This window comes from Alligator mississippiensis, chromosome 5 (assembly GCF_030867095.1).
Source record: "Alligator mississippiensis isolate rAllMis1 chromosome 5, rAllMis1, whole genome shotgun sequence".
NCBI classification, from domain to species: domain Eukaryota; kingdom Metazoa; phylum Chordata; order Crocodylia; family Alligatoridae; genus Alligator; species Alligator mississippiensis.
In genome coordinates this window covers 200042355-200186533 of record NC_081828.1, presented here as the reverse complement: position 1 = coordinate 200186533, position 144179 = coordinate 200042355, and the positions used below count along the sequence as shown (strand labels likewise).

General features: G+C 43.3%; 1 protein-coding gene across 2 annotated transcripts; it reads right to left on the bottom strand.

Moving 5' to 3' along the window:
* Positions 1-52909: 52909 nt before the first annotated feature.
* LARP4B (La ribonucleoprotein 4B) lies at positions 52910-136394 on the bottom strand. Of its 2 annotated transcripts, XM_019498663.2 has the most exons (18): positions 136094-136394; positions 114706-114837; positions 91371-91518; positions 90687-90848; positions 86788-86869; positions 85736-85872; positions 84087-84190; positions 79810-79920; positions 79231-79284; positions 78941-79150; positions 74826-74932; positions 73886-74140; positions 72423-72468; positions 62963-63127; positions 59605-59769; positions 59297-59421; positions 58489-58597; positions 52910-56872 (listed from the first exon to the last, which is right to left on the bottom strand). In XM_019498663.2, exons 2-18 carry the CDS (start codon positions 114784-114786, stop codon positions 56591-56593), a joined length of 2343 nt encoding a protein of 780 aa, XP_019354208.2. In that variant the 5' UTR covers positions 114787-114837; positions 136094-136394; the 3' UTR covers positions 52910-56590. The 2 variants fall into 2 exon arrangements, with proteins under 2 accessions (XP_019354208.2, XP_006259300.1); XM_006259238.4 differs by lacking the exon at positions 59605-59769 and having other exon boundaries at positions 136094-136392.
* Between the last annotated feature and the right edge of the window lie 7785 nt (positions 136395-144179).

The following is a 144179-nucleotide window of genomic DNA, read 5'->3' as shown; positions in this document are numbered from 1 at the left end:
AAGCTATTTTACACTTTGAAATGATGCATCCCATACCAAATACATTCCTTGCTGTAACAACCCTGAATTTATCTGGACCCCTGCAAAAACATAAATTCACCAAATCATAGAAAAGGCATGCTCAGCTGGTGGAAAAATCATTTAGGAGGGGACATGAAAGCAGTCTTCAAATATTTTCTGAAGGGCTGCCATAAAGAAGAGGGCAGACTAATGCCCTCTTTCCTGTATTTTGTGCAGAGAGTAGGATGCAGACTAATGGCTTGAAGTTGCAGCAACTTAGGTTTAAACTGGAAAAAATGTCTTCACTGTTGAAACAGTGAAGCAGTGGAACAGATGCTTAGGGAAGTTGTGGAATCTCTGTCTTTGGAAATGGTCAAGAAGAGGTTAGGCTAGCATTAGTCAGGGATGATCTAGGAGTAACTATGCCTATGCTCTCCTATGGATATTCCCCATGCTTCCCAGCTCTGCTGGTTGTCCCATGGGCTGAGAAGGAAATCTTTTCCCCCTCCTGCTGCTACATGTGTTGAGGATTTTTTCCCACCCTCCTTGGAAGCATTGGATGTTGGCTGCAGCCAAGGATGGGGATTGTCACTGGGGTGTGACAGCCCTCTTGCTGGGACTTAAACCCAGAGGTCCTTGGCTAGAGGATCTTGCCCCTCAGTTTAGGGTCAGACCAATTGCCATATTTGGGGGTCAGGAAAGTAATTTTGCTCCATGATCAGATTGGTATGGACTGTGGCGATTTTTGCCTTCCTCAGTAGGGCCATCTTTCCTTAAATCTCTAGATGTTAGAGTATATTTTATATATACTCTGTATATATAGAGTACAACCCTTGCAGCAGTAGGACACTGACCATTTTTGTTGCCCAGCTTTACCTGTGGCAGGTTAGGGTACAACGCTTTGTGGTTGTGTCCGGGTTGACTGTAATTTTACTAATAGTCTAGTTCAGTGGTTCTCAACCTTTTTTGTACAAGGATTCATTTGTAAACATTGATGGACAGTCCCAACCCAGTCCCCCTCAATTCTGACCCACTGCCTCCAGGCCCCAGTGTGTGGGTGTGTGGGGTGAGGGGGTATGAGTGGGGCAGGGAGACCCCCCAAGCAGCCCCTGGCAGGCTGGAACTCTGCCAGCCTGCAAGGGAAATCCCACTGTTCCCACGTTTTTCTCCTTCAAAGGATAAAAATTTTTTAAAGTTTGTTAGCTTTCATATATTTTAGTGACCCACTTTTGGGTTGAGAAATGGTGGTCTACACAATGGATTTGTATAGAACGGCTTGGATACGGATGATCTTAGCTCAGGAAGGAGGTTGTATTAGATGACCTCTGAAGATCCCTTCCAGCCGTATTTTTTCTATGATTATATGAAAAGTAGGGCTGGAAGGGATCTCAAGAAGTCAGTTAGGCCAGCCCCAAGCTCGAAGGAGCATACCCTTATCTAAACCATCCTAGGCAAGTGTTTGTCTCCAGGGCTGTCTAACGAGTAACCTCCAGATTAAATGGTCAAATCACAGCAGCTGTGGTGGCAATATTAACTCCTTTGCTGCCAGGGCTGACACTGGGGCTCTCACTGTGGCTGCCAGAGGTACTGTGCCAGCAGCAAAGGAGATTTCATCACTTGTGGCCCGTTGACTCTCAAGTTGGACACCCCTGCTCTTAAAAACTCTGGGAATGACCCTCATGATGAGGCATCATGCCCAGAACACCCAAAACACCCTTTAACTTGCCACAGGTAAGGCAGGGGGACAAGGGAGCTGTCAGTGCTCTGCCACTGCAAGGACAGGAAGATGTTTGTTCCAATGTGCTCAAGAGATCCAAATGCTTAGGTTCCCCCAGTTCGTCAGTAGTCATTTGATAGCACTGTTAGTTTCCTGAGGTGGCAAGAGACAAGAGTTAGCCAGAAGGTTAATGATATGACAGGTTCTAGAAAGTATTAATATCCAGGAAGTGAAGCACTTGTTAATGAAGGACCAAAACTGCTACCCACATTCAGCTATCCAACTGCGCTTTGTGTAGCAATTTGCTTTTGTGCACAGTGGAAGCAGCACCGTACCTAGACTCCTGGTGGCCCCAGGCAAACTTTTCATATTGGGCCCCCCTTTGTCAGAGATAATGATAATAATAATCACTAGTTTCACCATTTTCGGGCCCTCTTTCTGTCTGGGCCCCAGGCAGCCGCCCAGTTCACCCATGCCTGTGTCCAGCTCTAAGTGGAAAGGTCTCTGTTCTGCAAAGGCAGAAGCAAGAACCCCATAAGGATTGCTGAGGTCTACCTCCTCTGAAAGAGGATCCCACCACAGTGGCCCTTTGCTGGACCCATTACCAGAATATAGCAGACAAGGTGGGGCAGGGACACACTGTGCCCTCAGGGTGATAGCAGAGTGTAAATTAGAGTGGCCTCTCCTTTATGCCAGCTCAGGGAGCATAAATGCAGCTCAGCTCCCTTCTTCCTATTCCTATGCTCAGGGCTTGGATGGACTGAGAATTGAGCAAAGCAAATGTAAATCACTACCACAGCTCCAAAATGACATTTTAATATCAATTACGCACAAGTCCAAGGCTTCATTGGGTGGGGCAAACACTTGACAAAGGACAGCACTTGCACTATCTAGCATCCTGATATAATTCAGTGGGTGAGAAAACAGGTGAGGCAGATAGATAAGAAACTGGTAAAACGAATGCATTTTACATGATAAGCATCTGCCCCAGGTCACCTGCCTTCCTGGTGTCAATGTCAGCAGTAGCTCATTACTAAGTACATGGTAGCACTGCATGGCACAAAGTGTGATGCAACGCTGCCGAGCGGTAGTAGCGAGCTAGTGAGCAGTCAGCATCACTGAAAAACCATTTGGAGACACTACTGCTCAGTAATGCTCGTTACTTGCATACACAAGTACTAAATGACTATGAGTAACAACTGCGCAGTCAGTGTCTCATGTAGATGCAGCAACTGAGTCTTATGGAGAGATTTGACTGAGAGCAGTGTAGTGGTTTTATGGCTTCTGACATGGAGATTTCCCACATAGAAGAGGCTGCATGTTGGAAAGTGCAGAGGGGAAAAGGAACAAGGAGTCAGACCTGAATAAATTACTGTTCCAATATTCTACTGGGCTTAGAGAATACCTATTTGCTGTTTGCTTTATACCAGTGTGAGTCAGAAATGAGCCTCTATGCCGTCAGGCTTGATTGATAATGGTATAATATAAAGGGGAGGATTAGGATCATCAGATGTACTGTGGAGTCCATAGCTACCTCTTTCAGGGAAGGCCCTTGCATTAGTGCATCAGTGTCTGCACTAATTTTCAGGGAAGCTGCTAGCTGTGCTTTAAAAAAAAGATAGGCAGAGGAGAGTTAGTTAAAAATCCAATCATGAGAAGCAGTGAGCCAAATTCACCCAGGTGCAGCTCCATTTAAATCAGTAAGGTTCTTTTAAATGTCATCCTAACCACAGAAATGACTGAGTGGGAGGATGAAGGCTGCAAAATAGGGATGCTGCAGGACTCCACAATCCTGTGTGTGGCAGAGCTAAGCTTTGCACCAGCTCTGCATAAACCAGCAGGGAGTGGAGGAGTGGAAGTGGGTATTGAGACCAATACTTCTACGCACACCCAGGGGCCTTGAACCCCCACATAAGGACATGCCAAGAGCTGGAGTCATAAAATGTCTGATCCCCAGTCCCTGAATGAAATGCCTTTAACTTCTTATAGGAACTGGGGGAAATCCTAAAATTAGTTGGCAAGAATACTGACCATTGATTCTATATGCCACAAAGGGGAAAAAAAGTCAGTCATTAGATAAATATCCTGCTCCTTGGAATTGGTTGACCAGGGTTCAAGCAAAAGGACACAGTAAGCTCATATATAGGATTATTTTCAAATTAGCTGCAGTAAAACCAATCTAACCCTTCAGCAGCTCTTTTTAAGTGATATTATTAGCCACTGTTCAGAGCATGGCAGGCAGGCAGCCAGTAAAGCACTTAGAGTTTACCATCCATCCATCTGCTTCTCTATAGGGTTGAACACTGTAGAAATTTTCCTTTTTAGGACTTACTTGGAATATGATTAGTGGGCTACTTGCCACTTTATTATACAAGTGTGTCTGCATGCATAGGCAAAGGTATGTGGCAGGTATTTTATCAATGGGAAACTCTTCATTGCATGGTATTTCCATTCATTCATCTGCTTGCTTATTTATATAGTAAAACTGTGCCTGGTGCTCTCAAAAATATATAATAAGTAACAGACATTTGACTTTGTTCACACACACATCATTTAAATTGCAGCAAGAGAAATATCATTTGAATATTAGAAAGAACTTTCTGACTATGAGGGTAGATAAACATTACTACCCAGAGAGGTTATGGGCTCTCAATCCTTGGTAGTTTTTAAGAGAAAATTAGACACTTGACAAGGATGGTTTAGTCAGGTATGATCCTGCCTTGAGCAGGAGGCTGGACTAGATGACCTTCTAAGGTCTTGCCTAGCCCTACTTTTCCATGATTCTATGTGCGCGCACACTTTTTCAGTGGTCAAAAATGAAAATTAAAATTATTTTTTTAAATTTTGAATATCGTGACCCTCTTTCTTTCACTGCTGTTATTTGCTGGTTGTATTGCACAAACACATAAACAACTTAGTCATAAACCAATACCCCATTGTGCTGAGCCCTGTGTAAATGCGGAAGAAAAGATGGTTCCAGAGAACTCACCGTCTAAGGGGTACATTTATGCTGAAGATCAAATAATTTTTTAAAAAAATACCTTGATAAAAGACCAACCCTGGAAAACTCATTGCAGGATTAGGGCCTCATGTAACCAAATGAATAAGGAAGTTAAAACACTTACGTGAAGATAATGCAATTCAGGTTTTTTAAATACTAAAACTTTAGAAAGACGATCAACTGGAAATATTCATTTATGGGAAAGGTTTATGTGAAAAGGTTTATTGAAAATCCTGACCCTCCTTGATTCCTTTCAAGATGCCAAATTCATATTTCTTAAAAATAGCCAACATCAAAGCATGATAACAATACAGCTACAAAAAGAGGTGCTTTTTGATTCAAAAGATACAGTCATAGGGGTCAGCTACTTAGCACTTCGGAAACTTCGACCATTTCATTTAGGTGCCTACGTAGGACCTGAACTCTGGCCCACTGGCTAGTTCTGGCCTACTGCAGGGTTGCAGTACTACATTATCACATACGGAGAGATGGGTGTAACCTGGGTGGTAAGTGGATGCTACCCTCTCTCCAACTGAAGGGATGTCAGGAGGTGTGTGTGTGCCGTGGGAGTGTGGCTGCTTTGCCTAAGCCAATTCACTGTCCTCCCCTGCAGAGCAGAGACTGTGGTCACCCAGTAGAATTTAACTATTTACAGAACTTCATTTACAGGACCAATACAAACTTATTAACCATATACATATACATATCCAAGAACTATTTACAAATGGATATTACTAAGGCAATAAATCTTACTACTCATATACACAGGCAGAAATAAATGGATATGACAGGCAGAGGCACTTTATTGATGTAAACCTGGACTCCTAGTGGTCTTCTTATTGGGGTATAACCCCTACACTCCCTTGCAGGCCACAGGCAAGGGAACAAACAACAGTGGCACCAGGTTAAGCAGTGGTTCACTGCATAGGACCCAACGATCAATTAACAAGGTTACAGCAATACAAACCCACACATAGGCATAGCAATCACTTGAATCCAAAGTGATAATCACTAGACCCTCCACAGTGTTTTTGCAGCTGACCACTTAGCAAGCAGACCAGGGCAATACATAAACTTCTTATAATACAATATTGAATTAAATAAATTTACAGTGAAAGATACAACTTACGGCCCACCCTGCATATATATGGACCCAGGGCAACCTTAAACAATTAAAGAAACCTTAACAGTTACATCTGGCACAGTAATCACTCCGTATGTAGGAGTAATACTAAAGGAAAACAAGTAACCCATAAGGGACAATGCTAACTGCAACTAGTCCCCTTGACTAGCTGGGGTCTGGGGGGCACAAAACCTTCCCTGAATGTTGGGGTCCCTCCTCCCCTGTGGAGATCTTTGCCTCTCCCCTGTGGGGACCCCGATCCCCCCTACCCGGGCACTGACAGCTCTCCGGTGGGTCTTGGCTCCTCTCTCTCTGTGGGTGGAACTGGTCAAGGCTCCCGCCTGGCTGGGGACAGCAGCTTCGTCCAGGTGCTACTCACGGTGGAAAGGCCTCATGCACCACCCGGGCCTCTGCCACCTGCAGGGATGTGGGCCTGTGCTGCCTTGTGCAGCTGCAGGGATTTCTTCAGATCTCACCAAGCCCCATGCACCAGTCTGTGCACCGTGGGACCCCTGCCGCTTGCAGGGTCGGGGTCTGTGCTGCCTCATGCAGCCCTAGTCCCTTCAGCTCTTCCAGCTCTGTGCACCAGTCCACGCACTGAGGGCTCCTGCCTCGTGCAGGGTTGGGGACTTCCACTGCCTCAAGCAGCCACCGAGATCCCTTCAGCTCTCCAGTCCTGTGCACCGACCTGTGCACCAAGGGCTTCTGCCTCATGCAGGGCTGGGGGCCTGCGCTGCCTTGTGCAGTCACCGGGGGGTCCCTTCAGCTCTCTGGATCCTCTGTGCACTGACCCAAGCACCAATGCTGCGGCTTCCTCTGCAGTGGGGCAGGGACGCAGCCACTTACTGCTTCCCACTTGGTGGAGGTGTCTTCAGGACACTTCTGGGGCAACTGCTCTGCCCCGCTGGTCAGCTCTACCAGCTCTTCTGCAGCCCTGTCTTCATCGTCCCTCATTGAAGCTGCCTGCGTACTGGGCATGCAGGCTTTTGTCCCTTCTGGAGGCTCTGCCACCAGATTGAAAATGGACTCATAGGAAAGCCAGAGGGGTTAGTTCCCCCTCAGGTCCTCTTCTTTGCCTCACCCCTAGCTCTGGGTGGGGCAAGACTTCCTCCTGCCTTCTGAATGGTTGGAAGGGAAATACCCCCACCAATTGGCCTGAGCCATCCAGCTCAAGCCATCAAGCTGGCTGCCGGTGAGCCCACAGGCTCGGCTGCCACATAAGAAATGAGTAGCTGTGCTTAGAAAGAAGTAACAGCAGAGAACAGAACTGCCACTGGCGCCTGTTTCACCAGAGCCCTGGTGAAGAAGAATAACTTCTTTCCAGTACTCTGTAACCCCCCTACCAAGATAGGCTTGGACTGTGCTGCTTTGCTGCTCTCAGCGAATTATTACTGTATCAACAAGACAAGTGGAGGTGCTATTTTTATTTGCGCTCTGAGTTAGAGATGTAGATGAAACACAATGCCTTCCTTTCAAATATTCTTAAAAGTTTCACTGAAATATCTCAGTGCCAGCAAGCCAGAACTACCATGTGTTTGTGTTTTCTCCAAGAAACCATCTGAATAACGGTGAGGTGGTATTTCCCCTAATCCCAGTCCATTCCATTTTCTCTGCCCCTTGTCACTAGGCTGACCGAGCCTCTGACACCTCCTAATCTTTATCATAGCAGCAGCCCCCATTGAACTAATGCAATAGAAGTTTATATCAGACATTTCACTAACCCAGTATAACTACCCATACATGCAGTCTTGGCTATTAGGGCACACACAGTGTTCATAAAATTAATGCATAAAGTTATCCACCTCTCACGTCCTTCCTAGTGGGGTTGGCAAATATTGCAGAAAATTTGGAACTTATTATTTTATATAGATCATTTCTGAAGTGTGTTTGTCTTGCATGCTGGAAGGACTGTTTGCGAGGAGTTAACACGTGAAAGAGTATAACCCACGGGGTTATCTACCACAGAACACCAGTCCACAGATTAGGTTAACTAACACTTGGCTCTTTGAAACACACTGCATGTAACAATCCCTGCCTTCCATTTAGCTCACTGGGCACATCCAGATGAGTGTGCACGTGTGGTTTGCTGCACTGCAAATTTGCAGCACAGTGGGGTTTTTTGATGCCGGGAAATCCTGGTGTCAAAAAACCCTGAACCAGGAAAAAGCAGCATGGCACATGTGCCTGCAGTGTGCACCACCCAAAACTGGAGCCTAGCCCATCAGAGCCATATTCCGGCTACCGGCCAGGTTCCACATGCCCGGATCACCACCACTGCAGCCCTGGGAGGCCCCCAGGACCCAGGTAAGGCTGCTGAGGCCACGTGTGCACCCATTGGTGCAATTTTCCAGCTTCATTCTTACTGCTTCTCTCTGTGCTTGTGACCTTTCCCAAACTCAGTTCAAATGAGCTCCTGGATAGTTAACACACCGCCCAACTTCTGAAGGCAACCAGTTTGTGCATATTGTTCAAAGTTGATTGCATAATATTTCCATGCAACTTTCTTGACATTTGAGTTTGCACAGGACCCAAGTGTAACCAAATAGAGCATTAGTGCTACATTGTGAAGAAAGTCTTAACTGGTTTGCACTGTTGCTTCTGTAAATGCATAAACTGCTGTGTACAATACACAGGAAAAAAAAAGAATGACTTTGATTCAAAGAAGAACTTAAGCCTGTGCTAAATTCCTAACTTCAATGTAGGACAGGCAAGGATTTTTTGTGATAAATCTCTAAATGGACCAACCGTATACCTGGGAGAGCTGTTGGACAAGCTTTCAGGCATCAAAGGCTCTTTCTCAGGTTGCAAAACAGTGACATTCAAAGATACCACAACAAATCCTTGCCTCATGTACACTTACTGGACCATCATGGCTATAACAAAATTCCAATCCTACTATCAATTTCAATGGGATTTAACAACTGTATTGTCTGATGTACCACATGCCCCCAAATATGCCACACATCTTGTTTTGGGAAAACAGAATGAAGAAAAAAAGATTTTTTTCCTTTTAATCAACTGTTCAGAATCAGTTTCTTCATTTAAGATGTGCAGCCCGATTTGCAATCACTAACTTTATAGGGAAAGGCATCTAATAAACAAGGTATATACTTAACTCTGTCCTGAAGAGGGGCCATTACCAGAGTAAGTATACTCAAATCAAACATAGGCAGGGGAACATCCCTTTCAACCTTGTAGCCCATTACAACTATTACATTTAAAATAACTGAAAGCATTTGCTTATTTAAATTAGCAGTTCCCAAGAGCCTCCAAACAACTACAGCTTCTCCTGTCTCCTTCTACCTGCCCAGATAGAGTGTCCTCTCCTGGAGTTTGCCTGTATTTTGTATTTGAAATAAAGCCATAGTAGGGCAGAACTTAATCATAAGGGGGCTCTTTCTCAGCAGAACTTCTTGCCCATCACTTTCTTTCTTTTCCCCTGACAGCCTCCCAGCCACATATATCCTTAAGTGAGAAATGAAGAGACCCTCTCAATCTGGCTTCCAGTTTGAATTTCCTCCAAATTCCTTGTCTGGCATGCATTTATTGAATCCTGAGGTCCATATACCCCCATCATAGGTTATTATGAATTCATATAGAGAATAGAAATAGCCATCATTTCCATAATTTGTTGTATAGCATATCTGTTACATATGTTGTCAGAGAGAGAACTACTAGCATAAGTTGCCCAAAATGAGATACTCAAAACTGAGTGGATTTTTTGGAACTATTGAGAACCCACACTGATAAAAATCAGAGCCCTTTAAAGTTGGGAATTCAGAATCACCAGTCGCTTTTGAGAATTTGAGCCACAGATCTCAGCTAACTGGGTCCTTCCCTGCATAAATATACAAAAACATTATGAAAAAGGATAAAAAAATGGAAGTTATTTTGCATTGAAAAATGCCAATTAGTAAACATGCTTCATGAGAAACCTGCCAGATTTAGAACAAGAGATAATAATTTGTAATGAGGATTTCATTTACAAAGTACAGCAACCTTCACCCCACTGCCGAGGCACTCTAAGTTGCTGCACAAGCAAATTAAAAATGCAGTATAGCTCACAAAGAAAATAACAAAGAAAATTAGTCTGGGGTTTGTTTTTTTAAACAGATGCAATTGTTTCTTAAAGCCAAAGAATACGGCATCATTAAAGAACAATAACAGATAGTCAGGAGGAACTGAGTGTGACTCAAACCTAAGTCAGCTTGGCAAAAACACTTTTTTCCAGAGGCATAACAAGCAAGGCTGGCACCCTGGGCAGACCCTGCAGGAGATCAGAGGAGGTGTACAACACTGGAGGGATGGCTCCGAGAGCAGGGGGGAATCAAAAACAGCCCCCCACTGTCAGGTAATCTGCCCACCCCAGCTGTTGTCTGGGCACTCAGCTGCAGCTACAAGAGCAACACTAGGGCTGCTCTTGCTGCCAGTGTGCTGAAGGCAATGTTGCCACCTCTCCTAAATTGGCACCCCGGGCTGGTGCCCTGGTCGCCCACTCCTAGTTGCACTTCTGCTGTTTTCAAGGGTAGGCTGGTTGATGCCAAGTTGCATGGCAGAACATATAAAGGGTTTTTCCCCACAAGGACATGTCTATACCACCCAGCCTACTTGCACCTACTCACATGTGCCAAACACAGAAATGTGGCAGTGAAACATCTCCACAGGTGGCACTGGGACTACTCTTAAAATGTAGGAGACAGGGGTCAAAGGAGTGACCCCAGAGAAATGGCATTTCTAGGTTTGGTACCTGTGAGCAGGGGTGGTACTCAAAGTGTGTGCCCTGGCAGGATTTGGGAAACACTACCACCCCAATACCCCTGTTTACTGGTGGTGCTTCACCTATCTGGGCTGCAGGCTGAAGGAGTGGTGCCGGGCCAGTTGATAGGCCAAATCCCATGTGTGGTGTCAGCTTCTGGGTCCAGTCTGGAATGTAGAGGAATGGCCCGCAAGCCAAATACCGCACACAGGGTTGATCCATAGATGTGATCTTGCATGATGGATCTGACTGCAGTCACCCATGCACCAACACAATCTGCTACACAGGCCACGTCATCCAGCCCATGGGTCTCTCTATGGGTCTGAAAATTTGGCTGCAGGGGAGTGATGGTAACTGCTGTGGCTCTGAGCCATCGTTTGAGCACCACTGGTGTAGACCCAATCTATTTAGTGCTCATAGAAGGAGTTAGATGGGGAGCCTTAGGAACTGAAGTCCTTTTTTATCTATAGTAGTGCCACAAAATAAGAAGTGGCTCTCAGATGTTCCACAGATGTCTGAACACTGACCTGACTGTACCACCCTAGAAGGTGACAAGTTTGCTTAGTCATTTTGGTGACGCAGCTGTTGGTGTCTCTGTTGCAACTTTTCAGAAGAGTGGCAAGCAGTGCTAATTGTGTGGGGCACACCCAGAAGCCTTCTGGGAACTTGGCTGAAACCTTTAGGTCTCTCATATATACCACCCACCAGCCACTGACTGGGAGTGACCATGGAATTGAGTCAGCCTAAAACCAGTCACCTGGAGGCAAAAGAAACTACAGTGATGACACAGAAAATGCTGCATTGTCAGGAACTGACCTGTATGATCTAATAGATGCTTTTATCTCCAGGTTCTAACGAGCCCATAAATTATGAGCCATTCAGTCCCTTGAAACACCCTGATTTATAAAGCCCAGTCAGTGCACATGATATTTTTTCAGACAAATAAATGGTTAAGTTCCTGCCGTTATAAAGTAGACATAAAATAGAAAGGGATACATAAATAAAGAGAGGGGGAAAAGAAAGATGACCAAGGTTACAGCAATCTAAGATATATGGAGGGCAGAAACACATGCATTAAATGGGACCAGGGCAGGAAGCAAACATTTAATCAGAGTGACTTTTCTTAGCAAAATGGCAGCAAATATCTGACCTGCGCTGGTAACTCCTTTATCACAACCACCTGGCAACAAGCAGAAGGCAAAATGGAGAGCAAGAAGAGCTGTGAGCTTCAGCCAGTTTATTTTGAATAAATGAGTACCCAAAAGAAACAAGTGGAAAAGGTAGGTTTTGTCTTAGCATCTCTTGCTGCCTGCTTCTCCTATATCTACATCTCTTCTCCTGCATATAGTGAATTAATTGCTGATGAAAGGCACTGGTCAAGATGAGAGGTAGGCCTAAATCCACATAGGACAAAAGTGAATTTGGAAAACAAAGCCTGAAAGCTGGGAAATGGGCTTATACCCACATCATGGACAAATACCTCATATGCTCAGTAGAATATGAGGCATTTCTCACACATCCCAGAAAGCAACTGGTGACTAAATTGAATTGAAAGCCTGGAATAAAAAACAGAAAATAAGGGTACTAGGTAGACAGTGCCCTCTGCTCCTCAGAGTCAGTGGGCGCTGCCCAGAGGAGCTCTGCCTAGATGAATGATACAATGAAGGAGTGAAATTGGGAAGCCACCACTGCAGAGAACCTCCTTATTGAGCTTTCACCTTCTAGACATGTGGACAGCCCTCTTGGCGGAAGGTCCCATAGCTTTGTAAGCCCACAGAAAGTGAATATAAAAAAGAATGGGTGTGAGGAGAAATGCAGCAAGAGGCCCCTCAGGAGCTGAAAGAGGATGGTGATCCCCTGTTGTGTGTCCACAGGGGACAGGGCAGGCAGTAATGGGCTTAAACTTCAACAAAAAAGGAGATTTAGAGTAGATATGACTGGATATTAGGAAAATTGCTTGAGGATGGTTAAGTACTGGAATGGATTATTTAGAGGAGCTGAAGAATCTCTGTCACTGGAAGATTTTAAGTGCACATTGGGCCAACATTTGGCTGGGTTGGTTTAGACAGGGATGATCCTGCCTTGAATTGGGGGTTGATGACCTCCTGAAAGCCCTAAGCTCCCTTCCAGACCTATTTTTCTATGATTTGATCAAATACCAATATCTCCAACAAGTTAAGTCCTAAGAAATACAGTTGGCCTAGGTAAATCATCTTACACTTCCCACCTGAGCAAGATCTGGATTCATTATTTCAGACCTGAAAGGTCCTTATGTTTCAGATGGTAGTGGAGTATATCTAGACTTTTGGTAATTGGCTCAGATATAGTTAAAGAAGATTGCAATGTTAAGACAAGATAGCTAACATCAGTGCTATACATTAAAGGTTTCCCTGGATTCTCTCCCGCAGTTGGTAGTCACCTTTGATACAGAGAATGAAGACAAGGATCAGGAACGCTACTGTCATTTCTAAATGATTTCTTCCCTCCCCCACACCGATTGTGGTAAATGAAAAGACCCAAAATGGAGAAAGGGAATGTGTTATTAGTGGAGCAGAGAAAAAGTGGCCAAGAGATGGAATGGGGATGCAGAGAGGGGTAGGGTGGTAAAAGGAATAAAAGCAAGGAAGGAAGAAGGTAGTGATGGACAAGAGAGAGATCAGGGCTGTTCAACTGGTGGTCCACAGGCCACACATGGCCCACAAGTAGTTAACATGTGACCTTCAGGACCTTCATGCTGCTTTTTCCATTGCCACGTGGTGAGAAAAAGGTGGGAGTCTGCACACCCCCTGCCCAGCCGAGCAGTGGAAGGTGCGTGGGCTGCACGGCTCTGGCAGGGGGCAGGGGGCCTGGGGCTGTGCTGCTTGTGCACCCACCCCGTAGGGTAGGAGGCTCCCTTGGGCCTGCCCCCTCAGCACGCTGCCCATGCCGCGCCCGACCTAAAGGTTGCATGCTGGTGCTGTGTTCATCCCCTGCCCACATCAAAGTTACACAGCCCTGAGCCTGAGGATGTAATAGTGGGGAGACCCTGGGAACAGGCAACACAGAGAGGATGGGAGGAGATAAAGAGAAGATCAGGGCTGGTATCATGAATGTTGAAGTGGTGCTGGGGCTATGAGGGTCAGTCTGTGGGTTGTGTAGTATGCAAGCAAACAGTACACCCCCTAAAAATAGTTGGAGTCCCCTCTGTTAGCACTCATTATGTTCTGTCAGGACAGAAGTCTGTAACCAGGACCTCAGACTTGAGTACAGTTGGAGCTGCACATGCTCATGTGTCCCTTCACACTGATTTGTGTGAAGAGCAGAAGGCACCGAGCTGGCTCCCAGTTCACTCCACCTGCTGGAGAGGGGTGCAGGAACTAGCAGCTTCTCCTACTCTGCCCATAAGGGATGCTATACCCACAAGAGGCTACAAGTGGCAAAGCTCACAAAGGACCTTGCTCCCTCTTTCTCTTAGGCCACGCAGATGTCATTGCGGGACCCCTGGCACGTCTTTACAAGCACTCGTGGTGCTCTGGTGTGGTGCCAGAGGACTGGAAAAGGGCCAGTGTAGTTCCCATTTTCAAAAAAGGGAGGAAGGAGGACCCAGGAAACTATAGGCCAGTTAGTCTAACCTCAATCCTGGGTAAGCTTTTTGAGAGAGTTATCCTGGCACATGTCCACGAGGGGCCAGCAGGGGAGATTATGCTTAGGGGCAACCAACACGGGTTCATTAGAGGCAGGTCTTGTCAAACCAACCTGGTGGCCTTCTATGACCAGGTCACAAAATCCTTAGACGCAGCGGTAGTAGTGGACGTAGTCTTTCTGGACTTCAGGAAGGCCTGCGACACTGTCTCTCACCCCATTCTCATTAAAAAACTAGGGGACTGTGGTGTCGACTCCTACACACTCAAATGAGACGCTAACTGGCTGGAGGGCCGCACCCAGAGAGTGGTTGTGGACAGGTCATTTTCGACCTGAAGGGATGTGGGCAGTGGGGTCTCCCAGGGCTTGGTCCTTGGACCCGCACTGTTCAACATCTTCATCAGTGACTTGGACGAGGGGGTAAAAAGCACCCTGTTCAAATTTGCTGACAACCATAGAATCATAGAATCATAGAAGTAGGGTCAGAAAGGACCTTGTAGATCTTCAGGTCCGACCCCCTGCCTGGGCAGGAGGAAAACTGGGCTCAAATGACCCCAGCCAGGTAGGCATCGAGTCGCTTCTTAAAGACCCCCAGGGTAGGAGCCAGCACCACTTGCCTTGGAAGCTGGTTCCAGATCCTAGCCGCCCTAACTGTGAAGTAGTTCTTACAGATGTCTAATCTAAACCTACTCTCCAACAACTTGTGGCCGTTATTCCTTGTTATCCCGGGGGGCGCTAGGGGAAATAAGGTCTCCCTCAAACCCTTCTGGTCCCCCCTAGTGAGTTTATAGACTGTCACAAGGTCCCCCCTCAGCCTTCTCTTGTGAAGGCTGAACAGGTTCAGGTCCCGTAGCCTCTCATTGTAGGGTCTGCCCTGCTGTCCTCAGATCATGCGGGTGGCCCTCCTCTGGACCCTCTCCATGTTGTCCACATCCCTCTTGAAGTGGGGCGCCCAGAACTGGACACAGTACTCCAGCTGTGGCCTGACCAGTGTCGCGTAGAGGGGGAGGATCCCCTCCTTGGCCCTACTTGAGATGCACCTGTGGATGCACGATAGGGTCTGGTTAGCCCTGCCTACCGTGACCTCGCATTGTCAGCCCATGTTCATCTTGGATCAATGATGACTCCAAGATCCCCTTCTGCCTCCGTGCTCTCAAGAAGGGAATTTTCCATCTTATAAGTGTGTTGCCGGTTACTACTGCCCAAGTGCAGCACCCTGCACTTGTCTGTATTGAAAAGCATCCTGTTTTTGTTAGCCCACCCCTGCAACCTATCCAGGTCTTTCTGCAGTCTTTCCCTCCCTACTAGCGTGCCCACCTCACCCCAAATTTTGGTATCATCAGCAAATTTGAACAGGTTGCTTTTCACCCTGTCGTCCAAATCGCTGATAAAGAAATCGAACACTGCGGGCCCAAGGACCGAGCCCTGGGGGACTCCGCTGCCCAATATGACCATATGCTCGAATATGACCCGTCCACCACCACCCTCTGAGTACAACCCTTCAGCCAATTAGCAATCCATCTGGCTGTGTAGGCATTGATGCCACAGTCGCCTAGTTTTTTAATGAGGGTGGGATGGTCGACAGTGTCAAAGGCCTTGCTGAAGTCCAGAAAGACTACATCCACGGTGAAACCTGCATCCAATGCTTTTGTGACCTGATCATAAAAGGCAATCAGGTTGGTCTGACATGACCTGCCCCTAATGAAACTGTGCTGGTTGCCCCTGAGCATCATCCCTGATGTTGGCCCATCACAGATGTGCTCCTTGATGATCTTCTCAAAGAGTTTCCCCAGGATTGAGGTAAGACTGATGGGCCTATAGTTGCCCGGGTCCTCCCTCCTCCTTTTTTTAAAGATGGGAACCACATTGGCCATCTTCCAATCATCTGGAACCTGGCGTGAGCACCACGAGTGCTCGTAAAGCCATGCCAAGGGCCCAGATATAACCCCTGCTAGCTCCCTCAACACCCTGGGGTGGAGAGCATCTGGACCTGCTGACTTGAACAAGTCCAGCCCCTCCAATAGCACTCTAACCCGGTCCTCCTCAACCTTAGGTCTAGAGGCGTTCCCCTCGAGTCCATCTTGAATAACGGTGGGGGAGTCCCGGTCCCTGCACAAGAAAACAGAGGTGAAGAATTTGTTAAAGATGTCTGCCTTCTCCTCTGGCGCAACCACCAGATTGCCCAGAGCATCTTGCAGGGGCCCCACATTTCCTGGTGCCTTCTTCATCCTCCCTATATATTTGAAAAAGGACTTTTTATTATCTTTAATCTTGGATGCTAGTCCTAGCTCTATGTCCACCTTAGCTTTCCTAACAGCCCCCCTACAGGCCCGAACAGTGGAGGTATACTCCTCTTTGGAGATAGCTCCCCCCCTTCCACCGGGTGTACACTGCCTTTTTGGCAACCAGGCATTCCCGGACTTCCCCGGTGAGCCAGGGAGGCTTCTGGGCACTCTTGCCCCCCTTGCTTCTTGTTGGGATCGTCACCCCTTGGGTCCTGAGTATCGTCTCCTTAAGGAACGACCACTCATCTTGGGCACTGAGTTCCCCTGCCCTCGAGAACCGCAGTGCCTCTCCCACCAATCTCCTCAACTCTTTGAAGTTGGCCCTCTTGAAGTCTAGGGCTACCGCCTTGCTGCAGGCCCTTGTCACCCTGCGCTGGATGATGAATTCCAGCAAGCGATGATCACTATCACCCAGGTGGTCAAGGACCTGGAGCCCCCTTACCAGATCATCACCTGTGGCCAGGACCAGGTCCAACAGGGCATTTCCTCTAGTGGGACTGTGCACTTCCTGGGTTAAGTGGAGGTCCTGTATCTCGGCCAGGAACCTCCTGGAACGGTCCGACCTGGCTGACTGCTCCTCCCAGCAGATGTCCGGGTAATTTAGATCACCCATGACAACTACATCCCTCGCCTTAAGTGCCTCTGCAAGCTGGCCCCAAAATTCCCAGCCCAGCTCCTCCCCTTGGTTGGGAGGTCTGTAGTAGACCCCCACCGTTAAATCCCTCTCCCCATGACCCCCTTGTATCTTGACCCAGAGCACTTCAGCTTGCCCCTCCTCCGACCCCATTTTGCTGGCAGAAGATGTGTATTGCTCTTTGACATAGAGCGCCACACCCCCTCCCTTCCTTCCTGCTCTATCCCGCCTGTAGAGCCTATAGCCCCTAATGCTAACTGCCCTAAGTTAGCACTAACAACACTAAGACGTGGAGGGATGTGGGCACACTAGAAGGGAGGAATAGGCTGCAAATAGACCTAGACAGGTTACCGGGGTGGGCAGATGAGAACAGGATGGGTTTCAACACTGAGAAGTGCAAGGTGCTGCACCTGGGGAGGAAGAACCAGCAGCATACCTACAGGCTGGGGAACTCCCTTCTCATCAGTGCAGAGGCAGAAAAGGATCTTGGAGTCGTTATTGATGCCAAAATGAACATGGGCCGACAGTGTGGGGACGCGGTCAGGAAGGCCAACCACACCTTGTCATGCATCCACAGATGCATCTCGAGCAGATCCAAGGAGGTGATCCTCCCCCTCTATGCAGCACTGGTCAGGCCGCAGTTGAAGTACTGCGCCCAGTTCTGGGCACCGCACTTCAGGAGGGATGTGGCCAGCATGGAGAGGGTCCAGAGGAGGGCCACCAGCATGATCGGGGGCAGCAGAGCAGGCCCTACGAGGAGAGGCTACGGGACCTGAACCTGTTCAGCCTTCACAAGAGAAGGCTGAGCGGGGATCCAGTGACCTGTTACAAACTAGTCAAAGGGGACCAGCAGGCATTGGGGGAGTTCCTGTTCCCCCGAGCACTACCAGGAGTGACTAGAAATAACGGTCACAAGCTGGCAGAGGGTAGATTCAAACTAGACATCAGGAGGAACTACTTCACAGTCAGGGCGGCAAGGACCTGGAACCAACTTCCAAGCAAAGTGGTGCTGGCTCCTACCCTGGGTGTCTTTAAGAGGAAGCTAGACGAACACCTTGCTGCGGTCGTTTGACCCCAGAGCTCTTTCCTGCCATGGCAGGGGGTCGGACTAGATGATCTGTCAAGGTCCCTTCCGACCCTACAAACTATGAAACTACGTGTATAACTTGCACTGAAAAACAGGCCTGAAAGGCCCAGTCTGCATGGGAAGGAGGTGGGGAGAGAACAGGGAACACTGGGACTCAGCACCTACCTAGACTCCTGGCGAACGCGGGCAAACTTTTAGTATTGGGCCCCCTTTCTGTCTGGGCCCCGGGCAGACACCCAGTTTGCCCGTGCCTGCATCCGGCCCTGTTGGGACTGGCCCTTCAGAGATACTTTTTGCCATTGCTTCAGGTTCCCTCATCTTCCAACTCTCCAAAGTTTGCTTGGAGCTGAAGGTTCCAGTTTAGTCTCATTTCTATCTTGCAACAAGAGGTGGCCTGTATCTTCCTCTGGAGCAGTGTTAAGTGGTGCAACATGCTATATTGTCACCTAGTAGCATAACTAGGTGGGGAGGAAGACAACTGGGGCAGCATCCTGGATGCTGACTTGTGGAGGGGGGAGCAAAACTGATAGTTGTTGCAGCTGCCTGCTGGCCACTGCCCCACACGCTGCTGCCTCTCACAGGGCACAGACCTGCCCTATTATACCTCCGTTGTTACCCTTTGTTCCCGCTGCAGGTATGTAGGTTGTGAAGAGACCTGAGAAACATTTCTGTAGTGAATAGTAAATTCATCAAGAGAGACAACTCAACACAGTGCTCCAGCTGTGGCCTGATGAGTGCCGCATAGAGGGGGAGGATCACCTCCCTGGACCTGCTTGAGATGCATCTGTGGATGCATGACAAGGTGTGGTTGGCCTTCCTGACTGCGTCCCCACATTGGCAGCCCATGTTCATTTTGGCTTCAATAACAACTCCAAGATCCTTTTCTGCCTCTGTACTGACAAGAAGGGAGTTCCCCAGCCTGTAGGTGTGTTGCTGGTTCTTCCTCCCCAGGTGCAGTACCTTGCACTTGTCCGCAGAAAAAGTTATTCGCTGATTTGTATCAAATGTCACAAATGGTTTAGCCTGAAAAAACTGGGGCAAAATTTTGATATTTTCCACACCAGACATTTCAACATTGTGTTTGAGATGTGCTTTTGCTTGAAACTTGACTTGAATTTTAAAAAGGGAATACAAAATGTTAAATATTCCAATGACAAAACATTTAACTCAGGTTAACCTGAAGCAATTTCTCTCCCTAACTTTTTGGGTAAGTCAGCCTCCAAACTGAAAATCCATTATGTCCACAGCTCAAATTGTAAATCACCTGGAACGTTTTGGCTTGACAGGTGCTGTGTATATATAAGACAGAACAAAGAGTGACAGCATAACTCACACTGCCAGAAACCGACAATGTGCAGGCAGGAAGAGGGTTGGGAGACATGAATCTAAAGTGAGTTTTATTCAAAATTTCCATGCAAAATTATGGGTTTTTTCCCCTAATAGCCCACCAAAAAACAAAACAAAAAATCAATTTGTTTCCAGCCAGCTCAGCCTCTGGCCAAAAAACACAAAGCAACAAATTACAATCCCTTCCCTACTAACCAAGACTTTAAAACCTTTTATGATTTCCTTCAAGACACTTAAAATGATAGGACACAGGCATAGGGCAGTTCTTACCAGCAGGGCAGAGAGAGTGAACAGTGATGGGCAGCATCACTGAGAAGAATATACACAACCCTGAAGCAAAGCTCCAGCTCCCTGACTGAACAATCCAGGTAACCTTGATTTGCAACATGCTAGCAAATGCCCACCCACTGTTTTCACTGTAAATGGGAAATGTCACTGAGGAAGCCTTCGCAAAAGCTACTAACATCTTCCTCTTTCCTCTGTTTGCAGACATGTTTTCAAATCCTGTCTAAGCCCTTCTGCATTGCAGATTGCTACCTGAGACTGCTGCGTCCGGTGTTCCAGTGCTATCACCAGAGTACTATCTGGAGCTGTGTTCTCGCTCAGGATCCACTATCAATTCCCCTGCAATGCAATTAATAGGATTCACTCTATCCCCTCCCTGAGCCAAATTCTGCTCTCCTGTACATTGCTGCAAGCCCCTTCAGTCCAATGGAGCTGTTCTGCATTTACAGGGATGTAATTGAAGGTGGATTGTGGCCCCATGTTATCTGTGCAGTCAGATATTAACTTAATGTATGCTATTTTCTGAGGTTGGTTCCTCTTTGCACTATATATCAATTTACTGAAAGTGAGAGTATCCCTCAAAGCTTCCTGGATCACAGATACATCATTTGGAATATGGCTGGGCAGAGTTTTCATTTTGTCAATTAGGGCAGCGGTGCCAGGTGGGCAAAATTGACTTGCACTTATGTCCATTACTACTGGGGCAAGTTTTGCTTAGTGTCAATTATGTTCCCTGATGGATTTCTTTGGGAGCATTTGGAAATCAGTCCTTGGTAGCTTAAAGTGCCTTGCCCTTATTAAACTGCTTTTCTTCCTAGTGGAATCCACTTGCATGTTGATGTGGAGTAGAATGAAACCTTGGTTTAATGCACAGGTGCATGGCAGAGATCTTTGGCTAAATGTTACTAATGTTATCTTCATTTCCAGACTATTATTTCCTTTAGTATTTATTCAGATGATTAGTTTTAACGAGCACCTGGGAGAATCATTCTACAAGCACAAGGGAATGTGTAAATAGGAAAAGGAGAGCTGGCACTGGAAAATGATTGCCTTCAGGTGGGTATCCTCAGGAAGTGCACCTGAAAGTACGTGTCAGGAAGAAGACCAAGTGGAAAGCTGTAATGTATAAGACTTTACCTGCATTTCACACATAGGCTGAGAAAACACATTCTGAAAGAATTCCCAAGAAATCTTGGAAGATGTAAGATGGGAGATTAATACTGTGTCACAATGGGCTGAATTAAGGTATAGACTGCAAGCATCTGGCCTCAAAGTACACCAAAGACTTTATTCCTTGGTATGAAGAATCCCATGGCACTTTGTGTGGTGTCCTTCTCCTCTTGCCTGGTTCCAGCTTGCACATGTCAGTCCCACCTCCTAGGTTTCTGCTGTGGTTTCAACTAGACCCAGTGTTTTCCTTCTTCCTGACCTGTCATATAGCACATGCAGCTTGGTTAAACAGATGGCACTATGCCCCTGAGTTGGCTGAATCACTCTGAGAAATGATTGCTGAATACCCTGCATCCAGCTTATACAGCAGAGGGAGAATCAGGAGGGGTTAGAGATACTGTAGAACAGCACGATGCTATTATCTACCTAATTTAAGTGTTCCTCTTTGATTTGATCTCTGTTCCTTTTAGATAATTCAGCATCGTACTTCAGCATAAGTGTCTCCTCCACTTTCTGTGCCTGGAACATATGAAAAGCATTTAAGGTTATATATTAAACAGGGTGCAAAACTTTCCATCACTTGTAGAGCCCATTCTACCCCTGGATCTTCAAGCTGGTAACCCTAGAAGAAAAGCATCATTATCCCAGTGTGCTGATGGGGAAACTGAGGGACAGAGTGGCTATGTCAAAAGCAAAGGCAGGGCCAAGAAAATAGAAGCAAAATTTTCTTCCTCTTAGGGTATGTGTACATAGTCTAGTCTATAACAAGAGGACAAGACTTTAACTAAGATGATATGGCTTTACTATGCATCATGGGAGATAGAGCCAAGCCGTGATAGTTCAGCTTTAAGTGAAAGATGGCCAGGTTACTACTGATTAGAAGCCACTTATCAGTGCGTAAGAGCACACATGGGTAGTTACTGTCCATGAGCCGGCCTCTGCCCCACTTTCATCTCATAGTAATTAGTTCCAGTGCCCACAAAGGGCATCTTACCCCTGGACACACTGGCCTTGCAGTACAGCTGACACGAGAAGGGAGACTGAGGCAGTTAAACACTATTCAAAATGCTCTACAAGATTTAGGGTGGTCTGCACAGAAGAGTTACGCTGGGGGCAGCTGAGGATCAGTGCCAGGACCAGTGTGAGCCCGGCTGAGGAGCATGCAGTTGTACTGGGGTCATGTACCTTAAACTGATGAAAACTTTTATGCTCCCCAAGTTAAAATAACCTGTACTGGAGTAACTACCTTCCTACTAGTGTAGCTGTTCTGTAACTGGGCCATAACTGGTATAACTGCCAGTTAGTGGAGGGGCTTTGTACTGTACATCAGGAGAATTAAAGCAGCTCCATTTTTTATTGCAAGCAAGTGCTTAGACAACTGCATGAAGCTGCCCTGGGCTGTCGAGTCAGTGCCATCAGCGCTTCCCATTCCCAATGCTGGAATCAAACCATGGGCAGTGAGTTCCTACCCCACATCCTCCCTTCCCTGTGCTTAAATCCCTGCTCTCCTTTCTGCAGAGCGGATGGCGTTGCTGCAGCACGGAGCGTCTGGCAGGATTCACTTGTGCAGCTGTCGCCTGTCACACTCCTCCATGCACAGCCCAAGCCTAGCACCTTTGTGACGCGCTGCACCTGCGCTCCAATCAGCCTGCGCTGTCGGAGATGGGAGGCTGCTCCGGAGTGAGCCAGGGGCTCCCACTGCACCGGGCTGCTGCCAAGCAACAGGACTCAGGCAGACATCCTCCTGCTCCCCCTTGATTACAGGTGCTGAAATAAACAAGATCATTCCCACCTGCCCTGCCTTTGTTTCACGCTGATCTCAGGATTAGTGACAGGGACTTTCAGGACCAGGTCACACAGGTAAAGAACGGGCTGGTGCAATAAAAGGAATGAGTGTTGCCTTGACATTACTGAATTACTGTTTCCTCTTCACATTTGAAAGCAAAAAAAAAAAAAGGTGGGGGGAGGCTGAAATCTCACTCCTTGCAGTTCTGGCACTTCCTGAAACCAGAAATGCTTAGAGGAAAGATTTGTGCTGTCTGTACTCTGACCACATGATGCCCAACCCAGAGGGAGTCTATCTTTAGCATCTAAAAAAAGAAACCGTGATGGTTGCTCTGAGAAACAGGTTCTTCTTTCCCCTGCTCCCACTCCCAGTTTTGTACAACGTATCATGTTCCCCAATAGAACAATGACATGCTGCATTTTACAGTGAAGCCCTCCAGGCCCACATCCCAGCAACCAGCAGGCAGAGGAGAGAATCTGTTTGAAAAGAACAAAGGTGATAACAGGCAGGATACGACTGACTCTCAGACTCCATCCCAAATGACAGGGAAAATGCCCCTCTCCCTACCAAAACTGGAAATGCACTGGGACAACCTGCATTCAGTTCTTGTGCCTCGCACAGAGTCAGTTGCATGAATTACTGTGTCATTCTACCTTTCCTAGGCAAGCCTTTGGCATCTACTACCCAGGTTGCATTTTGAGAGCTCTTTCATGCGCAGATGCACAATATCTAGTGACGATGGGTCTTGCATTCCATGGATGGTGCAGCACCATCTGGGGCTTAGATTAGGCCATGGTCAAAGGGAAACAGCTGCATTCACCCCTAGTGTAATTCCAGCAAAATACTTGAGCTAAAGAAGGAAAGAATTTGAGGCTTTGTCGTTTCCCTAGGAAATGCAAATCATCGCAGCCCAAGCCACGGTCTCTAATTTTTCCATCTTATCAGCTGTCAGTTAGCAGCTACCAGGTCCTGCTGACTTCAGCTGAAGAGGCTGGAATAAAGCTTCCACTTCATTGTCATGTAAAAGAAATAATCATATTCATTGAGGCCAGAAATGAATATGCTTGCCAGCCCAACACTGATTCTCTGTTGGCTGAGCAGGAGGACCCCAGGCCAGGTCTCCATGTCATTGATCGCTTATTAAGTGCAAATGATCTGAAGCCCACATCGAGCACTGAGAAAATGGCCTCAGTCCTAAGGAGTTTGCTACCGAAGTGAATACAGGCAATTAAAGGCAGCATAAATCTGCACAATTTTCATGAATGGGACATCCCCTTTGTAGTTAAGAGCAGTTTGTGACTAGAGGGATGGTCATATTAGTCAAGGAGAAGTGTGGGAATTTCCTTTTTTATATTATTTATTTATTATATAAATGAAATATATTATGTTGTTTTATATTATATATATTTACATAGTATATAAACAATATAAAATATAAACTTGGAGATTGGGGGTGTGTGTCTGTGTTTTAGAAACTAACAGCAATTTTGAACTAAAACCATTTTGTGTGCAATGAACATTTTCTACATTGTCAAAACCTATGGGTGTGTTCGACAATGCTGCCAGCAGTGTTCCTTGCTGCTATGTAGTTTCCCACTTTGTCACAGACATACAGCATGAGCAACCATTTTGCTGTTAGGCTCTGAAATGCCCTCGTATGTCTAAATTTTAGTGCAAAAGTTTGCTTGCTCCAAAATCTGGTACCAACAGACTCAGTCCTTATTTGCAGTCGGTCTGTTTTTACTCTACCCAGACTCTTCCGCCAACGTTATTCAGTCAGGTAAAGCAACCCAACTCCAAACAATGGGGAAAAAACCCCTCAAGTAGATATTTGACTCTAAAAAGATGGGACAACCAGAGACTTTGAGCTCAGCAGCTGCTTCACTATTGTTATAATTTATGCACAATTACATCCATCAGACACTGGAGCAGAATCAAGCCTTCTGATATAGGTATACTTGGGCCGCATTGTTTCTATCATTTGAGTGGAAGCCCCTACCATGTTTTCCATGTTCAGAGAGGGCAGGGGAGACCTTTAATCTTCTACTTTTATAGCCTTTGTTCAGTCATAGGCACACACCTGTTTTACTGATATGCAAATACCTTTCAAAGTGAAACACCCAAGTGACTTATGCCACCATGCATATGCTTTCTGTTCAGTGATCCAAATAACAAAGAGACACCACTCCCCCAAGGAGACTATGTATCGCACACTGTCCCCAGGGCTGCTGGATTACTCATTATGCCCAATTTATGACAAAATTTCTTGCTCTTCCCGTTTTTTTGTTTGCCTTTATTTGGGAGATGATTCTAATTTCTGTGAGGTATTCATCTGCTTTTATCTGGTAAACAGGCTGGGATTACTTAGCAGAACATTTTAGCCAATTGTTGTATATTTTTGTGAAACATCATAGGTAAGATTGTGTCTTGTTCATTGTTCTCCTGCCTAAAGAGGAAAGCAGGGCACGGAGGCCCCTTAGAGACTAGCTGACTGAGAACGGCATAACCTTTCATTGGTGACAATCTACTTTGTCAGATGCTACAACTGCTATCCACTCAGCAGTAACAATGGCATGTCTTACGTGACCAAGACACATCCTCAAGGCTTAATATAGAGCTAGACCAGCAGATTTTCTAATGAAGTCAAGTCTAGTAGCCCCTTCTCACTGCAGAACAAGAGTTAGCTGGCCATTTACTTACAAGAGTTTAGAAATACTATATAACCCTTTCTGGGGTATTATTAACCTTTTGGGTTCCCCCTATTTCCCAAGAGCCAGTGGAAAGAGTTGACTTTATCTAGTGTCCTGAAAGCCAACAACTTGGGCTGTTTCAACCCAAACAAGACTTCTCACAGAAAAGGTCTGAATGTGTCTAAGGAGGAACTTAAATGTAGGTTTACCACCATCCGGGGAAAACACCCGAACTGCCTGGCTCTTGATTTCTCTGGATTAGATTTCTCTCCTGCAGGACGCCTTGGTTCCACCTTGTGTACAGATTAGCAAGGATTTTTTACTCTCAGGAAGTTTTACAGAACAGGAAAACCATTTCTACTCTGCTCCCCCACACTCCAGTTTGGTCACCACTCAGGTCATACTTTTTATTGCCATTAAGAGATTATTTTCAAATAGGCCCGTAATGGCAAGAAGAAAATTTTTTCAGTATGAACAGAAGGCAGTTACTGCTGGTGTCACCACACAGTTTAAGCTTCAAAATGATCCCACACAGTATTTTCAGTCTGATCTGACAGGCAACTCATTACTAGTTTGGCACATGCTGGTTGCACGGGCTACAAAACACTGTGAGAAGCAGAAAAACGCTTAATGATTGGTTAAAAAGGAAACTGACTGGGTAAACTGAGGCACGAATATTGTGATTTGTCCTCTTAGTGAGACTACACCCGCATTAGGAGGCTTCCATGGCTGACCAGAGAAATCCAGGGCAGCCTAAGGGCCAAAAGGGGAGCACATAAAAAGTGGAAACAGGGTGAGATCACTAAAGATGAATATACCTCCTCTGCTCGTGCTTGTAGGGAGGCAGTTAGGCGGGCCAAAGCTACCATGGAGCTGAGGATGGCAACCCAAGTAAAGGACAACAAGAAATTGTTTTTTAGATATATTGGGAGTAAAAGGAAGGCCCAGGGAGGAATAGGACCCCTGCTAAATGGGCAGAAACAATTGGTGACAGATAGGGGGGACAAGGCTGAACTCCTCAACGAGTTCTTTGCCTCAGTGTTCCTAAGCGAGGGGCACGACAAGTCTCTCACTGGGGTTGTAGAGAGGCAGCAGCAAGGCGCCAGACTTCCATGCGTAGATCCTGAGGTGGTGCAGAGTCACTTGGAAGAACTGGATGCCTTTAAGTCGGCAGGCCCGGATGGGCTCCATCCGAGGGTGCTGAAGGCACTGGCCGACATCATTGCAGAGCCACTGGCGGGAATATTCGAATACTCGTGGCGCACGGGCCAAGTCCCGGAGGACTGGAAAAGGGCTAACGTGGTCCCCATTTTCAAAAAGGGGAGGAAGGAGGACCCGGGCAACTATAGGCCGGTCAGTCTCACCTCCATCCTTGGTAAAGTATTTGAAAAAATTATCAAGGCTCACATTTGTGAGAGCCTGGCAGGACAAATTATGCTGAGGGGAAACCAGCACGGGTTTGTGGCGGGCAGATCGTGCCTGACCAACCTAGTCTCTTTCTATGACCAGGTTACGAAATGCCTGGACACAGGAGGAGGGGTGGATGTCGTATACCTGGACTTCAGGAAGGCCTTCGATACGGTATCCCACCCCATACTGGTGAACAAGTTAAGAGGCTGTGATGTGGATGACTGCACAGTCCGGTGGGTGGCGAATTGGCTAGAGGGTCGCACCCAAAGAGTCGTGGTAGATGGGTCAGTCTCGACCTGGAAGGGTGTGGGCAGTGGGGTCCCGCAGGGCTCGGTCCTTGGACCGATACTCTTTAATGTCTTCATCAGCGACTTGGACGTGGGAGTGAAATGTACTCTGTCCAAGTTTGCAGATGACACAAAGCTATGGGGAGAAGTGGACACGCCAGAGGGCAGGGAACAGCTGCAGGCAGACCTGGACAGGTTGGACAAGTGGGCAGAAAACAACAGGATGCAGTTCAACAAGGAGAAATGCAAAGTGCTGCACCTAGGGAGGAAAAATGTCCAGCACACCTACAGCCTAGGGAATGACCTGCTGGGTGGCACGGAGGTGGAAAGGGATCTTGGAGTCCTAGTGGACTCCAAGTTGAACATGAGTCAGCAGTGTGACGAAGCCATCAGAAAAGCCAATGGCACTTTATCGTGCATCAGCAGATGCATGACAAATAGGTCCAGGGAGGTGATACTTCCCCTCTATAGGGCGTTGGTCAGACCGCAGTTGGAGTACTGCGTGCAATTCTGGGCGCCACACTTCAAGAAGGATGCGGATAACCTGGAGAGGGTACAGCGAAGGGCAACTCGTATGGTCAAGGGCCTGCAGACCAAGCCCTATGAGGAGAGACTAGAGAAACTGGACCTTTTCAGCCTCCGCCAGAGAAGGTTGAGAGGCGACCTTGTGGCTGCCTATAAGTTCATCACGGGGGCACAGAAGGGAATTGGTGAGGATTTATTCACCAAGGCGCCCCCAGGGGTTACAAGAAATAATGGCCACAAGCTAGCAGAGAGCAGATTTAGACTGGACATTAGGAAGAACTTCTTCACAGTTGGAGTGGCCAAGGTCTGGAACGGGCTCCCAAGGGAGGTGGTGCTCTCCCCTACCCTGGGGGTCTTCAAGAGGAGGTTAGATGAGTATCTAGCTGGGGTCATTTAGACCCAGCACTCTTTCCTGCTTATGCAGGGGGTCGGACTTGATGATCTATTGAGGTCCCTTCCGACCCTAACATCTATGAATCTATGAATCTATGAATTAGGACCGAGAATCCCGGTTCCTTGTATTCTGCTTTAAGCACCAGATGTTGCCGTAAAATCCTTGTCTTAGCCAGTAAATACCTGCTGAGCTGGATAAATCACCGCGAGTCATTTAGAAAAACAAACTGGCCCAGTTCCTGCCGCCCGTCACACTCGGGCAGGAGCCCAACAGAAAATGACCGCAGGTCCTTTGGCCGCCTTGCCCATGGCTCCTTTCCCATTGGGAAATACAGAGCATCCAGCTGCACGTGACACCCCCCGCCCACCGCACAGAGGTTACTGAGAGATTGAAAGTCTTTGCCAACATAATCCTCAATATCCTGTTTTGTGCCTGTTCCTAGACAAGATTTTCATAGGCCGAGGGGAAAAAATGGGCTCCTGAGGACTGCAGCAAGGGAACACCCAAGTCTTCATTGCCTGTAAGGAAACAAACCCTCAAGAAAGGACTGGAGTCTGAAAGGAAAAGAGAAACACAAGAGTCCAAAGGTAGACTGAGCAATCGGGGCAAATTCAAGAGCAGGAGCAAGGGGTAAGTTCATGCATTAGCAGCACAGGAGGATACAGAGGAGCGGTTGCCTCAGAGGCAATCTGACTGGAGTCCCAGGCAACGGCCTTTGCTTCGCCCGAGTACAACATACCCGCTCCAAAGCTCTGTCCTCTAAAAGGCAAATTCCTCCACTCTGGCAAGGCTCACTGTCACCAGACACCGGTTCTCGTGAAGATGAAACTGGGAGTCAACATTTGATAGTTAAAGCAAAGATTTAGGTGTCAGGATCTCACCGTTCAGACTCTGGCTGAGCACTGACTTGGGGCTAGTCACAGGCTTCGTGCCTCCATTTTCCCAGGCTGCTTTCCAAAGCTCACCTGTTTCACAGGACATGGAGCTCTGGTCCCTGTTCCCTTATGCAACAACTGGTTTTTTTAAGGATAAGGGATTAAGAAATGCAGAAAGAGGAAGGTTTTAACCAAGACTAGCACTGGATAAAGGGGGAAAACCCACAGATTTGGGATTGCTTATATTAGCTCCATAAACCTCTATGCCACAAAACTACAAATACACACATTGCTTTCACAGAGAGCTCAGGTGCAGTACCTGAGCTTTGTATTGTACTGTAGCTGGAAATTGCAGCTGCTTTGTATTGTACTGTAGCGGGAAATAATATTTTTCAGTATTAAAATTTAATAATGCTACAAAGACCAAGCTAGGGAGGGCTTGCTGTGCATCTGCAATGGACAGAAGCAGCTCCTTTCAAACCAAATTTACTTCTATGAGCTCTCAGATAACTGTTTAAATAGCACAGGTCCTAGATTACAATGCACCAAGTTCCTTTCTTCTGCCCTCTAGTGCCAGATAGAAATATTTAAAAAGGAATAGACCGCCCTTCCTTTTACAGTGCACTCAGCACGCTGACTAACAAACTGACATTGGTTACTCCTTGATTTTTTCACAGAGAGGTGATTTAAACTGTTGCATGAACTAACGCTATATCAGATGTGGCCACGGGGAATTCAGACACGATTCAAGGCTGCTGATCCAGACTCTAGGTCAGAGCAGGTCTAGTAGACCCAACAGGTATGTCAATTGGCCTTTCCTTTCCATCCCTGGTTCAGGGGGCACTGCCAACACAATAACCCCTACTCCCTTGCTCCTTCTGGGTGTACCAAAGACTGGCAATTATGTTGAGTGGCCCAGAGTTTGCACCTCTGAGGTGACACTCAGGCTCTTTGTCTTGGCAAAGCATAAGCACAGGGCCAGGACGGGGAAAGCAGCTCCTAAGTGATCTACTCCCAGGGTTGGGAGGGAAGCCGTAGAGTGTTTATTCCTAGGGTGCTTAGAAGATGAGGCCACTGCTCTTCAGTGCTAGCTACAATGCTCAGCTTGAGCACAGGAAGTAACAAAGGCAAGACAGACCTGTGAATACCAGGGATGCCTTGACAGGGGTTCTTTGGTTAGCTGGGGAATGGCACTGAAAGTCTCTAGGTCCCTTTGGTTGAACTGGACCCAGTCGTGGTGGCCAGAGTGGAACAACTCTTCACTGAAAACACACAGGTCTTCTGCCTGAACACACACACCTGCTTTCCCATGATCACCAAGGGTCTCTTGTGAGACGGGGTGAAGAGATCAGGTGGGTAATCTGTTGCAGATGCCATCCCAGCCTTACTGCTCTGTTTAGAAAGGAACAACTGACAAAGTTTTGTGCCAAAATATTTACAGTAGGGAAGTGTTCACTGTTTAACACTCTGCACCTCATTTAATTCACACTTGTTCTTAATCTCCGTCTCTGAACAATACCTCATTCCTCTGAGTCAGACCTGCTAGCCTGATGAGAACTCGCTTGAAAAATGCAACAGGAAAGTTCAGCTGCTCGGTGGGAGATGTGTGCTAATTATTGCACTTCAAAGCTCTGCTTCATTGCTTCAAACCTCCTTGAAGATTCAAATCATGCAAAAAATATTCTGGCACATTTGGATGCAACAACAAAGGCAGTTTTGGATCCCTAAAAATGGCTGTTATATATAGACCCCAACTTGTAGCATATCTTAAAGACAAGGAAATTACATCCATTTAGCAAAGAACTTCAGTCACATTTCAAGATCTCAATCTGATCTTCATTTCCTCTATCTGTGTGCTACATACTGCCCATGAAGTTTCCAAGGTTACATTGATGCTTGTCAAGAGCATCTAGATCACTGAACTGAAGATGCTAATCATCATTAATCAAATGATTCTGTGTGTTTTGGTCTTTAGGTGAGTGTGAATTTTGAAATCACTTGTTCAGGCAGCTGTTGGAGTAATTGGGGCATCCCAACTGTGCGCTCAGCTGTGGGAAGGTTTCAGTCACCTAGAACAATGCATGCTGGTAGGAAAGGGAAAAAAGGCAATACTGAGTTAATCAAACAAAGTCCTCGTGATATACCCCCAGGGCAATGCAGATCCCATATCTGCTAAAGAGGAGCGTGGGACCAGAAATCAGTGGGTAAATTGGTGTGCTGGCATTTAAACTTAGTCAGGGAACAAAATAATAAATAAGGATAGAGCTATTTTACTTCATGTTTGGTATCTTTAAGGGGAACTCTGGGGGGAATGGATGGCAGAGAGATTCCCAGAGGTGGGGAGGACATGGGCAGCAGGCCTCAGAGCAAAGGCATATCATTGTGACCTCTTCAAGAGAAAAATAGAGGACATAAAATTGTTGGGTTTCATATCAATAGAGGACAGAGTAGCAGCAAACTGCAACGTCCTCTATGATGGCCACCCTACCCTGATGGGACCCCAAAACAGTATCTGACCCAGCTCCACTGAACTCTGTTTGCAATGAAATAGTCAAGCAAGCATTAAACAAGCTAGCTTAGGTATTGGTAGCAGTGGAAACCAATTCCGGCCGATTGCTTGAGTATTTACCCAGCTTCTCTGAGAAGACTGGCACTGTTGGTGAGTTCCACGCTGCAACAGCCCAGCAGTGGCTGGCATCTGAGCAAGCTCAAGAGGGTAACACTACATGGCACAGCAGGGATGACATTCCCCAAGTTGAAAGAAGGCCCAGCATGAATGGGACTTCCAGCAGCTCCGGGTAGTAGTGAGCACCGAGTCCAGCCCATCATAGAACAGGCATGTTCTTGACAAGCTTCTCGATAGAAACTGTGGCCAACTGTGTTCTGGCATGTTTTTGGCTTGGTTTAATTTTCCCCTTGCACTGAGATGCTGTCTAGTGAATCCTCTTCTCTGAGCTTACCGGGGGACCAGAGACTTCGAATATGACCCTTGTGCACTGCAAATTATGGCTCTTGATGACCTCTCAGCATGGCTCTGGCTGGCTGGTAGCATGCTGGGAGGATTATTTCCCAGATGGTGCTCCTGTTTCAGGCCTGTGGAAGTACAGTAGAAATGCTGCCAGTACTGCATGCTGTGTGTCATGTAAGGTGGGGGCTGTTATCACTCCTGGTATATATGAGCAGGTAGGTGGCTTCCAGTGCAAAAGAAGAGTGAAGGGCAAGAATATACCATGTAGAGGCATGTATATTTTTGGAGAGGCATTTAGAAGATAATCAACCCTGCAGTGGGTTAGCTAGCATTCCTGCTTCAAAGCAGAGAGATTGTAAGTGTAAGCACTGCTTGGCCTCTGGCCTTTTGCTTGAGAAGAGCAGCTAGTCCAAGTTGAAAATACCACCAAAACATGAGTTGGGGGATTGTGTGCAAGTAGGACTTGGATTAGGAACTACATATCAGCAAGAGCCTAGAGGTATCTGTAGAGAAAACTTCCCCAAAGAGTTGCTGCCCTCTCATTGCTGCATGACCTGCCTGAAGTGGATTTTAACAGACTTAGTTATCTTCTTCGTGAATGAACGCTGACATAACAGAACCGCTGCAGTGAGCACAAACCAACGCCCTTGTTCAGCATCAGCAGGTGCCAAGGGCTGAAGGACAGTTCCTGAGAGAGCCCCAACCACTGCTAATCAAGAAGGCCTTTGCTGAGACTGCAGAGCCTTGGCATCCTTCAAGATCAGACTCATTTCACTGCTTTCTGGGCCAGGCTTGACTCAGGAATTGCTGAAAAATATTTTCTAAGGAATCCCATTTGTGAAGAGAGACAAAGGTATTACACCATGAGCCTGTTGCTGTATAACTCTGAAGAAATAAGCACAGTTCAGCATTTATGTACAAGTATCTCGGCCTGCTTAGTCCCATGGTCAAACACCAGAAAATTCAGGTAAAGAATTAGACACTTCTTAATTAGGGGAGAAAAATGGGAAAAATAGCTTAAAATCCCATTCCACCTATTCTGAAAGTGAAATTCTACTGTCTAGCCTCTACTGGCACACTCCAGCCACCCACAGCACAGACCTTAGCTTTTGTGTATGGCCTCCCCGCTGACAGATGGGGCAATCCCTAGGTAGAAAGTAAATGAACACTGCTCTGATGTCAGCTGCAGAAAGACTCACAGGCCTGTGGCAGAACACTTTAACCTCCCTGAACACTGTCTTGCTGACCTCGGGGTAGCTGTTCTTAGGCAGCAAGCCTTTAAAAACCAAATTTGACCAGGAGACTGCAGACCAAGAAATCATCTACAAACTGGATTGTGTTATGGGACAATGGATTCTTATTCTGCTCCCTGAATTAGCTTTTATGACTCCTTTGGGTTCATTGCTAGTTGTCTCTCCCAACATTGCCTCTTCCCCTTCCCATTCCTTTCCCACCTTTTGTATTCAAATCACTTTCTTCGTTCCATACACTGCTTTCTGTACATCCCTTCACAGAATCTGATGAACTGAGTTCCAGCTCATGAAAGCTTATACTGTATATCTCCAACTTAGGTAAATTTGTAAGATGCAAATCTACCTTGCTTTCTTATGCCTCTGCAAGAACGTGTTGGGTATAACCCACTGCCCTTCCTCTAAGGCAAGGGTGTCAAAGATACAGCCCATGGAGCCCTATCATCCAGCCCACAATGTTGCCTATGGGTCTTGGGCTAGGCCTCTGCACTGCATGCAGTGCAACATGTGCTACATGCAATGCCTTTGCTGGATCTACCTCAGATACTGGAGCCAGCCCATGGACCAGCTAAGCATTACCGATTCATCCTGCAGGGCCTGATGAGTTTGATGCCCCTGCTCTAAGTGCAGAGTAAAAAGCCACAAAACTCCTTTAGGTTTCAGGCAGCAGAAACAGCTTTCCCCTTCCATGGAAAACATGGACATGGAAAACAAAGGCATGCACAAGTTACAAAAAAGGTAGAGAGAACCTCTGAGGGAAGGGTGAGAATGCAGTGTGTTTAGCTCGGAGAAAGGGACGTTAAGAAAGGACGTGATGGCAGTTTTCAAATATTGAAAAGGCTGCCATGAAGGAGGCAGGGTGATGGGAGCTTTAAGTAAAGCAATGGCTTTAGTTTGTAGCAAAATAGACTTAGAACAATGAAGGGGCAGCCTAGGGAATCTCCTTGATGGGAGGTTTTCAAAATGAGGCTGGAGAAGCATTGGTCAGGGATGACTTGTAGCAATGACATTTCTGCAGGGCTTTGGACCAGATGACCCCAGAGGTCTGTCAGGATTTTGGCTAACCACTTCAATCAAAAAGGGGATAGATAGATAGATAGATAGATAGATAGATAGATAGATAATGTTTTTTCTCACACTGACACTAGCATGAAAGTATTTTCAGGAGCAGCCAGTGTGAGAAACTGCTGCTGTGGTTGGATGTCAGGGAAGCTGCAAGGACCTCTGGGGCTGGTGACTGTGTGCTGCTACATCCTAGTGCTGTACCCTGCTTATGTCAGTCCAGATTTGAATCCACTCCTGCTTAATGCTGCAGGGAAACTTCTTGTGCAATTCATCAATGATTTTGTAAACTGCCTAAGACATTTTTAGGCAGAGTTCGGCAGAGGGCAGGGAATGAGGGATACAACCCTGAAACTTAGCCCATAACGCAAGTCTAGGGGTCAGGTTACTATGGGAAATATAACATACTGAAGGGAGGAGGCAGCCCCAGCAGTGATAATGAGGGACACCTGGGCAGAGTAATTAGTAGCCCATCCCTGGCAGATAAAAGCAGATACAGGAACCAGGAAGGGGAAGAGGAAGAAGAAATAAAGGGTTGAGAAGAACAGAAGGAATTGCTATCAGAGAGTACTGAGGGAGCAGCTAGGATTGTAGCAGGATGAGATTTAAGCTGGTAGTGAAAAGTGGGGAAGTATAACAGCCTTAAAGAGATGGACACTAAAGTGCAGGCATGGGGTTTAAAGAGACCAGGCATCATAGTTTCCTCGGGGAAGGGGAATGTAATTTTTGTTGTGAGAGCCGAGGTGGCCTGACTTTTGGTTATCCTGTGGGGGGGGGGGACTAGGAAAGGGGTGAAGAGGTGGTCCCTGCAAGAGCCAGGGTGGGCTCAGATACAAAAAAAGAAGGCTACAGAGCATAGAGGAGTATAGAGAAAAGGGGTTTGTGAAGGCTTAGTGAGAGGCAAAGCCAGAATGAGCCCAGAGAGGTGCAGGGTGCACTAAGTCCTGCTGAGAGAAGCAAGAGGGTGGGAGACAGTGGGGCACAGAGGCTTAGGAACTGTTGTTGGGACTGGGGACATGAGACCCAAAATTGAGAGACAATGGAGCACCATGCTAACATCCCTGTGAACCATAAGCAGCCCCCCTTCTCAGTTAACATCTACTGAGAATTTTATCACATGGTGGGCACTTAAAAAGAGATGAACTTTGTGTGTGACAAGCTCCAGGGCAGGAAGAAAGAGCAGTGTTACCTGCCCTGTACACGGAGCAAGCTTCTTGCGCTTCTCTGATCCCTCCAGCCAATCACTTGCCCATCGCTCATGAGATGATGGAAGGAGGTCCATGGCCTATATGGATGGCTTTCTAGTTAGAGTTGGAGCAGGTCGCTTCTCATCCTTCTTGGGATCTCCAGTGAACTGACATGTTCCAATGCTGAAATGCAAGAGGCTGAAATAATGGTAAGACATCCCTGGTAGAATGTGTCCAGCCTTCCCCTCCCTGCCTTTATAAAACACTGCTTTTATTCATGCCTAGAGCAGGTTACTTGCTAAGGTCTTGGTGGGAGGCACCCTGGGTTGCAGGTGCTTCAGAATATGCCTAGGAGACACCAGTTGTAATCATTGCCAAGGTACAATACACGATGTTACAGAGGAGAATCATTCCCCACCAGCAAAGAGAAAACATGTCCAGCAGAGGCACGGGTGAGGTCCTGGGTGACACTGCCCCCCTCCATGCTACCTGTATCCACTGGATGATTTTGGTGCAGGACTGAGCCCATCAAGAGCAGTACATATGGGCAGATGTACCAGGACCCTCCACCCTTTTGCATTCATAAAGAAAGATGACAAGGTACAATTTAATTATATGGGACATGACACTCCTTAGACCTTTGTTCATTTGTTTTCTTTGCCCTTTGTGTCTGCACTCCTGTATGTCCATGGTAGCTGAACTGCCTCTATGAACTCCTATTATTTTGCTATTCAGTTTCTTGGTGTCTGAGCTCTTGGAAAACAGAGATACAGCAACCTCAAAGGGAGGGGAAAAAAAAAATTAAATGCAATTCCTTCCCAGGCACACCAGTTTCCCCCTGTAGGCCAAATATGTTGACTTAGAAGGTATCCCTTATTTCCTTCTCTCTTCTGGATCCAGGTCCAGTTATCAGGAGTATTTTTCTATACCCAGGCTGGCTTTACCCAGCCTAGGCACTATCCCTCTCCTAGCAAATGGTCTCCCCATTACTCTGACATATGTTATGCTGCAGACACGCAGCAGGCTTCACCCACATTAATTGGATTGTACATCCTGGCCTTAAACTGGTGTTGTAGGTAGCACTGTCTTGCCTTTGGATGGCCAAATGCACGCTTCTTCATTGTTTGTTCACTGTGTAATTAAAACTACTTTCTACCAGGCACACTCACCTCTGGGTAGGGCTTTACCTAGATTTCAGGTAAGCTTGTGGGTTGGCTACCGATACGAGGCAGAAACAGATCTACAGCCTCACCTTTTTATTTGCTTGCGCTCTAAAACATGCAAACATTTATCCCAAAGTCTATCTGACTACTTGTGACAACATAGATTCTCACCTATAATGTCTGGGGAGACTTGAGAGGTGGGAAGAGGGTGGCACAAAGATTGGAAGCAAATCTTCTTGGATTTGCCAAGTTCTGTTCTCCAAATTTTGCTCCACCCTACACCCCATAGATTCATAGATGTTAGGGTCGGAAGGGACCTCAACAGGTCATCGAGTCCGACCCCCTGCATAGGCAGAAAAGAGTGCTGGGTCTAGATGACCCCAGCTAGATGCCTATCTAACCTCCTCTTGAAGACCCCTAGGGTAGGGGAGAGCACCACCTCCCTTGGGAGCCCGTTCCAGACCTTGGCCACTCGAACTGTGAAGAAGTTCTTCCTAATGTCTAGTCTAAATTTGCTCTCTGCTAGCTTGTGGCCATTATTTTTTGTAACCCCCGGGGGCGCCTTGGTGAATAAAACCTCACCAATTCCCTTCTGTGCCCCCGTGATGAACTTATAGGCAGCCACAAGGTTGCCTCTCAGCCTTCTCTTGCGGAGGCTGAAAAGGTCCAGTTTCTCTAGTCTCTCCTCGTAGGGCTTGGTCTGCAGGCCCTTGACCATATGAGTGGCCCTTCTCTGGACCCTCTCCAGGTTATCCGCATCCCTCTTGAAGTGCGGCGCCCAGAATTGCACGCAGTACTCCAACCGCGGTCTGACCCGATAGAGGGGAAGTATCACCTCCTTGGACCTATTCACCATGCATCTGCTGATGCACAATAAAGTGCCATTGGCTTTTCTGATGGCTTCGTCACACTGCCGACTCATGTTCATCTTGGAGTCCACTAGGACTCCAAGATCCCTTTCCACTTCCGTGCCACCCATGTTTATAGATGGCTTGTTCTAATAGTCTAATAAATGACCTCTGATTGGTTTTATTTAAATTTCTTTGTTTCACTGAATTGTTTTTTAACTGGATCGAGTGGGATCTCTTGTGAACTTGGAAGATGTCAGTTGCTTGGGATGTATATCCTTGGGAAAGGAAAAGGGTGTGGAATGCTGTTCAAGACTGTCCTGTTTCTTCCTTTCCTTAGCTTATGGTCTTCTGCCAAGGCTGCTTTGTTTTTACAAATTTTCAAATTGGATATCTTAACAAAAATATATCTAGTTTAGTAAAATAGCATCTAATACATTTTGGCTATATTAATCTCTACTTACTAATATTTTAAGACAAAGCTAGGATATAGCATATTTGGATTATTTAATGTATAGTCTTCTCTTGTGTTTCATTTCAGGCCTTGTGCTTTGTTTAATTGTCTCGTTACTGGCTTAGACATGTGGATGGCTTCCTTTAACTCTGCTGACAAAGCTAGTTGTTACATCTGCAAAGGTTCACACTGATTATACAGAAACAGGCTTTTGAGCTTTCTGCTTCGCCACACTTGGCCTAGGTCCCTTGAAAATGGCTATGGCTAGGAACAGCTTCAGGGTCAAATTGAAAATACCAGACTTCTGGAATCCCCTGCTGCCATGTATGCTGGTGCATCCTATTTTTGTTTTCATGAACTTCCCTCTGGCTGACCAAAGCCCATATATTGAGCAAGCAAGATCCTTTCCTGTCTACATAGCCATGTGCACCTTAGGTTGGACAGATGTAATGGGCCATCAATGACCCCAGCCCAATTTGGAAAGCCCATGCGCTCAAAGTTAACTATTTCTTCAGGGACACTGGTAGCCTTCCCAACACACATGCAGTTAGCAGCAAAAATTGCCTCCCAAACCTCCTTTACCCCATCAATGCCAAGCTGTATAGCTACTGAACAGCAACAGTCTAGGGCAGTGGTTCCCAACCTTTTTTATACCGTGGCCCAGTGAGAGCAGGAGCAGGACGGGGCTCACAGAGCTGGCTGCCTCCTTCCTGGGGCTGCCCATCCATGCAGCTTTAACCCTGGAAGCTGCTTGCCTGGGCAGACAGATGGGGGTCTGAATGGGGGGGCTCATGCCACGACCCAGCAGCCAACCCACCATGGCTTGGTATGGGGCCACGGCCCAGTAGTTGGGAACCTCTGGTCTAGGGTGGGCAGTTTCCGACTGGTATGCTTATCTTTATTTGCATGTCTTGATGCTGAAGAGCTGGGGGAAAACTCCTGAAGGAGGTGGGCTTTCTCAAGAAGATGTTCTGGACCCATTACTGGTCAGACTGGGTCTGCAAGACAGTTATGATTCCACCACTCGGTGTTTGTAGTCCTGTTGCAGGACCTGCAGACCACAGAGGGGAAGTCTAATGCTATTAAAATATCTATCATCTACCTTTACACATAGCTTACAAGATCATAGGAAAGTAGGGCTGGAAGGGACCTCATGAGGTCATCTAGTCCAGCCCCCTGTTTACGGCAGGATCACCCTTGACTAAGGCATCCCTGCCAAGTGTCCGTCTAACCTGCTCTTGAAAGTTTCCAAGGGTGCAGATTCCACAACTTCTCTAGGTAGCCAGCTCCAGTGCCCGACTACCCTCAGAGTTGGAAAGTTCCTCCTAATCTCCAGCCTAAATTTCCTCTGCTGCAGCTTGAGGCTGTTTCTCCCATGAGGCCTCCTGAGCAGGGCATACTATCATCTCAAGGCAAGCAACAGCAGCCACGCCCCACGCTTGGCTCCTGTTGCCTTAACTAGAGCTTCATGAACAACAACAGGTGGGACTCTGGTCTTTGGTTGGAATTGCTCCTTGCTACCAGTTGGAAGGGCAGTCATGCACAGCAATCCAGAGCGTGTCAAGCCAGAAGTGGCTTATACTTTACTGAACTGGTAAATCAAGATAATTTCTGCAGAGATACTCAGAAGAGCCCTCTTAGAACATAATGCAAAGAAGTCAGCAGTCAGGTCAGCCCACACAACACCAAAGTCCCACCGCCTCAAACGGCTGAGGGCAGCAACAGCATGGATGCCTGTACTCAAATATGGCTATGCTGTGTGGCCCCTTGAGGGTGGCCATCATAGAGGACAGTCCGGTTGTCCTCTATTGATACAAAACTGGATGCCTTTATGTTCTCCATTTTTCTCTTCAAGATCAAAATAAAGGCACTGGGTTTCGTACCATAAAGGACAGAGTAACAGAAAACCAGAATGTCCTCTTGGTCCACCCTAGGCCCCTTGCACTGAAACTGGGGGAGCTCAGGTGCTGATAGGCTGAGTTATCTCTGCAGTGAAGAAGTTTCCCTGGTCACTGCTGACCTGAAAATGGATTTGAACAGGGAACTGTCACTTTAGTCATCGGTATCCCATTACCCGTTGTTTTGATCCATTCAGTCTCCTATGCCATGCTAAAATATCTGCTCCCCCTGCCCAGCTTACAATGAATCAGATGTTTCAAGGGCAGCACAGTGCATCAGATGTTTTAAGTGACAAGCAAGCTTGGGACAGGAAAAGCAGTGAAGAACAGACCCCAGGCGCAGCCAGAGGCTCAGAACATGAGACAGCATTTATTTTTAGATTTGTGTATTGCTTCAGATGTGGCATGAGACATTTTCATCTCGTCATTCCGATGTCATCATAAGCCACCCACGCTTCATTTTAAATAGCTGATAAACATCAGAGTCTCAGTGAAGGGGCGGGGGATAAGTAGAAGGCCTGTTCTCTCTTTAGGATAGTAAAGCAGCACAATAAATAAAGTGCCATAGCATATATTACCAGCGCTACAGTGAAAGTGCTGAATGTACGTTTGAAGAATGGCATGATCCACTCTTCTGCTCAGACTGCTTCGATTCTCACTCCTGCTTTTACATCCAGGTCCATACTGAGCCCCAATACCACAGCATTTCTAGATCACTTCCTGCTTGATTTGGCTGAGAAAACCTAACCTGGGACCTTGGTTCAACCTCCATGGTACATCATTTTGCATCTTGGCATTGTTGCAGCCTGTCAAATACTGTCAAAATCCCTTGGTTTCCTTTACCCCAACCACTGCCCCCCCTTTTCATATGTTCTTACTGCTTTCCCTCCCCTCACTTGGTAGATGCTTCTCTGGAGTTCTTGTATGTACCTGTATTTGAGCATCTCAACCCCCCCACCCCCCCCCCACCCTCAGTGGAAGGAAAGCTTTATTAACCCCATTTTACAGTAAGGAAAAGGTACCAAAAGAACGACACCTGCCTGCAAAGGAAACCGAGCCCACAGGTCCAGTCCACACCCTTAAACCTGGGTCATGCCTGGGTCTCTTCCTCTGATCTCTTTGTTAAGGCTACAGCACTGTCTCCTACCTTTATCCTAACCGTAAGTTTCTCCAAGACCTAGTTTTCATCCCAATTCTTAGCCGAAGACCCGGGGAAGCAGGAACACTTTTTTCCATATAGCCCCTTTACTTAGAATTTCCTTCCCATATTGTACACCATACAGCCACACTTTCTTCATCCAAATCTTTTTCATCTTCTGGCACCAGGTCTGTCAACAATCTCCTTGCTGAAGTAACACTTCTCTGCTCCACGCTGTCATCTGCCAAACCATCTGCCTCAGAGAGCGGGGCAGGGAGTATTTCTTCAGTGGGACTATTGTGATCATCTAGACCATCTGCACAAAGGCCATCAAATTTCAGCAATTCCCACATCTCACTTTGCATGACCCCAATTAACGCAGCTCTAGTCTGCTTGCTTTTTGTTCTTCATTGTATTAATGGAGATATTTCTGCACTCTGCTAATACTGGGACCCACTCTACAGTGCAAGAAGGGTTGAAGGTTGGGAACTTGAATTAGAAAAATGAAGGGAACCATTATCTGTGCAAGAGCCTAGCTCCCTGGAAACAGAGGAAGCATAAAATGGTGCCAAGCTGAATGAAAACATTTTGAGAGAGGATGCGTGTGCCCCACACAAGTCCTTTCTCCACAGAACGTTACCCTTGCGCGAGGAGACTTCCCCCTGGCTGCTGAACCACATGCCCTTCTAGAAGAGCTCGCTTCTCTAATGAGGGAAATGCTGAACCTTGGAGGAGAGTTTTTACCTAAGTTAAGGGAAAGAGAGAGAGAGAAGATTGTAGAGTTTTGCTTCAAAATGTAACTAGGGCTACATGCAAAATAATACTAGTTCATGAAAAATTGAGATTTCAAAAAGTATTTTTGCTCCAGTGCAGAATGCGAGAAGTCTCAAGAGAGATGAGCTGTAGACTAGGCAGCTGCTAGCTACTAGAGCATTTGCACAGTACGGAGACGACATGGGTTTGAATGTCTGCTAGTTCCAAAACAGGGAATTGAACCGAGTCTTGCATCCCTGGCAAGTACTAGCTCTGCATTTTCTTGATTTCCATTCTTGACTTGAGAATGAAGACTTTCCCAATGAGACTTACACTGAAACTACTGAAAACAAAATGCTTCATGGAAATGTACTGAAGTGGTAATTCATAATGGGGAGGAAGCTTCCTTGAACTCTTTCTATAATTTCCAAGGTCAGAAGGGATCATTGCAGCTGTCGTTTGGTTTCCTGAAAACCAGTCTGTGCAATGTACCTCCATGGAACATTTAATTCTGATAGAAAAACTGCCCATGACAGGGAATCCACTCCAGGCTTCAGTACACTGTTCTAATAGTTAATTTACTATCGCTGTTTCAAGTGATGTCCTTAAAAGAGTCTGTTTATTCAGCCCGACCTGAAGGAAGAGCCAGCTGGTGGCTGATCTGGAGGATGTCTTGGTGCAGTAGCACTTTGATGCCACAAGCAGAGCTCTTTGAGGACTAGATGCTCCTCGTGCTTTGCCACCGCAGATCTTAGCATATGGCTACCTTAGAAAGCAGCCGAGTTGTCTTCAGACAGGCTCTACAGCTGCTAGCCCCCTGATTAGCAGCATCTAGTCAAAGTGTATGTTTATACTGCACTCAGGAGGTGCAAGGACAGCACATATTGGCACAGCCTTACTGGCTCAACTCCAGTTTACTTGGCCAACAGCAGGGAGCCTCACAGCCTGGACTTCAAAAAGGTTCATCACCCAAGTATGTACTGAGGTTAGGTAGCTTGTACTGCACATGTTTGAAGGTGGTTTTGGTACAGCTTCTCTACTCCTGCTATGCAAACTAACCCACGGAAAGCAAGCTCAGGTATCTAGGTGCCTGTGCAACCCATCATATCACTGGTTAAAGCATGGACATGCTCAATGGCCCACTAAGAAACAGTTCTAACTCTCATTAAATCCATAGCAATGGTGCTAACACCCCAGCAGGGTTTCTTTAATTTTTTTAAATGAAAAAACAGTAGCTTAGAGAGCAACTTGTCACTGCATCATCTCCCTGACTACAAACAGCACTGGCATCTCTCCCCCTGGAAGCTGACATGTTGCTGATGCTTCTGATCAGGCCTCCTGCTGGGAAGTAGATTGAGAAGCTCGCCATTGGAACAAAGTGGGAGAAGTCTGCCTTGCCTGCTGGCTACACATTTTGTAGCTAAAAATACTGGTTTAAATACTGTTAAGTGAAGAAAGGAATTTAAACAAATCTCAGCATTAGTGAGGTGTTTCCTTCTACCTCACTATTGCCAATAACCCATAAGGTGATAAAAAGTGACATTCTAGTCTTTACTACCACCTTTCGGTACTTTTAGGAATTGGACCTTTTTAAATTCAGGTTTTAAAAGGAGAAATGGATCACAAGTGGAACAAACCTCTTTTCAAGGGATATTCTTAACCCCTGTCAACAGCAATACTGGCCTATTTCTTCAATAGACTTTCTTCAAAGGGCAAGGCTCTGATTTCCTATGCAACTTCAGTGTTACTCAGTCCCTGCCTATTGTAGGCAGGTAGTTTCTCAAGCCAGAGCATCCCGACTTTTTTTTTTTAAAGTAGAGCAGCTCACATCTACATCCAGATGACTAGATTCATAGACATTATGAGCCATCAGATACCTACTTAAGACTAATTAGTTTATACTGCATTCCTTGATGGTTTAATGCACTGAAAGTGTGCAGGCTAATTCTGTAACCCTCAAAGACATCCAATTCAAAGACAGTAATTTTCTCCATCCAGTAGAGTATTCCCAGATGTCATCCAGAAAACGTTAGTGTTATTGAGTTTCCTATACATTTCTAATGCTACTATCCCCACCCAGGAGCAATGCACAGAGACACTTTTGGGCCTTGTTAGACCTTACATTGTCAGACAAACAAACGTTAATCGGCTTAGTGCTGATCGGCTTTCTGAAGCAGTCGCGTGGTAAGGTGCAAAACCTGTTCTGACTGCCCCTCACCTGCACCGCTGTGACTTGCTACTAGAGGCTTGGTGAGCAAGGGCAGGATTAAGAACAGGACCTGCTTGATCACGGGCCACTTGTGCCACCTTAGTTGGGGGGGGGGCACATGCCCCCCCTCCCCCAAGCGACCAGTCAGTGACTGGCAGGGTCCCCCCACAGCCAATCTTGACAACCAGGAAATGACTGTGGCACTTCATCCAGTGCTCCCACTCCTCAGCCAGTGCTTGCAGTGGGGGGAAGGAGGGGGGGCCCACTGGTGCTCCTGCCTGCCCCTCCTGCTGGTTGCCTAAGCAGGGAGCGCAGCCTTCAGGGGGTGCACCAACACTCTCAGGGGCTGCACATGCACCCCCTACAGATCACCACTGTGCTCGATGCTCCTGCCGGGCAGAGTGGACCCACCCACCAGCTTCCCCCGGGGCTCTCTGGTCTCAATGGAGCTGACACAGCAGCTCCACACTGAGACAGGGCCAGGCCACCAGGCTTAAGCCCTGATAGCCCTGCTCTCAGCAGGGAGTTGCTGTTAGTGTCAGCTTCAGGGATGCAGCCTTGAAGCTCGGTTGCTCTGAGCTCCTTTATTCTTTGGAGTGCAGGGAGTCCTGTCCCTGCCCCCAGGCCACTGCCAGCAGGAGCAGACAGTTGGGGCAGTGGCGGGAGGCACTGTGGCTGCAGCACTTGCACTGCCCGACTGTTTGGGGACAGTGGGGGGAGCTCTGTGCCCAATCCCACTGCACCCTGGTGTCCCTACTCACCCCGACTCAGGAGGAACCACTGCATCTGGGGATACTGGAGGACTTCAACTTGGGCAAAATAGTTGTAGAAAGTGGCCAACAAAATTAGGCAGATTGCAGATAATCCTGCCCTGGAGTGGCATAACTTAGAGCACTTATTTGGCTTAAAGTCACTTAAAAGTTGTTAACATGGAGTCAGTCTAGGGGTTAGGAGCTCCAGAAGTCTCCTAAACTTACTGTGTGACAAGACTGTGCATCTGAAAGGCTGTACTACTCTTCACCCATCTCTCATTAGCTACTTTACACAGGACCTGTCCCTAATTGCTTCTATGGAGTAAGCCAACAGACAAATCAACAGCTTGCACAAAGACGCGGACCTCACTGCCACCTTTCCAGGCAATGCTAGATTTGGACTGTTCCCAATCACCAAAAAAGGGGGAGACATTGCAGCAAGACTTTAGCTAAGAACAAGAGCTAGGGTAGGATTCTCTCTCCCTCAAGTCATTTTGTGGCTCCAGTGACCTGAGCTGTGCCATCTGAGCGCCTCTCACTCTAATAGATTCACCTTCACATCCTTTATGGAGGCATGAAAACATCCCATTTCTTGGTCTCAACACTCAAGAAGGAAGAGGACAAGGGACCTGCCCAAGATCATGCAAGAAATCTGTGGCGGAGCAGAGAATTGAAATAAAATTGCCCAAGTCTCAGCCTTGTAATCTAAAACAGGTTAGCCTTGGTGACTGCAGCTGGCATGTCCCGTGGAATACTGTCCTCATGATTGATTCATCGCAGCAAGTAGATTTCTGTGTCTCTCACAAGGTTGTAGCCTGTTCATGGCTTTGGAGATTAAAAACAAGGCTTGAATCTAAGGCCAGCAAGGTGCAGGGCACCAGCATATATCAAACTGGCCAGTCCTACCTGGAAGGTGGCCAGCTATGTGCGGAGCCAGCTTTCAGGTACAATGCACTGCCAGGAAGTGAAAGGCTTGTGAATCACTCCAGCCAAGGCTGCTTCTGAGAGAAGAGGGTACAGTCTACTCATTTCCAGAAGAGGGAAAGCAGAATTTCTGGCTACTCATGAGGTGCATGCAGGGCTAGGAACGAATCCAACACAACCCCAGACAGAGCAGCATCTTCAAAAACCCCAAACCTAGCCTTCAGTGGAAAGGAAGGTACAGCTCTTCGGCCACTGCCTCAGACAGAGGGGATGCTCATTGAAGTGAGAAATCTGTCTTGCAAGAATTGAACCAGAGCACTTTCCAAGGGGCCAGTGACAGTACAATATACCTCTGATCACTAAAATCACCATTAATAAATGAAAAAAGATACAATCTTGGGTTTTTCTAATACATGTAAAGGGCACAATTAAAAAAAAAGGGGAAGGGGATTTCTTTATTTAATCCAACAGACTGAAGTAGTAATTACTGATGGATACTGACTGTACAATATATCTATAGGACCTTCATCAAATGATTTCAAGTTTCTCCAGGCAGAACCCTCCTCTGATTGCTCAGTGAAGTGTCATGCTCCTCAGTAATTCCTGTAATATATTTTTAAACCACGTTGATATTACCAGTCTAGGGACAATGCTCAGAAGCCCTGATCAGTGCCCCGGTGTGCAGAAACCACGCTGGAATTGCAGCTGCAGTTCCCAGAGCTGCAAGAGACAACAGGCGAGTACAAGAAAATAGGAGCACTTAGCAATATTGAGACGTTAAAGATTAAGGTAATAAGCAGCAGTGACAAGGCACCAGCTGTTTAACCACTGTCAAGTGTTTTGCAGGCATCATGCCAAAGGTGGGTTTTAAAGGGTAGACAGAGCATTTTTACAGGAACCCTGCCAGGGCACTGACACAAGCAGGCTTAAAGTCATTTTCTTTTTATAAAAAGGCATTTAAGGTGAGTTACCCATGCTTGCATTGTAACGGAAGTTAAAGGGAATACCGCTGTGCCCACAATTCATAGTCAATGCCTTCTAAATATGAAGGAGGCTGTTCTGTTAAAGGCAATGCATAGGCACTATCTGGGCCCAGAAGATGCCTCCTTCCAACGGACTTGGCTGTTGGTGGCAGGGAAGAGGGCAGTACAGATGCAGCCCTTGCTCACCCTGTAGCTGCTTGAGCCTGCTGCCTTTCCACCCCCACTACCCCCCCCCGCCTTGCTTGAAATGTCTGAAGCCAAAATTGTGGCTTAACCCCTCTTCCCTGAGGTGCCACTCAATCCTGGAGGCAGCTTAAATTCATTAGAGTGATGGTCAGCAACCTTCCCTGGCCACAAGCCAGAATGGCCCAGCTTGGGTCTGAGGCAAGCTGGCAGTAGGGCCTGGCTGCTGCCACCTTTCCCTGATACTGTGCCAGCAAAGCCCTGGCTACCAACTCCCAGTGGCTTCATAAGCCACGGCTGCCAACCCCTACGTTAGGATGAAACAAAGGGCCACCAAGGTCTGCTTTGCTCAGCATCAGTACATGTTCAGAACTGGTCCAGCCTAAAAAACTGGACCCCCAACAGCAATCAGCATCCAGGAACAAGGGGTCATTCTGCTAGACTGCCCTAAGAAGCCCCGCATGGTGAGCCTGCTGACAGCTCCTACACGAAAAAGACTGTGCTCCTTACAAGATGTAGTGATGGCCATGTTCACTTAGAGCAGAGAAGCACTAGCAGTGTGCCCACTTCTCACACAAAGGCCTAGTGGTTAGAGTGTTTGCCCAGAAAGGGGAAACCTGGGTTCAAAGTTCCTCTTCCGCCTGAGAGGAACCATACCCACAGTTCCCAGTTCTCAGGAGGGTGCTCTGCCACTGGGTGGGTTGAGTGCAAACACTCTCCGATCCTCCACTGGAGCTGTAGAAAAAATACACAAGGGTCTTGGCGTAACCTAGCAGTTCAGGCACCCACCTAGAAAGGGAGTGTTATGGCTTCTGGTCCAGAGTTGCTTCTCAGTTCACATTGAAAATCCTTAAGACATGATACATAAAAGGTCCTAAAGAGGAGGAAGACATAGGATTAAAAGGAATAGCACCACCTGCTACACATTTTTTGCCTGGAAGGTAGAAGTTGGGACTAAGATCATTAGCATGGCCCTTGTTTTTTGTAGTAAAGATCCCACCCCAAACCACTTCTCCTCAGTGCACTTGAACTAATGCAAAAGCAGAAACATGAAAAGTTGCTAACTCGTTAGAATGATTAGCAATGGCTTCTTATTGCAGTGTCAGAGGACTACTGAAATCCTGGCTTCCACAATACTGATACGAGGGCGCAACCAGCCTGTTACCTCTACTCAGTTTGTGCTTCCACTTCCCACCCACAAAAGGTATAAAAATTACCTCTTCCACTCTTGCCAACTACTCCTTTCCTGGTAATACTCTGAAGTCATGTAAGCAGGTCTGGACTGTTTTCCTTAGCCTGGTTTTTGGTCATGAACATCCTCATACAATTTGTCACCCAGGTCATGTGAAATAGGGGGTTCTCCCAGGGGTTCAGTAGTTCTACCCTCTGGATTTTGCCAAGCATGGAGAAAGAAAAATCCCTGTAAGGAGCTGGAGGGCTCAGGCACTAAAACCCAGCTGCAGAGGGTTGAGGGGACAATAGCCACTAGATTACCAGACTGGCTCAACTGACAAAGATGAGCGCCTGGGCTCAGAGGAAGACAAAAGCTCCCAAGAAAGGAAGGGAGGATGCTGGTGCTGAGACAGAAGCACGGGACAGTCACCCCTCCAGGTCCGAAGACCAGAGGTTTAGTTTGTGTTTTTTCTTTGTACGTGTAGTTGTTTGGCTGCTGTGGCAAGATGACTTGTTTGCTGGAATAAGACAACTAGTTTTGCTTGTGGAGACAAGCTCTTGGGATATATAATAGAGGGACTGGCTTTTATAAAAGAAACTGGTTCCCGAGTCTGCCCAAATGACAACTTCCTGCATGTTAAGTGGATTGTAGCATGACAGCTGGGTTCCCAGCACATCAGACCTGAATGAGAACCCAGAGGAAACTTCTGCAAAAAGGCCCATCAGAAGTTCAAATCTCACCAATTTGAAACATATGCAAGCTAGAAAGAACGTGCAAGACTGTTGCATGCCAGCTCCACCTTGTCTAGCATAACTGCACTGAAGAGGACTTCCTTTATAACCACTGGCAAAGGAAAAGTGCCGGTGAGAACTGGCTCCAGATGGTAGGCCCTTTAGTGACTTTCTCCAGGGAGCAGACGCAGACATTCTGGGAAAGGAGCAGAATATCACATTAATGGGCACTAGAAAACCAGCAATAACTAGAAACATTCAAATAGTCAATATCAGCAAATCCAGTATTTAACCTAAAACTGATTTTTATCCCACAGCCCCTCAAGCACATATTGAATGTTAAAGATCTTGTGGTACCAACTCTATTTGGAAAAGAAGGTCCGGTTAATACAAAAAGTCAAATTAACATAATTAAGTGTTCAAATAAGGTTAATTTAATCACCTTTGAAAATACCTCATAATTCAGAAGCAAATAGCAAACTGTCTTCTTTCACAGGCGATACCACAGTCCAGATCTGCAGCACTGACCTGGAGTCCTAAGCAAAGGTAAGGAAAGTGGCAAGATTTGGTAGAGAAGCCTGGAAACAGGTATTAGTTTTGTTAAAAGAGAGAAGCAGAAATTAATCTGAAGAGGGCAAAATGCCAATTCAGAGCTGAAGGGAAGGCTCCAGCAGAACTTCCTCCTCCACTGGAAGGAGTGGGAGTTTGCGTGGGGCGCACCTGGAACTGCTGTCGCAACTGAATACAACTGGAGAATTTTTTTATTGAGCATCTCTAATACCATCTGGGTGCTTTGGTAATTGCTTACATCTACTCAGTTGCACTGCTCTGTAACTCCAGATTCATCCATCTATCCCATCACAACCCCTGGCATGCCACGGCAAAACAGATTTACCCTTTTGTAGACAACAGGCTGCCCATAGCAAAGGAGGCTCTAAAGCTATCAGACTGGGGGAAAGTGTCCACATTGTACGTTATACACACTTATTAAAAAGCACGCAAAGCTAAAGGCTCAAGTTGTATAGGCTCTGTGAAAAGCTTTGGCCCTACATATTGTTTGGTGAGCAAATAATACCCAAAGCAAAACTGAAAAGATTAGTACAAGAGTAAGATGTCTACATAGGCATACAATAGCCTATTTCAGTGACTTCCAAGTAGGGTACCATGGCACCCTCGGTGTGCATTGAGATCCTTTTAAGGGTGCCGCACAATACTAGTGTGAAAACACCTACAAGATTCACAAGATTGTAGAATCATCACAAAGTAGAGCTGGAAGGGATCTGCAGAGATCTAATCCACCTCCTAGCAGGATCATCCTCATCCAAGCCAGCCTATACACATCCATTGCCTATTAGTAAGACTGCAGTCAACCTACACAATCACAAGGCATAACATCCTAACCTGCCATAGGGGGACAAGTGGCTAACATGCAGCAGCTGCAAAGGCTGTTAAAATGCACTACAGATCTAAGAAACAGGCCATGACCCTGCTAGAGAGGAAGGCAAAAAATGCCCAATCTGTGCCCATCCGACCATAACAAAACTCCTGCCTGACACCAAATATGGCAACCAGTGTGACCCTAAGCAGGGGGGCGAGACCCTCTAGCCAGACACCTCCAGGCTTTAGTCTTAGCAGGAGCACTGACACATCCCAGTCCAAAAAATCCCAGCCTCCGCTGCAGTGTACACCCAGTGCTCCTAAGGAAGGAACCTCCATCTCCCGAAGCACGTAGCAACAGGAGATAAACCCTGACATTTTAAATAGGCATCCACAGTGTCAAAAATATTCTGACCTGTTGTATTCTGAGCTCTGTAACAGAAACATTATTTTGTATTTTTCTGTAGTTAAGAAATGAATAAAACCCAAGACCTGGCACTTTCCCAAGGGATGCCTTGAGCCCCAAAATGTTGTGAACTACTGGCCTATTTCATCTCCATACCAAGCCTTCAAGATTCAACATGTACAGCTTGTCTATACTGGTCACAAATATTAAATACAACCCTTGCCCCTAACTGTTTACACTGGAATAGGTTTTTAGCACAGGTGAGGGAAGCCCAGAAAGGGGAAAAGCTAGGTTTAAGGTTCCTCCTCTTGCTGTGTCAAACACATTTACAGTAGAACCGCCATCACGATAGGGGTTGGATCAGTACAATTTTGGCAAACAAGTTATCCACACACGTTCTACACTGAAATAATTATATTTGTGCACGACTCACATTTGACAAGGTAAGTATCTTTTTAAAAGAGACTTAAGAATTTTTTTAAAGTACAAGAATGAATCAACTGGTATTAGTAATTACTGTCTAGATGCTGAATTGGATGCAGGTCTTTCCTCCTTTGTTCCGTTTTCCTTTTTCTAGTGGTGAAAAACACAAGTCTTGAAATAAGTCAGCAGCCACCACCTCACAATAGTCATAACATGGATGGTCCTTTCATTTTTTTGCTGTCCCAAAGACAGAAGCTGTGATTGCAGTAAGCAGTTCTCCAGTACAGCTTTCCCAGTGGTACATTTGAACGCGATAACAGGACACTAAGTGGCCAAATACAAGTCAACAGCGTGCTCTTGTCCTGAAGATCTCTAGCATACTGGAACATCACTTGTGAATCAGGGAGCCAGTCTTCTGCTCTATTCAGCACTGGTGAAGCCGTGCTTGGGAGCACTACGTTGTTTTGGGCCCACACTTCATAAACGATGTGGGCAGGTTGGAAAGAGTCTAGTTGAGAATGACAAAAAAGGATTAGAGGCCTGGGAAGCATGACTTACAACAGGCTGAAAGACCTAGGGTTTATCCTAGAGAATAAAGACGGGGGGTTACAGCAATCTTCAGATATCTGAAGGGCGATGAGAGGATGGAGACAGACTGTTCTCTGTGGCCAGAAGGGACAAGACTACTAGCAATGGACTCAAGCATCAGAGGAAATTTCAGTTGAAGATAAGGAGGAACTTTCTGACTATGAGGGTGGTCAAACACTGAAACAGGCTGTCTAGGGGAACTGTGAAGTCTCCATACCTGGAAATACTCAACAGCAGACTGGACAGATGTATGTCTAGGATGGTTTAATCAGGGATAATCCTAACTTGAGCAGGGGGCTGGACTAGAGGGACCTCGTGAGGTCCCTTCCAGGCCTCTTTTCCTATGATCCTAAACAAGGGCATGCCACACCACCAGCATCAGGCAGTTGCCATTAACCATAACCAGGCCCGTCAGCAGTGTTAAGATGTGTTGATTACATACCGAGGTTTTCTGACAGATCCCTACAGTTTAAAAATTCAAATCAGAAATTGGCTAAATTAGCACTCCCAACATTTTTCTCTGTTGCTCCTAGTGGTAGTAAAAAAGAGTGTAGACCATAGCTACTGTACATTTAAAGAAAATGCAACACAAGTTAATACATATTCTGGTATCCATGGAGACAGACTTTAGTGCTATACCAACTTAACACTGTACATGCCAAGACTTACTGTGCATGCCCAGAATTTTTTTGCAACATTAAATTGCTCCTTTAAACTAGTATATACAAAACATAACCATCACAATGTGCTGAACAAGTAATCTACAATTTTACAAGGGTTTCTAGCTGAGGGCCAGAGCATCCTGAAATACTTTTTTTTCCCCATTTAATAAAATAACCACATGTAATTGAGGAAGTGGCTTAAAATACTTTAGATTTTAAAGTCAGGCAACCGGGGCACAAAGTTTCAGCCTCAAACAAAGGCAGACAAGGTTCCTTGGGTGAATTTGATATCTTTTATTAGACCAACCCAAATAGTTGGAGAGAAGTTATTAAGCAAGCTTTCGGGTTCAAAAACCCTTCATTAGGCTAAGGAAGTTTCAGCAGTTGGTGTGTGCTCTTCCTGGATGGAAGCCTCAAATTTTTTTTTGGTTGATTTTTTTTTTTTTTTTTAGTGGACTCATAATGCCTAAAAGGCATTGCAATGAAAAACAAACATTCATATAAAGATTAACCTACAACAGGGAAAACACATTGCATTGATCATCTGGAACATTGCAATCCTTCCTCATTTTTATAGTTCTAGAGAAATATTGACTACGAGTAAAACTTGATTTGTAAAAGCTTCTATTTTCACTGAGGGATTTCTATAGGAAAAGTATCCATTGTATAAAGCAAGTTTGAACCAAGGCAATCTCTACAAACGCAAGCAAGGACAGAAAGTACTGAAAGACACTGCTGAAGAAAGGTTTAATTAAAAAAAAAAAAAAAAAAAATCAAGAAGAATTCAACAGTGCCTAATCTTTATTTTTCATAACCTACATATTTTTTTTTTCAAATTAGACAGTTTTACATTGTATGACACAAAAGGAAACTTAAATTACCAATAGTTTACATGTAAGCTTGATTCCAGTCTTAATGGAAGAAGTAGAACAAAACAAAAACCCTCAAGAAAGCTTCCATATTACACTATTTCGTGAATTGGCAGCTGTTAGGTCTCCTTCGAAGTCTTCGATTGTCTGCTGCTATTAGTGTAATAGGTTACAAAGCACATAAAAATCCCTAACCATAGCTAGCTGAAGGAGATACAGAGATAGGTATGCACCATTACAGTCAGCTGTTGCTTGTGATACACTGCATCACGCTCACAAACTAGGGCCCTTTCTATGCCAACTGCTGAAGTCTTCAAAAGATAATGCAGCAACGTAAAACATTTGCCACGGTTCACAGATTTCGAAGTGACAAACTGAAGTCATGGTGGGGAGAGCTCTGAAATGAAATTAATGTTAAGTCTTAAAAGCAACCTTTGTGTTTTAAATGCATTCCTGGAACAGTCTCAGTTCCTGTAGTAACTTTTTTATACTTCCAAAGGAAAAGCACCACCACACAATCCTACAAGTTAAAATGCCAATTTTAATTACTGTGCTTCTGAACTTGGAACTCAGATGCTGTTTTTGGGGAAGATTTTCTCTTTTAAACTTTTAAAAAGCCACATTTTAATATCTATATGTACCATAGCAACAGTCTGCATGCAACATCACAACTCTCTACTCCGAAAGCTCCATTTTGTCATTGAGTGAAAAAAAATCTCAAAGTAAATGTAATAAGGATAAGTTTCTGTATATTACACAGCTATTTGGCGTGGTTTTTTTTTTTTTTTTAATTTCTAAAAGCTACAAAACCACATCAGAGCAAGGTTTAAACTTTTGATGCAACAGACTGTTGCTGGGTAAGCAGTAATTACAGTGTATTGACCTAGTACAAATGGCAGCAGAGTACATTAGAACAGCACAACACATCCTGCTGGTCTCAATATATTGCCTCATGTACCATTTGGCTATCATGGTTAGCTGTACACTGTTGCTGTAAGGGACCATTTTTCATTGTTTGCAGCTGTTAAGCTTTACAACTTTCAGCAGACAAACGAAATGAATCCTACAGCTGGCCTAAACCACATACAAGTCTAGCTGCCATTTTCACTGCCCAATGGGGAAAGGATAAGCATATTAAAATCCAATGACAGAACTGGCTTAGCAGTTTGGTGATGTTCGCTGTTATCAGAGTCCTATCTCCTCCCACAGCATTCAAAGTGTGCTTTTTAACAGAAGAACAAAGAGAGCCAAGCTTGCCCATTTTAACCAATTCTGCAACATGCAGCAGGCCGCATCTAACAGGTCAATTAACTAGCAGCAGATACCGCATCAAAACTGCCAGGAAATAACTGTGACAGACAGTTATCGTATCTCTAGGTAAGCTCTGAAATTTTTGAGACATGGTCAAATAAGCTTCAGGGCCCATTTTCCCGTGGCAGTCTGAACTACTATCCTAATTTTAAACAACCCAATAATAAATTTGAGTTCAACTGCCCACCTGCCAGACTTTAGTATTTACATTATGTTACAGAACACATTTGTATTGGTTAAAATGCACACTTTTAGAGAGAGACTTATGAAAACAATTGAGGGCTTTTAAATAAGACTTTTCTTTCCATTTCCCTTTTGCAGTGAAGAGGCAGAGTCAGTTCAGCACACCAGAATAAAATAAAAAGAAACAGAAAAAACAACAAATTAAAGTAATATTCAAACCACAACATTTAGTTTATCTACATCCAGCTCAACAGCAACATTTATAATATCAATAATTTTTATCAGATTTTTTTCTTTAGGGTACCTTTTTATATGTTCTGATTATTTACAACTGTACAAGCAAAGCACACACTTCCAAGTGCACATATTTAATACAGTATTGACTATTTGCATTTACAGATTTTTCAACAATCTGAAAAAGATCAACTGTTTAAGATCTTTAAGGTATATTACAAAAACTGCTGCTATTTCCTGTACTACAGTATGTTTACCCAGTAAGACCAGTGACAATAGAGACATACTGTAACTGAGTAATTCTGTATTCCACTCATGCTGACCCTTAACGGGGCCAGACCTCATTAACTCTAAGCTGTCTTGTACAAAAGTTAAGGCAAAGTCATTTTCAAGTTTAAATAAAATTCAAGTCTTTAAATATTGGATGGAAATAATTCTTAAAAAATCAGTTGTTTAAATAAACATTTTTGTGGAATAAACTGAACTGTTATAGTTAGCAGGAAAGAGTTTTGTCTGAACTGCCTGCTAAACACTTAAAGAAAAACTTTAGGCATTTTAAAACAAAAAAATAATTTTTATTCAACCTTATTAGAAACTTGCTAATTTAGTGCATCCTTGTCCTTCAGAAAGCGCATCACTTCTAGAGTAGTAAGTGTGAGAAACCTCATCCCAGAGGTAAATAGCAGGGACCTCTTCCTCCACTGCACAAAACAAACACCCATCATCTCACAGCTCGAACAATTTAAATCCATATGCCAATGCTTGTAGTTACAGGAAGACGTCAACTCTAGGCTGACTGAGGTGTGAACTCTTTCAAAGAGCACTTGGGGCAGAATTTTAAAATGTCTACACAGAGCACAGGGGTAACCAGAACGTGCAGTGGTGACTATTCACTTCCTCCCTCTCAGGGCCAAGTTATGGTTATCACAAGAAGGCTACTGTGCTTTCTTGTGTTAACATCCACTAGCAGGCTTCACCACTATATAAAGCTCATGGCCTTCATTCTCTTCTATTCACAATGTGCTTTGTATTTGTAACTTGTATAGTATTCATTTCATTCTGGAGTGAGAAGCTGGTTACTTGCTTGCAGTCTATCAAAACTTAAATATTTTAGAAAACCTTTGCGGTGCAGGAGTTCTGGTTATTTTTTTTGTTCAAAACACCAAAAAAATTAATTTTTTTAAAAACGCTAGAATCAACTGTATTAGTTCAACCTAAAAAATACAGGTTTATTTGCTGACACTTGATACAGCAGCCCAATAAAAAAAATCCTCAAGGTCAGAGTATACTATTTTGTAAAATGTACTTGTTTTTTCTTGCACTCTGTACACTAGCTGCCATCAGTCTTTTGGACATTTTAGAGATATGTATTTGCAGATCAGTTGATTAAAAAAAATTGCAGCAGCACAGTTCTGCTTAATAGTTTAGAAAAAAAAACTCACTATATAGAGCTTGTATACACAGCCACTTCAGAGGCTTAATAAAAAAAGTTGATTTTTCAGATAAACATTTTACATCTTGGAAAAAAAAAAAAAATCAGAGTAAGCCTCAACTCCAGTTAAGCACCAACCTAAGTAAGGTTTAGATTACTATCTCAGGGGGTGGGGGGAGGAAAGGGGGAGAAGGGAAGTGAACGTTTGCTCCAGGGGGAAATTCACAGAAAAGAGGAGGTGGGGGGGAAAAAAACAAAACAAAAAAAACCCAAACAAACAACCCAACCAAAAACCCAAAACCAGCTTGCAGGCATCTTATATGCCTAATTCCACTGCAAGCTCCTAACCAGCAGCTCATTCTCTGTACTCTGAGTGGGAACATGGGTTTAATTTGTGGGAAGCAGACCTCTTTTCAACCCTCCCAAGCATCAGCTTCACTGAGGAGATTTTGGAGGGGTATTCTGTTCTTTATTTAAACGTTTGCCAATGGCTGGAGGGGGTGATCGGCGTCCTGACTGTCTCCGCTGGTCTTTGGGTTGTCCAGGATTTGACTTTGCAGGAGGGGGTTCCCTGGTTTTCTCTATTGTTTCTGTGGGCTTTCTGTCATCTTTCCCACAGGCTACAGTGTTTGGCTTCTGCTCTTTCTGGGGTTGCAATGCAGGTGGATCCTTAGTAGTTCTCTGGCAAATCTCTGCATAACTAGGTTTTCGTAATTCCTGTGAGATTTAAGGTAAACAAAAAAACCTGCTGTTAAATCAGTATAGGAAGAACTGGATGATTTGTCTCCCTCCCCAAAACAGGGCAAACACTTTCATAAACTTAAAAAAAAAAATCTCAACTAACAGTCAGTCAATTAAATCAATTCTGCACAATGAAAGATACAACTATAGGGACTGCTTAGCCTAGGGGTCAGCAATGTTTTTGGCCAGAGTGCCAAGAACATCCCAACCTCCGCCCATGCCCTGACCTGGCGTGCCAGAAGCAGGCAAGCCTTGAGGGATCCGATCCTCGTGGCTGGTAGCAGCTGCACACGTGCACCTCTGGGTGGATGGTAGGGAGGGGCCCCTTTCCTGCTGTGTGCCCCAACATGTGCATGCACCTGCTGCCACCATGGACCAGAGCCCAGTGCAGCTGTCTGCAGCCAGCCCTGCCTGCTGCAGCTACCCAGAGCCTGGGTTGGCTTTTGCAGGCAGCCAGGAGGCTGCAAACAGCTGTACAGTGCTCCACAGCCCTGACACTGGCTCTGTGCCTGTGGCAGCTGCACATGCACCTCTGGCTGCACAGGTGGGAAGAGGCTTAGAACAGTGCAACCTTGGCAACTCCCTTGTCATCTGCCAAAGTGTGTGTGCAGCTGCCACCACTTTGGAACCAGTGCTGGGCCTGTGGAGCCCAGCACAGATATTGCAGCTCTTGGCTGCTTGCCACAGCTGGCCCAAGCTTTGGGCAGTTGCAGCAGGCAGGCTGCAAACAGCTGCACTGGGCTCCGTAGCCCAGGCAATGGTTCTGTGGTGGCAGCAGCAACTGCAAGTGTACCTCTGGGCAGATGACAGGGGAACAGGTAGGACTGCACTGCCACAGGTCCCTTCCCAACTCTGCCCCTCAAGACACGTGCGCAGTCATGAAGCCAGTGCTGGGGCTGCGGAGCCCTGTGTAGCTGTTGGCAGCCTCCCAGCTGCAGCCAGCCTGGGCTTTGGGCAGCTGCTGCCTGTCAGAGCCCGGGCTGCTTGCAGCAGGGCTTGTAGTCACCTGCTGCGAGCAGCCCAGGGTCTGTGGCTGGCAGCAGCTGCCCAGAACCTGGGCTGGTCTGGCATGCCGAGAAAAACAGCCTGGCATGCCATGCATGCTGGGGGCCATCAAACTCTGGTTTAGCCCATCCCACACGTGAAGTACAAGTAGCTTCAAGCAAAAGTGAAGAAGCTGCATGCGGTAGAGTACCAAGTTTATCTCCTAAATGGAATGAGTTCCCACTCAGGCTCCTTCTGAACTTGAATAAAACAATAGGCTAGTTTTCTGAAATTTGATTAACAAAGGTGTTGGTTAACACTCAAACAATCTTCTCTGGTATTTCCTACTTAGGACAGAGATATCAAGAGCAGAGAGAATTTAGAGGATATGCATGAATAGCTCTCTTCCACTTTTGCAGGAATTTATATAGTTATATCATGCAAGTAATGAGACAAGACCCGAGGCAAGCTAAAGAATGCCGAGCTCATGTAAGTACCAAGCACAATGGGACTGCTATGGAATTAAGTACTTCTAAACACTAAATGAAATTAAATACTCCTAAATGGATCACATATAAAACAAAAAGTTAGCTAGTGAGATCACTTACTATGGCAGCCCCGTTGACTTGTACTGATTTACATGCAGTACTGAGCGTGGTAGAAAGCCTTTCCACGTTCTGCGTGTCTCTCTGCTGCTTATCCACAACCTTGGAGTCACTGCAAGGCACATATCAAAGCATGAATCTCATGAAAAGCAGAAATCAATCTTCATTTGAAACTTTACAACCAAGATATGATCAGAAACTGCATGTAAGAAGTTTGTGATTTTGAGTACACGAAAATTACAGCTACAAATAAACTAACTGCTGACTGCAACCAAGGCTGGGTTGTTCAAAATGTTAAATCACTATAAAAATCATCCAGATTTAACTCAGTTTAAAACAATCTAAAATAAGAAATCATTAAAGTCTAATAAAATTTGCAGTTGGCAACCATACACTTTGTGATCTATTCCCCGTACTCAAACATTTTCAAATATAAATCCAATTGTCAAGTTTCAAACAACGCAGGTATGAACACTATCTATGTAATAAGCCAATTTCAAGCACTATAAACCCAGCACACTGTATTCCTTCAATAAGTTCTTAAGTGTAAGCTGGTTCAGCAGCCTTTTAGCTAGATTTGCCAATACTGAGAACCAAGACTAGGCAGTATATTAGTGTCCTAAAGGGTTCATTTCCCAGTTTACAGAGTTTTACCACCACACAGATGTCTTCTGTTACATGTATACTGTGAGACATGGAATACAGCAATTTCAACCACCGATCAAGGTGTTCCACCTAACCTCTTGATGATGGAAAAGGCAATTTCTTGACTCAGAGCAGAATCATTATAGCCATATAATTAAATCCTTACTCAGGAGACTGGGAGGGGGAAGGAGACCGTTCAAGTGTCCCAGGTGGAGCAGAAGAAACTGGCAACAATGGCTCTCGAGGAATTCCTGATGGGATAGTGTTTGTACTTGCATCCACATTAAGGTTCTAAAGAAAAAATGAATGTTTAGGACAGAGGTGTTAGGATGGTCTTTATTCTTTGCAATACTTACTTGAAAAAGGAATAAAACTGGTAAGTTGTTTACATATTCATTTATAGCGAGTAGGGCTCAGAATTTAGGGTAAATGTGTTTGATGGGATTGAGCATCAAAGTAAGTAGAAGTACTTACTATGCAGCAGTCTGAAATGCTTACTTCCCGAAAGGAGCTTTCTGTGGGCTCTGTCCCAAGAAGCCTGAGCCTGAACCTTAGCTGTTCAAGTTTGCTTTCCCAGTTCTTCATAAGGCACTTGGATGACAGGGGGTCACTTCCAACCCACAAATTCCGCATCTGGCTCTGGAACCAAATGAGGCTTCAGCTTTCTAGCTATTTATTCAAAGCCATGGTGACTTTTTAAATCCAGGAGATTTTTCCTTATGAACTACTGAGATTTGCAGGAACAGATCTTAACAAAACATCTTACAGACCTCTGATACTTCCAAGACCTTTCTAAAGAGGTAGCTCAGCCTTTAGATAAGCGTCCAATATAAATCCTGTCTCATGCTTATGTGAAGTAAACAGGGCAAAGAGGATACTTTACAGCTTTTTACTGCCCAAAAGACTGGACCTTTCCCTCTTGGGTTTTGTTCCAGAGAATCTGGGTTTAGTATATGAGCACTTGGTAAACTAATTATTTTAAAAACACACCCTATAACCAGCTCTAACAGTGCCACCAAGTTTGATATGCTCATCAGCACATCAAATGAAAGCTTGGTTCTTTGACAATGCTGGCAAGCAGAGGGGAAGCGAGGGGAACACAGCAGACTCCCCTTGTCCTTCCAACTGACAGTGATAAAGGAGGCTCCTAGAGTGGGCAGGTGCAGGGGAAGGGACCTGTAATGTTAATGAGGGATAGAAAAAAAAGGTGTCAGTCACAATGTGTACAATATATATTAAGCAAAATCAGAGGGTGTGGACATGTTACACACCCTCAGCAGTAAGTTTACTTGGCAAGTAGCAGACACACAACCAGCACTGCCCAGCTTAACTGGCTGAGGCAGACGTGTAGGACTGAGGCAGGTCACTGAGTAGCAGAAGAGCTGGTTTGCCCCAAGCTACCAGGAGTAAAACTGACAATGGCTGCAGGTCTATGACATGACATGCACTGGAGTTACTTTATTCACAGTAAACTTACTTCTGACTTGCTTAGAAGGAATGTTTGAATGGAGAATAGCATTTCTTCCAGAATAAATGCTGTGCGCCAGGTGTCCTCCCTATTTGTCCTCCCAAGTGGCCACATCATGGTGTCCATACCTTGAGATCTTGGATTTTATTTTTGTTGAAACTGAGGAGCAGCTTTGCCATGCAAGCAGTTGAGTGCTTAGAAGTGAAGCAGAGCAGACACAACTCTGCACACAACCAAGTGTCTTGAAGGCTTGAAAATGCAGTGTGCAGAGCACTCTGGCCCCAAACTAGTAAAGCACTTGTGCCCATGCTTTAAGTATGAGAATAGTCTCAACTAATGCACACACATTAAGTGCTGTGCTGGCCTTGTGCCAGAGAACTCAGCACTTTGTATGACTCAGGACTAAAATTTCACGGTCAAAGACTGAATGATTAACATCTGCATAGCTTCCCAGCTATTTTTAGAGAGGAAGTATTGTGTTTTGATGAGGAAAAAAAAAACTGGAAGTCTGGGTTCTATTCTTGCTTTTTTTCTACTGACTTCTGCAGTCTGTATAAAGTCAGCCTCTGTGCACCTGTTCATCCATCTGTGTAACAAATGCAATAATACTTGCGTACTTCAGGGGAGTGCTGTGAATCTTGGAAATATGCAATGGGATCTTGAGATGCCAGCCAGCACGATCTACAGACAGCTCCCTTTCAACTCAAGGCCCCTTGCCCACATCCTAAAGAAGGTGGAACACCTATTTGGGAGCTGATTAATGCATCCTCGGGGTGTCAGTTGGGAACAGCATGCAAAGCCCTTGTTTTCAGAGGAAGGGCCTGTAGACATCGATGATTCCAAATCAGAAAAAGGAAGTCAGAATTTAAGACACTTCCCACCACTGTGGCAGTACACTGTATTGTCAAAGGATCACCAGGGGAGTGTAGGCTTGTTCCAGCTACAATATAAAACATGCAACATAGCTGCCAGATTAGGAAAAATGGCCTGTGGCTCTACCAACTAAAGCTTGGTATTACAGCTTAAGATCATAGAAATCATTTGTAGGGCAAGCATGGAAGCTAAAAAACACTTTACAGAATGGAGTTAACACGGGTAAAAATATTCTAATATCTGGGCCAGGATCCTCAGCTAAGGTAAAAATACCCAAAGCACACTTAGGAAAAATAAAGAGAGACTGCATACAAAGGTGGCTTATAGCTTACTTTTGTACTGCACTGTCGAGAGCTGCTCCCACCTCAAGTGTTAAGAAAAACCTTAAGGCTATTTTAACTTACAGTGATGTCCTTACAAGCTACCAAATATACAACCAGGTTCACTATGGAATAGACTGCCGTAACTACACCCTCTCTCCAGCCACAACTCCTTTCCCACCCCCATCCTTGATATACTAACAATGCAGAGAATCCCCGACACAAGCATCTCTAACTCAAGGGGATAGTCCTTGCACTGCAGGACACAACTATGCCTGGAGTCAAGTAGGCCAGTTTTACAGCCAACATTGTTTTGAATTATAGCACAACTATCTACTACATCACCAAATTTGTTATTATGGACCAACTATGACAATGTTGGTACAGTTTTGACAAGCTTACACAAACATATTAAAGTTTAGCAGGGGGGACTAATAGTGAGTTGCACAGCCCAGCTTGCAACAAGGAAAGTTTTATCATTCTTGATGGAGGATAAACTGGGGCCTGCAGATGGTAGAGGGAACAAAGTTCTAATTAAGGATGAAATCTGAGCAGCCTGCATCCGTTTTGAACTGCATCTCTATGGCTTGAAGGCAGTGGTTGCCAAGTCATTCTGACCTATTTTTACATTCTTCAGTGATGTAAAACTGCTCTTGGATCTGAATGGTGCAACAACATGCAACTCTTTCCAACTGAAAAGCCCAGCAGATTGAGATTTTCAAGGCTCTTTCTTCACGTTCCAGTACATTTTTACCTTTCCAATACCTTTTACCTACTAGGAGCTGTTTCATACATGCTTAAAAAAACAACTGATTTTCAACCAGAAAAGCAAATCAATACACTCAGTTCTATTAAAAACAAAAACCTTATGTAACCAGGAAACCACATCAGTAACAGCCAATTAAGATGAGTTAGGCTGATTCATACAGAGTCCACAATTTTGAAGTTGCCCTCCAGCAAGAATGGGCACTCCTGCCAAGGGGAACAGCAAGGATAATGGTGACGACACCAGTTACACATGAACTGACTTATACATTTGATGGGCATTTCCTATGTAAAAAAACACAGAAGTTTTGCTTAAATCATGTTGTCATTGCATAAAAACTGAACCTGAAGCAAGAGGCATGCAATCCACTTCTGGTGGCAAAGTAGTAAACTCAAAACTACTCACTCTTTCTTTTGATGTTCCTATTATCACACTGGAGAGTCTGTTTTCAAACAGGTCTTCGGTCTTTAAATTGCCAGCAGCCCCAGGTAATGGAGGAAAGCTGGACAATCCCAGTTCAAAACTAGGAGACGGAGGCTTTGGAGGTGGCGGAGACTGTGTTTGACCTCTCTACAATAGAATTGTGGCATATAGTGAAATTACTACGAGACCACAGGAAGGTAAATCAGAGGACTCAAACATTGAACATTATTGGTTTGGTGCAAAATTATCAAGCCCTAAAATAGCAGGGGTCAGAGCCTTGTGTTGTTATTCTCAACTGGCTCTCTCAAAACATGCAACTCCTTTGATTAAAATCTGTGCTGCCACTGTGGAACAGATCTTGTACACCAATGCAAGCTTCATCATTTTAAATATGCAAGTATAGCTAAGCAAGTATTCTCCATACATGAAACCAGTTGCACTGAAACAGCTTCTCCATTTCACAAAAGGACAGAAGTTGTTCCAGGTATAGATCATATTTTGCAGTTGTAACCAACTATGATGACACTAGTGGTTGTCCTAGTACAATTATTTTGAGAGACAAAAAACACATTCCCATCCAAAACCGATACAGGTACGAAATCTGTGCGTACAGCAGATTATTTTGAAAACCGTAACTGCTCATTTACAGACATACATATGCATCTCATGCTGCATAGTACTTCCTATAGTAACCGAGTATTTTTACTGAGCTGAATACAAAATAAAATAAGGTTTAGGGCACAACATGTTCTCTTTCTCTCCTGAGTTAAAAGTCAGCTTTTAAATGATGTCGTGTGCATTGTAAGCTAACTGGCGTACTGCAGTGACAGGCCAAAAGCAGGTGTGATGGGGTATCAACATGCTTTCTCCTGCCACCACTTTGAAAAGTACATAGATCACAATCTGAAAATGACTTCCCAGATAACAGTAGCAACAGCATATACAAGCTGCATTTCTAAAACACACCTAAACAGTATATTACAGAAATTATAACATACACAGGTTATTACAGAAAACACTTCCTCAGAAACTTGTCCATAGCTTCAGTTAGAGGCAAGGCTTAGGGTATAAACCTAGGGCAAACTGTATGCTGCCTACTGCATTAAGATGATTGCAATGTGCACCTGAATGAGAGAGAGAAACAAGAAGGCTCTGCATTGATCTGTGGGCATCTGAAAGCTCAACCAACTGTATCCAGGGGAGGGTTTCCATTGCCAGGGCAGGGTTAGACTGCTTTTAGGGATTATGTCATGCATTTGCACCTTTTTCCTCTCAAACTAGAAGAGCCCGACTTGCCTCAGGTTAACCTGTGGCAAATGCATCTGTAGTCCAAGACAGACAGAAGTTACCCCATGGTACAAAGGTAAGAGCTAGACAAGGTAACAATTAGGAGTAAGGATTTGTGTGCGAGTGCAATTGTTTTTATGAGCTTTCAACTGAACTAAAATCTACGATTCTATGCTGTAATCCTGCCTTGCAAACAAGGAAATAGCTTTTTCATAACTGCAATGACGCCAGCATAAGAAGAGGAACTAATGTATTTAGATCTTTTTCAGGACTGGATCTGAGACTTGCTCCCAAAAGGTGACACACTCCATAAAGGAAGTCAATTCCTGTTAATTGTTTAAAGTATGACTGTCAATTCACTCTTGTGAACATGGTGCCTCCTGCCACTGAGTTGAGAACACTAATAGCCACCAAGATTAGGGACACTCATCCATGGTCCTTTCCTCTGCGTTAAGGGAGAAGTACAAAGGGGGCTGGTTCCAACTACTCCTCCATCCCTTCCCTAATGTGGGAATTCTTTATCAGAGACTCCAAACTGGGGTGGGTGTGTAGCAGATTAGAAAATTTAGATGCAACACTTCAAGAATAACAGCTTCTCTATCACCTGATTCATGGGCAATTACTCCAGTACAAGGCTGTCAGAAGATGGGCTGGGGATTTCTAGGTGAACAGAAGACTGAAACTGCCAAAAGCAGCATTAGGTTTGGATGACAGGTCAGAAGCATTAGAGATCACAATTATGCTCTTTTCCATGACAACCGAGCAAGGGACAAGTTTTTGCTTTAAGTGCATGCAGAGCATCAATCTACAACCTTGCAAGTTTTATTAAAAGATGAGATACTGCTTTCATTTTGGCTGGATACTTTTTGATATATTCAGATGAATGAATTTCAAGTGAGCCATAATAAGGTACAGAAAACAGAGAAATACAAGCCACTAAACGTGTCTGGTTGAGATGGAATCAAAGATGATTTCAGATGGGAAATGAGGATAAGGACACCAATGAAATCTCACTTCTCCTATGAGGAGTTTAGAGGACTGGGCATCTGGTCCGAGACATCTGGTTGAGAATATGAAATACCCTCTTCCCAGGTGTATGATATAGATGACAAAATGACAAACAGGTCAAGTGAAACAAAGCTATGAAAGCTATGAAACAAAGTTAACTCCAAAGTGAAAGAGCATGTAGCTCTAGAAGTAGTCACAGCACAAACAAGTACAGCACCAATTCATTAATATACATTGTTTGGCTTTTAGTATAGTAGTTCACTTTAAGTGCTTCCTAATCAGAGACCATTTTGAAAGGGTCAGACAGGAAGTAGATAGCTTGTCATGGCCTACAAGCCACTTCCACTTGGAGTCATAAAAGGGACAATAAACCAGGGGGCTCTCTCACTCAGTACCTAGACAACCTACTGAATTGGTTTGAGCACGAGGGCCCAACATCTAATATTTCTTGAAAATACATCCTAAAGAACAAAGTGCTGATAGGGGTTTAAAAAAAAAAAAAATCTTATCAAGGGAAACAAGACTAAAGACACTTGGTCGCAGGAAGGCATTGGCAGAAGGGTCACCATTATAGGATGGAGATACCCAAGGTACGATACAAACATACAGGTTAGTTGTTTAAAAAACCCCAACCCCCACCAAAAAACAAACAAAAAAAACCCAAACTAAAGTCCCCTTCTTGAATGCCTTCTTCCAACTGCTAAATAAAAACGTTTCAGGAGTCTTGCTACTCACTATGATTGTTCACAGGACCTTCACAGAGAGAAACAGAGCTGCCTCAAACAGACTGAGCTGCAGGGTCCTAAGCAGCTGGTGTATATGGGGCACACACCAAAGTCCTAGGAGTCAAAGCCTCAATATCCTACCCTGAGGCAAGGTAAAGGGGAAGAGACCCAAAACTTGAAGTAGATGCTTTATAATGAAGAGAGGCATACGTGCAGTTGGCTCCTAACTAGGAAAGTTAGAGACCAAGATTTTCTTAGCACAGCTACGAACATAAAGCAATTGCTAGTGGAGAGCTCAAGCTGAGGATAAAAAAAAAAAAAATAAAAAAAAATCACAACCCTGACAAAACTTGAACTCTCTCAAAGTTTAAAGCAATAGACAGTAATTGTTTTTCACTAGATCTATCAGAGTTCCCAAGAACGCTTTCACCAAGTATGTGAGCGATCTGACTTCTGGAACGGCTAACCCAAGATGAATCAGGTTTGGGTAGAAAGCAGGGTTGTGTATTTGATCGGTCAGATAAAGTTTGGTCAATTGACCAGTTAAATAGGAGTCCAAAAAAAAAAAAAAGTTGCCAATATGTCCAAATAGTATACAGAAAAAGCACAAGTTTTCCATTAAGAAATGTGTCAAACAATAAAAAAAAAAAATCATATTTCTGTCACGAAAATGACAGAAAAAAATGCAGTTCCCCCCCCTATAAAATTATTATAATCTTTGGCCAGTCAAAAAAAAAGAGTCAATTAACAATAAGTCCTTCTTTATGTATGTAGGAAACAGGAGGAAAACAAATGAGAGTGTGGAGCTATTGCTTAACAACTCAGGAGAGATGGTTACTGACACTCAGGAGAAAGCTGAGCTCCTGAATTACTAGTTTGCTGCGGTATTTCACCAGGCCAAGGGAGAAATCATGCCAGACAGGGTACAGAATGAGCAGGGCAAGAAAGACTGCCTTCCTACTGTTGCCGTAGAGCAGGTGTGTGATCAATTAAAGAAATTAGACATATATAAGTCAGTAGAACTGGATGAACTCTACCCAGGAGTGCTGAAGAAGCTAGCCGAAGTCATTGTGGAGCCCCTGGCAAAACTGTTCCAAAATTCATGGTGCTCTAGAGAGGTCTCTGAGGACTGGCAGAGGGCCAGTGTTGTGCCCATCTTCAAAGAAGGGGAGGAGGGAGGATCCAGAGAACTACAGACCAATTAGCCTAACTTCTTTCCCAAGGAAAAATCCTGGAAAAATTCATTAAGGGAGTCTATGTACAACAGGCTTGCAGAAAGTAGGATTCTGAATGACAGCCAGCTTGGCTTCGTCATGGGCAGGTCTTGTCTTACCAACCTCATCTCCTTTTATGATCAGGTAACTCGCCACCTGGGTAAGAGAGGAGGTTGACATTGTATACCTTGACTTCCAAAAAGCCTTTGATCCGGTATCCCACTATGTTCTTGCGAAAAAATTGGAGGATTGTGGGCTTAACTACGTGGCAGTTAGGTGGGTACAAAGCTGCCTGTGGGATAGGACCCAGAGTCCTAATGAACAGATCTATCATCCTGGCAAGAAGAGGCCAGTGGTGTCCCACAGGGGTTGGTGCTTGATCCAGTACATTTCAACATCTTTATCAATGATTTGGATGTGGGAGTGAAGAGCTCACTGGCCAAGTTCACGGATGACACCAGGTTATGGGGAGGCATGGTCACGCTTGAAGATACAGGTGGACCTAGACAGGCTGGCAAGTTGGGCAAGTCGGAACCAGATGAAGTTCAGCACTGAGAAATGTAAAGTGCTCCACCTGGGGATGAACAGCCCCCTACACACCTACATGTTTCGCGGGGCCAAACTGACCGGCACTACGAATGAAAGGCAACTTGGGGTAATAACAGACCACAGTATGAATATGAGCCAGCAGTGCGATGCTGTTGCCAGCTGGGCAAATAATATTCCAGCATGCATCAATTGATGCATTTCCAGCAAAACCAAGGAAGTGATTCTTCTGCTCTACTTGGCATTGGTGAGACCCCAACTGGAGTACTGCGTTCAGTTCTGGGCATCACACTTTAACAAGGACATGGTAAAAATTGAGAGACTCCAGAGAAGAGCCACCCATATGATGAGAGAATTGCACAGCAAGCCATACGAGGAAAGGCTGAGGGACCTGGGACTCTTCACCCTGAAAAAAAGAAGGCTGAGAAGGGACTTGGTAGCAGTTTACCACTACATCAGGCAAGTACATCAAGGGCTCTGCAAACAACTGTTCACCAGGATACCCTTGGGGAAAGCCAGGAGTAATGGCCACAAACTCCTGGAAGACCGTTTCAGACTTAAATATAGGAAAAACTTCTTCACAGTGAGCATGTCCAGACTGTGGAATAAGCTCCTTCCAGAGGTGGTGCAATCACCTACCCTGGAAGTCTTTAACAGGAGACTGGACAGTCACCTGGCTGGGGCCACCTGACCCCAGCTGTCTTTCTTGCTTGGTGCAGGGGGGCTAGACCTGATGATTTTCCAAGGTCCCTTCTAGCCTTACAATCTATGAATATCTGACCAGTCAACTGACTGGCTTGCCAACCTTAATAGAAACACTTATTACAAGCTGACAACAAAAAATGTAAGTTAGAAAGAAATGCTAACAACAGAATTCAGATGTTAGAAGAATGAGTTGCCAACATCCTATTAAGAGCCGGTGTTTTCAATAGACCATTTGAACCAATTGGCGAACATCACAACTAACAGAATAAGATATCAGGTGAATTCCAAATTCAAGGTCAAGAACGGGAAATTTGCAAACAGCTACTTTGTCTGATCCAGAAGCAGAGGTGGCAACAAGGGGAGCTCTTCTGTAGTAGAGATAGAGCTGATATTTACTCCTTTGCATAACAAACTGCCAGCTTCAGACCCAACGGATACTCATGCTCTTCCAAAATAGAAAAAGAAAACACGTTCAACAAGTTCACCAGAAGATGGTGTCTTTGGGACTGAAATCTAGTATTGATCAAAAGATGAAAGCTTAGACAACAGCTTTCAATTCTAGAAATCTGACATTGAGCTTTCATCTTCCATAGATTTTTGCCAGCCTTGAATAATCAAAAGGCTGACATCCAAGTCAATGATTTGGTAATGTCCCTCATAAGCAGGGTGACATAGGAATTTCCTGATAGGCATGAGTTACCTTTGCTTAAATGCAACTCAAATGACCCAGGATGCAAAAGGCTAGGCTCTAAGTATCAAGTAAGTGTCTCCTTTGTTACCTGCCTTACAGAAGCCACAGATGTAGCATGAATATAGGTACCAAGTAAAATGTTTAGAAACTAAATGTGTGGACTACAGTTTAGATACACACATAAATGCTCTGACATCCAAGACAAATGAAGTCTGGATTCCAGTGTATATGTTTGCCTTGGAAAGCAAGCATACGTGGAACTCGTGGTTCTGACAGTGTAACAGAGCTGAAGTTTATCCTGTGAAAACACAGTATCGTGGCAAGATCATACAATAAACATTTCCACGTACCGTGTGGCTGACAACTATGGCAAAGTACAAGGAATTGGGGCTCTTAATCTCAATTGATAATCTCGAATTTACAAAAGGGAATGGTCTCCCTCCAGGACATTACTTCAACATTTTGCTCAAGAACAAGGAGAGCATTTGAAACATCTATACTCAAGACAAATCTCCTGCTACTCACAAGCAGATGAAAGCAGAACAAGATCATCCTGGATCTCTAGCACCATGTATTTCAGGACCAAGGCAGAGATGCAGTAAAAGGGCCCAATACAAACAGAAATGAGAGCAATACTGCCAAAAGTATGTAGCCCTAGTAGTGGTCAGAGAGTTTGTTTTTTTTAAATGTACTTATTTAAAATATTCCTCTCTGGAAGCTTGGAAGACACCAAAATGCACTTGACTGTGCATATACAAAACAATGAAATAAATCTTACGTCTCAGTATTAGTGGATGACTATTTCAAAAGCATTCTTTGCGGCCTTTCTTCAGAAACAAAGCACTGACACTAGTGACTGAAAACAGACCTCCAAACAAAAAGAGCCTTGGACTGTTTCAAGGTGGAGGCACCAGATCTAAAGTTTTAACCATTTTCACAAATAAGTGGTGCACTACAGAATGAGACCTGGGTAATGCAATTACCTCAGTGTGAATATAAGAACTGATGGGAAGACGTTAGTACAAAGGTACTCATTCAGAAATCTCTAATAGAGTAAGTACATGAGGGCTTTGGAGCTGACAAAGGCTGAGTCCTACTGGGGTTTCGTGTCCAAAATGGCAGAGAAACCAATGCTATGCAACCTTTACAGGCAGTGGCCAAAAGCCAGTGCAAGTGTTAATGACAAAGTTAAGCCTACATGCAATAAAGGACTGACCCACTGACAATGCAGGTAGCACAACATCTAATATTTGGACCTGGCCCTCGGATAGGAATCCAGAAGCCAGAATTAGGCAATACAGCTGTCTGTGCAGTGCTTAAGAGGAATTAAGTGCCTTGGAGTGGCAAATCCAAGATGTTCACATGCTGAATGGAGCTAGCCAATAGGGAACAGAGGACTGGGGCATGTTTTATACCTTGATCCTTTCCAGAACTGAACTGTCTGCTTGAGAGCTGCAGACCAGTACCTCTATCCACTTTGGATCCAGAGCCCAAATCCCTTCCTAAAAGAAACACTTGCATATATTTTCTTCTAAGAAAGGAGAGACCATGCTCAGGTTTTTAGAATTGGGCTGGTAGTGATGCTCTTCACTTTTTAAATGCTAGTTTAAGCTTTAGAGCACTCTCCCAGAAACAGGGAAAGTGGGTTTCAGACCCTACCAGCTGGGTCACCCTTGCAGAAGAGTACCTTAAATCAATCTTTCCACTGAAGCTATCCACTACTGTGCAAAGAATGAAAGATTAAGGGAACCAGGGAGCATACATTACTATAGCCTAGTACTGAGCTAGGAGGATAGAAGGGAGTCCTGGATTCTGGCCCTGGCTCTCTGCAGTTTCTGTATTTTATCTTCTGACAACTGCGGAATGTAAAATACATATAATCTGGGGAGTCCAATGAGGTCTTCCCCCTGTGGGTACTGCCTGCATGTCTGATGCATATAGCTAGGAAAACAAAGGAGCTAAAGAAACCTGTCATGACAAAGCTGCCTAACTAAAAATGAAATAGCCTCTGAAAGGGCAGAATTAAAACAGCAAGGATGACAAGTGCAATTAGCTCACTGACTGTTGGCAATTAGAAAGGAACCAAAGGCAGTGAGACCAGATCCCCTTTTACATGTTCTTGTGAGGGATCCAGGCAAACACTGCTATCTAGAATATACTGGAATTCAACAGAAAAATCAATGACTCAGGTGTAATAGTGCAAGGAACACTGAAAAGGTCATAACTTATGTGGCAAGTACTACTTTTTCAATGAAGGTCCTCAACAAGTAATGGGGAAGGAAGTAGTCCTTGCCATCATGTGCTACATGACTGTGTTGAAATAGTGGCCAAATGGGGACATGAGAGTGAGGCAAAGTGAAGGACAGGTAGTTGGGTCTAAGACTGACCCAAAAATCTCAGGTCCTACACAGGTAGAGCTACAAAACAAACGAACAAAACCCTTCTACTCAGTAAGACCAGATTTTTCAAAGAGGAAACCCTTTTTCAATAGTGAGATCTATTAAGTGATTAATATTCCAACCTACAACAGCAGTTATGGTAACCTTTAATAGGGCTGTCCCTCAATATTCAAACCTTGCTCAAGTTTTACAGATGGAATATGAATCCAGTGCCCATCCCTGAAAGATGCCACTGCTATATCTTAGCCATGGAGCTTGGTGCTTCTGTTGCAATGGTTCCTTCAAAAATCCACCTCATTACATCCCTCTCCACTTCCATTCTTCAATGGCAATTTTTAGAACCAGAACAGATCGTTTTATAACTAGAATTCTGCCTTGTTTTAACAAGGGTTCCAGTTTATTTATAGTGCACAAACTAATTGCTAAATAGTTTTTTGCTATGATTTTCAAGTATCAAGTTAGTAGTTTCTGAACTTCAAAAAACCTTTGTGCTTACCTTATCTGATAAAGGATGTATGGGCACTCCGCTAAACTACTATTATTACTGGTAAGAGTTAATGGTGGGGAGGAGTTACATACCATTTTCAAATCCTCATTTTAATCTTTTTCCCCCTCAGCCTTCTGCCTTAGCAGTCTATTACCTATAATATAGTTCATTTAGTAAATTTAGAGATATTTCTTTTGAAAAAAATATTAAACCAGTATCTTTAGTTAACAATAGTAAAAGCATGTTTTGTGTAGTATTTTGTTAAAGCCCTGTTACTTACTCCAGATAATCTGACATTATCTTGCTACCCCTATTTCATTTATGTTTTAATTATAGACTAGGTATGATTAAAAAAAAAAAAACACCCCCAAAACACTCACTGTAAACTTGTCCTCCCTTTTCTTCCGATAACCGTATGAGTTTTTCCTAAGGAAGAGAAAACAATCAGAAAACGTGTCTAGGGAGGAGGGAAATTGAAAAAAAAAAAAAAAAAAAAAAAAAAAAAAAAAAAAAATGATGAATTGATATTACATTCATCCTCATTTAAAACAGAATACTGCATGATATCACAGCTTTAAAAGAGAGATTATGGAGACAAAATTAAAAAACAACCTCATTACAACTAAAGAACTTAATAGTTGTAGTTTTTTGCTGCATTGGTAAAAATAAAGTTTTCTTATAGGAAATGCATCTAGGTTGACAAACTCACCAGCTTCCAATACTTTTCTCTGCATTCAACAGTACAAAAATCAACATATGGGATTTGTAACTTTTTCATTTGGGTTCTCATTTTTATTTAAGGGTAACAAATTTGACACGTGACTTGTGCAAAACCCATTAAAAGTTACTAATCATGTTGTTTATAGATACAAAAACCCTGCTAAATTAGGGGCAGAAAGAAAGCTACCCTGAAATAATCCTGGAAAAATTATATATATATATATTTTTTTTTTAATACATATAGTCTAGTGTTCTAGGAGCTTCCTTCCCTGTCCAGATTTGCTCAGTTTTGGCTTCTTCAATTCCAGGCCTGAAAAAGGGGACCTGGAAACTAGAATTCAAGCTGGATTTTTTTTTCTTATTGCCTGACAGTAGATCTTGCAGTCCCAAATCAGTTCTGCTCTCTCATTTTCTTTGTCAACTTGAACAAGAACATGGAGAACCTGGGGATTTTGTTTCAGCTAATGAAGTTAACTATATGCGCTAACTAGAATGTACTTAGGTGAATTGCCTATAATGATAAACCTAGGAAAACTGTTGCATAACTAGCAAATATGACTACGCAATAAGTAAACCTGCTACTTAAGTGATACTTTCAGCAAGCCATTTAAGAAAGCCAAGGTACTGAGCCAGGCCCACAGCCCTGCATATTAGAAGTCATGTAACATTAGGTAGATAACTTTAGAAGAAATCATTTCGATTGAGCCAAAATTAAAATGAAATATTTTTCTAGAAGGTAAAAAAGATTAGAGAATCAACTTTTTACAATCACAGGGCCTACCCCCATCACTATTTACCATTAATGTACTATTAAAACAAATAGAGTAAATTTAGAAGTTTTCCCCTGAATTTGTTTTAAGTTTACCACTTTCTGTATTCACTTCTCTACTGGAGTTTTAGTTTCGTTGAGAAAAGTCACAGCAACCATTAAAAACAAAACAAAACCAACCTAAAACCAGAAAACCAACACACTTCTCCCCCCCCCCCAGTTTAAATCCAAACCCCCCCCCCCCGAAGGTAGCATTTGTGCTTTCTTTTAAAGGAATTTTTTTTTGACTACCAAGACATATTCAGAAGTAGACAATGCCACAAGGTAGTTATATAAACAGTTAAAAGCACTCACCTTCCCCTACCCAAACCAGGGGACGAGTCAATATTAGTCTGTTCCATTCGTCCAGTTCCTATATCCCTCTTGGTATAACTTGTAGCAGCATTTTGCATTCGTGTCCTGTTTTGCCCCGGTTGCCTTGTCTGCGGACTTCTGACACCATTTATTAGACGATCAGCAGAAAAGTTAAATATTGCAGGACTATCAAGAAGCCCAGGTCCTCTTTCTGCACTGGGTATTGTATGCCTTATATGCGATTTGCTAGGATTCCTGAAAAATTAAGAAGTAATATTTATTTTAAATTGTATACTTATGATGGATCTTGTGACGCTTCAGTCTGTGCACTAAACTGCTCAGAGCTTTGTTACATACTTACATAAATGCTTATCAACAGATCATTCACACTAAAAAAAAAAAAAAGGTTCTTCTTCTGAAAAGTTACGTCAACTATTTATTTGAAGCAAAATGGAACCTCTGAATTTCTATTTTCAATTGGTACTTCATCAAAACTATTTTAAGCTTAAACATGTCACATGCCTAAATCTGTGAATCACTGTCATAATCATGCAAACGTAAATTACAGCCAGGGACTATTCTTTTTAGAATCTTTCCTGAAGCAACAACCAGTCCAGACCAAAGTTGTAATAATCTGTATTATGCAAGTCAGTTATTTTTCTATAAGGAACTTGGCACAGAAAAGGAAGAAGCCAATCTCTCTGGTCCTGTAGATCACAGACCAGTTCTTAGCTACCAGACATACTATTTACCATGCGTAATATGTATGCATTAAAAAGCCACACACAATGGAACATTCTAGCAATATTTAGTCTTTTATCAAATTTAACTTAGTGATTTTCAAGCTGACTGATTTTGCTTTCTTTTCTTTTTAGGCTCAAGTAACCTGTGAAGACCTAATATTAAAAATTTATTGCTTTAAAAATGTGATTAAACTTGCCTGTTTCTGGGAGGGTACTGTCTGAGTGAAGCCAATGGAGAAGCAGCTGGCTTGAAGGCTGGAGATGTGAACCCATTGATAAATCCAGTATTTGGAAATGGTGCTACCTACAGAATAATAATAATAAAAAAGATACCACATGCTCCTACATTTGTACATTACACAGAATACAATCAAAGTGAATGTTAGGCTTTCAAAACAGAGAATTAAATGTGTTGTAATAAATGTCTTGATCATCAAATGGTCATCAAAAATAATCCCGTGTGGTTCTGCTCCATGGTTCTTTAAAAGGTAAGGAATGAGGACTTTAGTTCTGCTCTAAACATCTGTAAGTTATTCTTCACAATATCCATCCATATGCATGGTGAAAAGACAGCATCCTGAGACATATTTTAAATATAGATCCAATAGTCTCAGTTCTATGGTTTAGAGTCTCCTCTATTTTACTACATCATAAACATGCATCAGCACTTTACAGACTGACAAGACAGTTACCCTGCCCTAAGCAGTCTGAAGTCTCAAGCCAGATAACACCACAGAGCTGGGGTAGGAGGGAAAGGCTACAAAAGGCTCATTAAAATCTCAGACACTATTAATCTTGAAGTACTTTTTACTGTTAAATACTACAAGACAACTGAATACTAGTCTCTTCCCCATAAATTTGTTCACTTATTCTAGTTTGTGAGAATTCTCTTCTATTAGCTTTTGAAGGGTCCAATTAAAATTCTGTCTAAAAATGACAGCTGTCTGCTTTAGGACCCACTGATTTTTTCATGCCATACCCCACCACTTCATATATGAATCACTACCTGCCTTGCTCCCCAGAGAATACGTGAATATAACAGGATGTGCCATGTCAAAGTCCTACTTAAGTTTCAGACAGATTTCCCTTACCTCAGAACTAGACATCCCTCATTTTAATAAAAAGTTAAGCTACATTAAGAAGTAGAAATGTTATTTCTAAAGTTCACTAGCATCAAAACACAGATATCTTGGGCTGCCTGAACAGTACAAATGGAATTGCTTTCTTGTCATGCTTACTACAAAAGAAATAATTGATATGGTCTTGTTATTTCAAGTTATCCAGTTATTCAAGTTATTAACATTTCAGTTCATGCAAGCATCACAGATACAAGCTGAGGATTAAATAAAACCCTTTTGAACAGCTTTTATAACAGCTTAACACACTAACATCACATACACTCGTGTTTGGAAAAATTAAGTAGTGTCACTAATGGAAAAGAGGTGCAAATCGCACAGACGAGCAGTCACCAGTGTTCTTCAGGTGACATTTCAGACAATGTCAGCACAAAATCAAGAGGTCAGAGTCCAGTAGGCTGGGATTCAGAATTAGCTCCTTAAAAATACAAACCGGTAAATCTGAACCAGTATGCTGTGTCACTCTGGGGTGCCCCGAGATTGTTTCAAGGGTGCTGTGGGGTGCCATGCAACATTAGCGCACTCTGGTGTGCAAGCATAATTCAGAGATTTCAGATAGGTATCTATTAGTGTTAATAGCAGTCTGACCTTCTGTAGTCTGAATTCCTTGTGACCGATTTGCTTTATTATTTTTCTGGAGTCAAAAAATGAGTGAAAACTAAGAGCTGGCATTTTCTGAGGGGTGCTATAAGTCTAAAAAGGTCAAGAACCACTGGTTTAAATATAGTCTATTTGGGGGTACATTTTCAGTGAAAAGACTTGCCCTGAAATGCTTGCAAAACATGTCATCTAAGCACTGCTCCATAAAGAAATCAGAAAGTGACATTGACAATCTTACTGCATTGAACTTGCTTTGAACAGGAGGCAAGCTTGAGATATCCAGATTATTTCAAACTATTCTTTAAGGGAAACTAAGTGAGCAGTTCCCTTCCTTTGGAAGAGCCCTTAGTGGAGAGTATTTAATTAAAACTATCATTTTCCATTTTAAAAAAGTGTTATACATTTCCAGTGACAACCTACTTAAAGCAAGTACCCCAATTTCAGCTACTCTTCCTACACTTCCCAAGCCCTCCATATTTCGCTAGGTCTGACAAACTATTAAAAAAAATAATCACAATTAATTGGCAGGATTAAAAAAAGTTGCAATTAATCATGATTTTGATTGCACAGTTAAACAATAGTCAGCATTCCCTGCCCCTCCACCCCCAACAGCTTGGAGGCCATGTACCCCGCAGCTCTTGCCCTGCCATCACCAACAGCACTCAGCCCCAGCCCACCCTGCGCCCAGCTCCAGAATTGCGCCGGCCTGATCAGACCCACCCGAACCCATGCAAACAGCCTGCTTACATCAAGCAGGGGCAACAGCCAGGGAGAAGCTGCTGCTCAGCGTGGGAGACAAACATCCCCTCCCCCTCGCCGCTGCTGGGCCCTTCTTGCTGCAGCTGCTCAGCGCCAGCGCCCAAGATGCCCTGCAGCTCCTCTGCGCTGCCACTGCTCCCCACTGGGTGGCCCAGAGGTAGTGGCAACAGTGGTGGCAATGAGCCACAAAGCAGCCCGAGCACAGGCTACTAGCATCTGCAACAAGAAGGGCCTGGCAGCAGCAAGGGGGAGGGGCCATTTTTCCCTGGTGCCAAGCAGCAGCTTCTGCCACTGCTCAGCATGGGCAGGTGGTCTGGAGCAGGTGCAGGGTGGGCCAGGATCGGGGCTGTGAGCACGGGTTTTGGCTTGTCTGGAGCTGGCCCACTCCACCAGGCTGAGTGTGGAGAGGTGCGGGACAGGCTGTATTTTGCCCACCCGGGTCAAAATGGATGCGTGTGATTAAGGTGTGTTACAAAAATGTATGCGTTAATTTGTTCTGCATTAATCATGTATGTTAATTGCAATTAACTGATTTTTTCCCCTTATCTAAATGCAGAGAAGCACAAGATGACTCAATTATAGCATTTCACAAAGTGTGATGCATCTTTCTGAGATGAGGCATTAGGGTCTTTATAGCATTATTCCAAAAACCAACACAGGAAACTTTATAGAGCTCTGCATCCAAGAATAATGAAAGCACAGCAACTACCTTGACCATTTTCAAGCCTGTGGCTCCAATAAATGAAGGTAATCCATTTGCGAGTGGATGACTATTTAATGAGCTCCTGCCCAACTGTTCACAGCTTTTTAGTAAGGGGAGTCCCTTTAAGTCTTTAGTTCACATGACAAATTCAAATTCATTTTTAGCTAATTTTAATGAGGACAGCAGCCTCCTGGCCTGACCCAGTGTTGAAAAAATAATGTCTCCTCCCTATTTTCTACCCCCTGCCTCTCCTCCCAAACATGCTTTAACAGCAGCAGCAAAGTACTCTGGCTGCCTTCCCTACATGTAAAGTGCATTTAAGCACACCAACTTTTTAATGAACTTGCCTTACAATGCACATAAAGTTGGTTCAAGGACACTTTAATCCCTTGCCAAAATCTCTAATTTTGAGTACTGCTACCCTAGTTTCTTCTAACCTCAAGTAACAACAGATCTGCTGCGAAGTGTTCCCACATGTAAGAATCTCATCCGGTTTCCTATAAAACAACAGCATTTCCACTCCACTAGAGCGCAAAAACTACGCTAGCAAATGAGAGTCACACGGACAAAGAAAAGCAGAACAGAGACCACCATACAATACAGAAAGCAAGTCGCCTCTTAATCAGCTGAACAACTGTTTGACAGCAATGTAAAAGATGCAAATATTGAAGCAAGACCTGAGATACAAAAAAAGCGCCAAACAAACAAAAAAAACCTTTACATTAAATAAATCCAAATCATCAGTATATGCTGAATGGGGCCACCCCACATGTTAACAGCAAAATCTTTTTTCTTTCAAGAATAACATCCATCATTATCTCCTTTCAAATTCTGGTAAGTGCATTCAGCACATGAGTGAAGTTGAGTTTTACACACATGTACACAAGCTATTAAGACCATTTTTTGAAAAATATTCTCCAATAAAAGAATTCTTCAATGTATAATCCCTAGAATAAAATAGCTGCCACTTCTAATTAAATGGAAGAAACAACCCGAGAACCCCTTTTTGATTCTGAAGAGCAAAACAGATTCTGACAGTACCTCCAGTCCTCTGAACTGAAACGCTACATAATTCCTTCAAGGGCAAACTCTTCTCAGGCTCCGAAAGACTTACCAATGATGGATCCAGGTAGCTGTGCGTAGTTGACCAAGTCTGTGGGGTAATTAAGCTGTACAATGGAAATTGCTGTTGGGGACTGTATACTGGAGGTATATAAAAGGATGTTGTGTAACGCTGTTGTGTGTAGAGGTTCATATCCAGAGGTCTATATCCGTTCTTTGGCAAAAATGTGTTTATAGCTATTGCCTTTGCTTTTATTCTTGCCTGAAAAGTAGATTAGATTATTTAAGTATATCAATCTGTCTTAACAGTCAATAAATTCAGCACAAATAGCTTTAAATTACCTTAATTGGTTTTCCTTGGAAAGTTTTCACTTCTTCTCTAAGGTATCTGTAAGCCTTATAAAAACAAATTTTTTAAAAAAAATTGTCAAATATCCAGTATTAAAATTAAGAGAAAGCATGCACTGAAGTTCTGGTGAGTTTAATTCAGCAATAGTTCAAGTACTGCTAACACTAATTCCAATTAACTACCAGATAAACACAGTAAATGGAAGTTAAACTTATCTTCTATCATCACAAGAGCTTTAATGATTTTACACAATTTTTTAAAATAATGTTTAAAAGTCCTAAAACAATTTTAACTTGCAAGATGGGTTGACAATTCAAGACGTGCTTCAGAGTATGAACATTTTCAGTAATAACAGTTTCTGAAATTAAGCCACTTTCTGCATGCAGAATTTATTTTAAGGTTTAGCTAAACTCAAACTAATAACTGGGAAGATGACTATTTCCTTGACTTGTCCACAGAAATATAGCCTATGGACAAACTGATTTTTCTCCCATACTTTGCTTCCCTAAACCATTTTAAACAATGTAAAATGCTGAATAATAGTTGAACATTGATATTTTACAAGTCCTTACCTGTTGCGCATCAGCTTCCGACTCAAATGTAATAAACCAATTGTCATTATAGGCAAACTCACAGTTGATAAACTTAGGCAAGTTATCTCCCTTGAAGAGTGCTTCCACTTCCTAAGAAAAGGTTGGGGAAAACAGGTCAGTAAAAACAGGAAAGTCATTGTGAAGTGCTGAACTTTGACTGCAGGACTCCTGGAGGAGAGGATAAAATGCTTGTCAATTTGCAAGAGTAGGAAACAGATTAAAAATACCTGCAGTAATGCTTGCTGTCATAGGTCATCTTAATATAAAAAAAGGGAGATGTAACATTAGACTCAGCCATACACACAAGATTCTGCTTTTTTGGTACTGTTTTAACACAGGAGGGACAAGCTATTTAGATGGATTTTGTTTGAGAATGTCCGGATTTATATTGCCTCAAAAATAACAAGCATGCTTGCAGGAAAAAAAAAGTTAAAACTCTTTTCAAAGGGCACTTGATGCCTGAAAGCTGGTTCAACAGCTCTTCTACCTATATAGGTGGGCTAACAAAAAATGCCACAAAAAAAAAAAAAAAAAAAAAAAAAAAAAAAAAAAAAAAATCTTTGCCTCTTGTAACCCTTTCCAAAATTACTTACATGAATTTTCCATGAAGTAAAGAACTTCCACTTTTACAGACCAAAAAGCTAAACCAGTAGCATCAAGAATCCCAGCAGGGATTCACAGCAGGTAGACCCTGCCTGACTAACCTTGTTTCTTTTTACAGCCAGGTCACAAAATGCTTAGATGCAGGAGTCGAGGTAGATGTCATCTACTTGGATTTTCAAAAGGCCTTCGATACAGTGTCTCATCCCAGTCTCATAAATAAACTAAGCAGCTGTGACACAGATGATTACATGGTCCAGTGAGTGGCATGGCTTATGGGATGTACCCAGAGAATGTTAATGGACAGGTCCATATCGACCTGGAAAGATGTGGGCAGTGGGGTCCCCCCAAGTTTCAGTCCTTGGACCAGTGCTGTTCCATACCTTCATCTGTGACTTGGATGAGGGTGTGGAGAGCACCCTGTCCAAATTTGCGGATGACTCCGAATTATGGGGCAAAGTAAACACACAGGTGGGCAGGAAACGGATTCAGGTGGATTTGGACAGGTTGGAAAAAGTAGGCAGAACAGAATAAGATTCAGTTTAACAAAGTTAAGTGCAAAAGTGCTGAACCTAGGGAGAAAGAATCACCAACACACACAGATTGGGAGATTACTTCTAAATAGCACAGGGGCAGAAAGTGATCTCAGAGTCATAGACACCGAGATGAACATGAGTCGTCAATGTGACGAAGTGACAAGCAAAGCTAACCGAACTCTATCATGCATTAGCAGATGCATCATGAACAGGTCCAAGGAGGTGATACTTCCCCTTTACGCAGCATTGGTAAGGCAGCAGCTGGAGTACTGCATCCAGTTTTGGGCGCCGCACTTCAAGAAGGATGTGGATAACCTTGACAGGGTCCAGAGGAAGGCTACTCATATGGTTAGGGGCCTGCAGGTAAGGCCCTATGAGGAGAGATTGAGGGACCTGGATCTCTTCAGCCTCTGCAAAAGGCGGCTGAGAGGTGATCTTGTGGCTGTCTACAAATTCATTGGGGGCAGCAAGGAATAGGAGATGCTCCGTGTGTCAGAAGGCCACCTCTGTCTCTCCCCAAAAACTCTGCTCTGTGACATTTTGGTTAATATGGGCCCTGCAGAGGGCAGACATCCCATCTATTTAGGTAACCTGAGTTGGATACATTCTCGAGGGAAGGGGGGAAACCTGCTCCCTCTGCCTATGTGACTGGCATCACATACCTGGGTGAGGGGCTTACACTCCCCACTGTTCTAAGCAATACCAACCTGACTGAGAGGGGGCTAGAGACCCTGCCAGTTTGCCCAGCAACCAGTGATGCATTTCAAATTGGTTGGCTGGCAGCCAACAGGTGCTGGCCTCCACTGGACCAGGTAAATGAGGTCATAAGAGCTATAGAAGTTAAGGACTGCCTAGGAGGAAGGGCAGCAGCCATGATGAAAACTCAGAGAGAGAAGAGCTGGACCATCTGAAACTTGCTCTCTCTCTTGAAACTCATGATCAATGAAATGCCTGCCTCCAGAGGGATTCTCCACCTGCCTCTGGATGATACTTGTAAATAAACTACCCGAGAACTAGATATATAGCTTGCAGTAACTCAGATGCGTGATCAAAGGCTACCAAGCCACCCTCTGCTCTGTGGGATTTCTCTGATATTACTCTATCCTGTACCCTATTCCAAACCTACTCCTTGTAACCAATAAAGTTCCCAATAAGTCTCCCATGCTAGGTACAAAGGAGAGAGGGGCTAGATTATGCCTTGGGGTCCCCTTGGTTTGGCTGACTAAGGGAGAACACTATTTGTGCTTCAGTCTGAGGGAAGTACCCCAAGTTTTTGAAGTAGGTCGAGTACCCTCAAGGGCTACTAGGCCTGTTTCCCAGGGGGCAGTGCCAAGATCAGACCCTAGGTGGTGGCGGTGCTACCCCAAGGCTAGTGGGTATACTCCAGAAAGGGGGTCAGCCAGATGTGAGGCACCCCCAGGGAGGCACTCAGAGTCTGGAAGGTGGCCAAGAGCAGTGAGGTGGATGGCTCAGTGCAGGAGCGCACCCCCGTTTACCAGGACGCCACTTGAGGTAACTAGAAACAATGACCACAAACTGACAGAGCAGATTTAGATTGGACATCAGGAAGAACTTCTTCATGGTATGGGTTACCAGAATCTGGAATGGGCTTCCAAGGGGGGTGGTGCTCTCCCCTACCCCCAGGGTCTTCAAGAGGAGACTGGACAAGCACCTAGCTGGGGTCATCTGACCCCAGCACTCTTTCCTGCCCAGGGCAGGAGGTCAGACTCGATCTACTAAGGTCCCTTGGGACCCTAAAAAAAAGAAGTGCATGAAATCCAAGAACCAGCGTTTGTCCAAAGGCTCAAAGGCACATTTACCACAGTATGGTCAACTTTGCTCCACCAGCCACTCAACTGAAAAGTTAGTTGCAGTTGCACAAACCTGTAGTTGTTAGCAACTTCATTCACAAAGTCTTTGCTTCTGACATTTCAAAAAGTCACTTGTTTACGAGTACTCAAGAATAAACTTTTGCAGCTTTAGTACTAGTATGTCTATAATCTGCAAATGACCGACCGCAAGAAAAATGTCTGCTTAACAAGGAATATATGCAGAGCTTTACAGACTAACTGGAAAATTGATTTTTTTTAAACGAGAGATTCCAATATTTTATATGTTACTTTTCCCTCCTCTTCCTTTGCCTAAAGTTTTTATATTTTGTGCCCTAGTCTTATTTTCTACTAGACTTTTCTGTCAGTATGAATTCCATTCTTTTCAATATACGTTTATTTTCAGAGAGAAAAGTAATGTGACTTGTGCTTCCTCCTTGTTCCTTAAGCTAAAAAAAAAGTTAGGGATACCTCTACTGTTCAATCATCTCTCTCTACTCCACCTGCTAACCCTCAAGTCCAATCTGTTCCGAAATGATATGCCTAATGGAGGCATTCAGTGTATACAGAAATTCCACATGCAACCCAAAACATTTGTTTTTTTCCTCCATACCCCATGACTACTTGTCCAATTCAGATCATTGCTTCCAATACCCTTGCATTCATCAAGCTTACTGCCTCAACCAAAATGGAAATGTTGCTGAAGCATGAAGTACCTCCACAGGTGGATCAGCTCCACACCTTAGTGGGAGGTAGAACCATTCAAGAGTTTTCCTTCTCTGTTTCACTCATTTGTAATTTGTATCCCGCAGCAAGAGATGTAGGAACTTATTGATCAAAGCAGCAGCAGTGAAAAAAGTCTCAGGAAGACAGGAAGTGGAAAGAAAAGAGGCCTACAGAGAAGTACTCTGCAAACTTAGTAATGAGACTGTCATCACCCTCACAAGCCCCCAAGCACAAAAATTGCAGCAGAGAAGGACCAACAGTTGAGCCTATTAGAGTGTTTCTATAGGGTCTCAACTCAGCATAGCCAATTGAGGGCATTTTTGCCCTTTACACACATTTGTGTAACAGATCTTACTGTAATATCCTCTGAACTATACATTTAAAAAAAGTGAACATAGAGGGCCTTCTGACAGCCTTTGTAAACCAAGGGCCCAATAAGCCAATTTAAAACTCAATAAAAAAGCAGGTATAGATCCACATGGTATATTTTGACAGTTGGACGGTGCCAACTCCCAGGTCAAGAACGTAAAGTGTAGTCTGGCGTTACTGAACTAAAATTGCTTACTTCAATGGGAGTAGATTCAGGTACTTCACGTAAAATCACGATGCAGCGATTCTGATTTGGCCTGACTTTTTCTCCCTTCTCGTCCACTTGGACTAAAGGCAATGCTGAAAGGAAAGAAATATTTAGTTTTAGAAAACTAACTGAAGCAGCATGTACTCTAAAAGAATTCCCAAGGTTTGGCCTATACTCTAGATAAAGTTCATTTAATGCTTTGAAATTTGACTGTGTTGGTACTTAACAACGTTCAAAAGTTATCCCCAGCCTTTGAAAGACAGCCAGATGACCTCTGTTCATAGTTCTTGTAACCTAATGCAACACTATCATAAACTGGGAGATTTTGATGGGAAGCCCCAGGAGTTAGTGTTGGCTTTTAAGGTTGATTTTACTAGATGTTGAATGATCTTTAAAGTGCAGCTATGTTGTTAGACTGCAAGCTCATAAGGCAGTTATTGAGGGGTCTTCTTTAAGTTAGGGGCAAGACTAACAGGTCACCCGTGAACAACTGAGGGAAAAGTGGTACTTCTGGTTCTGAAATTTGAGACTCCTTTTTAAAGCTAGTCAATACTGCTTACCCAACTGGCCCCAAAGGCTACTGTTCAGAAATGCAAGATGTACACTTTTCCAAAGGACAGAGAACAGTGCCAGCCAGCTCTTGTTGACCAAAGCCTAAGAACCATGGAGTTGCCTCTATTATATTCAGGTCAGTGAAATTTAAATGTTGTATGTCCACACAGCCTAGCTTGATTATAATCAGTACATATTCTGAACTTGTCATATGTTCAAATATGCTTTGAAAGTCATTTAAAAGTGACAGCAGACTGCCAATAGGAGATATCCTAGAACGCAGAATTCATCAACCAGACATATCACTAGTAATACAGGGGGTCTACACATGAAAACTAGGGACCAAGTCACATATGGTAATCCAGAAGAAAAACAGATGAAGTAAGCATTGCAAGAGGATTATGCCAGGACAATACTCCAAAGATGTCTTTCTGAATTAAGAAACCTACTATTTGAGAATCCTTTTAATGTTGTGTACTCTTAATCTAGTTGGTATCTAATCTAGTTGGTTCTAATTTCAGGCTGAAAAGCTTTCTAACAATACGTCTTTGACCCCTTATCTAAGGCAACAAGAAATGTCTTAGATAACTAGTAAGAGGCCAGAAGTTTAACAAGATTGCCACCTAGTTTAAGCTTTCTGTAGTGATCCATCACTTTTAATGTTTCTTACTCTTTTTCTAATAATGTAGCATAAGGGTCTACCAAATGTCTATGTTCTTTTACTATTCCCATATAAAAGAGACCTGTTGGACAATACTTAAAAAAAATGCAAAATAAGTTATTTTGTATTGCTGGAAGACACTAACACTACATATTTGATCAAAAGGAAAATTATCTGAATTAGACTGTTGCTTTAAGTGTACAGACTTAAATCAAGTTGGCTCTCAATGTAATAAACCAAAACTGTCACAGTTAAAGAAAAGCCTGAAAATGTTGACTTATATTAAACAGTTTCATAGTTTCATCCAGTTTCATAGTTGTTAGGGGCTGGAAGGGATCGTACAGATCATCAGGTTGGTTTTTAAGCAGTAAACATTTAGTATACCTTTGTAAGAAAAACCCATCAAAACATGCTATTTACTTACATCTCAGCACTTCAACAATCAAATCCATATCAGTACTGAGTTTCTTGACATGATCAAGATTTGCTACTGTCATTATTGGCACATACTGATCGCTGTCCATCTGTGATATAAGGTACATGTCACTGGCCAGATTCTCTCTGTGGGGGGAGGGGAGTAAAATAAGGAGTCATTCCAATTTGACATTAAACATTCCTCACAGACACAAAGGGTTATTAAAAAAAACAAACAAACACACAAACCACATAGTAATGCAAGATTATACAAAATTTAGTGAGAAGCAAATTCCTGCAGGGCATTTTCATTTTAAGCGTTTTCACTCATTTTCCATCAGACCCATCCGATACTCATTGTTCCACATCAGTCATATTATTAGAATGACTCCTGCCAATTAATCATTTCAGCCCTTAACTGTGTTAACATGCCTGGAAGATGCAAACAATCTCTCCTCCTGAATATGTAGCGGCTTGAAAATTCCACTTTTCCCCACTGGATTACCAAATAAAAGTGGTGACACAAAAAGGTACAAGGGTAAAGGCCTGCATTTAGCTGGTGGCATTGTTTTTTTTAACAGTGAGGGATGACTAAATAGAAAGGCAGGAATGAATGGACAAGTATATCAACAGTTCTCCTTAGAGTACCTAAGGAACCCTATTTGGCTGTTTTAATATAAATTCTAAATAATAAAAAAGGAGAATAGAGAAAGGGTATAGGGATGTGGTAAATACAACAGGATTAGAATTAAAAAGGATTCACAGCCTTTAATGCTAGAAGGAATTATTACTGATCATCCAAGTCTGACCTTCTGAATAAACACCACCTACAGAACCCAATTGTTGCTGTATTACATCCATAACAACTTCTTTGAACTACAGGATATCATGCAAGTAGCATGACATTCTGGAATTTCTTTGCTGATCATTTCCTCCATCATTCCTCTCCTTCCCACTCACTTCTGGTTGTTTGTTTTTAGAGATGGTAACCTGTAAGAATTCCGTCTATCCCAAAGATATGAGATGATAGCTAGGAATCCTTTTAAGTACCATTATACTTACCTAGATAAGCAGAATTCCAGTGTTTTCTTAAGCAGGTCTCGTAGATCTTCCTGACCTTCTGGCTGCAATTGCTCATTTCCTCCTAAGCACAGAAAATGAAGGGTTTTAAAAAGTTAAAAGCCTGCACAGCAGCTACATTTGAAAGCCAATTCAACATTTGAGGTAGCTTTTCAAGACTCATGCCCATCATTAGCTGCATATCTGGCCCTAAACTTTCAGCATTAACAAACATGGAAGATCTATTAATTAATCAATCAATCAATCCTATACAACTAAACCAAATAAATAATCTCTATATAACAAACAGCACTGAGGAAGCAGTTTGGCTATCAGCCCAAATCTCTTAGCTATCTATACCCAGAAGCAGTAGGAATGGCTTTAGTGAAATGAGTTCAAACATATGGCAAGCTACAGAAATACTCTGATTTTTTTATTTATTTTTTTAATTTATTTTTATATATAAAAAAAATTTATATAAAAATAAATTTAAAAAAATAAATAAAAAAATCAGAGTATTTCTGTAGCTTGCCATATGTTTGAACTCAACATGCTGAACTGCTTTCTTGCTGAACTGCTTGATTATACACACAAAACAACATGTAACGTGATTTATATACATACATACAAAATGTTACATGTTATTTTATGTGTGTGGAGGGAGATAAAAAAAGGATCCAAATATATTAAAGGTAGCTTAATCCCAATGACACAGCAAGAAAGCAGTGCTGTGCAGTAACCCAATACCTTCATCACTTTGTTGCAAACCTCAAAACACTGTTTCAGAAGCAAGACGTAGTTGTTCTAACTCAAGCCAGTTTCAAAGTGTACTTGATATACAAAATGTTAAGAGCAGCAGCAGTTTTGGGAGGGTGGGGGAGGGGAAGTTGTATGTTTAGCCAGGGGTGTCAAACTTTTCATACAGAAGCCCGAAAATCATTTCCAACAATGGCTTTTATGCCAGTATTGTTTATGGCTACATAAAATTTAACCAGTCTAGAGTGAAAATTTCCGTTTTTATTAATTAGTGACTAGTTGAAAGACCAGAACTATGATGTGGGCTTCATGTACTAGCTACATATTTGGTTTGTTTTTAGTAACCAGCTTCATTCAGTATAGCTCTATGAGAAATATGGTCACCACTAGTCTCTCTCTTTTTTCTTCACTTCTCTTTCCCATTTCCCCTTCCCTAATAATGGGGGAGTATTTCCCAGTTTTCTGGAAATAATGGGGGAGTACTGCAAGTATTTATGCTGCTCACTATGCAAAAACACAGAAAGACATTCTCTGAAGGCTTGGATTCTACAGACTTTGGAAACGCTGCCCAAGTCCCAAATGTACCAGGCAAATCAGATACAGCTTGTAGCATTACTATTTTGGCTCTATTCAAATGTTAATAGAGCCACGCTTCATCTGAAAAAACAAACAAACCCCCAAAAGTTATTACACAAACTGGAATACTTCCTCCTTTCAGAACTTTAAACCCCACTGCACTTCTACTTTGATTTCCCAGCTATCTAACATTCTAACATGCCCAGATGCGCTGGGCAATCTGGTGGTTGCGCCAGAGGAGAAGGCAGACATCTTTAACAAATTCTTCACCTCCATTTTCTTGTGCAGGGACTGGGACTCCCCCACCGTGTTTCAAGACGGACTCGAGGGGAACGCCTCTAGACCTAAGGTTGAGGAGGACCAGGTTAGAGTGTTTCTGGAGGGGCTGGACGTGGTCAAGTCAGCAGGTCCAGATGCTCTCCACCCCAGGGTGTTGAGGGAGCTAGCAGGGGTTATTGCTAGGCCCCTGGCACGGCTTTACGAGCACTCGTGGTGCTCACGCCAAGTTCCAGAAGATTGGAAGATGGCCAATGTGGTCCCCATCTTTAAAAAAAGGAGGAGGGAGGACCCGGGCAACTATAGGCCTGTCAGTCTTACCTCAATCCTGGGGAAACTCTTTGGGAAGATCATCAAGGAACACATCTGTGATGGGCCGGCATCGGGGATGATGCTCAAGTGCAACCAACACGGTTTCATTAGGGGCAGGTCATGTCAGACCAACCTGATTGCCTTTTACAATCAGGTCATAAAAGCATTGGATGCAGGTGTCGCCGTGGATGTAGTCTTTCTGGACTTCAGCAAGGCCTTTGACACTGTCAACCATCCCACCCTCATTAAAAAACTAGGCGACTGTGGCATCGATGCCTACACCGTCAGATGGATTGCAAATTGGCTGAAGGGTCGTACTCAGAGGGTGGTGGTGGATGGGTCATATTCGACCCGGGGGGAAGTGGGCAATGGAGTCTCCCAGGGCTCGGTCCTTGGGCCCACACTGTTTGATTTCTTTATCAGCAATTTGGACGACAGGGTGAAAAGCAACCTGTTCAAATTTGCTGATGATACCAAAATTTGGGGTGAGGCGGGCACGCTAGTAGGGAGGGAAAGACTGCAGAAAGACCTGGATAGGTTGCAGGGGTGGGCTAACAAAAACAGGATGCCTTTCAATACTGACAAGTGCAGGGTGCTGCACTTGGGCAGTAGTAACCAGCAGCACACTTATAAGATAGGAAACTGCCTTCTTGAGAGCACGGAGGCAGAAAGGGATCTTGGAGTCATCATTGATTCCAAGATGAACATGGGCCAACAATGCGAGGTCATGGTCGGCAGGGCTAACCGGACCCTATCATGCATCCACAGGTGCATCTCAAGTAGGGCCAAGGAGGTGATCCTCTCCCTCTACACGACACTGGTCAGGCCACAGCTGGAGTACTGTGTCCAGTTCTGGGCGCCCCACTTCAAGAGGGATGTGGACAACATGGAGAGGGTCCAGAGGAGGGCCACCCGCATGATCCAGGGACAGCAGGGCAGACCCTACAATGAGAGGCTGCGGGACCTGAACCTGTTCAGCCTTCACAAGAGAAGGCTGAGGGGGGACCCTGTGACAGTCTATAAACTCACTAGGGGGGACCAGAAGGGTTTGAGGGAGACCTTGTTTCCCCTAGCGCCCCCCAGGATAACAAGGAATAACAGCCACAAGTTGTTGGAGAGTAGGTTTAGATTAGACATCCGTAGGAACTACTTCACAGTTAGGGCGGCTAGGATCTGGAACCAGCTTCCAAGGCAAGTGGTGCTGGCTCCTACCCTGGGGGTCTTTAAGAGGAGGCTCGATGCCTACCTGGCTGGGGTCATTTGAGCCCAGTTTTCCTCCTGCCCAGGCAGGGGGTCGGACCTGAAGATGTACAAGGTCCTTTCTGACCCTACTTCTATGATTCTATGATGATTCTCCAAATATATCTGACATGGATGTTTCAATATGTCGTCCCCCCTCTCCCCAAAGTATTAACGCAAGAATCAGTCATAAGACACAGGAACAGGAGACTTCTAATATGCTGTCCACAATGGATTGAGTATAAGCATTGCGACTCAGAAGTAACCTGAAAAAACTTACTAAAAAACTTCAGAGGTGATGTGCAACTAGTGCCTGCTCCAAGAAGCTTGTTATGGGGCAATACACACACAAATATGTTTGAAACAGTTTTTAAAGACAAACAAGGGTAGGATGAGCAATAAACCCATATGAGTAATGAATTCAGATTTACAAGTGATGAAAATATCTGAAAAGTCTTTATACCAACTTTAAACAAAGAAGTTTGACACCAACTAGGAACACTACCCAACTATATACACTCACTGTAGATGTTTAATACCCAGACTGTAATACTGCAGAAGAACTGACCAGATTAACATTAGTATTTCTATATGAGAAGGGAAGTGTATGGTTCTTCCCCAGCCAGTCTGAAAGATGTTAAGGCTTGAAAACAAAAAGGATGTTTCCCCCTTGTAAAGCCTGTCAACTATATTTATGCACACAAGTCAGAAAAACAATTATGCAAGGGACTAAAAACTTTTACCTGTCTGGGAAGTTTCATGCATAGATTCATACTCTGAATGATCTAGAGCCAAAGGGTTCATATCTGTTTGGTCTGATGCCGGAACAGTTGGCGATGGCTCCTGCAGTTCTGTCAGTACTGCATTCTGATGCTTTTTGTCACCATCACCATTGACATCCAATCCTGCAGCAAAAAAACCCAAAACAAACAAACAAACAAAAAAAACAAACAAGAAAGCATCAGCAGCAGATTTTAAATGAAAAAAGTCTTAACTTTCTTACTTAGAGCAGGGTTGTCCAACTTGTAATGGACAGGGCTCCCCCAGGCTGTGCCACCCCACTTTCTAGTGTGAGAGCAGAAACTGGAGGATGGAGTGGGAACCCAGAGATCCTGGATCCAGCAGCAGCAGCGATTGGCTGGGGGTGGGGCACAAGTGGTGCTGTGTGCTGAGAGCAAACCACCCATGGATTGCATATAGCTCACAGGCCACCAGTTGGACAGCTCTGACAAAGCAACTGGATAAAATGAACAAGCCTTTGTAAAAGACTTTTATTCAAGAATAGGTTTGAGAAAATATCCTTGCTTCTCAATCATTTTCACAGTCATGGTTTAAATTTAGGAAGTTTGCCAAGGTATAATAAAAAGTGCTGGATTGTGTTAAATTGAGCTTAGCTTGAACAGGTTTTAGAAACTATTAATCCATACCTTCTTTACAGGAGTCTGGAGGTTGGTCAGGTATTTCTTCCCAGGTTTTGCTTACACTACTGTCAGTGGCACCACTTGCTTCCAAATGTAACATGTGATTCCCCCATACCTTTGCATTTGGATTTAACTCAGAAACCTTGGCTGACTCCTACAAAAGAAATGTGTGTATTATAGACGTTCTAGAAAAGCAACACAATTATTTTAAAGTAAAAGTATTGGATGCATAATTTGAGATGGCACCCCAAGCCTTTCCATATCAATGTCAGAAGAAAAAGGAAGAAGAGATAATATTCTGGGGAAGTCAATGATATTAAAGTATCATCCCAGATGCAACAAAAGCCAGTTGGAAGCTTGTAGACTATAACTGCATGGCAGTTTGAGCTAGCTAAGCCAGAAGTGTTAGACTGAAGAACACTTTTGAAAGCCTCTTGGTGGCTAAACATTTCTGCAGGCTACAAAAATGTGAACACAACTGTGTACTTTTCTATAAAACCTAACAAATACAAGGTTATATTTCAAAGCTAGCGTAAGATGTGCACCCATGAAAGGAAGCTGAAGGAAAACAATGGAACATGTTTATGTGGTCCCAAACCAAGCCAAACATATATGCATTTTTGGACACAAGTTTCAGAGCCCCTTTAAAGGAACACAAATTATGCAAAGTTGAAGCTAATTAAGTGTACACAAGTTTCTGTTACTGCCCAGGACGACCAGGAAAAATTGAGTCTTCCTGAATCTAATGGCCCCCATGACTAGAATGGTTAATGCATGCTAATTTCTATAGAAAAACTGTAGCCAAGATACTGGTGTGGCTAACAATATAGGCAGCCACCTGTGACTCAATCTCTAGGTATCTCATTTATACTTCAGACAATCAGGGTCACCCTTAGGCATGACCAAGAGCAAGGATGAAACTCGCACCACTGGAATGGCATCAAGATGCCTCATCTTCCCTGCCACATTTTCACAAACACTGGAGTTAACAGCAAAACTTAAATCAACTACTAGGTAAGATCATTTAGCCCCACCTACACAACTAAACTAAACTACAAGGCCAGCGATAGCAAGTTAATTCCTCCCCTTTAAGTGGTATTGGAAAGAGTTACACTGGTACTGCTTATAGGAAGAAGTCCCGAACACTGTACTTTTGATAGCAATGCTGGAAACTATTAAGTTGGCCATTTCTATCATAGGAAAGTCAATTTTATTTTAAATTGGTTATCTGAGTATTTTTACATTTAAAAAACCCCTACGGAACTTAGGCACACCTTGCTGCTCATTTTTCAGTTTTTCAAATGAATGAACTATTTAAAAAGGTAAAAGTGTAGCTCAGCTGTCAGCCCACTTCAATATGCTATACAACAGCATTAGCATCTTTCATACATCTTTATTGAAGATGCATGATTTCCTTAATTCTGAAGACTACTTGCATTGTTTTGTTACAGGCAGTGTTTGATACCAAAAGCTACATGAGATGCTAACTTCACAAAACAGTGTTAATAAGATCAGGTTTCAGGCTGCTAAGTGTATTAACTTTTTTTGTTTCAGTGAAACTCATTCTTTTGATATGTCTGCAGCCCAAAGACTGAATTACTATGCAAGTGCACACTCTACTTCCTCCTCCTAAAAGTTGAATAAACAAGTATGAAGAAAGCCGTAAGTAATAAGATATATTTAGTTAAACTCAATTTTGCAAAACTGTAAGTTATCTGTTTGCATAGGAAGCTTTCTTGGATGACAAATCAGTGACAACAGTTTCCATTTTGAAGAACAGAGTTCCTATAAGGATAAAGGTCCTTATCACTGCAAGGACCTTAGAAGTAAACTTCACTGTCTGGCAGTTGCAACACTACCAAGGTCAGAAAAAACTGTAAGCAACTGGGACTGTAAGTGAACTCCATTCTGCCTGTTTTCAGCAGCAAAGCAACAGGAGCAACAGTCACAAGCCAGGGTTGCTTCTTCCATGTCCTATCTGCTCCCCTAAAGCATTTCCTTCCCCCATCATCCCCCTTCCCTCCCACTTCAACAGAGGCCTTCTAAAAGTTGAGAAGAGCATAGCCAAGGTCCTACTTCCTTTCTATGGTAAAGCTAAAACATTTAGGAACTACACTAGCATCCTGTTTAAGTAAAGGAGGCAATAAAAAGGGTGATGTTTTTCTTTTTCCCTCAAAAACAGAATACCAGGAAAAGTGTAACAGCTTACCCATAGGGAATACTGTCAGAGTGGGTTTCTCTGATGCAAAACTGATATTGCTGCCAGTGTTTTAAAAAAGAAAAAGTGCTAGGGCAGGAAGAAAGCAATGAATTTAGGGCTTTCCTTCTTGGGGGAGGGAAGAATGAGGAAGTGTAGAGAGTGCAGGGAGTAGGGATTTACTCAGTGTTGCTGGTGATGTAATGATGATGATTCACGGTATGAAAGATTTTGCTGGGGATGGAGGAGTTCATTAAATTGATGCATATGATAATCATGTTACATCCATCCTTCATACTAACATAGCCCAGCTTACAAGAATAAGATTGCCTCACAACTTTAGATGTTTGTTCGCAACACTTGAGGTAGAAGAAAACTGAGGCAGAGATACGCTCAGGGCCAGATCCACGCAGGTTCTGCAGGTATCTAAAAGCAGGACTTAGAATTTCACTCCCTAGATTTCAAGCAATCCAGACTGACCCTGTTCCAGTTGCCAGAAGATAAATTTGCTGCATCTGTGCTGGTCCACAAAAATCCCTCGTGTATCCATACTTGGGCTTCTGGGTACAGCCAGAAATGATCCAGTTTGATCCCCCTAAGTTTCTAACTCCCCTTAACTGAGGTCCAGACTGGTGCCTTCGCAGTACCAAAGTCCCAAGAAGGGCATGATCTTTTAATATGCCTAATTTACACAGCAGCATTGCAATCAGCTCAAGAACTATGGTGCTGCCGACTTTTACTTTATAGCCTTGTGGCTAGAATAGTTGCCCAAGAAGCAGGAGACCTGAATTTTGGCCTTCTGCTCCCTTAGGAGATTCAAATCCACAACTAGGAGACTGTCTTGACCACGAGGGTATAGAACAGGTTTGGTGAAGCAATGTCTGCCCCTCTGGCTGAAACCTGACCCCTGTGCAACCGAGACTGCAAGAGAGTCCTCGGCCAGAAAGCAGAAGCACAGGCGCCTTACTGCAGCCCAGCAGTCAGGGCACTGGGAGTGAGACTCAAAAGGGTCTGATCTCTGTTGCTGAGGTTGCTTGTTACACTCTTGACTATTGAATGTATAAATGAACATGCACGCCTTGAGAATGAGGACTATATTACCCTTCACAAGGTAGTGCCCTCATCACTGGGCTACTGAGCTAGGGTTCCTCTTTGCTTTTTCTCCTTCTAACCCATGACCAGCACTCACACTGTAGTGGCCCAGCTTCAAGAGAAGGAAAGGGTGCTCCCACCCCAGCCTACTCTTGAGCCTTGTGGTTAGGGCACTCTGCTGAAACATGACAGCTGTGGGTGTGAACTCTCTCAGGCCTAAACTCTTAAGCCAAAGTCTAATTTCTTGCCTATATTATTAAGCTAAAGGCAAGCAGCACTACCACCAAGACACCTAGTAGCAGAAGACTGACTCAACATCCTAGATCCAAAAGGAATGGAGGCACTTAATGAGCAGCCTGCTCTAAAGTCTGCAGAGGGGGCCAGACACACCATTGTGGTAACTGCTTCCTAACAGCTACTTGTAGGCTCCCTGGGTGCTTTCCAACTAGCTCTGTATAGAGGAGGGGAAGAGGATCTAAGCCTGTATTTGGAACATTCTTTAGGGGTGTCCAAGTTTTTCCAATAATTGTACAGGAATTATTTAGCCATGTCAATTTGGTCATCTTCTCAGAACATTTCTAACTTACACTGTGGTCCCTCTGGGATGGATCTAGATTTGGCCTTAAACGATATGCCAAAACTCATAGAAAAATCTGGTGGAGCAGGGGAATTTAACCCAGATTTTCAAAGGCCTAAGCCAGGTGTCAAAGCCATTGGACCATTCCTTCCTCTCATGCAAAGGAATTTCTTGAGGCATATCTATATATACACACACACACACACACGAGGGGTGCTTGATTCTAAAATCCAGCCATGATTTAAGGCATCCACCAACATCAACAAATAGCCTGTAAGGTTGATCTAAGTCAGGGCCTGCAACATGCAGCCTGCTCAACCACTAGATCCAGCCTAGGAAGCTGGAGTGCTCTACCTGTGCGGTCACTGCAAACTGTCTGCACCAAAGCTGCTTCTCTCCACTCTCCACCTCCCAGCTGCGGCAGGGAGCTGTGCCCAGGCTGCACTTGGGGGAGGTGAGTGAGAAGCTGCATGGCCCCAGAACAACTCCTATGTCTTGCACCCAGGCCAGGGCCATTCAGTGAGGGGCTGTCAGAGCTGTGCAGCTTCCAGCTCTACCTGCATTGAAACTGGGGAAAAAGGAGGAGGCAGGGAAAGAGTGAAGAGAAGCAGCAGCAGTATGGACAATTTGCAGCTCCCGAGCCCCAATGAAGCTTTCCACTGGCTGGCAGCTAAGCCCATATGTAACCAGGGAGCAAGCGTGAGAGAAAGGGGGCTGGAAGAAGCAGAGGTGACAGGCACAGCTCCCAGCTGTCTGCTTCCATGTGGGTGCAGGGAAAACTTGATTTAGACTTCAATTCATTTCAGTTCCCAAATTTCACAGGACCTACTTTTTAGTTTGGGTCCTCAACTACCAAAGCACATTGGAAGAATACTTACACATTCATCTTTATCTTGCCATCCCCAAATATCACCATTTCTTGGTACTAGAAGCTGATAAGGATATCTTCCTATAGCAAATGAAGTAACAGTTAAATCTTCAGGTTGGTTCTGGAAACTTTCACTATTTGTGTGTGGTCCACTGTTCTCCATAATTCTGCCAGAGGCAACATTATTCCACAAATAACCCGTCAGGTATTCACCATTACCACCAAAACCTGGATTAGAAAGTATCTGATTTGTTAATTCATCATTTTCAGCCTCCAGAGTTATGTACTGTGAACCCATTTCATCTTGGGAATTCTGCCTGTCCAGTTTATAGGACTGCTCCTGTTCGTTTAAAATGTCTTCCATCAGGTCTAGTACACATCTCTCATTACCTTGAGGAAGTTCTCCAGCACCAACTGACACATTTGGTATTTCATACGAAGGAGTAGCAGCATATCTGTCTACCTGTTTTGGGTCAAAACCAAGACTAGAAAAATCTGTGTCAGATGTATTCAGCTCAAAAGATTTTGTCTGTTCCTGATTAGCGGTCATATTAGTCTCAGTCACCAATGTGCAACTGCTACTTTCCAAGTCAATGACCTCTGCTTCCAACTGCTTTCCATTCCCATTTGTTTCTACATTGTCAGTTGACAACTTAGGAACACTTGCTTCCTTTGCCACTACATTAACACATTGTTTTCCTTTGTCCTTTTGAAGTTCCAGTTCTTTTAGTTCAGACATGCTTTTTTCATAATTTTCTAACAGTTTTTCAGCTGAAGATCCAATAGTTTCCTGGATGTCAGTTTTTTCCAGCTCCGGATTCATATGGTCATTCACCAATGTATGCTCTCTCATTGGTTTCTGAACCACACATGTACATAAACTTTCACTTGATACAGATAAACAACTACGAGATTCAAATACATTATTACCATCTCTTTTGTTATTTGCAATACTGTTTTCTGTATTTATTCTTTCATAAGCACAATTTCCCGAAGTTACAGGTGCATCATCCATAGCAGGGAAAACATTCAGATTGTGTGTGGAGTCTCTGGTATGATTTAGTGTATTACTGTCATGATCAACAATGGTAGCTTCAAAATCTGTTTCACCATTACTTGTTCCCGTTTGGCGTATTTCAAGTTTTGTCGGTTTTACTACATCCTCTAATCTGACAGGGTCAGTCCTAGGACTCAAATGATTTTCTATTGCGTGGAATGAATATTTATCCCATACTTCATCTCGTTTATAATTCAAGTCCACTTTGTTTACATCTGAATGAGCCAACAAAGAGACAGAGGAAACACTGTTTTGGTTAAATGAATTGGAACAGTCACATATTTTACCTTTATTTTCTGGCTGTTCTTGTAAATGCTGTAATTCTCGGCTATTTTCCTCTTGGACTATTTCATATGTGTTTGTGCTATGTGGTTCATAAGATGGCAAAGTATTGTCACTTGGCCATAACAGAGTCGCACTCAAACTATCAGATTCCAAAGGCAGACTATCCATTTCACATGAAGTAGTTTGCCCAGCAATGCTCACATAATTGTGGCCTTCCATACTACCATGGTTTATAACACTGCTTATAACCATGGTTTCAGGGCAGCCAATAATTTCAGTTTGAATTTCTAACCTCTTCTCCCTGTCTGAGTGGATTTCAGGCACTTCTGCAGTTTCTGAACTGTACAAAGTTTTATCTGTATGTTGCTCTTCATTTTCTATGAACTCTTCCAACTTGTCATCACACTCACAAAAATGAGGTATTCCTTTTTCAGTGCTGCAATACAACATTTTCTGAAATGTGTTAGTTTCCATATTGGAATTTAGTTTATTTTCTGGCTTTAATAGGGTGTCCTCTTGGGCAAGGTTTCCTGGCTCTTGGCTCACCAAAAGAGCATCACTGTTTATCTTCTGTAAGTCTAATGGAAAACGCAAGTTACTTAAAGCATTTTCTGACAATTGTTTACTATTTGTTTCCTGGGAAGTTTCACTTAAATGAAGTGAAAGTCTCTCACAATCAGAGTTTCTCTCATTATTTCCCCTGTTATAATCTTCAACATTTAAAGGTAACTCGGCTTCCCGTGTACCAACATGATTCACTCTTCCCAAATTAGGACAATACTGTTCCTCTTTGAGAGCATGTGCCACTTTAACAAAATCACTGCTTCTGATAACTGATTCATTCATACTGACACTACTGTCTAGTGTATCCATTTTCTGAGTTCTATTTTCAGGGAACTCTTCATCACATACTTGTGCTCTTAAACCATCTGTTGCTATACTGTCAATATTTAACCTATATGTCTGACAGCTGCTAGCCAGTAAGTCACTATAAGCAGATTGGATGTCCATGCTACAGTGTCCCTTTGTTTCATTTTTTTGCACGTTTGACCAATTCTCTTTTTCACCTACAGTCAGTTCTTTCTCTGTACTAAACCTAGCTCCCACTTGTGCTGAGTGCTCTTTTGGAAATTCTCTCTCGGTGTCTAGAGGCCATGCCACGTTGCACATTCCTTCAACAGTAACAGCTGAATTATCTGTATCTGCTGCAACCTCTCCATGCATGGTAGCTGGCATCGCTTCATCTACTTTCAGATCTTCAGCATCTACAACACAAATACTATAAAATTCCCTATCTCTTATATGTTGTCTGTGGTCTATATCAAGATAAGCAAATATTGGAATTGCAATTTCTCTATTTGATGTACTTGAAATTGTATGGCTGTTATTGTCATTATCTGGGACACTCTCTACTGTTTCATTCTGAATTAACGAGTATTCACACATAACTGGGTAATATTCCAGACAACTCCTATTTAAGGAAGTTTCTTCCTGCAAGCCTCCGTCTCGAATTACTGGTGCACATGAAGGAGAAATATTGTCAGATGAGCAACATGTCTCATCAGTTATATTTTCATTATGGCTATTACCATGAAGACGGTCTGTATTATTCACACATACAGCATTACTATTGGTATTTTCAATTACTTTTTCATTGATAAGCCTGTTTTCCTTTTCTTCGATCCTTTCTAAATTCTCATATCTACTAAAGACCTTTAGAATACGACTAAATGAATGAAAAAAGTTGAAAGGTCTGTTTTGTATTCTCTTAGTGACTCGCTCAGAGCTAGTGTTCTCCACACTTTTGTATGAAGGATACTTTGTTTTGCTATCCCCAAACCCATGTTTAGGATTCGACTCCATACAATCGTCAGTATGAATGTACTGAATGCTGACTAAAGCAGCTGCCCCATTAGTGGTCTTTTCCACTGCGTGCAGCTCCTTACTTTCAACAGTTTCTAAAATTGAAGATAAAGTTTTACTTATCCCATTTCCTGATGCCTCCTCTTCAGTAGATTTTTGTAACAGAACAGTTTTCTCATTGTTTTTGCTGTTATTCAATTCTTTACTGAAGCAGCAACCCATGTTTAATAAGTTGAACTACAGGAGTCCTCTCATTGCGAATCGCCTTCCTGCACATCTCAACGAACTTTTACTGCTACTGAATAGAGAAGCCAACACCCAGATGCCAAAAATAGCACATTTTAAACAGTGCAGGGGGCTCATGTGCTATTGCCACTCAAAGTCCAAATCCCACTGACTGAGCAACGTTTTACTGTTTAATAATATGAAATAAATGTCAAAAATTTTTCCCCAAGGAAGCAAGCTGTTAGCTAGAATTTAAAGCCGTTTGAACACATTTTATTTTCCAAAAAGTTAAATATTTTAGAGGGGTGTATAACGCAGTATTCAGACCAGATCCAGAAGTTCAGGAACATGGCCTGCCAAAGAATGTGGAGCCCTTTGACCCCACTGACCACAACTGTCAGCAGCAATCTTGGATTCCCCTCATTGGACCTCTTCTGCTGCTGGCAGATCCCTACCACCCCAGACCTTTCACTGCCTCTAGACCACAGGGGCCTTTGAAGCAGACCCCGCAGTCCCACTTTGGTGGACATGACAAGTTCCCCTGTGCCCTGGGCTAGATCTGGCCTACAAAGAGCCCTGTGATCTGGATCTGGCCTGAAACCCAAAGTAAGTCTGACACCCCTACTGTACCCTACATCTCTGCCAGTGAGAAGTGTGGCCCAAACCCATTTTCTCTTGGGGTTTTAGTTTTAATCATCAATTCTTACACAAGAATAACCAACACAAGGAACACAGTAAGTTTGAATCCAGTTTTAACAACACAGAAGTGTGTTAGTGAAAATGCTATGAAAAGCAGTTTGATATACTAATGCACTTTAAGAAAAACAAATCTAAAACAGGGGTGCTCAACTCCTGGCCTGTGGACCATATTTAGCCTGTGGAGCTGGATCATCCAGCCCACAAGGCTCCCATCAGGTCCCAAACTTGGGTAGTGGTGGGAGCACTGATCCACTGACCCCTTCCCTGCTGGCAAATTTCTAGACTCATAGGGAGCCTGATGGGTCAAACAGTATGGCCCTGCATGCTAAATCATGTACGCAAAACTGGCGAAGCAGCACAGGGTTGATCTTGGTACACCGGTGCCAGCCAAGACAGCATGGGGCCTGATCCAGCCCACAGAGCAATTCTGTGTCACCTATCCAGCTTGCGATGTCAAAAGGTTGAGCTTTATGGTCTAAAGGGGTAGGCAACATTTTTTGGCCAGAGTACTGAAAAAACCTACAATGTCTACCTTGGAAGGTGCTGGAGTGCCAGCATGCCAGAAAAACAAAATGAGGGTAGGGGGAATACATGGCAGGATGCACTGAATATTAATATATTTAATAATTGTAAGTGTTGCCTTTGTCATTGTGTATTCATTTTTTGTTTAGCATGTTGCAATGAGAGAGAGAAAGAGAGACAAATAAGAGAAAGGAGAAAGAAAAAGAAGAGCAGAGAGAGAGAGAGAGAACCAGACACACACACAGAACCAGAACACCAAGAACAGACACATGCACACATGCATCCAGAACCAGACATGTGTGGGCACGGAGACGCACAGAACCAGACAGAGGCAGACAAACACACAGAACCAGATGTGCAGGCGCATGGAGCCGGGCTCTTGGGCCACTGGACAAAGTCCAACCCAACAACGGCCTTGTCCTGCCAGAGCCCCTATGCTTCCCCAGGAAGCCAGCCCCTAGGCTGCAGCACAGCTGGCTGAGGCCCCAGCCTTGAGCCTGCCCATCAGCCCAACCACCCTGAACAGCTAAGTCTGCAAAAGGTGTGGTGCTCCTGGCAAGGGGCAGCGCTAACCTCATCCTGGTGGGGGGGCTGGGCTTGGAACAGTTGAGAATCAGGCAGGCTTAGCTGTAAGCCCTGCTGCAAGCAGCCTGGGCTCCACGGTTGGCAGCAGCTACCAGAACCTGGGTTGGCTACAGCTGGGAGGCTTCAAACAGCTGCTCCGGGCTCTGGCATCAGCTCCATACTGGTGGGTGCTCATGCACCTCGGAGCGGACAGTGGGGACAGGGCCTGAGGCAGCACAGCCCTCCCACTGTCTACTCTGAGGTGCACAAGCAGTCACCACCAGCATGGAGCTGATGCCAGGGCTGTTTTCAGCCTGCCCGCTGCCCACAGCCCAGGCTGGCTACAAACAGCTGCGTCAGGCTCCAGAGCCCAGTCATCAGCTCTGTACCAGCAGTGGGGGAGAGGACAGGCTTGTGCTGCCTCTGGCCGCTCCAAGGTGCATGTGTACCCGCCAGTAAGGAGCTAATGCTGGAGCCCGGAGCAGATGCTTGCAGCCTCTTGGCTGCAACTGGCCCAGGCTCTGGGTAGTTGCTGCCAACCACGGAGCCTGGTCTGCTTGCAGCACAGCTGGCAGCTGCCCAGCCACCTGCAGCCCGGGCTTTGTGGCTGGCAGTAGCTACCTAGAACCCAGGCTGGTGGTGATGTGCCAAGCAAAATGGCCTCACATGCTGTGCTTGGCACATGTGCCGGGGGTTGCTGACCCCTGGTCTAAAGGATAAGGTCTTGCTCACGTATTCCCCAGATATAAGCTGCCATTGAAATAACTGAGTCATCAGAAGTTACCTCTGTTCCAAACTTTTTTACTTTACTTGCATGAAACAAATACATAACCCCTTCCTTCACTGTATCACAGGGCTAGAGAGATCATCTTTAATATCCCCTGCACCAATGCCAGATTGAACATGTTTACAGCATCTCCAAGAGGCATTCAGCAAAAGTGTTCTTAAGAACACTCAACAAGAGGGATTCCACAGCTCACCTCTGAAGTACTAGAAAAGAGGTGTTCAACCTTTTTGCCCACGGGTGGGCTGGGTGGACAGTGTCCCGTCTGTCCACGGGCTGGATCCTGCCAGTGGTCCCCATCTGGCACTAAAGCCAGCACCACCCATCATGTGGAGAGGGGTGTGGGGCAGGCCAGCAGCAGCCCAGACCCATGTGGGGATAGGGGCTTGGCTTATTCCCACAGGGAAAAAAAAGGGGGGGGCACAGCCCAAGCCCACCCTGACTTAGCTGGGGAAAATGCGGCAAGACTTGGCACCCTGAGGGAAAACAGGGGGCATATGCCTTGGCCCAGAAGGAAATAGGGGGTATGGCTTGACTCATACATACACTTTACTCAGTCATCTAAAACATTAATGAAAGTAAGAATGAGGACCAGGATTCATAGACATTAGGGGCTGGAAGGGACCATGCAAGATCATTGAGTTCAGCCCCCCTGTAATAGGCAGGAAGTCTGCTGGGGTCATGTGACCCTCCGCAAGATAAGTGAATGAGTCCATTTGAATGAGTCCAGAGTAGGTGCTTGCACCACCTCTGGGGGGGGGTCTGCTCCAGACCCTGGACACTCAGAGCATAAAATTTTTCCTTATGTCCAGTCTAAAAAATACAAAAAACAAAACAAAAAAAGGCCTTCCAGAAGCTTGCGGCCCCTAGACCTTGTTATCCCTTGGGGAGCCCTGGTGAACAGCTGTTCTGCCAGATCCTGGTGCACCCCCCTTTATGTACTTATAGGCTGCCACCAAGTCCCCCCTGAGCCTTTTCTTCTCCAGGCTAGAGTCCCATGTTCCTCAGCCTCTCCTCATATGGCTTGCTCTCTCAGCCTTTGATCACACGGATGGCTCTCCTCTGGACTCTCTCAAGCTTATTCATGTTCCTCTTGAAGTGGGGGTCCCAAAACTGGATGCAGTCCTCCAGCTGCAGCCTCACTAAGGCCGAGTACAGCGGGAGGATGACTTTCCTGGTTTTGCTCAAGATGCATTGATGGATACATGAGTTTGCTTTGCTTTGCTGGCCACAGCACCACATTGGTGGCTCATGTTTATCTTGTGGTCAATTGAGATTCCCAAATCTCTTTTGGTCATGGTGCTAGTGAGCATAGCACTGCCAAGCCTATAAGCACGATTCTAGTTTTTCCTCCCAAGGAGAAGCACCCTGCACTTCTCTGAATTAAATGCCATCAGGTTTTGGTCCACGCAGTTTGTTCTCCAGTATGACCGCTTTCCCCCATAGTTTAGTGTTGTCTGTAAACTCTGCCAGTACACATCTGATGCCTGAATCCAGATCACGAATTAAAATGTTGAAGAGTACTGGCCCAAGTACTGAGCCCTGAGTGACACCACTAGTCACCTCGCGTTATGCTGATTTACTCCCATCAACCAATAGTCTGGGTCTGTAGTCACTCATGCCCCAACCGGGATTGTTCTGAGCCATGTCATTCATGCCCACATGGATGAGTAGCATGGGGTGGTGGTCAGAGGGCTGGATGAGTTTGGGGATCCTGTCAGTTACATCCCAGACACAGGCCCCCAGTAGGCAGCAGACCTCATGGGCTAAGGGGTCGGGGCAACAGATTACTCCCTCAATCCCCCTCAGGAGGGAATCGCCAACCAGAATTATGCTGTCATCTTCTGGGCACAGTTACTGGTGGCCCTCCATCCTTACATGCTGACACTGGTGGCTCAGCTGGCTCTGCTGATGTGAGGGGTTCAAAACAGTTGTGCAGCTCCAGAGGAGTGGTCACCCTGGTGCAGTACCACTAGGGCAGGTGACGACCTTTGTCCAGGCAGCCCCTGACTGGACTTCATAGCAGTTCTTCATTTCTGCCATGGAGTTGTAAGCTGTCTGGTGGAGAGCCTGGAAGTAGGCATCCAGTTCCTGCTCTCCATTTCTAATGGTGCGCAGCTGCTGCACCGTTACCTGGAGCTCCCTAATCTGGTACTTCAGGGCCTCCACCATCGAGCACAACCCACAAGGGGAGGTGTCAGTGCTCCTAGACCCAGCTGGCTGCTTCCGTGCAGGACAGACTCCAGTTTAGCAGCATACAATTCCTAACTACTCTTACTGGTGTGGTGTTTTCCGGTGTGCTGGGCCTCCATCTCACAGTGGTTTCATCTTGACCATATTTTCCTACTTTATTGAGATACCTTGCTTGTATATCTGCCCTACCACACCCACCTTTTCCAAAGTTACAACCCATCCTCCAGGGCTACCGTCACCTGAGGACTATTGCATGCTCAAAAAGAAACTAGGTTGCTGAACAAGTAACACAACGTATTTTGATATGCATTTTTAGTCCATGCTGCATGCTTTATGCAAAACGTTTCATCTCCCACCCAAATGCTATAGTCCATGTAGTCCTCAGTGATGTAAACAATTATGCCTCCCATTCAATATGCCAAATTCCTAATTTCTTGTGGTGACAGGGCACAATCGCCTGTGTCACCATGCTCCTGTATTTTAAAAAGGAACAGTTTTAAACTATTTCATTGCAACATATCTACCTTAAGAATGTCTCTTGCTTTTCCTTCCTGACTTCACAACCTCCTTTCCTAAAAATTATGTTTTCAGTACTTGTTTTCAATATCTCTTCCTTTTCCTTATGATGCATCACTACCCTCCTTCCCTATTTTTTTTTTTTTTTAAGTTGGACAGAAAATAAGCTAATTTGCCTATTTTTTTTTTTTAAGTTTATCCCAATGCAAATTCCCTCACCTTCCACCTGCATCAAGGCACACTTCTATCCACTCACTTGCCCATTCATCCACTTCATGCTTTGAGCTAGACAAAATTTAAAGGACTAGGCTTACCAGGCTTACTGTTAGGCAACAAATAAGAGGAGTAAAGCTTCCACAAGATGGCTGCATCGATGCATTTATTCACACCTGGAAGGTTCCTACATTCATAGTATTAGAAGCTTTACTCCTCTCTTCTCCCCTGTCCCTTTCCCTCCTTCCCCCCCCCCCCCCAAAAATGCTTACCCACTGCTTAGTCAATGACCCTTGCCCAGGAAACTTTCCCACTTCTTTACCAGGGGCAAGTGTTTTTCAAATTCTGAAAGAAGTCTCCCATCGCATTAACATACATAGCCTTAATTGCACAACTACCTAAAAATACAATTTTATTCATCTTTGATCCTTGTCTTCCATTTTGTAGACATTATGAACCTCCCTATATAGCACTTGAGCCATTTCATTACCCTGCTACCACACTTTCAGTTTCTCCAATATAATTAGTTGTAGAAATCTGCATGCCAGTCTTCTTAGTATTTCATTAAATGTTTTACAAATATGTTAATAGTAACTTTTCACTCTTCATTTTTAATAGCTGTTAGAGACAAGAAACTAGCATTTGGACAGACTGCAATTAAGTAGAATTGCTATTTTTCTCATCATTGTCTTTGCACTTCCATGCCATAAACTACCATAAAAGTCTTAAATCATTACAATGCTAAAGAGAAGATGGCTCTTCAGTAGGTAAGGTGCCCAACCCTACTGAGAAGAGTACAGAACCTACAGCCACCTGAAGACATGAATGGGCAACATAGATATAAAAATGTGAAAAGTAAACATAAGTTTAACAGATCCCTAGCCTTGGGCATTAAAAACTTCCACCCTTCTAACAAATATTATTTTTAAAGCAAGACAATTAAGGGAAAGCTGTCCAATCTGAGAATGTAAACTGTGTTCAAAGCAAGAACAGGAGTGCCAGAACACCAGGAACAATTTTAATTAAAAGGGACATTTAGCCATAGTATCCAGAGACATTCCACAGAAAAAAAAAAGTTAGATAGTAGGATTATGAAAGAATATCAAAATAAACAGTAGTTATCCCAAATTGATAATGGCCTTATGGTAACACTGGGAAAAAGTCACACTCTGAAAAACAGAGGGGTGGTACACCTAAAGTCCATATGTGCCACTTGGAGGTTTGGTTTCCAGAATTCACATGTACACAAGTTACACTAGCCAGTGTAATTCCTGAAGTCCCAATGAAGCAGTGTTGTAAATACAAGTTTGCTCAGCTGAAAGGATGAAATCCTAATTGAGAAACAAATGCTACCATTCTGAGTTCTTAAATATAAAAGTCAGCATACACTTGAGTGCCATGCTCCACACCAGACTTGAATAGATGAAAAGATCAAACTGGCTAACTTTTGGATGAAACCCTCTAATGCAGCAATCCCACAACCAAAAACCTTACTGAATTGGCAGAGATGCATCATCATCTCAAAGTGTGCTTCAAAATCCCACAAAGAGATGCAGACTATCCTATCCCAGGTCACCATATCAGTGAGCAATGTCACAAACCCCTACCCCTACAGACTAAATGTTCTTAAGGATAAAGTCTGATGCATCATTGCTGCCATCTGCTGCAATTTTTTTAAGCCTCCAAGACAAACTTACTCAACATACTCATGTGGAACTTGACTCAGATTTAATAAGTCACTTTTCTCTAGGCTTCCTCAGATAGAGGGGACAGCTCTTCTGTTTATAGCATTTTTCATTGAATGCATGCTATTCACGACCAATTCAATCATTTTGTAAGGCCAGCATATCACAGCAGTGTTCTTAATTTTTGTAGCGATTTATAAAGATACCAGCCTACAGGTAAACAGAACACGTTTAAAACAGAGGGATATCTAACATGCCCATTACTTTAATGTTACTTTTAGCAGAAAACTTAACTAAATGTGAAGGAAAATTTTCAACAAAAGGAGTCACAAGAAGTGCCATTTAAAACCAGAGCATGTCTAGCAGGATCCAAGAATCCACACAATGAGGGTTAAAATAGGCAAGCGATTCTACTACTAAGATATGCCTTCTAACACTAGAAAGGAAACAAGATGGGAGAAACTACGCAGCCAAAAAGCAGCTGTTGTAATTATGCCATACTGTTTCCTTTGCATAATTCTGATGAAGCTGTGACAAAACAAATAAATATTTTTATATAAAAATATTTACATGTTACTCATTGTTTACCTATTTTGCATTTTAAAATTTAAATAGAACATTTTGTATTTGTTACCTTGGTCTTGTAGTTAAGATTTCTAGGAAGAAGTTTTGAACATGAAATGTTCATCTTTGCTGAGAAAGCTCTCAACAACATGCTGACTAAACACCAGTCAAACAAAATTGATAAGCTAATAACCCCCATGGTATATTTACAAGGAATACTGCTTTGTGAAAGGCTGAAATGCTCTGATTACAGGGTATTTTTTTGTAGTTTGAAGCTATATGGTTTGTGGTTCTGAACTGCTCTAAAGCCTAACTTTTCTTTGTAATTTTGAAAAAGTGGATGTTTGTATGAAAAAGTTTACAACAGTTTTAGCAGTGTTATCAATCTACTCACTGCCAGTGTTCTCAATGAAGCAATTTCAAAATCAGTCTCATGCCACTAGATTTAATTAAAAGACATTAGCCCTATATCCTGTAAACACACACTTAAGCATGAAGCATTGAAGTCAACATGATTGTTAAATCAGATTTAAGGCATCTGCTTAACAATGAAGGAGCAGAACCTTTTCTGATTTTTGCATGACACTTTTGCAACAGTTAACTAGTAAGATCCAGTTTCATAGTTGTCAGGGCCTGGAAGGGACCTTACACATCATCAGGTCCAGCCCCCCTGCACTAGGGCAAGAAAGACTGCTGGGATCGGGTGACCCCAGCAAGATGGGTGTCAAAATGCTTTTCGAAGATGGCCAGGGCAGGTGACTGTACCAACTCTGGGGGGAGCCTGTTCCAAACCCTCAGAACTTGACCTGTAAAGAAGATTTTCCTTATATCTAGCCTTAAGCGATCCTTAGTCAGCTTATGCCCATTATTTCTTGTCCTCCCATGGGGGGCCTTGGTGAACAGACACTCCCCCAGGCCCTGATGTATGCCCGTGACATACTGCCACCAAGTACCCTCTGAGTCTTCTCTTCTCCAGGCTGAACAGTCCCAAGTCTTTCAGCCTCTTCTTGTATGACCTGGTCTAAAGATCTCTAATCATGTGCATGGCCCTCCTTTGGACTCTCTCAAACTTTTGCACATCCTTCCTGAAGTGTGGTGCCCAGAACTGGATGCAGTAACACAGCTGCCGTTTCACCGAGGCCAACTAGAATAGGAGGATGACATCGTCAGCCCTGCTCAAGATGCCTTGGTAGATGCTAGCGTTTGATTAGCTCTGCCAGCTACAGCATCGCATTGGTGGCTCATGTTCATTTTGTCGTCTATCACGACACACAGGTCCTGTTCTGATGTGGTGCTAGCAAGAGTAGCACTGCCGATCCTGGAAGCGTGTTGTGGATTATTTCTCCCCAGATGGAGCATTTTACATTTCTTCATATTATACAACATCTGGCTGAGGTTCACCCACCTTGTAAGCCTGACCAGGTTACCCTGTATTGCCAGCCTGTCTTCGAGCACCATTAAAGTGGTGGGCAAGAGCGGGGCAAGTCCCATGTTAGTCAGAGTGAAAACAGCACTTGTATCCCTACATGAGATTTCACAGAACGGCTGGATAAAATGCTTAGTTTTTCTCATATCTAAAAGGAAGATTCCATGGTTCATTAATGCATAAAATCATACTTAATGTTTAAACAGAATGAAACACTAGCTTTAACAATAATTGACCTAGACCAGCAAAGCCTGTCAGAAATGCTTTGCACTCTAAACCTGCAATAATGTTATAGAAACATTCAAGGAATATACTCAATAATACCTGTGCAACAGCTTTTCAGCTTCCAGGTATATTCCTGGACATTTCTTATGTACAAAGCTGTGCATCATCCAGAGTTTCAGAAATAAAAATCTGGTTACCAAATATTGCTTACAAGTTACTTAACTGTTGTGGAAAACTGGAAAAACCCTTTCAATTGGTGCACACAACAACACCTTGTACCATACCACCATCTGAATACCTAAAAAATGACTGGGGTTATACTACATTAGACACTGTCCAGACACAGGGAATTCTACCTTGCCTACTTCCTTTAGCTTCCCATTCAGGATTAAATCTCAAGTGAGTTTCTTTCAGATTTTTTTTCTGTAAACTAATTCAGGCAAAGTTAGCCGAGATCAAATCTTTGGTACCAGTATGTAGTGGTAGAAGAGGGCATGCATGTGTGAATTTAGTCAGTAAAAAAAAGGCTAGCTGCTCAACCCATGGAACAGCTAAATCCATGTTCTAAACATTCATCTTCCCAAGAACTTAAAGGAAAACTTGCCTTCATATTATGTTCAGAAAAAAAAACATTCATCATTTGTAGAATTAACAGCAGCAGCAGCAACGGTGGGTTTGTGTTATCACTTAAGGCTTCCTATTGATGAGTAAGAAGCCATATTTGCCAGGGTCCACGCCATCTGTCTACGCCTTATTAGTTTTATGGCACCCCTCAGATAATGCTAGCTCTTAGCTCTCATTCATTTCTTAATTATGGAAAAATAATAGAGCATTTCTTTGATCAGAAAGACCACAACAGATCAGAATGGTTTTGACATTATTGAATCCTGATTTTACTATGTGAAACATGTGTTGATGTCTGCACTTATTTTTTTTTAAAAAAAAAAAAATCATGGAGTTTTAAAAAGTTAGATGACCTGTATCTTTGTATACTTCATAGAGATTCATTTGAAAGAGAAAGCTCACTTAAAACTTCAAGAATTTACATTCCCAGTCTGGTAATTTGGTATTTCTTGTGCAAATGACAACACATTGTGCAAATCCTTTACGAAAGAGCAGGCAGTAACAAGCAGATTGTTTTATCATTCAAAGTCACTGCCTAAGTCCAGAAGTCAAAAAGCTTCTAAGAGTCTGCCTATCTAGTTAGTGTTTTAAGTTAACCAAATTCATGTTAATATTGCCTACAGATGAATCTTACTATTTTATTTTAGGCTTATCATATGCTTAAATCCCCTTCCTAAAGGGTTATGGGGAGTGGCAATTTGAGATTTAACTCTAAACTTATGTGTCTTATACTTTCTTTGAGGGAATCCTGATTTACCTATTTTAGAATTATGTGACAAAGCACTATACTGACTTTGAATGCATGAGGAAGCCTAGAACAAATAAGATGTGTTAGTAATACCCTGCCTATCAGTACACAGACAAATACTTGCTTTTTAAGAAAGAAAACATTTACAGAAGCCTTTTCTTCAAGTCTGCTACATGCCTCCAACAGCATGCAAACAGCCATAGACTAGGATTTTGATTTTTCCTAAAGCTAGATATTCTGAAGAGTCAACTCTTTATTGGATTTGTGACATATGCAACACCCTTCCCAATAAAGGTGGAGTGGCTTACAGTAAAAAAAACAAAAAAAACCAAAACCAAACCAACAACCTCCCCCGCCCCGGAAAAATTTAAAAGGGCAACTAGAATAAATAAAATGAGCCACAAAAAAATAAAGCAGAAACTCACTCAACATCACCTTGGCCTAGATTTGGTTACTAAATGCCTGTTGAAATAAGAGTCTTGCTGTGCTTGTGAAAGCTGTCCAGGCTCAGACAGGTTTCGAGGGAAGGAGGTCCATAGCTGAGGAGCAATTGTTGAGAAAGACCTCCCACAAGTTTTGCCAAGCAGACTTGGCATACTGCCAGTACTTGCAGGAGGTGCTCTCAGCAGACACTAGGGACTGTGATGGGATGGAAGGGAGAAGGCAGTCTCTTAGATAAATAGGACTGTGGCTGTTTAGGGCATTATTGGTCAAAAACAACACCTTGAATTGTGCCTGGACAACTAATAGGAGCCAGTTTGGACACTGGAGGACCAATCCCTACTCCTGGAGACCCACACCCAAAGCAGGCAGCTGCATTCTGCACTAGCTGAAGCTTCCAGACATTTTTCAAGGGCAACCCTCTGTAGCGTGTGTTGCAGTAGTCTAGCCTTGAGGGTAACAAAGGGCATGGATGAAGGTGGCCAGATAAGAGTCTGAAAGAAAGGGTCACAAAGTCTTTTCACCAGATGGAAGTTGGTGAAAGGTGCTCCTAGCTATGTCTACCACCTGATGATCCATCCAGAAGCATCCCAAGACTGCACTCCGTTGATGACAGGTGTCCCAGTCCCCAAGTCTCACTATCACCACCCATCTTATCTAGTTCAGTTTCAATTGGTCCACCTACATCTAGTCCCCAGTTGCAGCAAAGCACTGAGAAAGATGCACTGTGGGGCCAGGGTCAGAAGAGACCGAGGTAGAGCTGGTATGTCATCAGCAGGGACCCTGGTTTTTTCCAATATAAAAACAAAATCTCCAACTTTCAGTTAAAAAAAAAAAAAGTAACCCCAAATCCACTTTTTTCCATGATTTAAATGAAACACCACTGTATACACATCTAAATCATGGGGGAAAAAAGTAACCCCAAATCTGCTTTAAAAAAAACAAACCAACAAAAAACAACCCTGAGAATTGGAGATTTTTTTTTTTTAGATCAGAGAAAACCAGGATCCCTGGTCATCAGCATACTGGTAGCACCTCTCTCCATGCATTGAGCAGGAGGGGAGACAAGATGGAGCTTGGCAGACCCCACAGGAAAGGTCCTGAGGAGATGATGAGCCTTTGCCCATTACTACTCTCTGGCTGTTGACTAGGAAAGAGGAAAAAAAAACAAAAAACAATAGAGAGCCATCTCACAAATACCTACTAGGTCATATAAACATTTTAGCAGCACCTCACTGTCAACTGTAATCAAAAGATCAGATACAATCAGCAGGGCACAACTTCCCCCATCATTCTCCAGGCAAAGATGGTCACCTAAAGCCATAAGTGCAGTCTCTGCACTATATTCAGGACAAAACTAGACTGGCAAGGGTCCAAGAAACCAATGGCATTCAGATGTGCCTGGAGTATCAGGCACTACATGTTCAACAGCTTTCCACAAAAGAAAAAGGCTGGAAAGGGTGATAACTGGATGAGGAGTCAGCACCAAGTGATGGCTTCTTGAGCAGGGCCTGGACAATCACAGACTTGAAGAGTATTCAGTATGATGCCCTCCCTAAAAGGAAACCTTGGCAACCCCTACCAGCAGTGGCCCCAGTCTCCCCCAGCTGGCTTTTACAAACCAGGTTGGGCAGAGGTCCAGTTCACATATGATTGCCCTTGGTCCAGGTCACACCCGATTGCCCTCATCCCTCCAAGCACATCTTTCATATCAGAGAGTTATAGTGATTTAAAACTGTCCGTATGAACATGACAACCCTAAACTCTGACTCTGTAGCAAAAGTGATGGTCCCCAAACCATGGTGAATATGGGCAATTTGGTCTGCAAAGTAGTCGGCAAACTTGTCACAACCTAAGTCTACTTCAGTCTGTTCTGGGCAGAGACAAACCAGATTAACCAGGCCATTTACCACCCTTAACAGTTCCACTAGACAACACTGGCAGATGCAATGGTAGTGGAGAGGAAAAGCATTTTTGCTGCCACAACAGCCGCACCACAGTCCTTTAAAGAAAGATTGATCAGCTGGCTTCAGCATTGGTCAAGAGTTACTTGCACTTCAGCTACCTACACTGCTGCTTAATCTACCTCAGTTCCCCAGGATACCAGAGGAATCTGTACCACTACAGTGGTGAGAAAACACTTGAATACCAGTGTGTGTTATTCCAGGCCAATGGAGGTCAGGGAGCATGCTCCCCAGAGTCTGGAATCCCACTGGCTCCATGAATACCTGGGGGAAGACCAGCCTATCAGGTCTATCACCTCAAAAGGGACAATGGAGGAGAGAGATCTGCACACCTCTAAAAGGCAGTTGTCTGACCATGACAGGTTTCTTGACAACAGATCCTGTATTCAGGTAGGTGCAAAACAATAGGTCTGATGTGTGCCCCACGCCATGCGTCAGCATGAAACAACCACAAAACAACCTCAAGTTTGAAGTAATAATGTTCTGAAGTCTCATGAGCAGCATATTTCTGCCCATGATTTCATATGCAAGAGATTTCCACATTAGAGTCTGAGATAGAACAGAAACAGGAAAAAGTTTTCCAGCCCCCTTATGTCAGTATTTTCAGAAAGTCAGGAAGACACCTTTTTGTAAGGAGTGGAGTAAGAGGAGGAACATAAAGCAAGTGCTTTGCGGTATATTCAATATGGATTGCAGCAAGGCACATCCAAGTAACTCTTGCTGCAATCCATCAGATAACACACAGTGTGCTTGACCTTTTGGGCCCATGTGCTGGGGTTGGACCCCACCCAGCCACTCCTGGGGATTGGGCCAAGAAACTGGGTTGCCCAGCCTCCTCCCTCCCCCCAAAACACCTAGTCTGGCATGCAAGGGCTTGTGGGCCTCCCCATGGGTCTGGAAACTTGGCAGTCCCAGGGGCCAAATCTAGTCCACAGGCTGGGAGTTTAGCACCCCTCAGACGCTTCACTGCTCTGAATATAAAGTATACCTCAAGTGCCTAGCAAGCTATGTACCAGAACTGAACATTGTGGGGCCAAAATGTGCTTAAAGCACTGTTAATGATTCAAGAAGCTGAAGTGCAAGGGCTGAAAGTACTGTTTACACAAAATCAAGTACTCCATCTGATTAACAAGACTTTAAAAAAAGATGTTCCAAGCATTTGCTACCCCCACCCCCCCAAATCAAGTTACTTTTAGCATACCATTTGCCCCAAACCATAAGAACCCAATGAAGCAATTTACAGGACAAGCACAGTATCATGTGGTGCTATTTCATGAACAAGCCCTGCATGCAGTATGTATTGGCAATACTTCTCACCTATGGATATGCATGCCTAGAGTTCGCCCTACTACCATTTCTCCTTGCATGTAGGTTCTGCTAACTTTTAACTAAATTCCACATAGAACTTTGAGTTGCCAATGTATTTTATAACCTTCATATTGGCTTTAAACACTATAATCTCATGCACTTATTAAATTTAAGGCTTGTTCTACTGAAAGATAGAAAAAACTCTCTTAATATCAAGCTGGACTTCCCAACAGTTGTGAAACAACAGCTACCTTCCCCACTCCTCTCAGTTGGGTACTGCCCATTACTCGTATTAATGTAAACTATTTTCCAGGATGTATTGTCAACTACTACATAAAACAGTATCATTTAACATATCGCAACAATTTTTATACTAGATCTAAAATGGCAAAAAAGGTTCATAAAAGCAAACCAGATCCCTTGGGCCTCACATGGTTATGCACACTACTTTGTGCACCCAAATGCAAATAAGCTAAGTAAAGAAACCAGTTATGTGGTTAATATCATGTACAGCTGGTGCATGAATAACTGGGCACTCATTTATGGTGGGATTTGCTGGTGGAGGTCATCAGTACAAGTTCAGTGAGGCACAGTCTCTTCTCTAGATCCTTCACAAGATGCCTCAGCCACTCTACATGGTATTATTTAATAGATGGAAGTGAAAATTATGTTTCAGGTCAAATATTCACTGTAATACTTACTAGATGAGAACTGTCTTTAACTTCTTGTACTTGCTGCACCTGCGGTTCAGCCACAACTTTAGTGTCCTGATCAGAAGTCATGAGCCGTCTGCTTTTTGGCTCCTTAGAGAGAACTTTATTGGTCACCTTATGCTGTAGAGGAAAAAAGAACAAATGTAGTAAGTGGCTATTAATATAGTTCAAAATCATAATCAATTTCATCTGGTCAATGAATGATAGCACTTATACTTGATCTGGCCTGAAAGATATCTAGATTTGTTCTGAGACATCACTCCTCCTTCCATGTGGCTAATTTTCTTCATTTGTTTAAAAAGGATTCTGAGTTTCAGTAGAAGATGCTCACATTAACAGTTACATTTCATTTTCACAACTTTTAAAGATTGTGTCACAGTGGCTCTGCTATGTTATGACAAAGCACAACAGGAACAGGGCAATTTGTCAGGCACATCACACCATATAATGGTATTAAATAATGGCTTTGTTATCTGAGTAAGTGCTGTAGGCCTACCTAGCACAAGGTGGTGACATGCAGAGATACCACGTTACCTTTTCACATGCAATTCTGGAACAAGCAGCAGCATTGCTGCATTAGTATGGCTCTGCACCTCAAGGAGCAGAATTCCTCTGCTAATTCATCAGGGCACAGTGCAGGGCTAGCATTTATATTGCTCTGGATTCTGGAATGAGCTCAGGGAACTCTTTTACCAAGCATGAAAGTGTCACAGAAGGGGAGAAGATCTTAGCGTTTTGTTAGTACTACAAATCTTAGGTAGAAACCAAAGTAAAATGGTTAATGTTAATAGAGTGAAATATAGCAAATGCAAAAAATTGCTCTTTTGTAGGCTTCAAAATTCTAAGAACTCCATTCTGCTGTGAAATGACTCTGCATATCCACAATATTCCTGCAAAGCTATGACAGATTCAAATATGTAGCACAGGCAAACTGGCAAGCCCCAGATCAAGAACCTGACTTACTGGCTCATGCACCACCTGAGCTATTTTGTTGACACTGTTCAAGGAACCAGTATGGAAGTCCTGGCCAGGATTATACATCCAGTTTCAATGAACCCTTGTTTATTCTATATTAAGTGTACAACATATAGTGGGTATAAAAAAAATAGGTTGCTTTTGGGGTTAATACGTGCCACATGAATAAAAAGAGCTCCTGACAAAGGTTTATTAGTAGTTTCATGGACCATGAGGGAGACTGGTTAGAGAGAGGGAAATAAACAAAAACCAAAATACTTTTGTGGCTAAAGACTCAAGATACTATAACTAGAAGGTATTTCATACCTAAAAAGTTGAAGTTAAACACCGCATTATTTTGTATGCTGCTGTTTTATAAGTCTGATCAAAAACTGATTCCACCACTAGTGACTTCGGGAGAAAATAAGGTTTGAGAACATTCATACCAATTAAACTAAAGAGACTCCTGAGATGGCTTCTGCTGGAACTAGAAGATGGGAAAGCCAGAGCGCAAACATTAGCAGAACAAAGGCAAATCCTAGAAGCTCCTAAAAATACTCTTTACAGGCCCAGTAGTTGCTAACAGGGAAAAATTTTTGTAAGGTAGTACAACAGGCTACTCAAATTAACTACATTTTGATTTCTTATAGCTAGGGGGTCTACCCAGATTACGGAGGCAGCCAGCCGACTTCACAGGGAGATTGCAGGACCAGCTAGCTGTCTTCTTTGTAGGCTGATTGTGGCCCCCCATGCCTCTGATTGGGGGAGCATCTCCAATGGCCCCAACCCTAACTGCTGGATCATTTTTCCTCCTTCCTTGATAGTCTCTTAATCATTCCCCCTAATCCTATTCACACTGTAATCTCTTCCTTTCTAGATAGACCAGGAATTCCCAACCACCAGGCATATAATTATCCAATAGTAACAGAAGCAGGTCAGAGTCCCGAAACACAGCGAATCATTGTTCTATACCATAGTAGTGTTGTACCTGTCAAGTCATTTGAACATATTAAAACACCGGAGGAAGAACAAGTAGGACCACGGGCAACACGTGACTTTAAAAAACAAAACAAACTTACGAGTAAAGTTTATGGTGAGATGTGCACTAGCCACTGGCTGTGCAGTGGCCATTTCTACAGTATGCAAGTAAATGATTAATTTAGGCTGACAATGGACACGCTATTAGTGAACCTGGTAGCGGACTAGTACTGCGCTACTCATAATATCATGGTATGTAACATCTGTGCAAGTATTTTGAAAAACAACACACTAGCATGTTAATCTCCTAATCAAAATGAAAACTCTCATACTTTAAAATTAAACTGGACATGACTCATCAAGTTAAAACCTCCAAAAACTAACAGCTTCATTCTGAATACTCAGCCATGAAATCTCATTCTTACAATATGCAAAGTTTGCTGTGCTAACAGCATTAGCAAAGCTTACTGGTTGCCAAGGTAGATATACATTTCTAAAAGATTTTAAGTAGGTTTGACATGAAGTTACTAGCTTAAAGGCATAACTGCAAGGTTCCAAATGGTTCTTAAAATTGAAGAGGGTACTAAAGAAGGTACTGTCCTAAAACTTTTTAGAGGCTGTTTTGCATCATTAAGTATTCTAAGGTACCTTGGTGTTTTTAACAGAAGAAATTCAAATGCCTTTTTAAAATAAAACAAGCCAGATTTGTTATGTGGTGAACATAGACAGTTGTTCTCCAATTTGTCCATTAGTAAATCACTGCATTTCAGGTATCCTCTCCACATGTCCCGAGCGCTCTGCTCCTCTATGCCAGATCCTGCTGTGATATTGCAGCCAGTGAACTTCAGACTAGAGACTTGGCCTGCCCGCTGAAGTGGAATGTTGCATAACTAACTTTTTACTAGATAAAAAAGATAAAACCTCCCAGTCCAACACCTACATACACGAAGGCTTCTACAGTCACCACATCAGAGAATAAAAAAGGACTTGAGGCATCAAAATAGAACCAGTAGCATTACTTTGGGAAGACCTAAATGATGAAAAAAAAGGAGTTTTGCACTAGCTGCCCCCTTTGCACTTGTGCTGAATGCTTAATGGAAAGTTTTTCATTTATTTGTAGGCCAGTCCAGCTTTATTCTAGTACCAACTGGCTTGCTACGAATATCATCTATAGCATTTTCGATATGGCTAGACATATGAAGCATCATACACCCAGCTAACAGTTTTAGAGTAGCAAAACTCCATAATGCGAGACAACAACTGAAAACTGAAGTTTTATATACTGGTACATTTACCTTGGTCTTCAGACTTAGCAGCTAACTTGCAATGTACTACTCATACATGTGCAAATTCAGCAACTTGAAGTATTATCATAAAAGAGCAAACTTACTTTAAGACATGAAAAGTACCTACTATGGTCTAATCCAAGACTAGACAAATAAGCTTTGCCTGAGTTCACCAGCAGTTCGACTTTTCACAGAAACTAACTAGGCAGAGCATTCCAGCTCCAAATGTAATGACACTCTGATTATAATAAAATTTGCATTGCTATGTTCTATTTTTCATTATCCCAAAAGTAAATCACCACAACACACAGAGTTTGCTAAACGTAACCAGTAACTTAACAGGAAAGGATACAGTTGGAGAAAGGTACTGAAAGAGCTTTGAAAGTGTAAGTTCTTTTTGTGTTTGTACAGTGATTATCAACATGACATCCTAATTCCCGATGGTCAACTGGAGACATTATTGCAAAACAAAGCATCAGCACCCTCTACTCCAAGGTCATGACTGAGCTAGGGTGAAGTACATACTGCATCTGCCTATGCTAAATCTCTTTTTAACCCAGTCATAATTTTGCACTTTTTGTTAACTTTCTATTTTGAAAACAGTATCTTGTTTTCAAGTACAAGCTTTGGTAAGGTATCTCCATTGACTTTTGAGTTTATGAAAACTATACAAAGACTGAGACATTACATGAAGACAGCAAGAGATGCAAAACCCAAGGGTCAGAATTGAATTTGTTCCTCCATCTTTAAACTGATTTATTATAGGCAAGGTTTAGAAGGCCCCTTAAATTTAAGTACTAATACCACCAGTTTGAAAGCTTTCTTCCACCTGAAAAACTAGCTTTGTTATAAGTGGTGCCTGACTGCCCTCTATTCTTTGTTGTAAAAGTTTACTTCCATGCATTTAGTTTTTACTTTTTGTAGTTAATGGGAGCACGGATTGTAGGAGATTACTACATGCACATACTTTCAATCAAGCGAGCCAGATAGATTTGTCATTTAAAAACGCGCAAACCTGAAAACAATGCTTCAGAGCTGAGATCTTCCCTGCCAATTTTCAGCCCAGAGTAAATCAGCCCTTAAAAAGAGATTAATAATGCAAGTGCTGACAACCAACTTTAGCACTGCAAATAGCAACACCGTTAAACAAAAAAGCTAGAATAAAAGATCTTTTCATTGCCCTTCCAGCATACACAAACAAAAATATATTCGAGTTCAGTTCTGTGCAGAATTCCCTTCCTCTCAAACAATTCAGAAATTTAAAACCTCAAGAGAAGTTTCCCAAAACAAGACCAAGATGGAAGCACACTTCCATCGCCATGAGAAAGCTCTAACAAAAAATGTCAAGAGGACAATTTATTAAAACACCATAACCCTATTCCTCATATTCTTACAGAATTTCCAGTCTTGGCTCAAAAACCCCTCTCCAATATACTCCAGACACTATATTCACTTCCTTATTTCATCTTCATATGCCCCTGATGCCACACTAATCCACCATGTTATCAGCCAGGCTCAGTACAACTTCAGGGACTGGTAAACTGTAGTGTATTGGACAGATGTGGCATTATTGAGAACAACCATCATCCTCAAACTATCATCTACCTTTGCCATGTGGAATATGAAGTGCACTGCGTTCAAATAATTTCAAAATCTAACTTTACCATCCAACACAGATTACAGATATAATTCTCACTCTCAACTTCACATTAGGTACATATACAAAAATATTAAAAAGATTTTATTTCTTCCTAGAGTAGAGTGAAACTAGGACCATAGTAAGTTATTTTTAAACAGTTACTAATTTAAAGTTGCTATGATTAGTAGGGGGGTAGGACATAGCAATTGGGCATGTAATTGGTATGAGAAATAAAACTGATTTGGAAGGTGCATTATTTGAAATAATCTAATCCCATACGTGAAATTCAGATTTAACCCCTTTCCCCCCCCCTTTTTTTTTTTAAATCAAAGCTTAATTTTGAAAGCATTTTTGCTATCCAATGGCTTTTTGAAAGCAGCATTTACCTGCAGTCCTAATCCAGTTAAAGTTTCTGCCAGTGAGAATATGGGACAGAATCAAGGTTACAGAAGCTGATTTTCAACTTGACTTACTTTATGAGATCTTGGCATGTTCATGGGTTTCTCCCTCGTACTAGCCAGTGTTCTGAAAGGGTTTTCAATTAAAAGACATGCTATACTACCATACTTTTTTGCATTTGCATAAACATTATATGCAAGAAAATATGGTAGTTTAATAAGAATGTGCATCTCTCTCCCCCCTGCCCCCAACCAGCTCCTGGAAATTGGAGAACACATTATATATGTGAGAAATATGGTAACAGCAGACCTATTCTGCTACTTACAGGTGAAGCTCCAAGTAAAATATGCAGCAAAGCACAGGAGCTGAACAATGACGGGTGGGCTCCCTTGCTGCTGTTACTCAGTTATTTACTGCAAGGAAAAATCTTCTCTCTTTCTCTCTGCCTTTCAAGAAATAAAGTGAGTATTATATTCCACAGCATGTGTATGTGAGAAAATACAGTATTTTAAACAGCACACTGGCTTAAAACCTGCTTCCACCTAAGAATCTCAACTATACTAGCAAAATATATCCCAAAATCTGTATGGGAGTCAGCAAGAGAAAGAAAGCATACAAAGGTTTTTGAACATCCTCAAAGCAAACCTGTGGCAAAACTGTAAACTGAACCTAGATTATCTCTGTCCTTCTAGTTCTATGGTTAAAAATACAAGACCAGTCTTCCTCTAACTGAGCAGTAGACACAATTAAATTCTAAAAGAACATCATTTAAATATGGCCTAGCATTATGAAGATCATCACTGAATGGTACATTTTATGATCACAGCAATTAATGTGACCGTGTTAGTGGAAAGTCTAACTGCCAAAAATCCCACATTTGTTAGTGATGATCTCCACAATAACAGGATCGCTTTGTATTCACAGCAGTTATAAGCTCTTATTTTCTCATAGCAATTAAAATGCTACCGGAACAAATATTTAGTTACTATATGTGCTTACAGAACTTAAATACTATATCCAATACCATTTTAAAATTAGTATGAACACAGCAAAAATACTACATATATTTGGATTCAGTGATAACTCACAGGAAAAGTTATTAACTACATTTTTACAGATTGGTATCTTCTTACATTGTAGAATTATTAAAATCTACAGGCTGGAATCAGTATTTTTAAGTCAGAGAGAATACCAGTTTGAATTAAAGAATTAAATATTTGGCTTCTGAAATGCAGAAGCAGGGGGGGGGGGGGGGGGGGGGGATATCCCAGGCCCCATTTTTCTTTAAAAAAAAAAAAAAAAAAAAAAAATTCTCTCCTTCAAGAATCTCCTTTAGTTGAGGCAAACAAAAATGCCAAAAAGAATAGAAACTTCATCCCTTTCCAAAAAAGGAAAAATAAGGAATCAGTCTGAACCTTGCAAGCTACAGAAATTTAAACTAATCAAACCTGTTCACATAGTCCACTGGGTCTGGAAATGTTGTCATGGAAGTTCAGTGCATACAAAAACCAGTGTACTCCAGGCAATTAAAACTGCTTCTGGGCTTGTTTGTTAAGCTTTTAATATTTCTTAAAAAAAAAAAAAAAAAAAAAAAAATCAACTTTTTTTTTATAAATTCCTTTGGCTCATATCTGAGGAGTCTAAGCTCCTCTGACAGTTGGTTTAAGGAATTATTAATAAAATTATATCTGAAGAGTTTACAGCATACAGTAATTCATGATGCAGACTTTATAGCCAATTCCTAAACTGAATGGTAAAATTTGTCTACATTTTTGTTGCTTAAGGGAAAAGGGGGAGATCATGGGAATAACCAACTATTTCTGGGAATCTAGCATTAGAAATAACTGCTCTTAAAGTCTGGAAATTTAAGGCCAGTGGGTCTAAATGAACTGAGTTACTAGAAGTACTAGAAAGAATGGGAGCATCTTTCAAATGGGAGGATTTGGTGAGGATAGTGGTAAAACAAAGCAAGCATGACAGCCATTGTTTACTCAGTGGATTTTGACTCAAAATAACTTTGCTGGAGAAGAAATTCTGGGTGGAAGCAACAATTGACTGCTTATCTTTGATTTATGAATATATAATCCACACATGAAAATGACTGGTATTGCCCTTATTAAGATTACTCACCACTACTTTTTACAAGCACCTGAAAATGTGGTCTTAAAAAAAAAAAAAAAAAGAAAATCTAAAACCCCACACCTTCACAAACTTTAACTGTTCTACTTGAACTGTCTCAGCATCTCCTGCTTTCTTTCCCAGTGGCTAAATATTTTACAGAAAGTTCAACAGCATTAGGGAAACCCATCTCACAACGCTCTATATCCTGATGCTTACAACTATGCCTTGAAAGATCAGAGAACTGCATTCATATAGAGCTACAGAGTAAACATTGATTCCCCCCCCCCCCATAAATTAGCTTGGTCTGAACCAATTGCTTCTCAATTTCTAGGCTGCTGAAATCAACCTGACAAAAATTCAGTAAGATTTAACTTGAATGAGCCTTTTCAAAAGAGGATGTCCATAGGAAGCATAAAAAACTGTACTTCAGTTAGTGAGCATAGTTCAATACAACCAGAACCTAAATGGGACATTGACCACAACATGGTTAGATGAGTTTTTCTTTGCAGGTTTAAAAGCTTCAAATCTGCTGGCTGATCCCAGATGCACCATGGCGTATATTATTCCAGGATGATAACAGAATCCATGACTAATACACTTATGTAGCCTACACAACATGGACATTTTGCAAATAATTCAATTATAAAAACTGAACTTTAGGAGAAAGTTTGGCTGTCTGAAGCTCAGATTCAAGAGATTTGTAAATACTCCAGTTCAGAGTTTCCTTTGCATGTCAGTTTTAAAAAAAATGAAGTAGAAAGGTATCAATAGTATAATCCAACAGTCATTTTGCTAATCTACGAAACTATACACACTACACTGCTCAATCATCTACTGCACGATCCAAGAAATTCTACCAGACTTTGGTCTCTCAGATGGAGGGCCCTAAACAGTTATAGCAGGGAAAGAATAATTGACTGGTTGCAAATTTAAGAGCCTAATCCCTTTCCCAAAAGGGAAACACATGTGCATGCAGCTTTCAGTTTGCTTAAAGCCATTTCAGGTAACTTGCTTTAAAGCTGGAAAAAATGCTCTCTTTACTGAAGGCTACATATAAAACATTATACCAAAAACAACAAACACCCAGATGTATAAACAGTTAAGGTTACTATGGATAACATACCCAATGCAAAAAGCAAAGATCCAGAAAATGAAATTCCAGTCAACTAAAAGAACATGTCTCCAGCTCAAGTTGCCTAAAGGAGCATACCTTCTCTTTACCATGGCTGTCATGCATGCAACTGGCATGCCATTACTAAGCTGGCCAACTTTTAACCTGCCTTTAGGCATTGTCTTACCACAAAGACTGTTGGCTGTGGTTTGTATGAATTTTTCAACTTCCTACCTTTCCCCTTAAAATGCTTATATTAGTTTGCCCCCAGTACCCTCAGAAGCTTTGGATCCCTTCACAGACATGAAGATCCTTCTAGCTCTATGTGATGAGAGGACGCTGCTCAAGTTTCATAGCTGTTCCAAGACCTTTGTGGTATTTAGAACAAGACATCTCACAGCCTGTGTGACAGTCTTATCCCGAGCTCAACAAGTTGCAAGAATGAGACCAAGAATTTCCACTTTCCAAGGGTTGAGATCAGAGCCTGCTCTCAGGCAAATTGGGCAACAGCCTCCACATACAGCTCATCACTACAATGCTGCTCCTTCCCCTCACTTCAGTTTGTATGCACCTCTACCTGTCTCCTTCCCTAATTTTGCTGACAGAATAAATGCCACCAAGAACGGCAGAAAAAAAATCCTCATGCCCTCTGGAGAACTGTGAAGGAGCAGCAAGTGCACACACTCACCTGCTACTGATGGACACCAACAGCAAAGCAAAGGAGATTAACTTCATCTCCAAGGGTGTGAAAAGGAAGATCAGAGGAAGAGTCACGAGTTTCCTCCTTCAAACAAACTATGCTCAGCAGCAAGGGAGCACTGTAGATGCTACTTGGTCAGATAATTTCACATGGACAAATGAACACTGGTCAAATCCACTTCATTTCTGCCTCTCATTGTTGTCTGAAGTACCACATCCAGATGCATCCCCCTGCAGAGGGTTTGAGCTTACACAAAGATGCACCACTTGCACAATCAATTCGAGTTCACCTCCTGAATGTAAATTAATGAAGATGATCTAACAGATCGATATGGCTGTTGCATCTTGAACTGGAAACAGAAAACCAGTTCCATCTATCTGAATAAGGGACAGCTAGGTCTGGAAACAGCCAAACTGTTCAGATACGAGCTTCATGTTTCCAAGCCCAGCTCTGCTCCACTTCAAAGAATTCACCTCCCTGCCCCAGGTTACAATCCGTACAGCAGGCATGGCAAGTACACTCTCTACTTCAAGGAATAGACTGCTGTTTGCCTGTTGTTCAGAGCAGGCTGAAGCAGTACAGTTCTAAATAACTGCTAGCTGCCAACCACAAGCCTGAGCATCCACAGTTAGCTAAATTTGTCATTAAAGCGAGGGAAAAAGTCTCTGAAAGATGAAAAAAAACAAAACCGTTTTATTAGTGCTTGTGCACACAATAATACCAAAAATCAGAGGCCAGTGCCAACCCAAAAATGCACCAAACCAATGTCATTGTTGTTTTGTATACCCCCCATTTGTCTGCATGTACTTGCTGTCTCTTGTTTTAGATTGTTCATGTCCCAAAGAGCTAACAGTCTCTGTTCTGTTTGCACAGTACAGTGTGGTCCTACCTACTACAACATCAATACATACTTTGTTTCTGTGGTCTTCAACTTTTAGTAAAGCTGTAGAAACATGGAGTAATATTAATATTTATCCAAAGAGTTTACTGAGTACAAAAAACAACCCCAACTCATCTTCTACCAAATGCGACCTGTTTCCATTTCCACACACCGCCACTATATGAATTATAAGATTCCTGCATATGCAAAAAACAAAACAAGTGACATGCAACTAATTGAAATAATTCAAGATGTGCTCTGATTCCAATGGAAAGCTACGGTTAGTCCGAAGACCCCTTGAGGTGCTAGTTGCTGCTGCTTGCTCTGGGCTGGAAAGGAGATCTGGCTGCTTTCTGCTACCAGAGGGCCAGACAGAAATAAAGAGATGGAACGTGTTTGGGCTGCAGCCTTTGCCTCCAGCTGCGTGTCCAGCTCTGACTGCCTCTGTCCTTCCTCCCTAGGGTGGAGGGGTCAAGCTCTGGCTGCTGCTGACTACTTAGTATTTACTTGCCCTTGTGCCTGAAAAGAAATACCTAGAGCAGGGATTAAAATTCTTTGAGCCACACCCCCAAGTCTATGATCACAGGGGACTATGCCCTAGAATTAAAAGAATCCCAAGTAGGTCTCTAAAAAAGTCCTCACCAAGGAGATGCTGCCTATAATCCTCCTCACTTTGCCAAGTTAGGAGATTTAGACTCAGGCTGAAGGAGTTTGGAAAGTGACTAACAGAAGCTTCCTAGTCACTCAGTGAAGCCAGAACAGATTATACAACCAACTCCTGGCTTCTGAACGTCACATTTATCCACACATGCACATAGTGCTCCTGACAGAAAATGGCTGAGGTGGCACCAAGTGATCCCATGGCTCAACTGTCCTCCAAGCAAGTCATCAATTTTAAGTAGAATCAGCCATATCACATGGTTCTGTGATGAACAGTCTAACAAGAAGCTTAAAAGTGCTCCAGCAAAAGATAATTTTGACATTTCAAATATTTCACCCTTTTTGATTTGAAGATTCCCTTTTCTATTCTGTTTCTTGGACACTATAGCTGCAAAACTAAAGCTAAGATAAAATAACCATTTAAAAAGAATGCTTTTAAATAGGCACTTCCAAGAGGCCAGGCAAGGAGCTATATCATGTTCTAAACCAACTGGCATTTAAGAGTGAATAAGGGAAGGAAATTAATAAGATTGTCTACATTGCAACAGGTTACTCCTACTCCTGGCACCCTAAGGGCAAACTGAAGAGGTTAACGACAAAAAGGCCTCAAGGGAAGGAAGTCTGAGCACATTGGGGCAAAATTTTGTTAGGTATGGGGGGGGGGGGAGTGTGGTTTTTAGGAAATGATTAACTCATGCATTTCTAGTTACTTCTGGCAGATGAGGCTCTTCAGTCTGCCAATCTGGCATTATACCAGTCACTTATTTTACATGTTGTAAAAAAAATCTGTAGGTACTCCAGTTCCCATCTGAAGGAGTTTACCAGGGACTAGAACAGAGAAGTGACCCCAGCTTTCCTTCCTCAGATTCCAGCTGCATACAATTGGTCTCTCTCTCATCTCACTTATCCAAATGGTTGAGTTCTTACCCATTTTTTCCAAGGAAAAACAGAAGATTACTACTCTCAACCACACAAAGTCAGCATGGAAATCTATGATCATTTCCAAAACCCAAATAGTTCTTAAAAAAAAAACAACAACCCAATGAGATTACAGGATGCCCCTTGTACTTCATGGCATTACATATTTACAGAAACTCCTTGCACCTTCATTAAAAGGGTTAACTATAATGCTAATCCTAAAAAGGTATGGTAACTTGAAACATGTCTTACTCCTTCCTGAGCATCATACAAGGTTCCTGGAACTGAAAAGATGAAGTTATATGCTTTGCGGATTAAGGACTAGAACATATCTTGTATTTACCAAAACTACTGCAAACAGGGCTGGGTCACTTCAGAATCCACACTTTATCTGTTTTTATTTACATATGGAGTTTTACATAGACTATTGCTCCATCTGCTATTTAACTGAAGTTGTACCTATATTTTTCCTCAGACATGAAGGGTGCCCAAAAGCTCATCTAAATCTTTCCCAACCGTGTAGCTGATCCAGTAAAAAGATAACACCACCTACAAAAATCCCTGCCCTCTCATATTTCCTGCATCATCACAGCTATGTCATTACTCCAACTCTGTCACTTAATCATCAGCATTCATGGAAACGTTTCAGACCTTCCACAACTTCTTCAATACTTCAAGGACAGTGCCGAAAATAAAGTCTCTGTAGAGAACTCAAAGTTTTATACAGATTCACAAAGTACTCCTTCCATCCAAAAAGGTAGAATTAGAGGATTATTGTCCTAGCCAAGGAATCAGAAAGGTTAGCAAGGTTGGGAACAGAGCAAAGTGATTTTGTTTGGTACCCATTACACCATCCTCCCTTTCTTATTTACCAAGCTGACATTCAAGTCTTCTTTACCATTCCTCTCTTGCCTCCACCAGGAAAATTAACAATGTAACCATCACCATACAACAAATTCTACTGGTAGTTTTCAGCTACATTTAAGGTACATGTTGCTCCTTTCAGATTTGTTAATGGGGTAATATGATTGGGTAGAAACACTACTTGCTTGTCCCAGTGCAAAAGAATGATGAACTGCTGGCCCCAGTGACCGCTCACCAGTCCAAACTAAATAGAACAAGACCCCTAGCACCACCTCAAGGAGGCAAAGCAAAGCCTTACTATGACATGAAACCCCAGCAGATTTGGAACAAGCCCAAAGAACTGGAGGCAACAGTAGAGTCAAATTAAACATGGAATACGTCATTTACTTGGTAAAGTTATATTATGTAAGAATTCAGAAACACTGTGAATGAAGGAAACAGGAACTAATGTTTTGTAATCCTGGCTTGCTAGAAGCAGGATACAATTAGCAGAACAATCCATTTTAACTTGAAGGAATTCTGGATAAACTGGAAAATTTATTTTTAAATTTCCTAAAATAAAGCCCATTATCTCTGGTACCATGGTTTCACACTGTAGTATCACTACTAAGGTGTGGCATAACCTAAACAAGGAAGGAAAAAAAAGTAGTAGTCTAGCCCTGGGCTAGCCTTTTGACTACAGAACCTCCTTTCATGAACCAGATGTTTCTGAGGCAACAAAATACTGCCTGTTATTTTATTAACAAAGAGAAAGGTGAAAGTTTCAGCTTGAAGCTACAAAGGCCTTGCCAAAGTTTAGGCCAGAAGTCTGATCTGTTTCAACAGATCATATTGGGCTTATATTAAAAAAAGCAATATATTTATTTTAAGGTTATTTTTGGAATATGCAACACACACTTTGCTTGATACAATATTTGACTACAGCTTGAGACATTTAGAAATAACTAATAGTATGTTTCGTGCTTTGAAGTATTCTTTGATCCACATAAGCAGTTTCCAAGATTCATCAGATTTTTGTTATATCTGTTACCAAGTACTCTTAGAAAGTGATGATAAATCTCCAATTTGAAGGACTACTCGGCTTAAGATCAGCAAAATAAGATTTTCTATTTAAAACAAACAAGCAAAAAGAATTAAAGTCAGTGGGATGTTTGCAGAATTGGAACAAACTGAGGAGTCCTGAGGGTGGCTATAGCAGCATCAGCACAACATGTTTTCTTGAGCCAGGGCGGTTCTTTGGAGAATGGCAAGGAGACAAAGGTGTTGACATAAAGTCAAAGTTAGAGGTACACTCTGAGCCAAATAAAATAACAGACAGTGAGAGCAACTCAAGAAAAATCTCTTAAAGAACTTGTTTTCCTTCAATGGAAGTTACCTAAGGATATAAGAATTTTTCAGTTATTGATCTTAAAAAAAAAAAAAAAATTTACAACCTGGAAGCAGCTTCCACCTCAGTTTTGCAGTACAAAAGCAACCCTTACTTGCATTAAAAATGTTTTAGCTTAAACTTAGATCAGATTTAAGTCACTGCAAATGATTAGAGTACTCAGTGATGTAACGTTATGAAACCTGTTGTGACCAAAAAAGGAAGGAGAAAACGTTACCTTGAATTACTGACCAATAACCAAATTTTATCATTAGCAAAGAATTTAAGATAGCCATATAATTCCACGGCATTAAGTTTTCTTCTTTGGCAACCAATCCATACTCTACCCTAAGACTTCAAGTAATGAAAAAATGGCGCATCTTCAAAATAAGCACATGGCTATCTGAAAGACCATCACCTACTTCACCTTATTAATCCCACACTTGTTCACAGTCTGAGTGTGTCACATTTCTGATAAATCATCACAATCAAAGCTATTGTTAGTTCAGTATTTTGACTCACCATTGAATGATAACCAAATCCAAACAATAGAGACCAATGGTCCTTTCCTAAACTCTGAGCCAAGAAGCTTCAGCACACAATATCATTATACTGGTAAGGAACCTCACCAGCACCTTCACAGTTGGGTAAGTACACCTGCAATGGGAAGATCCACAGCTGCACCTGCCTGCAGAGTGGGACAGATCAGACAGCTAAATGGGAAGAGTCTCTACCAGCATAACATCTAATCTGTCTAATCCTATACCCATGTGGAGTGCCACTAAACCATCAGCTTTAAACCTGCTTTGCTCAGTGTGTAACAGGTAAATCAGAACATTCTGCATATGCTCTGAAGCAGCAAGTTCTCTCTCCTCTTTTAAAAAACTGGGTTAACGTAACATGCATCAAGACCCTCAGCTTACTAGAACAAGCATAAGGATGACAGTGATACCTTCAAGTCATCAGCATTAAGAATATAAGAAATGCTCTACTGGGTCAAGATCATTATCTTGCATCTCACAGAGGCATGGAGTAGATGCTAAGGGGAAGAGTAATTATGCTGGGCCTCTTCAGACTGATCTGTCCCCCTGTCTCCCTTCCCTTACAGCAACTAATATTCAGAGACCTAATATGTCCTAATGTGGAGGCTGCACATCTATCTATTGTGTTTAATACCCACTGATGGCCATATCCTGCCTGAGTCTTTCCAATCTTCTTTTGAACCAAACTAAATTATCCAGTCCTACAATAATCACATACTACATGAAAAAATAACTTCCTTTCTTTGTTTAAAATTGCTTCCTAATAATTTCATTGTACACCCCCTAGCTTTAATACAGGGCTTTACAATCCCTCGCTATTTATTTCTTCTACACCAGTTGCGATTTTACAGACTTCTCTCATATACCCCTTCAGCTGCATTCTGTGACCTGAGAAGTCCTAGTCTATTCAGTCTTACGTAAAAACCTCTCCGTAGCCAGAAGATTCTCACTGCCTTTCTTACTACCTTTTCTATCTCAACAACAGGCTTTTGTAGGGAGGGGAGAAGAGAACAAAACACACAGACCAGGCTTAAACGCAATAACGCAAAGTGTGGTCATACCATGGATTTATACAGTGGCATAATGACATGCATTGTACCTGGCCAATTATAAGAAGCTGCAGAGCACTTCTGGCATAAAAGGAGGGATGCTAACCCCAGAGTCCTGGCTATAATCCAATAGAGGTAATGATGTTCTGCCTACTTCTGTTGCCCTGTTTTGTTTTTTGTTTTTTTTTTTTAACTGGAAGTGTTACCATTCACTTTCTGTATCTGAACTATTACATGGGGCTAACAGCAATAAGTGGTGGAGTTTTGTTGACAGTCAGAGAACAGACAAGTCCAGTGAATGTAAGCACCTGACGTTCAAATAACAGCTATTAGTCTACTCTCCTGCCTTGCTCTAATTTTCTTCTCATTTCTAGAAGCATGAGCCTGAAATCAGGATGCTGCAGTGACACATTTAAGCTCAAAGCTTCCAGCGTCTGGGTGTGAATAAGTAAACTGCTTTTGGACATTGGCCTGTTGATTCATCAGTTCCTTGTTTGAACAACAGTCAACATTAGCAAGGCTCTGTTGTGGGGCAACCTGAGACAGCTCCATAACCTGCATGAATATCATTGTAGATACCAACACTAATCAGACAGAAGGAGGGTGACTTTATTTGACTTCAGTTTAAGGTTTCTCAAGACAATATATTTTATTAAAGCTTTAGACAAGATGGTCTGATGAAGCAGTTTGCTTCCAAGTTTTCACTCACAGCAAGTTATTATTTATGTCACATTTCATAAGGCTCAATGCTAGATCACCATTACTGTAAAATGCAGAATACTGGGAAACAGCTTACATTACCTTTACACTACACTATAAACGCAGGAAAACACCACTTTCCTAGTCAAAATACTTCATCTTCTGTAGAATAATACAACCCATAAGCTTTTTCTTTGGCTTAAGAATACCTAGCACTGCAAGACAAACCTGATGTTTCCCCAGTAAGATTATTTATATTTCACAAGTGTTTCTTATTTTTATACCCTCTTAAGGCAAAACTTGATAGCAGCATTAACTAGTGGGAACACCAGGGTTGTTTTTGAAGAATACTTGCTATAAGGAGTAAAGGGAAATTTTCTGCCCTCAGATACTTGCCTACATTTATAAGTGATCATCAGAAACAGATTTTGGCCCTTAAGACAAACTAGAAAAAAAACCTAACAAAAAAAAAAAAGTGTTATGGGCTGGGTGAGAAAACCAGAATAACTAGCTTCTACGGAGCCAGAATCTTATGATGAAAGACCAATAATATTTTAAGTTTTGAATTGTACTTTAGAAGTGAGCTGAAGAACTGGCATCCTTCACCAAGTAAATACATCTACCATTTTATCACCCTAACATTTAGGAAAGTATTCTTAAAACATTTCTATCATTCTTTAATAGTTTTAAATATACCTAAATAGAACATTATATTGTGATCAAATTTGTTCAAATGCAGCATTAAAAAGGACTAATAACGCCAAACAAGTATCAGAGAAGCCTAGCAGACTACTGAGCATTTAAAACGCACACAATACAGTAATTTGGTTATGAGATCTACAACCAGTCAAAGTACAATCTGTTCTTCAACAAGCTACATCTGAAATAACTTATGCCTGCAGGTGCTATAGCTCATCTATTAATACCCTCCCCAAACAAAAGTCCTAGTTTCACAGCTATTGCACACACTGTTTTCAGTGAAGAAAGATTAGCATGGGAAACTTCTAATAGTTTCATTCTTAGAACAGGTTATATTGTGTACTGTAGAAAAACACCCCAAAACACGTTGTAGGGTAGAAACTAGACAAGGTTGGAATAAATAGGAAGAGGCAAGAGTACTGAATTTCAGGTGTTCCCAAGTTGCTGGGTTTTTGGTTATAGCTGTGTTGGGCTACAGTCACAGACAAGCAAGGTCTGCCACAAAAAACTCAATTCTGTATGAAAGAGAATGCTTCCACAGATACCAGATTTCTCTACACCAATAACACCACACAAGTGCTACAGCCTGGAAGCACCAAGTTAGCAATCCATTCGGCTTATGAACAAACGATTCCTTTTGTATTACATCATTCAGCCACTCATTAAGGAGCTCGACTGACAGGCTCTAGAGTACGTATAGCCCAGCCCTCCATGATAAAACAAATGTCAGGGAAAAAAAAAAAAAGATTAAGGCTCACAGTAACTGGTGATTCACCAGGATTTCAAAACAGCGTTTCCCTAATCTACTGCAACGGTGTAAACCAAGATGCTTACCACACAGTGACCCCTGTCAAGCCCCCAGTTTTTGCATTAATTGCTGTTCCTGAACATGCACAGCCTGACATGGAACAACTTGTAGCAGCACATATCACAGTGAATGGAGTCATAAGCACTTCTGGCTATAGAACTAAACTGGTTTAAGATCACACTTTGTCTCACTAGTCCAAGAACTTATTTTGTCCACAGCTGCTACCCTGCAACATCTCCTTCCTAAGAGGAGACCTCTTAAGAGAGAGAATGAAAATGGTAATGGAAAAGTGACAACAGATGCAGACACACCAAAGATGTGAAGTTAATCTCACTGATCAGATGTGCTCCATTACATGAGTTAAGAAAGTTTGAGGGAAATTACCTACAGATTATGAAATTAAGCCTCTCTCTCTCTCTCTCTCATTAGAAATTGTGTACTATGGGAAGAGGAAGTTAAAATTAGGGTGGTGGAGAAATGCGCCTTCCCTCTTTTCCTCAACAACTTTCTAAAAATTTCATTAACTACACCCAAAAGGTCTAGAACTTTGCCAAATATCCAGTTATTTGGGTCATTACCATCATTTCCATCAATCAGCAAACTTATTGAACCAGTTAAAAGGATTTCACTTTCAAATCCTTTAATATGCAGAAAAAACAACTATCCTGAACATAAAATTCTCCTATTTTCATGTTTCATGAAACCAACTTGTCTAGAAATTAGCAGAGGAAGCACTGATCTTTTGGGGAGATCTGGAGGTGTATGAGAAGATGGAACAAGAGGACTGAGGTGCTGCTGTGAACAGGTATCTTCTACTTCAACCACTAAATTTGGCATAGTTGCAATATATTAGTACATTAGCTGCGATTGTTTTAAGAAAACACAAGTTTACATTATTTGGAAACTCTAATTTAAAATTATGTTTCTCCTGTATTTATTCCATTACTTTTGTTGGTTTTGCTTATTTGTGAAACCTGACACTACTATCCAGTACCAGCTTTATATGAAGCAGAATAATAAAGTTCATGTCAGCAGGAACATGCCCTGCTTTGGGAAACACTGTTACTCGGGTTGCTTTTTTTTTTTTTTTTTTTTAAGGCCTTCAGATGTTCTGTACAACTGTTCTATACAATTCTCCTCATCAACCCATTTTAATGTCTCTCATAAAATACTAGTGGGAGAGGTGGGTTTTCCTCATTATAACTTCTCATTTTGTAATGTCTTTCCTATTCCACTTGTGCTTCTACATTCCAACACTATATGCAGACAGTAAGAGAACTGATACGAGTCTTACAGTTTTAACATTAGTGCCTGAAGGGAAGAACAAAGAACAAAACAAGCACAGAAATGCAGAAGGCATTTTTAGAGTTGTGCTATTTGAAAAATTAGTGCAACAGCTAACCATCTAAGCAGTGAAATGAAAAGGAAGAGCAGCAGAATGCTACATATCCCATTCAGAGCTCAGCATTTTTTCCAACGTCTAATTTCAGATCGCAGGTTTGGTTTGATGTATGGTTAAATTCAGCTTTGAACTTTCAAGGGTAGAAACTACAGTTCTACCTACTCCCTTATCAGTTTTTTGCCACAAGCAAGGCAGATGTGATGCTTCATTCGTTAACTTTCCTTCAACTACCTACCTTTCTCCCAAGCTGAGTGCTGTTCCTGAGTTGTTCAACAAGATCTACCCAAACCCACTTTTTCACCATACATACAAGAATCTAGGCAATCATGTGATCTACATTATTCTCTTTTAAGCAATCTGCTATTTCATGTAAATGAAGGCTCTAATAAAGACATGCAAAGGCACTGTAATCAGATCTGGGACGATGAATCAGGGAGATGAGAAAAATGAAACTGTTTATTGTTTTTAAAAGGTTTTCAAATACGAAGCTAGTGTCAGCCCTAAACATACCTTGTTTGTCATTTATACCTGTTTTCCTGCCATCTTCCACTATCATCCTTGATTGTACACCATTCATGACAAGGAACTACTGCAAACTACATACTTTTTTCTTATATTACCAAGCCAATTCAAGTCCAAAGCTCATATAAATCTATTACTAGTTACAGGATTTAATATGAAATAGTTCTTCATAAAAGTATTTAGATCATGTAAAACTAAATGGCGTTTATTTTGCATTTTGATAAAATAAGACATAGTTAAATTGATAAGAATATACTTGATATTTAAAGGCAATAACTGGGAATTGCACAAGTGTCTCTTGTGTACAAGAAAAAGTGATGGGTCATCTTGTTCTCCAATGCAACTATGAAAGAGGAGAGCTTTACACCTAATTTTATATGTTCTAGAATTTAATTTAGATCCAATTGTACTCTACTAAAATATTTTCCTACGAAGAACATACAAGCAAGCTCTACAGGAGACATATTTGAATAGTTCTCATATCTCCAGGTATAAGTGTGCAGGAAGTTGAAGACAAGAGTAACAAGAGGAAAAGATATGCTGGGTTCTACAGCAAAACTACGCTGAAAGAAAACAAGTTACTTGTTTTGAAAATACACCATTAGTAGTTTAGAAAACACTTCCTATGTTGTGTATTCCCAGGTGTGGGAGGTCAATCCATTTGTCTGGAGATGACTAACCTACATTTTTCACTTTAGTTTGAATTGGAGTAATTGTTCACTCCAAATGTAAAAACTCATACTAAAGTGAAGTCAAGGCAGATTTTACTTGATCACAAGACAACAACAAACCCTGCACAATGAAAGCTACGGTATGCTTGAAAGGAGGGGGAAAAGTCTGCCACATACATAGCTATAAAGAACAAAATAATGAAATAGATTACATTATATTCCAGGCATTATCCCACTTTTTCCCCACTGTTCTTAGCCAAGATGCAAAACCGGAGATGAAACAGCTGAGTAATTTAATATTTCAGATGAGTTCTTGAGAAATGTTACAGAGTAACGGCAGGCGGCCGAGAGCTGCGGGTTACATCCAGCAGCGGACACACAGCGCAGAAGCCCTGAAGACGGGACCCTCCCACCTGGAAACGAACAAGATATTTTTGGGCCTTTTAAAACTAGCATCTTAAAACTTTACGAGAGCCACCAAACAAGGTAAAGCGGATGGCTTCGCAAGAGACTTCAACGTGCCCTTTGCTTGTACTGCCACTGAAGTTAGATCCTTGGCCCAACTCAATCTGGCCCAAGAACAAAAACCAGGCAGTTCAGCTGCAGACACAAGGCAGGCCAGACGCCCCGCCGCCCCCTGTTTTAGCCTCAGCCGGGGCTTAGACAAGTACCGGCTTTCCACCGAACTCTCTCCGCCTCTTCAGCCCCATGCCCTGGCCTGCCGAGGGAAAGCACCCATGCTCGCCCGCCTGGCAGGAGCTGGGCAGGCCCAAGACGCTAGGCAGCCCCATGCCTCAGTCACTAGCAGACGGGATGGGAGGGCAGAGGCGCGGGGTGGAGCAGGAGGGGCCCCCCGGGGACACGAGGAGGAAGACGCAGGCTCCCGCCTGCCTCGCTCCCTTCGGCTCGGGAGGGAAAAGCAGGGGCAGCCCGGCGCGTGGCCGGCCCCGCCCGAACCGGGGCCCGGCCCAACCCCCCCGCCGCGGTCATCGGCCCCACTCCCCCGGGAGGGAAGATGGCGGCTCCGGCCGCCTCCCTGGGGCTCGCGGCGTCGGGTCGCGGGCCGGGGGCGGGGCCGGCGGGGGCAGGGTGGGGCGGCCGCTCTCACCTGTCACTGGTCGCCGCCGCCCGAGTCTCCGTCGAGATGAGGCCGGGCCGGGCCTGGAGCCGCCGCGGGGTCCGCGCTGGAGCCGGGCCGGGGCCTCGCGCCGCCGCCGCCGCCGCCGGGCCGCGCTGCTGCCGGCTCCCAGAGAGGGGGGTGGAGAGCGGGGCCGGGGGCCGAGGAGGCGGCGGCAGCAGCGGGGGGGACGAGGCGGCGGCGGGACCGGGCCCGAGGCGTCTCCGATCCGAGCAGCGCCGACAACCCGCTCGCATGAGAGACCCGCAACCCCGCTTCCGGCTCCCGGCGGAAGTCCCGCCTCCGCCGGCGGAAGAGATTGGCCGCCCGCTAAAGCTTCCCCGTCCTGGCCCAGCCGCGCGCTCCGGCCGGCGCCAGCCCCCCGCCCATTGGCCGAGCGGGCCCCGCGCGCGGGCTGACGCCACGGGCGGCGGCGACACGTGACCGCGTAGCGTCACTGCCTCTCAGCGAGCCCCACGCATGCGTGCGCGGAGGTGGTATGGCGGCTCACACCACAGCCGGGTGCTCCCGCGGGAGGAATTTTATCCCTTTCCCGACACCGTAGTTGTGGCCGGCGCCGGTGGCTTAAAGGACTGCGCGGCGCGGGCCTCGCCACCGCTTTTCTGCTCTCCCTTAGAGACTTGCTGCGGGGTCCTGGTGCTCGCCGGGTACTTCTTGCTTTTGGGATCCAAATAATTGGTGGTGCATTAGCGCAGGTGAATGCTTTTTGTGTGGAAGCACATTGAACTAATCTACTGCGGGTTAGAACGGTTTTTGCCAGCCACACTAATACGCAGTAGAATTGGTTCAACGTGCGTTCAGCCTCTGGTCGATGCGGCCCCATCCCCCCCATCAGCTCTCTGCCCTTGCGTGACGGACCTATGACCACTGTTACCACCACTAGGATACGTTAAAGATATTCACTGGTCATTAGACTCATAAAAAGTAGGGGTGGAAGGGACCTCCATCATGCCTATGCAAGCCATCCTAGACCCCCTGTGATCTAAACTCTACGCAAGACCATCCACCCTGACGCAGGATTGATACAGTGCCCTAACCCGCCCCAGGTAAAGCACCACAACCCACGTGCACTGGATCAAAAACCAGACAAAAGAAGTCAAACTAAATGTAATGCTGTTCAGTGCAGATGTTTAATGCAGATTAAGTATCGTCAGTTTTTATCTACTTTTTTTTTTAGCAGTTTCTGAGCCACCCATTTTATCTGGGGCACTGATTTAAGGGGAAATCATTCCTTCACACCTTACTTCCACTCCCAAGCCTGTGGTCCACCTCCTATGAGAGTCTGATCTCCACCTGATAAGCAGCTGGCAGCGATTACCTGGTTTTAATATTACTATCTACCTCTGCTGTATCAGGGACCAGATTCTCAAGGACCTGGTTTTAATCTGTACTGATAATGGCATTTTCATTCCCTAATGGTATTTGCTGGAAAACTCCCAGAGGGGCAATCCCTCAATTAACTTTTAAGGCCTATTCTAATGGTGACTAAGTACCTGAACTTGTCTGTGAAGGATTGTGACCCACTGTTCCATCTCCCCAGTTGGTGCCCATTATGACAGGTTTTATCAGATATGGGGAGTTTGGAGGAAGGGAGGTTTAGTACCACTGTGTGAGCTCAGAAGCAATTCTCCTTTCTGACGTGCCTTGTGTTTTAAAGGGTGCCTAGAGGATAAAACCTTAAATAAGAGGTGAAAAGTTAGAAGTGGTAAGGTCTTTTGACACTAAACATTTGAGAAGAAACAAGATATCCCCTAAGTAGAGGGAGTGTAATTGTGGTGGAGGATGTTGTTCCAAGGGTGACTCTCTCATACATGAGGAAGTGGCTGAGATCTTAAGAACAGGGGTTCCCAAAGTTTTTAATGCTGTGGCCCAGCAAACTGCAGCCCGGAAGTGGCTGCAGCCCAGCAAACTGTGGCCCAGCAGTCACAGCTGACTGCGGCTGGAATTTCTGGCTGGAAGACAGGTAAGGCCCTGAGCGGGGGCGGGGGCCAAACCCTGTGCTGCCATGGGCCCTGTGGAAGGAGCCATGGCCTCTCCATCTGGCTCTGGAGGGCTGCAGTTTGCTGGTCCACAGCCACTTCCTGTCCTAGAGGAATGAGGAACATCTAACTTGGCCTCCCTCCCTCCACCCTTGTTTTCAAAGGCTATTCACTTCTTTCTCTGAATCAAACTTTAGGTCCTCTGAAAACCTTTTCTTCTTCCCCCACCTCAGCCTTTCCATTTCAGGGTGGGGTTAAATATAGCAATGTTAAAATCCCATATACTAGTTTAAAAAGGATTAAAATTTGGAAAATACTTCCCAGTTAAGATGGAAGTTCTTCATTTCTACCTGGAGTATTACCCACGAAGTACTTGCACAAAAGAAAGAGTATATGCAAATAAATGTATCATACATATATGAAAAGTTTTACAAAGTGCCATCACCTCTTTTGCTTCAGGTTTAATGAAGATAGATAGATAGATAGATGTTTTTTGTTTGTTTTTTCCAATATCTGTAACTAAAACAATGGCTGGTAAGGGGAGGCAGGGTTACTATTAAATTCCACTTCAAATGGAGGCAGTCTGTTTGTAGCTGGGAAATAGGGATTTGTCCTGGTAAAACACAACTACTCACTCGTTTCCTCTTCCAGTTGCTCCCAAGTAGCTTAATCATGTTATTTATCAAAGAATTTGAGATTATCCTCTGAAAGAGCAATGTAATAAAAATATTATTAATAAATTCTTTCTCGGGGGCATTTTTCATTTCCTTTTTTTTTTTTTTTTTTGAGTCTCTTAATGTCTGGAGGCTCCAATCCTAGCAAAACCAGTAGTAAAAATACAGTCACTCTTTCAGAGTGTAGCATGTGAATGACCTAAGTGGAGAGGAGGAGGAGGAGATAACAATAGAATGAGCACCCTTTTTTTTTTTTTGCATAGGAAGCAATCCTACTTTATTGCCTGCCTGGCCACTTCTGGTTCTTTCCTGAGTATCGCAGCTATAGTATTCATTAGGTTTCTAGAATACTGGCATTTTTGCACAGTAGAGATTGAAGAGGCTTTTTCCAGCATAGAATGCATGTCCAGGTATGTGCAAAATATCTTATGTAAGCTATGTGTTGTGGAGTAACATTAATCCTGCTTTCTGTACAAATCAAGTGTTAAATTTAGGAAAAGGAAGTTTGCCTTTGGACAGAGAATAGTGTATGCAAATGATACCATAATCCAACCACAAAAAATGAAGTAAATTTGATGTAGTGGCAATTCTTTATTAACCTATAGCTAGGCAGATTTGGAATAAAATACATATACAAATTACCCAGAGTTATCACTAGTACACTGAATTAATATTGGACTGTTAAAACAACAATTCCAGGTGTATTCTAAGACAAACACTCTAATTCAACATGAAGAAATGAGTGGTTTTTTATGCATATGGAATTTAAAGCTCCTTATGAAGAAGAGATGCAAAAGATTTTGAAATAATGTTTACCACTACAGACTGGGAGTCAGGCACAAGAGGATTTCAAGTTGAGACCTACCCCACCGTCCTCCCCCTGCTCTCCAAACTTAAGTCCCCAGAATCTAAAGGTAGACAAAGATGGAAGAAATGGACTATCATAATTTTCATTTTACAGAGACGGATCTGAGGCACGGAAAGATTAAATAACATAGCCAGGATCACACAAAAAGCTGTCTCACAGTAAGAAGTTGAATCGATTTCCTGACCCCCAGCTTTAATTTTCAAATATTCATATTTTCCTACAGTTGAATGACCAAATTTTTATTTCATATCAGTGTATCATTGCTTTTGCAACTCTACAGACGCATGTATATTGATCAAAATGATCCACAGTCAGTGCTGGTAAGTAAGGGCGCCTAATTACAGTCCGTGCTGGTAATTACGACATGCCAGAGCAGGCTCGATTAATTGAGTCTGTTGGAGTGTCGCAGTTACTGTGCACCAGCATCTCTTGTATCAGCGTCCCTGAGATGCTTGATCATTGAATAAGCTTTAGTTAAAGCAACCCTGCCACCATTTTAAGCACAGGGATGCTGATACACGAGATGCTCCAGACACTTTAATAAGAACGTCTCTTGGAGCTGCTCTAATTAAAGTGTGCCACCCCACCCGAGCATGTATATAAATGCCCTAAAGGTGCAAATCCTCCTCCATGCTATAGCATGCCCCTGCTTTTTTTTTTTTAATAGTTACTTACCTCTCATTCTTTCAAATAAATGCAGGTGTGTGCCTCTGGAATATTGCTATCCAGACTAAAGTTGGTATATTAGTCTCAATATGCCATCACATTTTACCTCTGTCCTGGCTGGAAGTAAGTCTTCTGCTTCAGACTCATGGGACTGCTTCTACTCTCGTTAAAGTCAATGGCAACATTCAAATTTACTCTAATGGCACAAACCTATATATGAACTGTAGTTTCGAGAGGCTAGACAGGTGATTTACAGCGTGCTGTGTTGTGTGAGATCTTCCTAGAAAACTACTTAACATGGTTGTTTAACCCTGTCAAGCACTGCAGTATAACTATTTTAAACTAAAAGATGATTAATAACCCAAACCTTCCCCCTGGTCCCAGTGGAGGTCAAGCATGCTTCCTGTAACATGGCAGAAATGCTTATAAAATGTTGCAGAGTGGATGCTAGCAATTTTCATCCTTGTTGAACTGTGGCTTTCCATAACTCAGTTTACTAAGTTCTAAGCTTTAGAGAGCACCAGCACTGGCTGGTGATTCTAAAATCTTTAAGAGCAACTCATTATTACTATTAAACCACCTTTTGTAAGTTTGTAATTATTGTTTAAATATATCCCACGTAAATACAGGTCTGAAAACTACATTCCTAGCAGTTCATAGAGTTTACAGTATCATTAAACCAACTTCCATGCAGACCTTTTGTGTGCCTGTTTTAGCACATAAAAAATCCTCAGTGCAGCTGTCATTCATTTTTTACAACATTTAAAAAAAAATTTAGCCACTGAAGCTGTCTTAAAAGGTTAATAAAATTTTAATAAGGAATCGCAGATGATTCAGAAATGTCTTATAGGGGGTTAAAACTAAATCTGTTTCTCCAAAGTGGTCAAAGATCTCTCCTATGCCAAATAGCCCATTGGGTGAACATAGTTAAAGCACATCTGTTTTCATAGCCAACTATGCAGAAGGGAGTGATGTAGCAAGTATCCCATCTACCTACCTGGGACTCGTCAGCCCAAACAACCAGGTACCCATTTACAGCTGAATCACCTGGGAGCAGCCTTTGGCACAAAGCCAGAGCAAAGCCTGAATGCATGCCTCTGGTGCCTTGTCTCCATCAACATTGCACACTGCTAGTAAATTTACTATTCTGTGTGGTATTAATCTGTTGCTGGAAAATTGAGGCCCCGCTGCATTTTAGGCCCCATCTTGCACATCACTGCACACCAGAAGACTGCTGAGACCCGAAGGAGCCCTATTACCTGACTGGCATTGACCCAAACAGAAATACTTTTCCGAGAAAGTGATTATAACCTTGTTTTTCTGCGTCCTTCAGCCACGGCAGATCCATGACAGCTCACTGAGGGTCACATACACAACAATTTTTTAGTTTCTAATATTGATTCTTTTCATATTTACAAAACTTTTTAGGCAAATTTGCATGTTAGAGAAGAGGACAAGTCAACTTCCTTCCCACTTTCCCAGCACTCAGGAACTAAAAGCTTTTTGAACTTCTTTTTAAATTACTTTTTCATCAGTAAATTCAAATCTCTTCGCACACCTCTTAATTAAGTTACACAGGTGTAAAACCACGGTGAAAGGGAAATTTTAGGCCATGAGGTAAATGTTTTGCAAAGCTCAGGGTACTTAAAAATGTGGGCCTACGCCCATGTCCTCTGTAGGAAAGATGCAAGTCTGCATATAGTAACCCAGTGCTGATGTCCACTGTCTCAACTATACGCTTGACTTGATTTTCTTTCTTTCATCACTACCTTGTAGATCATCTACGTGTTCTGGTGGGGGGGAGGGCTTTTGGGGATATCCTGATTTCTCTCTTGCTTAAATTCAGCTGCTCATTTTTTTACAGTAGTATATGAAGGGCCATCAACTCCCTATTTCTGAACCCTACTGGATCATGTAATAGTCAGGCTAGGTACTTACTGATGCCCATTATAGTCATTCATATGAAAACCAAACCCAAGACTCTGTAGATGTCTTTGTCAAAGTTTAATCAGCCTGAGTGACCCCTTTTTAATTGGAAAAATATAGCTCTAAAGCAACACTTTTTTCTGAATCCAGCATTTGTAAATTACAGTTACTTGTTATTAATACAGAATTGAATTGAAAGTACAGAGCTCTTTCAACCTTTTCAATCCACTCATAGAATTCTACTTTTCACTCCTTCAACTTTCAGTCAGATGTGTCTCCATGACTCAAGCAGAAATGTTCTGGAGTTTTCAAATGTCAAGCAATGCATAAAAAGATTATCCATTCAATTATGAAGATAATGAAACGTCTTTAGCTTTCTTTTATTCATCTCCATGAGCTCCTCACTACAGAATGCTTTTACTTGATAATGAAAAATTAGCAGGTTCTCTACTGCTTTGCACTTGTGCAGTCACCTGTACCCTTGCAAAGAGAGTGCAAGTAGGATGTAAAGCACTACCATTTTCATTCCCGAAATAGGGATAACTACATTAACTGTGAAGGCATGGAGAATTGGTCTCTCCTCCCCCCTCTTGGTTTTTCTCATGAATCCAGGGTTTGGTTGGTTCATAATTATGCCTTGTTCATAATCATCTGAGAAATAATTGTGTTTAAAAATAGGTTTTTGTTGTAACCCAGCAAGGAAAGTTTTTTTTTTTTTCTGCGAATCTTGCTAGATCAGTGCTTCCCCAACTTTTCTTTAGCATGACCCCATTTATGGCTCCATTTCCTCAGCATGGCTCCTCACTCCCAACCCAGAGCCCTCCACCCCCATGGCCCCATCTGGTGATGTTGTGACCCCATTTGGGGTTGTAACCCACAGTTTGGACACTGTTGTGCTAGATTGTCTCCTCAAGGAAAAGCATGGTTTTCTAACAATGTTCCAGTGGCATGAATTGGCTCATTTTGGGAGGTCAAGTATGTAACATGAAAATGCTGTATCTAAGTGATACTATGTCCCAATTCTCTTCTGCTTACATGAAGCCAACCACATCAGACCATGACAGGATCACTATTGCGTTCTAAAGGCACATAAAGGTGTAATGAGATCTAACACATGATCCACACACATTTTGCATCCTGCCATGACACACATGCATGGCAGGAGGTGTGATTGTGAATCAGATCCCATTGTGCCTTATTGCCAGTGCAGAAGGCAGCTCCAGGCTCCCCATGCACTGGCGAGAAGTAAGCTCCTGTGACTGAGAGCCCCATCAGCTGACAGGGTTCCCAGGGCAGGGAGACCAGAACAGATGCAATCTTCCAGGCGTGGGACTATGTCACGTATCTGTGCAGCTGGAAGACCACAGCTGATGCAAGCTTTCAGCCTTGTGAGTGCTTCATGAAACATTCCTGTGGCTGGAAGCCTGCATCAGTTGTGGACTCCTGGCCATGGGGGTGCATGGGTCACCCCCCTGACTGGGAGCCCTGTCAGCTGATAAGGCTCCCAGCCACTGGGGCTAGAAGCCAGCATCACTTGGGAGCTTTCCAACTTGGGGATGCACATGGGGCCCTCCAACTGGGAGCTCCAGTTAGTTGACATGGCTCCCAGCAACAGAGGCCCCTGGCCACATGTTCAATTAATGTATGATAGGAAGCAGCTACAAAGTTCTTACACATATATGGTTGAATGACTTTGTAGCATATTCATTTATCACACCATTAATTAATTGAACGTGTGTCCGGGTGACCACTTAAGGCAGGGTGGGCAAAATACAGCCCGTGGGTCAGATCTGGCCTGCGAGAACATTCTATCCAGCCTGTGGGGCCCCTAAAAATTTAGAAAACTAATATTCATCTGCCCTTGGTTCCTGTCAAAAATAATAGGAACCAAGGGCAGTAGGACTCGGGGGAAGCCCGGCAGGCTCCCACAACAGCAGGGTCCA

Bases quoted from the DNA above. Each gene is read 5' to 3' on its own strand.
- LARP4B (XM_019498663.2), bottom strand. From the start codon at position 114,786: ATGACTTCTGATCAGGACACTAAAGTTGTGGCTGAACCGCAGGTGCAG. The intron at 59,770-62,962 runs GTGAGTAGTTTT...ATTTGGTTCCAG, and splicing joins TAGGAACATCAAAAGAAAGA to AGCCAGATGCGGAATTTGTG. The intron at 58,598-59,296 runs GTAAGGATTTAA...TGTGCCTTGCAG, and splicing joins TCCCCCTCCCAGTCTCCTGA to TGACTCCAAGGTTGTGGATA.